This window comes from Chroicocephalus ridibundus, chromosome 12 (assembly GCF_963924245.1).
Source record: "Chroicocephalus ridibundus chromosome 12, bChrRid1.1, whole genome shotgun sequence".
Classification (NCBI taxonomy): Eukaryota; Metazoa; Chordata; class Aves; order Charadriiformes; family Laridae; genus Chroicocephalus; species Chroicocephalus ridibundus.
Genome location: NC_086295.1, coordinates 8,594,234 through 8,738,412, shown reverse-complemented (window position 1 = coordinate 8,738,412; position 144,179 = coordinate 8,594,234). Strand labels below are relative to the sequence as shown.

At 44.7% G+C, this 144,179-nt stretch overlaps 1 protein-coding gene across 2 annotated transcripts; it reads right to left on the bottom strand.

The window, feature by feature from the left end:
• Positions 1-52,877: 52,877 nt before the first annotated feature.
• On the bottom strand, positions 52,878-143,370 carry NFATC2 (nuclear factor of activated T cells 2). 2 transcript variants are annotated; one of them, XM_063350245.1, is made up of 11 exons: positions 143,056-143,370; positions 132,967-133,993; positions 131,404-131,572; positions 114,558-114,760; positions 112,277-112,449; positions 101,577-101,717; positions 86,871-86,926; positions 85,814-85,940; positions 83,693-84,388; positions 60,033-60,120; positions 52,878-55,667 (listed from the first exon to the last, which is right to left on the bottom strand). In XM_063350245.1, exons 1-10 carry the CDS (start codon positions 143,198-143,200, stop codon positions 60,077-60,079), a joined length of 2,781 nt encoding a protein of 926 aa, XP_063206315.1. In that variant the 5' UTR covers positions 143,201-143,370; the 3' UTR covers positions 52,878-55,667; positions 60,033-60,076. The 2 variants fall into 2 exon arrangements, with proteins under 2 accessions (XP_063206315.1, XP_063206314.1); XM_063350244.1 differs by lacking the exon at positions 60,033-60,120.
• Between the last annotated feature and the right edge of the window lie 809 nt (positions 143,371-144,179).

Below are 144,179 nucleotides of genomic sequence, written 5' to 3'. Positions count from 1 at the left end.
GGAAAAACTCACTGCCCCATCAGCGGTGCTTAGCGATGCCCCTGGGAAGAGCCCTGGCCCTGTGCACTGCCTGCCCATGTAGTCCTGCCTTTTCCTACTTAAACTTCCCTGCTGCACTCTGGGCCCCACAGAGTCCCAAAATACCTCACTCCCTCCTATCCTTGAGCCTGTGAAGCTCCTGGGCCACCTCTGTTTGCTGCGGCTGCACAGTGGCCCCGGCTACCCCTGTGCACCGAGTCCCTTTGCTCTTACACATGTTGCTGCTACTTGAAGCAAGGCTTTGCCTTAGCTGGTGTACAGCAAATCTGGATGTGTGCGCTGAAAAGCATCAGAGACACTGCTCCTGCAGCAGCCCGGGGTTAAGAATTGGCCATAACAGCATTTCCAGCCTCCCTGTTCCCAGTTTTCTTACTTCCGACAGCTCCAACGTCCCAAAGGGCAGCTGCAATGTGAAGGTGGCTGTTTCTTGACAGTTTCCCAATACGTACAGCAAATTTCTGTCTTTTGTGAAATCTTACTGTAGTTGTAGGCTTAAAAATATATACTGAGTCAACTGATCTTAGTGTGGGCTGAGCTCCTGCGATGTCTCCATAAGGTACTGCTCTGCACGGGCATTCAAACTTGGCTATTTGTGGAGGGCTTCCTCAGCAAATGAAGGCTACTGCACAGAGACAAGGTTTCATCAGGAAATGTGACCTCCCAGATGAACCATCTCCAGTGATGTGTCTCTGTTCATTGCTGCTGTCGGTACTCGAAGCCCCCAGAAGGCTGGAGGTGAGTTCCCACCTCTGTTGGAGTCGGTGGGAGTTCCATCTTTGACTTCATCGCCTTTTGTGGAGAAAGTCACTTAGCTGTTGTAATAATGACAAAATACATGTCAGAGGCCCTGTTTCATCTCCTTCGGTATCTAAGAAGGGTGTATGTATCCTCACCAGCACGGTGACTCTTGGAACAAGATGTTACTTGGAATGAGGATGGCAGGCTGAAACCAAACATCATTTTACGCTGTCTGATACCAGTGCTCATGGCTGGCCATCAAGTTTAATTGGAAGCACTTGGCACACTCCTAAATAAAATATTAAAGCTTAAGGCTGAGAGGCAGAACCACATAAGTGATGTATGAAAATGTTGATTGCCAATTTCCATGTTCCAGGTGTGATTCATGGGGATGCTGCCCGGGAAGCATTTACATCCAACTGTAACAAACATAAACAGAATGACACAGTTTATTAAGCCAGAGGCAAATGTAAATGATGAAAGGCTGCTGTGTAAAACCGCATTAAACATGTCCCATTACATGATGTAAACCACATTTTGTAGCTGCTTAAACATAATGCTCCTTTCATTCCTTTAATTCCTCGGTGATTTAAATTTCTGTATTTTATGAGAAAGGAAAATAGTAAAATATGAATTGCACTCGTGCATGCTAATGTCCTGCTATCAATATAAAAATAAGAGATAAAAAAATGTCACTGGGAGAGATGTAGACCTCTCACTATCTATTGTCTGGAAGGGAGAATCATTTTGCGCCCAGAGCTGAATGAGGAGGACCACCCACACCTTCCTGCTTGTAGGTGGCAATCACACACACAGGCTCCTCAGGACTGAGGCACAGATGTGGACAGAGAGGGTAAAACTGCACCGGCAGAAGGCTGGGACACTGGAGCGTCAAAAATATAGTCTAAACTGAAACCCTGGCCCTAGTGCATTGCAAGTTTTTGTATTCTGAGGTGGTTTCGTTGCTTCTAGTAAGAGGAAAGGAGGCTGTCACCAAGTACCACTTCAGCTAAGAACGACTGTGCAGTTGTTTTCAAAGTGCACTGGAGATATCATTGAACCCCTACAGATGCGTGTGGTTTCAGCAACGTGAGCCACCTGCCATGGGCACAGCTATTGCGTCCTGGGGTGGGCTGGGCAGCCCGGCAGAGCCCACCGCGCAGGATCAGTGTTTAAGGCTTTCTTTCTGAGTGCTCTTGCTGTTGAAAGTCCTTGGACCTGTTTTGACGTGCACCAACTCACAACTGCTTGGTGGACACATGCAATACCAAGTGCAGAGCGTGACCTTGTGCTGTTCTCTGTGGGCTGCCACGTCAGTCCTACCTGCAAGTTTAATGCCATAAACAGAAACGTGAGAAATGCTCAGTGCGCCTTGGATTTTAGCAGAGTAATTTTGCTCTATTGGCATTTAAGGGTTATTGAAAATCTTTTGCAGAGAGGATGTGTCTTTCCCGATACAAGGGAATTTAAATGCATTTAACAATTCACTGAGCTTCCACTGATGTTGTGTGAAGGGCGTGCATTAGCTTTGTTCCACAAACCTTGCTATCTTAGAGAAATGGGTTTTTTTCCAGTTTATGGAGATCTGACAATTTGGGGGTCAGATTTTTTTCTACGTTTAATGTACAAGACTGAATGCAGAAATCACCCTTGTACTGGGCATAGGCCCCTGCCAGGCACCCACTCTACGTGCCTGTGGGCCTGGTTGGGGTGGCATTGGTGGCCGCCTGGGCTCATCCATGCCAGGGGGTGCGGGGTGGTTTGACCTTCTTTACTGCCTTGCTCTCTTCTTGTAGGCAGCTGCCTGGACTCGGTGGAACAGTCTTGTGCCATTTCCTTGTTGTTTCTGATTTTCTATGCATCTGTGAATTGCAGTTATTACAAGGTGCAGAGGAAGAGAAACTTCTGAGAGCACGAAGGAAGCATTTAGTAGGTGGGTTTGTTCTGACTTGCTGCTTAAAAATGGACTTGGGAAGGAAATTGATTTCCTGTCCTGAAAAAATATTTTCACTGTGACATAAAAAATTGTTTGGGTTGTGCCATAGGGTGAAGCTGAAAGCTTTTCAAAACCCTGCTGGAGACCTACATGCTTGGGAAAAGGCAGCTTCCCGGGGTGTAGGGCACATGTTGAGGTTGATGCAGAGAGAAAGGGGATCCAGATCGGGGTCCCAGACACTCCTGGCCCAGCAGAGGAAACACAGAATCTTCATGGTTGGAAAGGTTCTGTGAACACCTCCTGCTCCTGGGTTTCTCTGAAAGTCCTCCCAGGGTCTAAAATGTTTCCAGATGAAAAGTTTTTAAGAATTGATACATTACTCTGTTTTTTGAGAAATTGTCATTTTCCGAGGGTTTTTTTTCTTCCAGATAGGCTGAAGACAATCAAATTCTGTTGTCAAGCCACAGAGGAGAGAGACTCATTTTGAAGAAAGATATATTACTTCTGCAGGGAAAAGTATTGCCATTTATTCTGTAGTATTTATTGTACTCTCATCTCCCCGTTCTTGTTAGTGTGCATTCAGTGGAAACCATCAGCCAGTTTCAGTGATAAACTGCTGATTTCAAAACATATGCAGTGTGCAGCACAAGCAGCATAAAACGTAATTCATAGCACCAATTAAAAATATTTACAGTACTATATTTCCTATACAAATTTTAAACATGGCTTTTTCATCTTTTTAGGATTCTGTTTTGCATAAAATTGATTACAATTTGGCACTCACAAGCGTGGGGAATAGCAATGTTGTCTAGAATGTGATGTAAGGGATTTGGAGGCAGCGCAGGTCACGGCTACACGGTTGCCCAAATCTCTTCTTACCCCACGCTCTTATTTTTCAAGTATTTGGGCTCTTCTTGTAAGTAAACGCCGTGGGATGCGGTGGGAGGGACCTGTCCCACCCAGCAATGCACTTGCTGATTACCAGGGTCCCGCTTGCTTTCTTCACGCGTGAGAGAGAACATCAGTTAGAGTTCAGGAGTGGCAAAGAGGAGAATGAAGAAAAACAGGGTGCACCCCTCTCTCCCTTTACTGGGAAGCCCTACTGGGCCTGGTGACAAAATGGCTTTTAAAGAGAGTTGTCTCAGAAGCGGAAGAATTAAGTGCACTACAGACAAAGGTACTGCAGGCTTAGAGGAGACCACCATATTCGTGGCGTTGCAGCTCATGTTTTAAACTGTTTTCTCAAGGATTATTGGGGGGGGGGCGTGTCTTTTCTCTCAAGCGTCCCCACTCCGACTGCTCAGGAGAAGGTATTCCCAGCCACTCCGGAGTCCTGGCCGCAGCCGAAGGGTTTAGGCCAAAGCCAGTCAATGAGATTTGAGATTCATATCGCCTTGCATTTTAGGAGTTCTTCTTTAAAGATTTCAGTCTAAAATGTCGGAAGTGTTTCCAAGAGCAGCTAACCTGAAGAGGTTTTCGTAACCTGGGATGATACAAATCACAGCAGGAATTTCCTAGGGTTTTTAGGAACAGCTAAACGAACCTAATGACAATGCTTCTTACAGCACTGTGGCTACATCTAGATCAGGCTTGGAAAATAAACTTCCTTCCACTTTAATCCCCTTACATTTTATGGTTGTAAATCCTTTTTACATCCCTTTAAGGCTAAGTGGTCTTCCTCTCAGAAGTAACTGCACTTTAACACAGTGTAAAGCACAGGCTTACGTTTCTCCTTTCATAAGCTGGTCCTTCTCACCGTGTGAGCCACACGACAGGCTTTTCATTCATGGCCGCGCGGCACCTCTCCTGGCTCCTGGCTAACTTTGCCCATGAGACGTAATGAAGGGTCCAAGGACTTGTTACGCTCGGAGAAATTTTCAGAAGCTGACTTTGGTCGGCTTCTTTTTTGGTGAGTATTTTTATGCACCTCCCATTATAGTCATTAGACTTGTGTGGCTGTTCAACCCCTACATGCTCCACATTTGTGTTTTCCTCCTACCTTTTTAAAAATAGATATTTCAGCGTTCTGCAGCATCACATTTGTTGCTGTGGAGACGATTGTGATGTTGCCAATGGAGATATGACTTCACTGACAACCTCTGAAGAAGGACAGAAACACAAAGATGGAGTGTGGCTTTATTTCTCTCCTGCTGCCCATTTCAAATAACCCTGTTCTGCCATTCCTTCTCCTCCGTGCTTCTGTATGCTGCATCCTGACCTTCAGCTGATGCACAAATCTCTCTTCTTTGGCATAAATATACACATGTAGCGGATGCAAATTGCCTATAATTAGAGGCAGGACACAGTACTGGTGTAATGATTTGTCGATTCTTGCGACACTCCCAATCTCAGCTGCGCTGCCGTCTCTGCCTACCAACACCCGTAATTCTGTCGGAAGAATCCACCAAAGTACATGCACAGAGAAATTGTCTAATATTCAGGGAAAATGAAAGTCATTTCCTAGTTCTTTGCGTGGGCAATCCCAAAGAAAAGTGACAGGTTGGAGGGAGGGAAGGAAAAAGAGATGGGCCGAGTGACAAGCCATTATTGCTCACGCTGCTTATGCTGAATGTCTGGCAAAAATATAAACGTCGTTCCCCACCCTGCTGCTACCCCATGGTGTTTCTAAAGAAAATTGGTGGGCTTGTGAGAACAGGTTTGACTTGAAAGAGGAAAGCAAGCCAGGAGAGAGCTGTACTTGGATCTGCAGGGTGCTGGTAGGGTATGGGTAGGGCCATGTGGGGGGTTCTTCTGCAGGAGGCCAGGGGCAAGCTCCCTCCCACGGTGGAAAGATTTATGTTTCGGTGATGCTGTAACACAGTGCCATGGTGAATGTCAAATTAAAGTTCTCTGAAAAGGCAAAACCCAGCTCCACAGAGTAGTCCAGAACCTGTATAACTGTCTGTGCAGTTTTCAGTTGTACAAAGTTTTGTAGAAAATTCACAAACTGTGTAAACAAATGAGTTGTTATTTGCCACTGGGGGAAATTAGTGCGTTAGAAATACAGCGGTATTTCTTCCTAGCAGTTTGAGAGTCCACATCAGAAGCGGTTTGTGCTGTGATGGTAATTGGGTTTCAGCTGATTGCAGCAAAACTATGAATCAACTGCAGCCCATTTTTAATAACGAAGAACTGAAACGTAATCAGAAATATATTCACAGCACTACAGCTTTCAGTGATTATGAGCAGAACTGGTGCCTCCAGCCTCTCTTTGGACTCAGATTCTCTCTCCTGCTTTTTTATTTTTTTAGTTTATGCATTAGAAAAAAAATCCAATATTTAGAGCAGATGATTTGGCATGAGATGGAACAGAACGCAAGAATTAATATTGCTCTTCTCTGTGCTCCAGTGCAGTCTTATTTCTGATGCCCTGGTGGAGGAGAGCTTCTTTCCCCTGCTCCTACCCCAGGCCAAAGAAATCAGCAGGCATCACCGGTAGCGCAGAATTTGGCAAGCCGTGATATGCTCTTGAAATCACTTGTGAAAATGGTGCAGTAACCTTGAGTGCTGATAATGGAAAACTGTATTTTACCTCTCTTGAATAAAGGAAGATATAGTGTAGTATTAACAGAGGGATAAGTTACTATGGTGATGGAGGCTACATAAATAGATGGAAATAAATATACGTATTGGGCCTTTTAGGTATGATCTGACAAGAAGATTGTGACCTGTTTCCGTGGGACTTTGCAGAGCAATGGTGTGTGTTCATGTTGATACTTTATGGAAGGTAGAAGTGATATACAAGAGACTTCATTTTCTATCAGAAAAAACACCGCAAGGACTTTGTCTGGTAGAGCAGCACCTACTGAATCTCAGATTTCTCCCATATTTGCTGCAGGCCTTGTGCCCCCTCACCTCCAGTTCTGAGGGCTGTGGTTACAGCATTAACCATTCCCCCGTCCTTTCTTCATCTTCTGCCTGTAGACACGGGGCTTTGCTCAGGTCAGCTCAGCTTAATAGGGTTCTTCCCTCTGCGACCTTCCTGAGTTATTGCAGACAAAGCTCCAAAACTGACCAATTTCTGCCCTCTGTCCTTCTGAGTTCCTGCTATTTCTTCTGTTTCGACTCTGCCATGCGATGTTCCTCTGCTCGGGATGCAAACTTCTCTCGACTGCAAGCAGGAGGATACGATACGCTACCACCGAGCTATGGAAAGCAGTGGATGTTTCTGTTACAGAGGCTCCTGCAGAAGAGCGAGGCCAAACGCCTGCATAAAACCATGTCCTGGGCTGCAGCTGGATTTGTAACCGCAGCTGTGCAGACTCTCGGGGGCTCTGGGAGTAGCTTGCTTAGCAGACCAAATAAATGCCATGAAAATAGAAGTGGGGGGAGGACATTTTTTATCCAAAAAGATGCAACCTTGAATTGTTATGGTTTGCTATTTTTTGCCCCTACCCCTCCTTGTTTGGATGCTCAGGGTTCAAGGCAGACAAATGTTTTCGGCGGGGGGGAAGTATTATTACACTGCTTCCCCTGCTTTCTCTACCTCTGCCTCCCCCCTGGTCACTGGATCTGTTTCAGCTAACCACCACTGTTGTTTTGCTTTTCTCCTCCCTTATCCCCACCTATAAGCTAAGGTAGCCTGGCCAGTTGGACTTTTTATGTCCCTTATCTTTATCTGTAAAATGCCAAAGTGAGTTATAGGAAGGGTTTAGGCAGCACTGATGGTAATGTGATGATTACTTAGATTAATTTTAAAGCCTTTTTGGCTTTCAGAGTTTTGCTCATGACTCATGTCTGTTCACAAGATATGATTATAGAAGTTTTTAGAGCAATGGCATGTGTGCACAAGAGGAAAGCCTCCTGTGTTGATTTAAAGGAGACCTCTCAAATGAGGAGGTAAAAGTCGTCAAGCCTCAGATGAGACATCAGGACTTGATTTTTCTACCAGCTGGTATTTGTTTGTCTGCATCTGCCATTCCTCGGAAAAAGCTAGTGGCAGCGAGGGCTGTGCTGCGCCTTCGTGATGCAGGGGAATCTGCTCCCTGTGTTGGTTCTGCAGTGCTGAGAAGGTGGAAAACTTGCTTTTGTCAATAAAATAAAAAGATATGACTCAAAAAGCAAAACAGGAGCTGAGTAAGGCCGTTCTGCTCTACCGCCGTCAGAGCAAGATTTACAGTGGGCTGTGACAGAGCAGTGAGCGGCTGCCGTTGCATTCACGGCACCCTCGCACCCCAGTCCTCTGCCACTCACCCCACTTGTCTGCTCGGTTTTCCACAGCTCCCCGTGGAAAAAACAACCACGGGTCACTTTTCCAAAAAGTGGGTGGTTGAAAGGGGACACACCGGCTCCCACAGTGGTTGAACTCCAGCCCTGCTGACCCAAGTCCAACACACCATCTAAGGGCACGTATTTATCTGTGTGTATAATCCGTGTCTTATTTCCCTATTCAGAGTTTTTTGTTCTCTTAGAAATGCTCCCGGTGTGCTGGGCAGCCAACAGTTTATTTGTGTGCTTCAGCCTCACTGAAGGAACGTTCTGCCTTAGCTGGGTAGCTGGTGGCATCAGCTATCTTTCTACTCACACCCAGCTATTCCAGGATTACCAGCAGAGCTCGATTTTCACATCTTGCTTCCTGCCAGTGTCTGACTCCTGATAGACGCACTATTTGCACCCAGTTTCACGCAAGACTCCCGAATGCCAGATGGGTTCTCACCAGCCCCGTGCTGAACCTTGGCAAACTGCTCCACTGAACCCAAGGTGAGATTTTGATTTAAGACAGAAGACGGCACCAGGCATTCAGCTTTCTTTTTCAATAGTACAGATCCTGATTTGATAAAAGGTGTTTATTCAATTGGGCATGCAGCTGGTGTGATTTATGCACATGGACTGATCAACAGTCCGTGTTTTGTCTACCTTGTAGCTGCTTTGGCCAGAGCCAATTATCTGATTTATTCCTGCACCGGCAGTCATTGAGCATATGAATCAGATGCATATTTGCATTTCCTAAATTTAGCATATGCATCTATGTATCCAGTCTGTGTGCACAGTTTGGGCATGTTTTCATTTGCATTTTATCACATTTAACTGAGGGAGGTTTAGATCATTTTGAGTTGAGCAGGACCTCTAGTGGACCGCTATGTCAAAACACCTCTGTTTCCATTCCCTTCAACCATCCTTGGACGGCTTGCTTGCAAGGGAAGACTTCTCCAGTTACGCAAATAAAGTTAAGCAAGTCCACGAAAATCTCCCTATTACATGGAGGTTTATATATCAGGTACCCTCATGGAAGGCTACTCTGGTGGAATCATATCAGCTTGAATTCACCAACCAACGTAACCAATATAGTTTCCCCTGTAAGTAGCCTTTAAATCTCTCTCATACTGTGTTTCCAAAATATCTATCAGTAGTTTTATCCCATATCTTCCATTAAATTTACTTACTCATTATTAAATGGACTATAGAGCCATCAAGTGTCCTCCCATGGAGTCATCGCTGTATGGCGAGAGGACTGGACAAATGTAGTGCTGTACCTGGACCGATGAACCCTGCTGTGTGGGCTTTGCTTTTTCTCGCTGTACAATTTTGGTGTTTCCATCCCTGCTCAGGTCCCAGGGCCATAACCCCACTGTTGACTGCTGCGCTCCAGTGTGATGGAGCAGAATTTGGCCTTTGTGCTGTAGGCACAAAGGATGTATGGGAGAAAAGCAGAACAAGGCGGGAGCCGTCAGATCCTGGAGCTCTTATCTCATGTTTCCATTTTACAAAGTTTTTTTTCTCAGTATCTGGTTTCGTTTGCAATCCTGAGAGTAAGAGAAAGTTCATAGGGGTCTGGGGTTTTTTCGAGGAAATTAATACCCAATTTCATCTGCATTCACTGCTGTGAAAGCTTTTTAAGCAAAGGCAGAATAAATGGCAATGTTTGGGTTCATTGGGAATTTACTCCACTGAAACAAAAGCTAGCCTTTGGGGTTTAGTTCCAAATTGCAGCAAAGCCAGTTATGTTACTGCTGTTGGTGCTTGTTGTGTTCCTCTGTTTTGTTCCCTGATGGAAGGAACTAAGTTGTGGCAGGGTGTTTGGCACATGTCTAGGAGGTGGGGAAGCATCACTCTATCCTACTACTGAGGCATTAGACCTTAAAGAAGATGCTAATGAAGCTTGAAATCGCATTTGCATTGCAAATGATAAAATTTGTTCTGCCTTTATACAGAATTAATTTGAACTGTTTGTTGTTTTGTTCCAATTGTGCAGCTGAATAATGCTCCTGCTTTAGGTGGCTCAGTGCTATAAAGATCTTACTCGTAAACAAGGCAGGGTAAATTAAAAATGTGCTGTGTTGGCCAGATCATCTATTCAACTTTCTGACATTTGTTTTTCAGCCATCTTTGAATTATCAAGCCATGAGGGGAGTCCTGTTCTCCCTTGAATTCTGAAATATTGATGCTGATTTGTTCAGTTAATTATGACTACTTTAGATGATTACCTAAAGGGTTAAACCACTTCCTAAAGTGGTTTCATCAGCTCTTATGAGTAAACAGAACATAAGAAAGTGTGAGTTTTATTTAGTAACTGATTAACAACAAGTGAAGTGACAGGCTTTAGAAGAAGCTAGCATAGCGTTTGTAGCGACCCCTTTTGGGACGGCCTGATGGCTTTGGCCACCTCAGCAAGACTTTTTGAAGACTTTTGTGTAGTGACAGCAGGCAGCCAGGCCTATATTTAGTTAGTCCAGTGTGAAGAAGAGAGTCTATCCGCATCCAATGACCTTGTTATGAGAGCCTGTCTGACTGAGAATTGCACAACGTCCCCATCACCTCGCCGAGCCTGTGAATCTAAGAGCAAAGCTTTTATGTGTTGGAGAGCCACAGGAAGTGTGCTCAGGTATACCTGAGAGCTGGGAGACCACAGCATCTCCCCGGGGTCTCACACTAGGCGGTGAATGAGGTCACGGGCAAAGAGGTAGTTTCACTTTGGCAGCTGTGTCCGCTGTGAACGTGTTTCCTTGCACGGCTGAGGACCGGGATTACTGTGCGGTCCCGGTGGCAGCATCACCCTGCTGTGGATTTCAGGCTGTAGCCCCCTGCGAGAGCTGTGCATGGCTCGCGAACCCCAGGCTGCATATCACGGCTCTGCTACCTCAGCGCCTCCCATGCAGGCTTAGTCCAGTTCGTTTGAATCCATTACAATGTCATTTCTTCATAGGTGTGGGTCCAGAGGCAGGGAAAGCCCTGCAAGCTGCCCTCCAGGCGTTCCTTGCCCCTCTGTGCCGGGACGTGAGTATTGCGAGGCAGAGGCGTTTCAGTAGGTTTTCCCTCGTGCACTGCGTAGACAAAGACGCTCCTGTCTGGTTCTTCTCAGAAGTCATAACTTCATGAGAAATGTCATTCTAGGCATGTAGAAAAACCAAGGATAATTTTTGTGTCATTTCACCTTGCGTTGCTGAGAAGGTAGCAAGTCTCGGTCTCAGAGTTGTGTTTGAAAGGTTACTCGTGGTGATTTAGGAGCCATTCTCCATTTTTACTGTTAATGACTGGAACTACACGAGGTATATTCCACGAACTTTTGCAAAAGGCGTGTAAGTTTAGATCCTAAAATAGTGACAGCTCTACCCACCTTCTGTATCTGTTGCGATAAGCCAGGGAGATCTCCCGATGTGAAAAGGTACAGATGAAACACTCTCCGTATGAGGATTTGCCCACGGGCAATTGTTCTCGCATCTACCAGAAGAGTGGATCCTTAGTCCAGATGGAATAAAAGCATCTCAGATGATGCTCACAAGTCAGCATCCAGCCAGAGAAAGTTACCCTGTGTTTTGCTGTGATCAGAGCTAAGCTGACAATACCAGGCTTTATACGTTGGAAAGTTGTGGTATTTCTGTTGAGGTTTGGGGTTTTTTTGCTTTTAATTTCTTTTATGCTTGCTTTCAAGTTAGACCTCTGTGCTGCCTCCAGCCTGACATGAGAAATACCTTAAGGCTTTACTATAATATGGTTGCACAACGGTGTGATACATTAGCTAAAGGTTTGAAAAGAAGTTTTCGAAAGGTTGGAGAGAAAATGTATGTTTCTGTTGCTTATGCAGTAGGTAGATGATATACAGAGATTCAGATATTGGTAGCCTTCACATTGGATGTCCAGATGCCATTTTACAGTTGAGTTAAGCTTCTGTACACTATAAAGTTTCAAGCAGACTGGTATGCATACTGACGTTTCTGCTGCATGCACAAAAGAAGGTGGGGTTTTTTTGTGTGATACTTTGTTTTTTACTTTTTCACACAAAATGAGTCTTGCATGTCTTTGAAGAAGGGATCTATTTAAATTTCTCTGTGGTGGATTACAAATTTCTCAATGAAAAACATTAAATAAAAAACCCACAAACTAAAGAATTACAGTACTCTAAAATTAAGTTACTTTGATTTATTTTCAAAGAAAGATCATTAGCTTACCTTCTTAAATATTATATTTGGACAAGGCATCATCTCACTTATTTTTGTTATATACTTGCAATAATTTTAGTCCGCCTTTTAAGTGCAGTTTTATACTTTTCTCATGATTTCAGATATCTTCATCCATTTACACATGTAACAAGAACACATCCTTGGACGGTGACCTTTCCAAACGTGGTGTGTATCTATCTGGCTCAATTGCCATTTCCCGTACTTTCTGAAGAGATTTTTGGATAACGATATAGTGGTTCAGATTCATCTGCGTACAGAGACACATCTTTTTTTGGCTCTCTGCAAACAGAGGCTTCAGAACAGTCACATCTACAAATTATTTAACTTTCAAATGCTCATTAAATCTTTGGCTCCTTCTGCAGGCTGTGCAAGTGCCACGTACAAAATTCTGGAAGCAAGGTAGGAGGAGGAACTGGATAAAAATTGCTTTTCCTTCACGCTGTTATACCCTGCACCGCATTACTGTCTGGTCACCTGCTGTCACTCGTCTGAAGTGCCCCGTGCAGTGCCCAGGGAGTGCTGTAGCAAGTAACAGCACGCCATAACTGAGTTCATAACAAAGCTCGCCTGGCAGAAAGGTTGGGCAGCACTAACGAGGAATTCTCATTCAACTTCAGAAGTTTTGTTTGAATCGGAGCACTCTGAAAGGAGGCCGGTGCCTTAATACGCTTGTGCGCCTCACATGGCTAAAGCAAGGGGAATTCGCGCGGTGTCTGATTTAAACCATGATTTTCACCATCTAAATCTTGTTTTATTCCCGCTGCATAAAGTTTTAGCAAGAAAAGCGAGTGAAAAATCGCTGTCATAAAAGACTCATCTGCTTTCCATTATACTGACATTTAAGGATTGCACACATTAAAATGCTCCTATGTGCTACAGAGAGCGACAGAAAGAACAGGAGGTTGAAATTTATAACAAATGGAAGATGTTGTAATTCAGCCGCCGGGGGGTGGGTGTGGGACCGGGACTGGGAAACGATAAAGATCTCCCCGCACCTAACCTCCCCATCCATCCCTGCATCTGCATGCCAGGGAAGTAAACTGCTGGTGCATAGGAAAATATTTTCTCAAAACACCCTTTACCCTCAGTCTTCTTCAGATTAAAAAAAAAAAAAAAAAAGATATTGATATTTTCAGCCCAAAGTCAGTGTGTTGTACTCCCTGCAGGCCTAACCCGAAAGTCAGTGATTTAATGTGATCTGATTTATCAGTGGCTTTGGGTCTGTACTGGAATGCAATTGTTAAAAGCTTTTTCTTTGAATTAGGAAAGCCAATTCCTCCTTTCCTTCTGGGCAGCTTCCAGCGACTGATATCTTTTGGTTTCTCGCAAGTTGAGGAGCAGCATTTTTTGTGAGTGAGATTTCTAAAAATACTGGTTGTTTTATACGCGAGTGGCAGACAAACAGCTCTGTGTTCCTCTCCGTGGCAGAGCTGAGGGGTGTCTCTCTGGGTTCTGGATTATTAGCATGGAGTAAAATGTGGTCTGAAAAACTGCCTTTTCTGATATCTTCAGGTGACCCCAGGAAACCGCAAGGGAAGTTTGAAAACCTTGGGTTTATAATTACATCTCATATCTGTCTTGGCATTTGAAGCACATAGTGCAAGTCCAGGCCTCAGAGTTTTGACGGCAATTCTGAGTGATTTTCCTTCAGACCTTTTTCTCAAAGTTTCAAGTAATCATAAAACATTCAAAACCTATTTTTAAAAAAGCTTCTTATGGTCAAAACAGAGAGTGTAAAAGCACCGGCACTAGGCTTCTGGCTCTTTTTCTCCAGCTACCACTTCTCTTCTGTATCAAATTTATTCAGTTTACAAGTCGAAAACCATGGTTTTTTCCATCTCTGTGACTTCCTGCTCAGCCTGTTTCTTGTAGCTCCAGCTGTGTTTGCTCTGTTTCATACGGCTCCTGCCAGCCGCGACCCTGGGCTGGGGCCGTGCCTGGCTCGGGGGCAGCGTGGCATGAGAGGGAAGAGAAATGTTTGCTCTCCTGCGAGTATATCACTGGTCTCCAAATAGAGTAAAACCTTAGATTTGTTAGTAAACTGTATGTTTTTTCTTAAGAGAGAAACTAAAAAGAGATGCCAACGGGTTTTATAGGGTTCAGCTTGCGCTGTTTTTCCCCACCCTACAAACCTTTCGCATCGTTCCAGCTTTGTGTCAAAAACGGATCTTTGGTGTTTGGTAGTTGCCCAACCTCAGGTTGTGAAAAGAATGTGTTTATTGCTTTGTAGCAAAGAGGAAAACAACTAAATACCCACATTTGAAAGAAAATATTTCAGCTTCTCTTAGAAATAGAGCTGTGTGGTTCTGATTCCAGCTCCCATCTACTTCTCAGAGTTGAACATCCTTATCCATGCTGAGGCACTTTGCAGTAAAGAAGTGAATTGTCTTAGGCTCTCTGAAGACAGTCACTCATTGACCCATAAAATTCTACCTCTAAAAGCTGAGGGGAGCCTATTCACCACCTAAGTAACATCAAGTAATGTACAATATAAAGTAGAAATTAGGCAAAGTTCTGCGAAGCGGTATCCAATATCAAATCCCAGCCTACATTTCTGTGGGTGAACTTTTGCATCTGCAAATGATGATGCTCCAATTTATCACCCCGTATGAATGACGGGTTCAAACACGTACCACTGAATTTATGGCTCTGACAGCCTTAACAGTGGGTAGCAGGAGGAAGTGGAGGAGGGGAAAGGAAGATGCTCACAGGGAATAAAAGTGAAAGGAACGAACGCTTTCACTGAACCACAAATTGTTGGCCCTTTGTGTCTTGCTGATGCATTAACGATCAATACCAGCTTCCTCCTTACAGCGTGTGTTGCCCTATGCTGTTGCCTGTTGCTTTGCTTGCCCTCTTTTCTGAGGCTGCCCCACAGGAGCTTCTGACAAGGACATGAGGAATCAGAATCAAAATTGAGCCACAGGATGAGTTATGGCAACCTAGAAGAGAGTGAACGGCAAGCTACAACTTTTTCATTTAAAAAAAAAAAAAACCAAACCAAAAAACTAAGAAATAACACCAAAAGCAACCAACAAACAGTGCAGTTTCAGCAAAGCATTTATGGCATACCTCTCGTTACAGCCACAGGTAGGTTTGCTGGCTTCAGCGGATCCCGGTGTTTAATATTTTAAGCACCTGCCAAACTTGGTTGTATCTGGGCACAAGAAGACAAGAAGTGAAAATATCTTTGGAGTATCTGTACTGTCATGAATCTTCACAAACAACATAATAAGACTTCAGACTTACATAGCTAAACGGACAAAATCAGATAGGAAAAAAGCACAATGTTAAGTGTGCTATGAAAAAAAAAAGGTATTCTTTTTCTAGTTTGGGGTGAGTCAAGGTAAAACTTGGCACATAGGTTAGTGTTTAAACTGCACGGCAGATCAAGGTTCCTCTAAGTTCGGGAGTAATATCAGTGAATTAATGCAGTGCAAGCCTGATGTGGGACGAGAGGTGTAGATTTAAGTTATTTTGTGCTTGAAGAGGTATTCAGTGAGGGAAGTGCTACATTAACCGTTTGACAGCGACTGTGCTAGCAGGTTTTTGCAGGTTTAATGAGTTTCTCCAACGAGAATGTTCTCATAAACATTTTTTCTGAACCCTGGCTTTGCCTCTCTGGAAGACTTTCCCTCTGGGGACTGTCAGAGGGAAAAGGAGGAGCTGTCCTGACATTCGTTAATGGAACACTCCGGCCCTTTTGTGAGCGGGGTCATTTGCAATTCCCCAGGTTTACAGGTTGCGTTTTCTGCCCAGAGTTGCCCAGAACATCAGTTTCTGAGCTCTGAATGAGTTTGCTTCCCAGTAAAGCAGGGTGTTTTGGAAATTGCGTATCTTCCTCAGGTTATTCTCTCTTTCCTCACCAGGAATGCTTGCTGCATCATTGCAGGGGATATTGCTTGTTCTAAATGAGCTAGTTATAGAGGCGGGATCAGCTCTCTTCTGCCCTTTTTGCTATAGCGGCTTCATCTTGTATCCCTATTATCACAGGGCTCAATATTGGCAATCTGTTCTAGCCTGTATATAAAATTCAAATATATATGGAAATTATATCACTCTAAAACACATGGACATCAGCTTTCAGGGTTTTGGACGTGGGATGGCTTGGAATAAATAATATTGACGTTCTCCACAGAAAGGTATTTTTAGTATTTTATTTATGTTTTTATCCACACCATCAAGGTTAAAAAATAATTTTTATAGGAAACCTATCCTATGTTAAAGGTTTGAGGGTACCTGAAGGTTTCCCGGTAAATGATAGTGTGCATATTGCTCCTGCTAGTTAAATACTAATGGCTAAGATTTATTGCAGAACTGTAAATGTTAAAGGCCAAATTTGTCTTGTCTCATACCATGCAAGTCTCGTTAAATCTGTGATCAGAATCTGACCCAATAAAAAGACTTTTGTCCGGTGATCCTAACCACAGCTTTTAAGACAATTAACTTGGCTCAGCATTCTGATTTGATCTTAAACAGGAACCATATTCCATTGAAAAGGATTTATTGCATCCATTTGAATCAATAATACCGTTAAAAGAACAGTGGGAAAGAAAACTGAAAATTATGATATGAGCTAAATCAATGAAAAAAGATAGTAAATTTTATAGAAAAAAAAAAAATAGGAGGCAAAATTGACAGTCAAAATATTAGCCAAGGACTCAGTTCTGGTGCAGAGATGGATAGCGTAAGTGTTTAATCAAAGCAGCTGAAAACCTCCTGCAAGACATAGATCACGGTCAAGTCTGAGAGGAGGCAATGAGGGGAAGGAAATCTCTTGACAACTTCTGAATGCCTTTAAGTGCACTGTATGGTAACAGTCTCACTGCTTAAAATATTTATAAAATGTGATATTGAAGGCCTGAGAACAGAGGCTCCCACGGCAGACAGACACCTCCTCGTTTGGATCCTGTCTCGCCACTGGAAGAGGTGACAGTCCCCGGCGCTCCTCGCTGCCGGTCCTGGGCAAAAGGCTCCTGGGGAGCATTAGCTGGTTGAGCTTCTGCATCCGACGCACAGGTCCGGGCTCACCCGGCCGCCCCCATCCGAAGCACACAGATTGCTGCAGCTGGGGATTAGCAAGAGGGAAAAGATAAAAAGGGAGGGAGAGGAGGAAAAACACTCCTAGGAGACAGCGACAGGCAGCTCAGGTGTGTTCGCACAGAGGGATAATCACGGTTAGAGGTACAACCTGAAAAGGAGGATGCATGGTTTAGTGATGCCACTCTGGGGCTTTGTCTGTAGCTCTGCTGCTGACAGCTAGATGGGCAAATTATTCCACCTAGCAGTGAAATTTTCCTACTCCTTGAAAATGTTAGTAATAATCATGACTAGTGTGTGGAGTTGTTCAAAGGGTGGATGACAAGCCTCATATATGAGCAGTGAGATGGCGTTATTTTCTATTATTAATAATTACATGCCAGAGTGATCACTTTCCATCAGTTATTACTAACAGCCACTTGGACCCAAAGCCCTTTTCCGTGCGGTGTCTGCTCTGCAAGGTTCTGCTGTAATGAAGCAAATCTTGGCGACTTGCTGCATGCTCTTGCCAAACTCCAACTCATAGGCAAGAGGCACCAAACAGGATAAAAACCTCCAAGATTTGGTTCAGTAATAAAGTTTTGCAATTCCCCAGCCCCAAGCATCCAAAGGCTTTGCAGTGCTTGAGCGTTCGGGCTTGAAACCCCCCTGGATTCGGTTGAAGTCCTCTTGATTTCCGTAGATTGTAATTCTGAGCACGTCGGAGGGGCAGGGAGCGGTGAGTGGACTGTGTGCGGAGCCTGGCTGGCGGCAGTGGCCTCTTCATTAGGAGAAGAGGGATGTGTAATGTCTCCGACTACTTAACTCCAATTAACTGATTAGCTTGAGGTAAAATCCTAGCAAACACAAGGCTGTTTGACGTTTCAAAGTCAGAGACTGCCAGCTGTCTTCTGTTTGGAATACAAACTGCCTTGGGGTCTTTTTTTGGTGTGGTTTTGGGGATGGCTGAGGAGGAGCTGCTGCGTTCAGCCTGCCCAGGGCACCACGTGCTCCGGATGGTGTCCAGGGAAGCTGCCGCACTAGAAGGGACAGCAGGTCTGTGGGTGCCAGGTTCCGGCCATGCCCACGACTGGAGTGCCTGAGGGTGGGCACGTAACGCGAGGGGTCTCAAAGGGCCTTCTCTGGCGTTTAGAAGAAAAAAAGTTGGAAAAAGAAAACAGGTCTAGTTGGACTTCATGCCTGGCTATGCCACAGGCCTCTCATTTGACTCTGGATGGGAAATTGTCATTTCGGGGTATAAGGTTTTAAATTAAAGCCACAAAGATCATAATTCTGATCTTTGTTTTCTTTTTTTTTTTAAACTCCCGAGGTTGTGACTCTGCAACATTTCCATGCAGCTCAGCTGTTTTGCAGTTCAAAATGCCCCTACGCATACATTTTTACTCACTTGCGTATTATTAGTAAAAAACTGTTGCTCATTTTAATACACAATTAGAGATGGACTATGCAGTTACTTCTACCAAAGCATTAATATGATAGGACTAAATTCTGTCTTCAAAGATAAATATCACATCTCCTGCGTTACCTTCAAGAGCACAGCTTGTGAGCTTCTGGATGAGATCCGCAGTGTGGAATTAGTGTACTGTAAGCAAAGGATCGTTTTTACAGTATTAATTCCACCTGAGCAGGTAACTGATCAAATTCAGGTGTTTCTGACAGTTTTTTCAATCACCTATTTCGTTACCCTACTCTGTTTTTAGTTTTTCCCCCCATTTTTCCTTCCAGATTGCACAGGGTTGTTTGTTAGTATGGAAAATACCTTTAGTGCTGTCGGTGCCCCGTATTGCTGCTGTGCGTTGTGCACGCAGGAGGGGGGCACCTGCGGCCTGCTGTGCACACCTGTGCTGCATCCCTGCTTTCTTCGGGAGCTCAGATAAAGCCACCTCTCTTTCACCAGAGGAATGCTTGCCTTCGTGTGAGCTCTTGAGAAGGCAACCGCTAATTTCTGTGGATGGTGGTTTTTTCCAATTAGAGTGTTTCAGACAGACCCCGCTCCCTCCCTCCGGTGCTCACACGCCACCCGGGCAATACCCACCTACTCTGCACCGTGGCCTGAAACCCTCTGCACCTCTCTCTGAGGCTGGCATTATTTTTTTCATGAAGACCAAAGTAATTCAGAAATACAAAAGGAATGGAAATAGGTACAAATATGCCAATCCCAGCATTTTTGATTTTATTCTTCATCTTTCCCCCACCCCCTCGCTCAACTCACAGTTCTAATGTTTCATTAATAGTTCAAATGCCCGGTGAGTTCTTCCTGTGGAACAGCCTCACAAATTCTAACTTGGTTCTTCCTCGGCACAATTGGTTTTTAAGCGCAATGTATGGGTTTATCCTTATTTAACCACCCATCTCACAATTTTTGATCTCTGAAGGTCGAGGTTTTGATATTAAGTATGATTATAATCCCTTTGTTTTTATGAGGTTTCGAAAACCCCAAAATATTTGTTGCCTTAGTGTTCTTTGCACCGAGCTCTACAGCTTCCTAACGGCGTATGACAAAATGCACGCTTGCAAATGGTAATTAGAGGCACGATTTTATTTTATGAGCCGCATGAATGCAAATGCCTGTGCTTACACCAGCCCCTGAGTCACGGCACGGCGGAGGGTTGGTAATGGCCTCTGATTAATCCCAGCCGGGCTGGGAGCCAGCGGCAACCTAGGGCTGGAAGCTCCATCTGCAATTTCCAGCCCGCTGAGCCGTGCGGGGCCCCGGGGACTTCGCTCTGGGGGTCTGCTATTCCGCGGCAGAAGGCAAAGCAATCCATCGGTCGCATACTGGTCTGGGGTCCTTTGACTTTTTATGTTCCCAAATAAAATACTCTCTGTATGTATGGATATTATTTAAACGGTTTTTAACCAGAAAAACAGATCTGCTGGTTTTTTCCTTTGTTTTCTCTGATCTGCCTCACAAATGAGAAATTCTGGAGATCACAGTCCCTTTTGAAGATCTGCTCACTTCTGACATCTAAGAATGTAGCTTGACCAGTTCTTTCAGAATGGTTCTTTCATAAAACTTTATTTCTAGAATCTTTTTTTTCCACCTTGAATCCTAGTGAGATGTTTTAGGCAGCTGCATTTTAATCTTTAGCGTTAATTAATTCGGTAAAGTATAAAGTAGCAGAAGCATGGATGACAATATTAATGAAAGTAATAAAAACAGATTAATGACTAAATCCAAAGAAACAGAACCCCAGCCTCCCTGCAGACACGGACATTAATGAGATTTCCTTTGTTTCTCTCGGAGGGTGGGCAGCTTCTCCCACTCCTCCAATCTCTGCAAGTGCCAAAGAGTTTGTTTACTTTGTGCCTGGTTCCAGTTAGAGCCGCAGGCAGAAAACGGTAAATACAGTGAAGTATTGTTGGAAGCAGGAATTTCTGACCTGACGGTAAATGTGACAAACCAGTAATCTTAACGGGATTTTTTTTTTTTAATTCGAGTGACCAAAGAAGAGGGAGAGGCCGCTTTGCTTTTGGGTATTTCAGCAAACTGAAGCTCTGAGATCGCTTTGCTTGGGTAGGAGAGACAAGCATACAGTTTTCCAGTGTCTACCCAACTCATTAGGGGAATTTAAATATATGGAAATGAAGAAAGGGAAGAAGGTGAATTAGGGAGATTCTGCCACACCAGCTGCTGGCCTGTTCGTCTGCTCAAATAAATTAGACCAACAAGTGTCTTGAGGACAAATTAAATAGAATCTAGGGTTAGCAATGCATGTGAATAGTTACTGGGTATTTGGCACTCTGTTTTTTCCTAATGTCTCATAGTTTGTGCACCTTTCCCTCACTTGATTTCAACAGGCGAAACAGAGACAAGTCACAGGCTCTTACAGTGATGGTGGGGCATAATGTCTCCATGTTGGTCTGCCGGGAGCCCTTGTCCAGGGAAAGAAAGCGATGAGGGACTGAAAATTAAAAAAACCCCACTGTAGCGTACATTTCTGTGGCCATGCTTGTGTCCTGCTTAGGGAAGCAGAGAAGGTTGATTTGCAGATTCCTTCTGTTAATGACTTGTGATCCTGCAGCAAACTCAATTTGTATCCATAATGAAACCTTATAATGTTAGTGGCGGTATTAATATCAGTGTAATTAATAATACTATTTATATCATCAAGAGACAGTCACTAATTATGCAGAAGGATTGATATCTAACAGCAGATTAACCTCTTCTCACTAGGCAACGGCTTGAACTTGTTTTCACCCACGTAACTCATTAAGAGGGAAGCTCAGAAGCTTTGCCACGGGGGGAGAGATGCTGCAGGACAGGACTGCAACTGAAATCTGGTCAGCATCAATTGCAGCGTGGCCAGGTGGGCAAAGTCTTAAGGCCTTGGTTTCCGTAATTGGAGTTAAATCAAGTTAGACTTCTAAATAAAGCTCTCTCATGCCTCTTAAAGGGGACCTGGTTCTCAGGAGTAAATTGGTGTGACCAGCACATTTGTATCCAAAACAGTTCTTTCCAGAGCTGGATCACTCCTCGGTTATCTCGTATGTAAGTCAAGTCCCTTCACTTAGTGGGTGCCATGGTAAGGAAAAAATGCCATTTATAAAACCAGGAACAGAAAAAGTTCAGTCTTTCCCAGCAAAGATATTTCTCTTGACGAGGTGGGCTCCACATGGGTCAAAAGTGTGTGAACTATTTTGATTTTTCTTTTTTTTAAATTTTGTTATTGCTTTATGATACTTGTTTAAAGAAGCCTCAAACATTTTAACTTGTTAAATTCCTTCCCTTTGTGTCTTTTTATATCAGGTCCTTTCTACCTAGGTGCCTGGAGAACTGCTATGGGGATGAAGCAAGAAATACTGTGCAAATAAAGGCTGATCCACGGTGAGGATGAGAACTTTTTTCAAACTATTTGAAGCTCTTTGGGTTTTCTCAGTGCTACTTTAACTCAGACTTCTGAGAAACTCTGAGGCGTTAGATGTCTTTGTTAAAATTCATTACTTCTTTCCCTTTATTTAAAGAAGGAGAAATAAAAGTCTGAATCAGAGACTGCTGATGAGTTATATGGGAAGGTCAGAATTGATAGCAGCTGTAAAGAAGAACAAAACCGCTTTAAAACCTCATCCCTTCCTGGTGATAAATAAAGAACATGATCTCAATTATTTTTCTTTTCTATGGACCTGTTTCAAGTGAAGGCTTTTTGTTATACGCAATTTCTTCTCTGAAAACAAATTGGTAATAAAAAATAGTCTTTCCTTTGGGTAAGCTTTAATCCATGAATTCTGACAACCCAGCAATCAAGGCTTGTTTCTTCATCCGCAGGTTTACGGTTTATACCGCACGAAGGGCTGTACATGTGCAGTGCGCAGCCAGAACCATGTCCCACGTCCGTTTGCTGTATAAAAATGATGTTGCGGTAAGAAGACAACGGGGTTCCCAATGAGAGGTTGGAAAGCTGTCAAAACGGCTGCTGAGTCGGCTTTTGCTGGGAGCTGGCTTTCTAAAGGCTGCTTAAACTACTTCAGATAATTTACGCTCTTGAAATTTCAGGTACCGAAAGCTAGAGGTCTCGGATATTTCTCCACTGACAGCCAGCTGTGCCTTACCTTGGTCCTTCTAACAACCAGCAGCGTATATTAAAAGTTAATGGGTTTTGGGTTAGATAGGCATGGTGGAGGCAGTGTCACCCGAAACCTGTCACAGCTTGATTCAGACTGTTGTGGAGACACCTGTTAGTGCTAGATCAGTGCTCCGTGCCCTATAGATAATAGCCTCGTGCAAAGGCAGAGATAGATGAAAATCCCATTGTATCCCTCCTGGTACTGCATGTTCTCTGATTTTTTTAATGAGTTTATCAAATGTTATGGTAATATAACTGCTCTCTGACTCCGCAGCTTTGAGAGGGAGGGGGGAAGTGGGAGGAGAGAGAAAAGCTGTCCTTAAAATCAAGGGATTGAATTGTAAGTAGAATAAAGGGGTATAATATCTAGACAGTCAGACTAGAGCTCTTGAACGGCCAGCAGATAATCCCGTTACAGGGACGTGCGTGGGTACACTCCAGGCCAACTCCAGCCCCGACACAACCAGAGGCAGCAAATTTGTGCCTGAAGCCCGGAGCCTCCCTGGATGGGTGCGCAGACAGGGGGAGGGAGATTGTCCCACCCTTGGCCCGTCTCCTGGGGACAGTGCAGAGCCCCAACGCCCCTTCTTGGCCGGGCAGTCCCTGCGGCCCCTGCCGCTGCCTCTGCCCCACGGGAGCCTCCTCAAGTAGCGCTTGATTTGATCCGAGGGTTTCAGTTTTCAAGGAAAACAGACTGCTCTTTTGCAGCTGGGGAGAAACGTGTTTGCAGTGTGACTGGTACCCAGCGCAGGAGCAGACTCTTGCTGCTCTTCATTCCAAGGGACTGAGATTAGGCTTGTTCGGAGATACAGGCATGATTTTGGGAATGTGAATGTCAAGCTGGGCCACCTTCTATTCAGAAAATAGAGATCTGAGTTCCAGTCTGTTTATTGAATTAGAAAAACAATATAGCTCACCCTTTCCTTCCTTCTTTAATGTTTAATGTTTTATATTTACACCTTAGAGCCTCTTTCATCCCTCATCTCAGGCCTCAGTTTGACATTCTCCTGGGCAGCTGCTTGGCACCATTTAATCCTTGTTCACCTCTCTCGCATGGGGGTATTGGCCCTGCAGCTGGGAAGGCTCGCACTGCCAGCCCCACTGACTGCTGGATGAGGTTAGGCAGGAATTACCTGAGGCGTCCTACAACAAGCTGATGTTTCTTTAAGAGGTAAGTTTGCAGATGACAGCAGAGCGACACTCGTTTCTGGTTCCCAAGCTCGCAAGGCTCCCTCTGCCCCAAACCATGTGTTTTGGGTTTGAGCCTACGCTGGTTTTAGCTGGATATCAGTCTTCCTTTCCGCCTACCTTCTCTCCAAAGGCCCTCCCAGCACCTTCATAGGGCCCAGGACAGGCACAGAACTTTCTGGATGATGCTGCCAGCAAAGGCCACGATGCCTCCTCCGGTGATGCTGGGGCTCAGCGCCTGGGCTGGCCCAAGCTCTCTGTGGAAACATTCAGCTCGCCCTGGTGGGTATGGATCCAGACCCAGCTCATTAACGCTCAACGAGAGAAAAACACCTCCTCATTCCTGCAGGTACGTGCAAGTTTCGCTCACCAAATAATTACCCTGGACACAGAAGAGAGGAAGAACATGCTCAATGAACTGCTGACGTTTAATAGCAGGCGTGACATTTGAGCCTACAATTAATGAGCTCCCAGTGTGCAGCAAGCCCATCCTTTGTCACTGAAGATTTGACTTGAAATTATTTGACTTCAAATTATTTGGCCTTTCAGTGGAAGCCCGTGGATTCCCCCAGTGACCATAATGCGCTGAATAACAGCGCGGGTCCTACACGCGCACTCACACGGGGGAGGAAAAGCACTGCAGACTTCCACATAAATTAATTTTTCATGTAAAAGCCCTAGAACAATGAGTCTTCAACATGCTTATATAAATAATTAGTGCGGTTATAAGTTGGCTGGTTTCTTTTTAATTGACTGCATGTATGTATTGACTTTGAAAATGACGCCAAACTTTTCTGCTAAATCAAAGGAGCTGACTTTCCCTCTTGCGATGGTTTCCATGTGGCGAGTTCATTAACAGGCGTTCCCCGAGTTACGAAAGGAAAAGGCTCCCCTCTCGTGGCTGCGAAAGAAATTACATTTTCTGCCCTGTATTTACCACTTTCTTATTTATAGAGAAATGTAAATAAGTTATAAAATTCCTGCCATCTTCCACTTACACCATAGCAGGGGGCTTTAGATTTAAAGAACGGATTTAAAGTTGGTTTGCCTTTGTACTTTTAAAATACTTTCTTAGTAAATGTTGATTATTATGTGTTGGATTCATTTTGCTCTATAAAGTCTGTTCTCAGAGAGAAGACCTCACAAATAAATGTTTGAAATGTTCTGTAATGCAGCAGGTATTCATTCAGATTTTCAGGTTTTCTATTTTTATTATGTTAGAAATGCTGAAAAGCATATATTATTTACAGGGTGGCTGATTTCATTTCCAGTTGTGTGAGACTGCTTTTGAATAAAACCTGAAATGTAATTTAAAAGTCACAAAAGCGGCAGCTTGAAATTATTAGTTAAAGCTGTCTTTAAATACTTTGGATGCATCAGAAAGAAAAGCAGTAAGTTTACTCCGGCACGTTTGACAATTAAAATGAATGCATTTATGAATGAAGGGAAGTTTTTCTCCAAGTCAGCAAAATGAAGCACTTGTTTCTCGTCAGTGCGGCTGCCAAAGTTTTGGAGCTCACCTGACTTAGCCTCTCGCACCTCCTTCATATGTATAAGTCGGAAGAAGAAAACAAACTTTCTTGCTTTTTCAGCTCCTAGCTGGTTTCTCAGTGTTGCATGACCTACTCATTGAACGCAGATATACTGAAACTCAAATACACTGAATATTTTTCCTCTGTGTTGCTATGGAAGAAAAAGTTACTACCCAAAGTAGAGCTCATTTATTCATTTAACTGTCCATCTTCTTGGAGAATAACTTCCTTCAGGTCATTTGCTTGACTTTCTTTACAACATCAGCAGCAATAATATGCTGTTGAAAAGTATATAAATAATTTATATAAAATAGCCGATATTAAATTTATGCCTCAATATAAGTTGCTGTTATTTCAGATTTGTTTTTTTAAATTTGTTTATTTTTAAAAGAAGCACACACATGAAATAATCTGCTTTTTTTCCTTAAATCTATATTTTTATCTACTGTAGAGACACTTAAATTCCAGGAAATAATTTGATCCTGTGATTTGAACTGGACCTATAAGAAAACAGTAAAAGTTTTGGATTCAAGGCTATGATCTTGGACAACTCTCAAAAGGAAATACAGAAAAATGTAGCTCAGGAAAAAGGCAGCCTGAAATTAGAACTGTTGCTAGTACAAATATAATAGAACAGATTTAGATTTTAGTTTTAACCCTGATGCTATTTTTATACTATAAAGAAGCTAAAATGGGAAGTCTTTTATGTAATGAAAATCCAAATAGAAACAATTCCTTTTTGATTTCTAAAGTGGATTTTTTTCTATTAAGGAAGACTTACAATTTTCAAATTTGCTGTATCCCTATTATTATTATTATTATCATCATTATAGTGAATGATCTTTAAAATGCGATGCATTTGGCCCAATACTTTGATACATATAGTAGAACTGTTCGCTTTAATTATTAGTCTGTGGCACTAAACCCTGGCATTTTCCCTTTATTGAGTAGATCTTTTCAAAAAGACCTGACAATGGCATGGAAATAGAATTCATCTACGAGAACAGAAGAAGTTACAGCACTTTGTGAGTATCAATTCTTGTATCTGATGAGAATATGGGTTGCTCTATTTTTGTGTCCTGTCTTTGGCAGTGTTTTTCATGGTACCGTTTTCTACCATGGCACCACGGGTGTCATTTGGACTTTCATCAGTGTCTTTCTGGAGCTGAAGTACCTTCCCAGGGCAGCATCTCTGGGGAACTGTCCTGTGCATTTATAAACCAGAAAAAATGTACAGCTTTTGGAGCTGGAAATATCCCCAAATGTATACGATGTGTTTAGTCCGCATGCATTATGCATGTCCTTAGCGACATTGAGGGCTTCTCAGGAGAGGCGGCTATAACCACAGTGTAGCCAACTATTTATTCTTCCCTCTGATAAGCAAATATATTCCAGAGAAGGCAATTTCAGCCTGCTGCCTTTGGACTCTCATCCTGCTCAGAGCAAACACTCCACGAGGAGCGAAGGACACTCGAGGGCTCTGTCTCTGTGGTTTGCAGCTCACCACGGAGAGCTGCGAAGTTCCCCTGTTAATCCCCTGCCATCCAGACTAAGAGCTGTTCAGATCCTTTGCAGATTTTTTTTTTATTTTTTTTAAGAAGCAACTTGCAGAGTTCTCTAATCACCACTGAAAATGGAAAACAGCAGCCTTTGGTGGTGGGAGAAGTTAAAACGAGGGCCATGCTCTCATCTCCTTGCTCTGTGCAAGGAAGAGCTTATGTACAGCCCACCCTTGCAGAGCAGATCCCTTCCCACCCGTTCCTGCTGCCCAGAATCTGCTTCAAAAACTTTTTGGGGGAGTATAAGATCATAGAATCATAGAATCATAGGGTCGGGAGAGACCTCTGGAGATCATCCAGTCCAACCCCCTGCCAGAGCAGGGTCACCCAGAGCAGGTGGCACAGGAACGCGTCCAGGCGGGTTTGGAATGTCTCCGGAGACGGAGACTCCACCACCTCTCTGGGCAGCCTGTGCCAGGGCTCTGCCACCCTCAAAGCAAAGAAGTTCCTCCTCATGTTTAGGTGGAACTTCCTATGCTCAAGTTTGTGCCCGTTACCTCTTGTCCTGTCCCCAGGCACCACTGAAAAGAGCCTGGCCCCATCCTCCTGACACCCACCCTTGAAGTATTTATAAGTGTTGATAAGATCCCCCCTCAGTCGTCTTTTTTCCAGACTGAAGAGACCCAAATCCCTCAGCCTTTCGTCATAAGAGAGGTGTTCCAGTCCCCTCATCATCTTGGTAGCTCTCTGATGCACCCTCTCCAGTAGTTCCCTGTCCCTCTTGAACCGGGGAGCCCAGAACTGGACACAGCACTCCAGGTGCTGTGATGTGTGTATTTAAACCTTCCAGCTTGGAAGTTTGGTCTATACCATTTCCATAAATTAGTGGATTCTGAAGAAACATCCAGACAATTAATCCACAAGGATGCGGGAAGCGATGGCTGCAGGAGGTGGTGGCAGATGCGTAATAACCTTTATCCCTCTCCATCATGTCCTGCCTGCCTGTTGCTCTCGCTTTGACCCAGCGGTGCTGCTCTCAGCACACAGCAGGTTTCAGCATGAGCCGTGTGTTTGCCAAAACCTGAGCAGGAGTTGGGTGAGCGGACACCGAGGTGCCCAAAAATCAATGAGACCCTGGGGCTGTGGGCAGGCCTGAGGCTGGCCTGGCGTCTGGAGTTCAGCTTCGTGTTTGCCTCGTAAAGAGTAAAAACTACGCGAGCTTGCTACCTCATTATTGTGCATAAGATAACTAGGGCTCCTCCGGGTGAAATGAGCTTCAGAAATGCACGCTTCTTTTCTGCTCTACATTTAAGCAATAATAATTTATGAATCTAATTAGGCTCTGGTTTGCAAGAATGATGAATATTCACATTCTAAATAGCTGAGAAATATTAAAAATGTATGACAGCTTTATTTGTTCCAGCTCTGAGGATTATGGGTGAACGTTTTCCTGACTGTGCTGAGCTTTCTCAGCATCATTCAAGTGCTGGACCAGGAAAACAGGGCGCTCGGCCGGAGGCAGCTGCAGCCCCTGCCCCGCAGACCGGGGTGCAGCCTCCGGCCAACGCAGCCCTCGCGCACCCCACAAAAATGGCAGTGACGAAATTGCAGCTCTCTGGGTTTTAGAGTCTCTCTAACAACTTGTTTCATTCCCATAGCTCATATCCATGTCATTTTCTAGTACACGTGTTTTTAGGAACTGGAGTTCTTAAAAGTGCAGTTGAGGATAATGCCTCCCTAATAACATCCCCGTATTTCTTACCTTAGCAGTGCTTTGGAATTTGTGTATTTGAGCTGGAAGGATTTGATGACTCCTTTTCTACTTCATTTTTAATTTTATACCTTTTGTTCTGGACTCCTCTGCAATAATGAAAGTAGATGATCAGCAGTCTTGCTGCCCTTAATAAGGTGTTCAATTTACAAATCCGAAGTTGCCTATAGAGCTTCATATTGCAGGGAAAGTATGTAATTTCTTTTTTTTATCTCCTTCTAACATCTTCCTATATTTTGCTTTGTTAGCACAAGGGTACAGTATTTGATTTGCTTGTGTTGCAGTGATCTTTACATAAGACTAAAACATAATTTTGCCATCTAAATGACCAGTGAGGACTAAATTAATACCATCAGCTGAACACTGGTCTGTTGGAGACCCCATCATATGAGAATTTGATTTGAAATGCATGTTTGCGTTGGGGTTTTTTGGTAGGGGTTTTTATGTCCTTTTTTTTTTTTATTATAAGTATCAGGCTCAAGAAACTGAGAAACAGAGATACAAATATCTTCTGTAGTCTATTGTTCCTCAGGGATTACTTTTTTTTTTCACATTGGTGTTGAGTCTGGGGCACAGCTCACTCTGAGGTCACGTTATTTATCTCACTGATTACCAAGCAGTGTGCCTGTGGTCAGCCAGGATATAAAAGTCTCTATCTCATGATCCAGGTTTCTGTGGATTGGATTGGATTTGGTTTCCAGTAATTACTTATGTACATACAAAAGGAAAACAAACATTTCTGCCTTGCAGCTCATCGTCTGGGCAGTACAGAATCAGCACCCTGGGAACTCTGAGCCTACTATTTATGGATGAAAATTAGGTCAGACAACCTAGAACTCAGCATTTATAAACTTCAAATACCTTGGACTAATCATGGAAACTATCTATCAGCAACTTGAAAACAGAAAACCAATCCAATTTCCTTTTACCCTGTTCCTTTCTATGTTTATTGTACATGGGGCTGAGGTCCTGGATACATTTAAGAAATTTTTCTATTTTACTGGCTTTACCCATCGTAGGAACCGCTTTCTCTCACAACAGCACTTTCCTCACACTATGGCAGCTTGACTTCGACACTCTGGTAGAGATGCAGCAGCGTTCCCGTTAGAAACTGCCTTTCCAGTGCGACACAACCGGTAGCAAGCCCTTCGCATGACAAAGCTTGGTTTGTAGGGTCTCAAAGTGGAGCAAGATGCCTCCTCCAGAAGGGTTGTGCAATCTCTGAAAAACATGTTATGTTGGACAAATCATGTTGACGCCGAGTCCCGAGCTGACCAGGTCCCACTTGGCCGGTTAGCGTCTGTGAAAGGACAGGCTCTGATGTGATGAATTTTTCACCTAACTGGATCAGACAGACAAAATGGGAGCGTGGGGAAGGGTCATTATCCCTGTTCCATGGACTGGGAAATGGAAGACAGTTACTCATTGAAAGTCACACAATAGATGCGTGGGTGCCAGATGCTGTAGGTGCCAGAGATGGGATTTAAACCCAGATGTCCCGAGTGCCAGTCCAGAGCACTAAAGTCATAGTTATCTCTCCTCTCAAAAATCCAAGAAGGCTTTCTGATCGATTCAGCATTTAGAAAATATTGGCTGGCATAAAGCGATACTTCAGAGAACCCTATAGTTTACTAATGTAAAAGACTGTTTTCACCACTCTGTTCATCCTCTTTAGGAATGAATGAGTTTAGCATTCTATGAGGTAAGAGAATAACAATTAGAGCAACTTTCCAGAAGTGATTGTGACAGCACATGTCTGAAGTGACTTGCCGATGACACCTGAGAAGTCTATGTTAGAAGAGATAATTCTGATTCTGCCCTGCACTGCGGTGATTTTCAGGTATCCTTCATTAACATTTTATTCCTCAGTTTTCCTCCGTTCTTTGATGCTTTTTTTTTAACTTTGCAGATCATTAAAATTGGGTTTTTTTCAGACTGATAAAAACACTTCCTTATGCCAGAATAAATGGAGCATCTCTGGTGGATAGGATTGAATTGATTTACTAGCAAATCAAGCAGCAAAGGAATACAAATAAACAAGGAAGCCATTACCTTAAAAAAAAATGGGGGGAAAAAATCTGTAATTCTGAAGACTGCAAGTTTGGGGGCATAAATGACAATGGAAGTTTATGGAGCCTTTTGGATTAAACCAAAGGCCAGCTCCATTAAACCAAATGGAGCATTCCTAATCTGACATGTTGACAAGGACACCCCTGCCTATTCCAAAAGGGAGTTTCAAATGAATCCAGATTTATCTTATGTTCCCAACAGGGGCTGGGCTGGCTCCAAAGGAAGCTCTCCAGGCCAAAAATAAACAAGATACACATGAAGCAGTTTGTGCCACCAGGAAATCTTCCAGGGAATATGTGGAGAGGAGTAGGAAAGCCAGCAGAATCACAGCTTAAGATGTCTTTCTTCTCTCCTCATTATGTCCTATCTCTATTTCTTCAGAGAACGTAAATCAAAGTTTCTTCCCCATGAGACCCCCCTTGCCCTTATATTCACTCTCCTCATCTTTGCTTCCCCAGGAGGAGGGCTCCGTGTGCTGCTTCTCCCCAGCACTCAACTCCTCCCTGGCCCGCAGTTGCGAGGAAGCAGCTACAGAGATGCTCAGTGCTGGCCCTGCATCTGCTAGCGTTCATACCCGCTTACTGACTTCTGCAAGAGCAGGCTGGAGCCGAGCAGCCATGCTTTTCCCAGGAGTGTGTGTGTATAATTTGAATTATGTAATTCTGAAAAGCAAATTTAGCCTTTTCCAAGTGCTCTTTCTGTGGCAGACACAGTGATTGCAAATACTGGGACAAGCACCTTTTGCATTTACATTTTGTCTAACTGGGACCAACATTTTAATTTGCTAAGAGACCCCAAGAGAGCTGTCCTGGTGGCATGCATTCTTCACTGCACCGTGTCTGACCAGAGTCTGACGTGGGCTTTATAATTTGCTGGAGCAGAGTCACTAAATTACACGCTGCTGTGAGATACGTAACCCTACGAGCCACAGAACGGCTCCTTAATACAACAGCCTTTGAAGAGGCATGAGCTCAAATACCACTGTGGAGAACAAAGCTTCCCAGTGTTAGATACGACATTAGAAGTTCTACCTCGTGAAACATTATAGACTCCATTTTCAAAGGAAATCCAAGTTTGTGCCCGTAATAATAGTGTGCTCAGAACTTCCTGCCAAAGGAATAATCTGTCTAGCTACGTATAGGCAAGCATCGGCGCACAGAGAAAGGAAGGCTGCGGAGTGTCTACTTTACAAACGCAGCTCTAGGGTTTCAGCAGTGCATGCTCGACACATGCAGGATGGAGACAGTTATAAGCTGTTTGGCGGTGAGGACCAGAGCATAAAATACGAGTCTCGGGAGGTTGCTTTATAGCCTGAACTGTAGATTTTGCAGCAGCCTTAGCATTCTGTGAGCTATATTTTGAAAATCAGAAATCTGTTCCAGAGATGTGTGTTGCCTTCCATCTAGTATTAACATTTAAATTTTGTGTGGAAATCTCCCGTCATCAAAATGACAGCAGTCCTGCTTGTCCATGGATTGTGTCATTTATTATCCCCAGTGATAACTGGATGATAATGGCCAGTGTGATACTTGAAGGAAATATGGTAAGAGAATTAAATGTGAAAAAAAGATTACCACTGTCACTTGCAACAGTGAAAACTTTTGCAAAGTATATTGCTACAGTACAGAAAATTGTTGAAACACTACAAATAAAATAGGTAAGTGATGGACAATGACTGTATGTGTGTATTCACCACAGGGTCGCATTGACTTTAATAGCAGTTGTATGTACACAGCCAAGGAAGAGTTTTTATCATAGATATCTATAAATAGATATATTTATATATCGTTCTCTATGGATACATATGAATAGATAGATGTGTGTGCATGTGTGCATCAAACCACAGCTGATTGGTCTTGTCCTTTTGATATAACGTTCAAAAAGTCTGATAGAGATTTTTTTTCTGATAATATTACAGTGTATTTGCCACATGTACCAAGCTTTCTTTTTTTTTGTTTGGGGTTTTTTGTAGGCACCAGGCAGACAATAGGTAGCTGGTTTTGGATGATCAAGCAGATGCAAAAATCCGAGGCCAGTCAGATCAAGATTTCAGCTTGAGAAGTGTGAAATATATAGCTGGATCACCCCAGCAGTTCTAGTGCAATGATTTTGCTCTCGTCTCTAAGATGTCTTTCGACTTGCTCTCGATCTTGGCAAGAAGCTCACATTTGAGGCTTCGGCCTCTCCTTCCAAGGAGGAATATTTAGGTCAGTACGGACACTTGAATCTCCCAGCCCTCATGGGAACTGATAAAATTATGGGCCATTAAGTGATACTGGAGAGCTTTGGTTTTAAAATGACTTAGAGCTAGGTTGTGCATGTGGGAGCCAGGCTGGGTATCCTGGAACGTGTACCCAGGTAATTGAGATACCTGCTGGATTGGAGACGGGGGGACACCACCCCTACACGCGCTGTCTGCAGCCCGGGGTTTACAAACTGTGGCTAGCTCTGGCCAGCAACCCATTAGCCTCCCAGTGGGGAGGGATGATGACTCAGAGGGGTGTCTGAGTCACCGGGGCTTCCCCTGGGCGAGGCAGGACTCACGCCGCCCTGCCGCATGTCCAGGCATGGATGGATGGGAAAGCAGCTTCCAGCTCCATAGACCTGCAGCCCCAGGAGCAACCTCCCTCCTGAAGGACCTTACGCCTGTAGCGTGGCCACAGGTGAGAAACAGGATCAAGGTGACACAAGGCTTTTACAAAAAGTCATTCCTATGACTGGGTTTTTTGTGTGTATTTGCTGCCAGGGTCTGTTTTCAGTTCGGCAGGGCTACAAACTACGGCAGCCTCCCTGCAAAGTCTGCAATAATGTGAAAACAGAAATGAGCGGTGAGTGGCTGTTGCAAACTACACTGGCCTCCTGGCATCTTCGGCTGTTTTCCACCCACCCTTGAAAATCATCTCTGGCCCAAAATGGAACTGTGAGCTGTACCACATGCTCTAAATGAAGTGCTAATTAAATACTTCTACTTAATGTAGACAACATTTCTTTGAAAAGACTGTAATGTATTGCAGATGTCATGAATTCCCTTAGAGAATGACGAGGGGAGCAACGTACGTGTTGCATCCCTCTCTAGGAGGTAGGGATGTAACCCGGGTGGTTGTGATTGATAAGGCCTAATGCTGAAAGAGCACTCCTCTGATCCAAATTCCCACACACGTGCTCTCACAGGAGCCTTGGTATCAGGAACACTGCAGGTGCTTCCATCTGGATGCACACTTTGACACATGGGAGATAAATGGTGGAGCCATAGAGCTTGATAGATACTTGGAGTCTAAAAGAAAAGGGGTAAGAACTGGCAGATGTTGCAGGAAAGGACCTACGTCTCCCTGGAAGGAGGCCCCAGCCCTGCCAGAGGAGCTGGCAAGTGGTTTCTGCCTCAGGCTGTCCCACCGCAGGACAGAGCTCCACAGCAAAGGAACAGGAAGGCTTTGGGTTTAGCACATGGGCTAATGTCCTTTCCGGCAACAGGAGAAAGGCTGAAAAATCCAGCCCCAGAGTAGCTGGAAGGCTCTGCTAAAGTTATTGCCATTGAAATCATGGTCAATCTTTAGGTTTTGGGGTCAGCAGCCATCAAGCTCAGAAGAGCCAGCTCACCTAGCTTTTGGGATATGCTTGTGCTGTTACTGGACCATATGTTCAAGCCCATTTCCAAGTCCAGACTTGCCCACGAGCAGCTTGCTTTCATGCAAGCTCTGGTGCAGGCCCAAGTCCGGCTCTAGCTCTGTCTTGAGGGAAGAGTTTGAGCAAAATGGGTGTCTTTGTACAGAGCCAGGCTCTCGTCAGCGCAGCCTGGGCGGATTAGAGAAGAGCAGGGCTGTGCGTACAGGGGATCAGTTTTCGAGCGTGAATCTCAAACTTGGACTGAAACACTTTGTATGGGTACCAGACCCAAATTACCACCAGGACAAATGGACAGAAACTCGCGTGTCACAGAACTTGTCCCCACGCACCTATGCTTGTCACACACAGGCAGGCTCTGGGATCAAGTCCTCTTGGGTCATCTTTCGAGGGAGGAGATTTTTCTCATAATCCACAGGACTAGAAATCCAGACTGTCCTGTCTATGAGAGTTTAAACCCTTGAGTATCTGAGGGGCTACTGATGAGACACTGGCACTTTGAGCTCAAGCTTCAGGGACGGGTCGGAGAGAGGCCCCCCCTGCGTGCACGGGGGCAGGAAAGGGAGATTTGGGAGTATTTCAATAGTTTGAAAATACCCCACACACAAACAAAATGAATAGGATGGAAAGAATAAACTAGGCAATCCAATTTTCATGCATTAATGATTACTTACAGGGCTGGGAAAGATCTCTGATGCTCCAGTGTCAGGATGGGGGAAAGAGCCTGATTAAGCAGGGATTCCAGTTGGGAGAAGAAGGAGTGTGAGCCAGGCCCCCTGGCTTTAATTAGTTCATACTAATGAGTCTTGTTAGTGGCTTGCCTACTGATACACCAGTTTGCTCTTCAAAATGGATGGCACTATCCAATCTTGTTGAGATCAAATTACTGAGATGCGTTAGTGCAGGTGAAATAATATTTACGTCGGACTTCCAGGCCTGAGGTGAACATTGCAATAGTGCCGGTGTTTTGGGGGGTCAGGGATGGTGAATTAAATCTTACATTAACCCCGGATACATGTAAATTTGTAACTGCAAATTGGAGAAGGAATTTAGCACTGAAGAGTTAACAGGTGGGGGGCGGGGGGAGAAAAAAAAAATTCCAGTTCTTTCTGTTTTCTCTCTGACACATTTCGCTTTGAACTGCAGCCAGCGTGAACCCCCCGACCCTGATCCAGCGGGACCTCCTCGCTGCGCTCGCCCAGCTTTTCTCCCCGGGACTGCCTCCTGCAGGTCTCCCCAGCAGAAACAAAACTGGGCATTCATAGATCCCTGACTGCCAATTGAACTCTCTTCTTCTTTTGAAGATTGCAGGCTTGTAAAGATCTGAGGCTGGTTTAGCAACTGTTCTCTGCAGCAGGATTGTGCTTATTGTGCAATGTTAAAACACTTATTTTTATTAAAAAAGTGAAGCCAGCATGTTTCTTTGCTGCTGGAAGGACCAACGTGGACCATACTGTAGTGATTTCTGCCGGCAGTGCCCAAAGCCTGCAGGCAAAATTGATCGGCAGGGTGCAGAGATGGATGTCTGTCTGTCCATCTTGGCAGCGCTGCTCCCACCACCCTGTCCCTGTCCCCACCTCAGCAGCTCTCCCACACCGGGCAGTGACATCTCAGCTATCTCCACCTCCACTTGCACCTTCTCATTCACCGTGTGGGAAAGCATGTCCTTGTGCCATTGACAGTAGAAGGTCTGGACAACCCGGCACCCTGATGCTGGGGCCAAACCAATACTTGGGGCTTATTAATTAGCAATTAATTAGTGCAGTTGGCAATCAATGAGTACTATCTTTGTTCTTTTTTTTGCTGGGGCTGATAACAGCAATGGCTGAACAATATGATGATAGCTTCAAAGAATTTCTTTATAATAAGAAATATGCAGCATCTTACTGCGTAAAGAGTATGAGAGCTGCTCCTGTAAAAATTCTTAGAATATTCCCACATTTCTTTCAAGATGGTTCTGAAATGTTGTGAGTGCTTTTTGGGTTTGGATGCTCTCTCGGGAGAAAAAGGAGGTAGGAACCCAAGATGATGAAGAAACAAGAAAAAGGGGGAAAGAGAAAGCAGAGGGCTAGGTGGAGAGTTTTCCGTGATAGAGTATTACCCAGGGAGGATGTGAATTCAATTGACTGTTGCTATTTGTCATGACCACATAAGATTCAAACTACTTTGGCATTTAAATAGTTCTAGATTCAGAGATGAGTCATGAAGCTGAGCTGATATTTTATCCGTGGCCATGTTGGTGAATGGTTTTCTAGTGCAAGGGTCTTATTTCCACTCTCTCTACTTTAATGGTATTTCTGTTCTCAAATTATTTTTTTGTAGATAAACGGGACAAAGTGAAGACGATGCTTCTGTGGCTATCTATTATTACAGACTTAATTATTTTCTTTTCAAAAACGTGCTGCTACACAATATTGCAGGGATATTCCAAGTTCTTACTCTCCAGAGAGAATTAATCAAGAAAGATACCTTCTGGCTCCGCTTCTGTAGGAAACTTTGAGGGGAATTTTTGCTGCTGTTGGTGAGCAGGTCTCTGAGTCGAGTCTTGTTTTGCACATCTTTTTGCCAACAGACAATGTGTCATTTGTGTGATGGCCACTGGAAGCATCCTGCACAAGGGAGTGAGTGTTTGGGAGTGCAGGGGAGTGTACCCAGTGGCATGAACTTGAAAAAAAAAAAAAAAAAAGAATTCTGCAAAGTTCAATTCTGCATGTGGAATTGGATATGATTTTCAAATTTTGAAGTTTAATTCTCTTAGTATTTCTGCATATGGCAAGCTGGAATAGGCTGGAATTTGTACAATAAATAGGATCATTCACATGAAATTTATTTGGATACAGAGTGTTCTCTCTTGTCCTGAAAACAACCAGCTACTCAAGCAGCCCCTCAACCCCTAAAACAATTTGTAATGGTGCAGTGGTAGTTTTCTCTTCCCCCAAAATAAAAGTTAAGTTTGAGAGAAGACAGATCCTTGTCCCAAGGGCAGTATTGCTGATGCTAGAGTCAGGGCCCCCAAACAGAGGCTGCTTTCGGAAGAGGCATGTTGAGGATTGTTAATGCTGGAGAGGGAACTGACTCATCACATCATCAATTCTGCTCCTCTGCCAGTACAGTACAAAACATCTTTTATCATCACACTCTCTCTTTCTTCTTCCTGTAGTTTTTAAAGCAGTTTAAAACTGGTTAGTGTTCTGGTCTTCCCCGTTTCCAGCCTGTTGGGGTGATGGAGGCCACATTTGCCCTGTGCGGGAGGACTCTTCCCATCCAGGCGTTGTCAGGGACAAGCCAGAGGATGAATTTCTTGGCTTATGCTTTCACTCCTAGCACTGAGTTGCACACATACCCCTTAGCTGTAAGAAAACTAAGCTTTCCCATCTGAGTCCTTTTTTTCTTTTTGCTTGCCTTAATCCCTCCTTTCTCTTTGTTGCAGAAAGCACTGTTTATCTTAATGGGGACAGCAAGAACACTCTGGCCGCATAATTGCCACGAAGGCTACAGCGTGGTCCAGACGGTACCAGTTTGCACTGATATTTTTCTGGAGCATGCCAACAACAAGCGGCTGCTGGGAGAGCTGAAATTGCTGCGCTTTTTTTTTCTGTTCACATCTGCATTTGATTTGCAATCAAGACTTGGTTGGTGAAAAGCCAACTAATCTACACTGCTTAGGGGTTTTTTGTTTGTTTTTGAAGGCGCTGCCTTGAGCCAAGTTTAGTACCACAGATCTAGTTTTTAATAGATTTATTTTTTTTCCCCCGGAATTATAAGTACTTTTGCATACAGACTATTTCAAATGGGTCTTACGGGGAAATTATTATTCACCGTTATTTCTTTGTATTAGTGTCTGGTATATGACTGTTATGAAGGACTAAGACCTTCCTGTGCCAGGTGCGTCAGAGCACACAACCAAATGGCAGATCCCATACCCGGGCCCTTGTGGTGCCAGGGATGCTGCAGGGAGGTCGGTGCCTCCAGCTTCGTGCTCCAGACCCAGGGACTCAGAAAAGTTTGCCTTTTGTGAGACAGAACGAGGGGAGGATTTCCACGGGTTTTGCAGGCAATGCCTGGCACATCCTCTTCCACTCGCTGCTGTTGTGGCAGATAAAGGATTGGGTTTGTATTGAAGATACGTGAAAAGTCGCTGTTTAACCAGAAACTTCAAAGGAACTGGAAAAGGATCCATCTGTGATTCAGCCGTCCTAAGTTTGGGGTACCAAAAGGAGGAAAAGGTCTTAGATCAGAGAGTTTCTCTTTTTTTGTGGCAATTTTCTCTGTGAATTACAGTAACAGAAAGCACTGACCTGTGACTAACACGGTCTCCAGAAGGACCTCTAGTATTGCTTGTTGTCCTTTTATTTACTCAAGGTTCTACTTGATATATAACATGCTTTTAATAGAATTTTTTTAAGCTGAAGATAGAGTTAGCGTTGAAAGGTGCTAAACAAATAACCCTCTGAAACTAAGTTTCCTCTTAACATGGGAAAAATTGGTTGGGGGCACGAGCTGGATGAAGAAGAGAGCAAATTAATCATACTGACCAAGAAAAAACACAAAAGGTAAAAGCAACTAATACAACACAGCAGTAGTGCTGTGAACCATTACCACTCACATCTCAGTGCTTTCTACCTGTATTTTAACGCCTGCTAGTGCAAAATCAGTGTAAAAACCTACCCCGGTCAGCCTGTTTGTATATTATACCCTCCGCGACCACACCAGCGTGGCGCCGAAAGCCCCGGGCACTTAGTGGGGTCCCAGTAACTGTATTCCTGAGCCCCCCTCAGCCTCTGCAAAGTTTGTAAGGGTACACAATGTCAGCAACGAGGGGGTGTCAGGAGCTGGGACTGTTCCCAAGTGCCCCCGGCCCACTCCCCGCTGCCATCCCAATGGGGCTGATCCCTCCAGCATCCTCTTTTCCATAGGATTAATTTGACCTTTCAGCCTGTAGTTCTACTCCTTTTTTGGAGAGGGAGGGATCCTTTTATGCATATTTTCTATAGCTGGTGATTTTTCAACTAAAAGCGTAGGCTTTAGTGACGAAAATCCACAAGTCCCATCTCTCCTCTGCCTTCCTCTGCTGGCAGGCGGGATGAGTTTGCTGCAACAGTTTTGGCTTGTTAGAGAAGTGGTTTAAATAGCGGAAAATACTAAATGACTGTGTGGTTGTAGGGCAAAGTACGACCTTCAGCAGTCCATGCTTTCTTCTGCTACATGGCAAAAGCTTGAAGGATCGCTTAGTGATGGACAGCCCAGAGCGAAAATCTATCATTCTTTCCTCGTTAGTTTTCTTTTAGCCAGCAAAAATATTAACTACGGTCTCTGTATGGAAAACCTGCTAATTTCTCACCTACCTTCCATTTTATGGGACAGTCCCAGTGGATGTACGTTGAAAAATACGTAATATTTGGAGGCTGAGCATGCGGCTGCAGTGTTTTTTTTCGCCAGCCAACTGATGGAGGTTGGCAGCTGTGTTTGTGCGGGGTATTAAAGACCGAGGGGAGCTGTACGCGCCAGTCAGTGCTGCCGGCAGCAGCGGCCGTGCCTGCCAGCTTGGGGCTGACACCATCTCGCAGAGTGACAGGCTCTTCTCTGCCTTACGTGGACAGTAGAACACACAGAATTTTAAATCGCTACCTGTTTCAGTCTTTTGGGGACATTTTTAGGGAGCTTGGATAGCTTGGTCTGCCTTCTGCAGTGTACACGGAGCCACCTCTGGCTGCCTTCCCTGTGGCACCTACGAACCTCACTCTTGATGCAGTTTGTGCTTATGGCCAGTATACTTGCCTGCATATCTGACCTAGGCACCAATGTAGGATGAGCAATTTTAGGTCTTTCCTTGAAATCTCTTTCCTTCCTCCATGCTTGGCCGTCAGAAAATGGTTTTCTATTTTTTTTATTTTTTTTTTGGAAGGAAGGAAGGAAGGAAAAGCGTTGAACTTCTGTTTACCTCATTTTGTTTGAACAGAGCCCTGTGTGTTAACCCTCCGCCGCACAATGAAACTCTGTACAGTGAAAATTGGCTAAGTGGGTCCTTATTCAGGACCGTTCATCACCATGGCACTGCCTCGTGCATACATGGCAGATTTACACCAGTGAAACTGAGGAAGGAAAACAAAAGACCCATGATCTGAAGGAAGGGCTGGCGTTATTTATGAAGCGCCGGTAACGTGCTGAGGATTAGATGAAGGTCTAATCAGCCTCACTCTGCAAAGGTGCTGGTGGCAGGGTGACATGCCACCGAACGCTGCAGCGAGGAGGACAATGTGTTTGGCAACTCGGGGCTCCTTAGAGGCACATTGTGGCGTGCATTTTGCAGACTGGACTCTTCCCTTCGGAAGATGGGGAGAGCATATGGGAAGTAAGTCTAGTGGTGAGTACAGACTGTAAAATTAGTTGAAGGAAATAGCCTTCTTGTTTCACTTGCTTGTTTGAAGCTTCAGGACCTTCACCAGGTCAGGAAGCCACAGTGATAGTTTCAGATCCCACTTTTTGTCCAAGCAACCTAAATTAAATGCCAACAAATGTCAGAGGGGATGCAGAGACGCATGGAGAACCTGCTTCTTGGAGTCAGCACTTCATCCTCCTTGAGGGGCTCAAATATATACCTTCCCTTGTGTGTCTCTGCTGGATTTTGGTGAGGGACCAGCAGCAGCTCTGAAGTTGTTGCCCAGGAGCCCGAACCCATGAGCCAGGCTCGGGCTGACTGAACAAGAGCATCGTCGGGATGCTGCTGGGCTGGGTGCAGGGTGTGCGGTGCCGGCTGGCACCTGCTGCTCATTCACAAGTTCTCAGCTTTTTCATAGCCATGGCAATGCTCGCTCACCAGCCCATTGCCAGGCCACGAGGAAGCCTTCTCCCACTCCCTGCGTCCCGGTGGTTTTTGTTAAAGGAGAAATTGCATCTCTTGGCACTGGTGGAGATGAGAGTTGTTCTGGTTTCCGAGGCGTTGCTTTTCGGTGAGTGTCTCCAGCTGCTGCACTCCCCTTCACTCAGGGCACTGACTCATGCTTTTTGCCATCACAATAAGTCTGTTTTCATAAACAAAATTAAGTGCGCTGTGTTTATTCATTAGGGAGAATTGAAGTCTCTCAGCAACCAAGAAATATGCTTCGTGGGATGAACTCTCCTGCCCTCTTCCCCCCTTTTCTCTTTCAGCAGCTAAGGGAAAGAAAAGGTTTGGGAAAACGCTGGCGCGATGCTATCAGCGTGCTGATTCTGTGCCCGCTGATGTGCAACACCGCCACTGAAGAGACGGCATTGACTATTTGACCGGATGATTGTACATCTCAGAGACTCTAGAGAGGGGTATTGTAAATTGCATGAAGATGAACAGGAAAAAATGGGACAGGTTAATGAACTGGGCTTTGAACAACGCTCCAGGTAAGCTGGGTGCAGATGAGGGGTCCCGGTCTGACAGCCAGAGAGAGAAGCTATTCTGGCGCATGGATGGTGCCATCTCTCCTTACTCCTTTGTACCAGTGACTCTCTTATGGATGGTTTTGGGCAGGACTGGGCATGGGCATGGGCAAATCCAAGCAAGGCAGGTTGCCCGATGCCCCAGTGCCTGTGCCAGAGCCCTGGTGCCACAGCGCGCTCTCTGCTGTTCTCCCTGTCGTGTCCGTCTCACCCCCAGCCTTCTCCTCTCTCTCCTACAGTGGGAACACTGCTGGACCCAGCCCCTGGCCTAAGTGGGACAAAATTCAATTTGCCTGCAGTGCTGACGGGTTTTGAGCTGGACCTGCAGCAAGGTGAGAGGCTCGGGCAGCCTCACCATGCCCAGACCCCTCACTTTCGGGTGTCACTCCTCCCTGCTGCCAAGGCTCCTACAGCTGCTGCCATCTGGGGGTGCTGATGCTTTGGTGACACTGATGTTTCATTAAGGACTGAACTAAAGCCCGCAATACCATTTGAGAGAAAAGAAAAATCTTCCTAGGGTTAAGTCTGAAAAACAGTTAAATCAGATGGAAATTGTATGAGTGAGTTCATGGCAACAGGATGGATAAAATTTTGTGACTGAAACAACCCCTGTGCTCTCACTTAGTCCAGGCAAGTAGCAACCGAGAGATGGCATTAAGCATGTGGAGAGTCAGAATCCAATTAAACTAATGAATAAGGCCCTGCAATTCATACAAGTTTTAACTCAAGCATCCAGATTTAGAGCTTCTGCACCTTGGTCGGCTGCAGTACTGCAGAGGAGGAAGGGCAAAATACCAAGTTATGGAACATTATTAAGACAGAAAAATTCTAATGCTAGCTGAAGTAAATGGACTGGATCAGAATCGGCAAGCCTGCATAAAGGACGTGTCTTGCTTATATCAGCCCACCAATACAGATTTACTCCCCAATGTATGTTGCCTATTACCGTATGTTTGTCAGCGTGCCAGTGCTGCTCCCTTCTTAATTTGGGTTATGTTATGGAACCCAAATCAGAGACTTGCAAAGCATCTCCCATATTGAGTGTGTGCTTCCTTTCAGATAGCTTTAATCCTGCAGAAGATAATTTAGAAGAGATAAGTAATCCCCAAGCCAGTGGGAAGCAGTAAGGGAAGCAATTCAACTGGCCAGGTATAATGTCAATATACATGGAGTGTAATCCCAGCCTCTAAAATAGCGAGATCTGTGTTTGAACGTTGATTAATAAAAACATGGTATTACAGGGTGGAAAATATACCTTGAATTTCTACTCATAACTCAGTGACTTCTTTATTAGTATGCAAATTTTGTACCCATAGAAGAGGAAATAAATGTGGAATTTGCTGTCTTTGCAGCAAATGTAGAAGGTATTTTGGCCATTCTTGAAATCCCACCTTCTACCACATACCATAAATGAAGTGAATACCTCTCACTTGTGCTTTAGAGGGATCCATAAATCAGAAACAAAGGACAGCAGAATAACAGGGTGGTGTTTCTCCTTCTAGAGCGCCAGATGCCCCGTGCCAACAGCAACAATGTCAAGGTGAACTGCGGTTTCCATGCCAGACGTTTCTACGGCACTTGAGTTGTGGCGGTTGCTTACCTTCCAGCGCGCAGGGCCAGCCCGGGCTTGCCAGCACCCAGCCTTCTTCAGGGGTCATTCCTCGGTAAGAAAATGCTGGCAGCCACCTCAAACTTCATGCGTTTGGGGGAGCGGGAGCATGGATATTGTTCTGGGCTCAGACTTCGGATAACCGGATTCTGTCCCCAGTTATCATCGCAGTTGCTGGAGCTGGGACTTTGGATGAGCCCCTTCCCCGTGCCTCAGTTTCACCATCTGTACCAACGAGGTTATAATATTTCCTTGAGGATTTGTGCTGGGTGGGTGAAAAAAATGCTGGATAAAACCAAGGAATTCTGTAATTTTAAAAGAGTTAAAATTTTGGAATGTTTTGATTTCTGTGTGATGGACAGCAAAGGCGGGGGATCTTCTGGCTGAGGTTCCCACATGGAAAACTGGATACGCTGATACGGGTAGGAGTTTATTGGCTAGAAAAGCACCATTTCTTCAAAAGCTTCACCAGTCTTGCTAAATAGTCCCAAGCATGTCACTGTGCATGATTCTTCAAAGGAGACATCTTAACCTGCAGCCATTCTCTCATTGGTGCGTCTACAGATGCTATTTCAGTGCCCTTCTATTGCTGTTGCTCTTGGATTCTTTCACCACTGAAAAACGTTCTGGGTAAAGTGATGGCCAGCCTGAACGGGTAAGTCTAATGTTTAGCTTCTGCCAGGTCGGCCTCCGGGTCTGGTTGCTTATAACAACCCAACAGATGAATCTCATGCAGACGTGAATTGTCCTCTCCATCACCTTCAGGCGGTTCTGCTCCCCAACCCCTACCTCCTCCTGAGAGATGGTGCCCATGGGCCACTATGGGGTGCTGCTCTTTGCAAACTAGAGGTGTGTGGGTCTCGAAGGATTTCTAACACCTTTTCTAAAAAGTCCTGGCTCGTTTCAAATCTGCTGCTTTCAGAAACTGAAAAACCAGAACACATAGAGTACATGCATAGAAGAGATCTTACCAAAGGCATGATGGGCTCCAAGTCTGCACATGCGTCCGCATCTGTATTAAGGGTGGGTTGAAATCCTTGCTCTGGTTGCCGTACCACCTCGGGAGGCTGGGGCTGGTCCCCGGCCGGCAGCTGTTTGCCGGGTAGGCTCGGTGGGGCTCTCCCAGCTGTGAAATGGGGCTCTTGGAGACTAACAGGAGCATGCGGTGTCGGGGAACGAAGAAAAAGGCCGGGAAGTTGTGTAGCCGTCGCAGCAGCTGTGCAAACACTGGTTTAGTACAGAGCTGCTGCGACTAATAGAAAAGGCGGCATCATCTGCTGTCGGTGCATGAAACACAGTGTCAGAGATCAGCCCAGCGACACTCCCTGCTTTCTTATGAGGGAACTAAGCAGCACAAGGTGAACCGAGCTGCATAGAAGACTGGAAAAACAAGGTTTTTCCAGACAAAACAGTTTTCACAATTATGAAACACTTCCTAGTCTTGGCATAGCCTTGCCAGAGCTGGGGAGAGATGGCTGGGAAGCTCCAGAGGGGAGGGCAGTGGTGTTTGACAGACTGGGTCTCGGTCTCGGAAAGGCCGTCCAGATCACCCCACGCTTGGAAAAGAGTGTGTGTGTGTTTGTGTGTGTGTATGTGTGTGTCAGCGCTTCTTGCTGTCTTTTGCCATCAGAGCGGGGAGGGTTAGGGGAGGCAGCAGGCACAGCCCCGTCACAGGCCACTGTGCGAAGGTGCACGGGATCTGTTGCCAGTGGGGCCCCTGTCCCTCTCCTCCGGCTGCTGAACCCCTCCGGGAAGGGTTTTCCATGGCCAGGACATTTCATGCTCCCTCTGGTGCTGCAGCTCTGCCCCGCCGGTGTGGGGGTCTCGGCGGCATGGGCCCCCACGGGGCCGTGGGGAGGGTGGCAGGATCGGTGCGGCAGCGGGGAGCACACCTCCCCTGCAGATGGCAGTGATATTCTGTGCTGCAGCAAACCCTTTGCTGTATTTTTCTTGCTAAGAGGAAAAAAAAAAAACCAACAAACCCAACCAATCCTCCATGCAGCCTAAAGAGCAAATTTTATATAAACTTTGCTTTGGCCCCAGCAGCTGTGCTGTTGTGGGGCAAAGTATTACTTAGCTCATTCTCATATAAAAGCCTAGAAAATGTAAGATATGTGGGCGTGGTTCAATTACATTTATTCCTTTCATTTATTTCTTATATCGCTTTCTTAAAGGTAAATGAAGCCAATACAGTTTCTTGCAAAAGCCCTGTGTACATAGCCAGCACAAATCCTGATTTATAGAAATGTCTGAGTTTAGAACTGGGCAAAAGAAAAAGCATAAGGAAAGAAAGGTGTTCCAGTGCTAACGGTAGGGTGAGGTACTCACGGGAGACTTCAGCTCCAAAAAGAAAGGTCTTTCTCTCTCCTGTCATGTTTTCTTTTAGTGAAGCCTAACATGAAAAAGCTTAGAAATGAAATATCTGTTGGGCTTAGATTTCAGTGGCTTGCTCGTGCTGATATAATCAGGCATCTGAGAAGGCTTTCATGATAACACTTGTCCTTCGATAAGTTTATATAAAGGGTCCGTGAAAAATTCACTCAGGCCAACTTAAATCTTCAGGACTATTCCTCTCACTGGTGAGCGAGCCTTACCACGGATGTGATGTATTGAGCGTGTCCACAGGTCAAAACTAAGACCTTAGCATCACTCTAAGGAAAAATAACCTGCCTGTCAATGAAGCTTCACTTTAACTGAATTGTGGCCGGCGGATACGCGAATTCCCATCACTGCCACGTTCAGGTACTCTTACCTAGCACGGCACATGGCTAATATGGCCAATGTGTCACACCGCGGGGCCCAACCGCTGAGCAGCTGCGGAGGTCCCCATACGACACCTGGGCAGACTGCGGTGCTGCCGGCTGGAGACATTAGCAATGCCTGTGCTGTGAAGCCACTTTAAAAATAAGTTTTGGGAATTAACAGCAGCATTCCACGGCTCTTACGGTAAGCAAATGAGGCCCCATTTCCCATGGATGTTTTTCTCGTGCTGGAAACCTTTTAATTTTAATTTGGGATGGGGAAAGTTTGCTGGTAGTTGCAGTAAGCCTGCGGTGCCTGTTCATCCTTCCTGCTCACGCTTCCAGAGGACGGATGAAAACTTTGTCCAGCTCCACCACTTGCCACGCAGCAGCAGCACACGTGCGGGTACCACCACTGACTCCCATCCTTCCCCAGCCAGGCTGGAATTTTTCTTTCAGCTAGAAGCAGATATGTATTTTTGGTATATAAAGGGCAGTATTAAAACCACTGGCTTCAGTTACTGTAGCACAGATTAGGGCAAATTTTGCAAGAAATCAGGCAACAAGATGTGAGGAGGTCTGTTGGTGTAAGTTTCTGTGGGACACGCACATATGTCTGAATCTTTGATGGCTTTTGATGCCTTGAGTTTGCCTGGTGTAAAAAGTCAAGGCACGTGGGTTTGTGACAATTTCCGCCATTGCAAAAAAAATGCAAATTAAAGCGGGGGGGCATGTAGCTGACAAAAACGTCACTGATAGTGTCTGGCAAAACTAGTATGACTCAAATTTGACTCCTTCTGTGATTACTCCTAGGCTATCATTAAAGGCCTGCCACAAAATCACAGTATTTATCCCTGTTCTGCTCTGCAGGGCCAGAGGCTGTAATATTTTCCCCTCGGCCACGCTGCTGCTGCTACGCCGACGGCTCCCACGGAGGGCTGGGGGGCTCGGCTGCACAGGCAGCGACTGCGTCTTTGCTGGAGGGGGGGTTGGGACAGCAGGCGTCCTAATCTGCCCTAAACCTTCAGCGGCACTTCAGAATAGTCACTCTCGGTCGCTGCTCTCAGCTGGAGGTGGTGGAAGGACCGGACTGCTCCCGGGGGGACTCCGAGTCATATTTCCTCAGCTCTTTCCTCACTGGAGAGGGCTCGGGGCAGCGTCAGGGCTCCCTACACGGGGCCAGCGCTGGCCTGGCTGTCTCTCACCTCCACCGGAGGCAGAGCCAGGATACGAGCCGTTGGCAAGCCCAGAGGCAAGCCCAAGGGGTTAAGCTGCAGTTTCTCACTGCTGGTTTCATACTATCTGGAGCCCAAGGCCCTTAGAGCAGTTAATATCACCCAGAAATTACTTTTTTAGTTGCGTATACTCCCATAGTTGCGCATAAATGTTGCAGTTGGCCAAGGAAGGTTTGTTATGCTTTTTAACTTCATTCCTGAGGAAAACAAGGCTGGAATGGCGAATGCTGGCTGCTTGCTCCCCGTGCCCCATCCCTGGCCTGCAAGTCCATTTCAGCCAAAATCCCCAAGCAGAGCTGGGCTCTCAAAGGTAGTTAGACGCCTAATAGACTGCAAGGCACAAATATCCTGTTACTCTTTTTATTTCTTATATCTATATCTGAGCGGCAGATAGAGATCATTTTTATTTCCGTGCCTGCCTCCCTTGCTCTGGTCTGCCTCCCTGCTCCTGCCCCTTGAGCCCAGCTGTGATTTCGGCGCTGCTCTCTGCCGAGTGAAGCAGTGCCTTCGTGCCGCAGCCACCTCCCGTGCCTGGATTTGGCCAATTCCTGTGCACTGCCGCTCCCGCCAGCCTCTCCCACCTCCCCCTTCCCCCCCCTGGATTTTAGGTTAAGTGGTTCCTCACAACCTCAGCAATTTTGCTGCGCCAGCAGCCTTTCGTTTAGCAGGAGCCCAGATCCTGTGCTGTGGCATTCCCTATATAAAAATAACCCAAGCCCCTCTATAACATGAGCTCTCGGAGATGACAGCTGCTCGCAGGAGCAGAGCCCAGCTCAGGCAGAGGGGCTGAGCAGGGGTGGAAAGAGGAGGACAGTGTTGGGTGGCAGCGCGTCTTTCCTGCGAAGCTCCCGTAGCAGCAGCCCAGCTGAGCGTGGCCACCTGAGCCAGCCAGTGATGATGCACTTAGAAAAGAATCTGGTTTGAAGCTGAAAGGCAGCTTCTTAAATTGAGTAAATTACATTTGTATTTATATAAAAAAAAAAGGGGGGGGAAGAAAAGAACTTGTAAATCGCATATTTACACAATGGAGCACGCGAGCGAGCGAGTTCTCATACGAAACCCAGATGTTCATTAGAAACATGAATTTTTCTGCCTTGCTGCTACCATGAAAAGCAAAACTGGGAAAAAAGTCAGCTATGTTGAAGGGGTATAAAGGCGTGAGTTAAGTCTACAAAATCCAGGAAATTTCCCGTTAAGACTGAAAATCTGGGGTACTGTTGTAGTCTTTTAATTTGGACCCAAGGCAGAAATTAAAGCCAGAGCATCAGGTCAGGTGTTCGCGTTCTCAGCCCTTAGCTGTGGAGTTTCCAGGTTAAGTGACTTAGATTTTCCTGTTGCTGAACAAAGCTAAAATCCTGTGTGCCATATATTTGCTCATCATAAAATGTTCTCTCCTAGCCAGTAACAGCTTCTTTGTTGGCGAAGCCTGTCTGGTTTATGAGCTTCCCAGCCTTTGTACAGTGTACTGGGAGTTAAGAACTTCCACATGGCGCTTGCTCTGAGGCTTTTCTGAATAAGCAAGGCAAAGCGCTTGCTCCATGTCCAACAAATGCACCAAATATGGTTTGAATTCTCTGTTTTTAAATGCAAAGGATAATATTGATTTTGTTAAGGTAAATGTCTTTAATTGTACGCTATATAAACTCGACTCTTACTGAGACATAATGGGCTCTGGGCATTCTTCCAGCACAGCAGTATGGAAACGCATCTTTTAGTGTCTCCAGTAGAGAAATGCAGAATTAAGATTTTCAATGAGCAAAACCTAAATGGAGTACATTTCCCAGTCTCTAAAAAGCATATACTGATGCAGATGGACATTTACACAGATGTAAATTAATGCTGTAAAAAAGAGAAAACTCTGTGGAGTACCTGTTGATGTGGAGTGGTTAGTGTTTTTTATTGGGATGGTTCTGGTGGGAATAGAAAATTAAATGAGGGGAAATAGACAGTAAGAGAAAGCTAAGAAGTTCATAAAATTGTCACTGTATGACTCAATCGATCTCATCGACAGACGCTGCATGGGATCTTGAGCCAAAGGGGCACTGGGCATTTCATTCACAAAGTACTCCCTTCTCTGAAATCCTTACACACCTCCCGTTTGTGAGTATTTAGGAGAGTGATGAGGACAAGACAACTATTGAGTGCGTGACTCACCCACTTGATATTAGTTTAGCAAAGGTGATAAAGGTATTTAAGAATAGACCAAACACTCATGCAGCAGATGATATCCTTTTGTTTATTGCTAAACTACCATAGTACAGGCAATATATAAAAATATTTTACAGATAGCAAAAAAAATATTACATTGGAGGTTAACAATGTTGTTGTAGGAATGTGAATGATATAAACCCCTTTTCAATTCTTGAAGTTAGGCTTTTGAACAAACAGTTTGATTAAAAGGACATCTGTTAGGATGATTTGAGTGACAGTTGCTCACTCGTGTATCTATTAACATACGGTCTTACCCGAACGAGAGGGATCTCTTCATAATTACACACATGCGCACACATACACACATACAACGCGTAAGTCCCAGTTAGGCCACAGTGACTAAGACTGAGCTGTACCTTGATCCTCTGTTCCCAGGTCTCAGCACAGAGCTTGTGTGGTAAGGTACTGATCAGCATCAGTGAGATGATGGCAGTTTAATCCTGGAATAAGTGATTATTCCAACAACACGTCTGTGGATTTCTGGGCTATTACAAACACATACAGCATTATTCATTTTTGTGACTCAATCATTCTAGAGCTTTCTACCCAATTTTGCTATTTTATGAGAGTTATTGAACAGAAACTCAAAATACTAACTTTTCCCCAGATAACCACTTGTTTGCAGCCTATATGATCTTTTACAGTACCAGCACCTTCATTTGAAATTTATTGCAATATGGGTCAGGTACCAATTTATTTTTTTTTGTACCCCAGGAACGATGAAAATGGCTAAACGAATCTTAAACAGACCATAGTAGATGAGATAGGTACTGACTGGGGGTTAAACAGATTGCTATCGGCTGTCACCCACTGCAGTTATAAAGTAGCAGACATTAGAAAAGACAGATGTCAATCTTATGGAAAATGTTCAAAAAAGGTGGATTATTCATTCTGAACTGAGATTAATAAAGAATTATAACTTTCCACGTGTGATGACAGATAGATGCCTTACATTTACAGGTAAGAAATCATTGCAATGTAAACGATGAGGAAAACAGTTGATTTCTGGAGAATTTACAATTCACCCAGTCTAAACCTAACATTGGCGTCTCTTTGTATTGCACAGGAATACGTAATATAAATAACCAACACTCAGAATTGCAGATAAACCGGAACATCAGATGACTTTAAGTGGTGAAAAATTTATGAAGATCTGAATCAGTTTAAGATTTGGAATTAAAAGAGTCGTTTTCTTGAATCCCATCTGGCAGATAATTGCTCCCTATTAAGTAGCAATTTGGAAAGAAACGCAGGGGAAAAAGTCAGATTGAAATATTTAGAAACCTATTTCTGAAGTGTTTAAAGCTGTCTTTGAAGTCTTTGGAAAATGTATCAATTACATCTTTTCTTAGGACAATAACAATTCAACAACAATTGCATAGAAAATTAATACACTCAGAAAATGAAAATTGATCCTTTATAAATACTATCCTTAATTCAAAAGGTGTTGCATATTTGGTCAGACGAAAAGCATAGACACTTTTTTGCAAAGATACGGATTACAAAATATACTTTAAAAAAACATGCTAGCTAATTTGAGAACTGTTTTAGATATGTTATGAAGCAGCAGCATTTTATACAATAGAGAATAACATAGTGCTGGTTTTGGAAATATTCTACATTCAGAAAATGCTGTATTCCTACGAGAAGAATGGAAGTGATACATATTTACATGGATACAAATAAAGCAAGTGCAAAAACCATGGCTCTTCTACATTCTTTCTACCAATAAAAACACATACATTAGACACTTTCATTCCACTGCTGTTGTTCAGGTCTTACATTTTGCTCATTCTCATGGAGAAAAACAAAAACGGGACTTCATATTTCATTGCAAGGATCTTCACGAGCAATTACTTTCCTGGCAAACTGTACTTCCAGCACTCATAACTGACAAAAAAAATCTTCCTGATATCTGTCCACTCCCATTCCACTCTCGGACTGTTTATATATCATGAACGATGATTTTATTCTACGTATTCATATATTTGATGCAGAAGTTTATCAAAGCTCATCCTGTATTTGCAGCCAAAGCTTGGATGGAAAAATGGAAGTTAAAAAAAAAAAAACGCACACACATACAAAAACGAAAGAGATGATGAACTTTGAGTTCCAATGAGCCCCATGCACTTCTCATGGTATAACTTTGATGGAAAATGCATTAGAGTTGTTCACCCTGTAGACAATATATTTGGAGGCCTTTGGTACAATGGCAGGAAGGCACTGTGGTGAAACATTCAGATAACTGAGGAAAGACAGAATTTCCTCATGTGCAAATATGGCTATCTTCCAGATAAAGTGAGAACAAATTACTCACAAAATGGTATTAACTCTTCCAAGGTTAAGCTAATGCTTCTACAGAAAGAGAGCAAGTTGTATTAAGTAACAAAATATTAATACTGGAAAAACACTGCTCAGCAAGAACAGGAAATAATTTAGTACTGTGTATTTTGAAGTTCTTCAGCCTAGCTATATAATTTTAACATATCAGTTTTCTTTTTAAAAAGAAACAACAAAGCGTAAAGCGATGGCCGAGGATACGCCTTTTCTCCGGAAATAAATATAAAGTTGGTTAAAGCTGTATTATTTAACTAACAGTTGCACGTGAAAGCGGAGAGAGTAGCACAGCCTGACCTCATGTAGCTGTAAATAAAACCACTAAAATGTAGTCTATATTATATACATCTCATGAACCCTCGCTCCAGTAGCTGGCTTCACGTGCCTGCCGAGGGCTGGCTGACTGGAGCCAATTACAGGAGCGCGACCCAAGTTTGTAACAAGGTGTGTGTGCGTTCACATATAATCATATGTAGATAATATAACCATATATATCTGTGTATACATGGTTATATTATATAAATATATATGTATGTGCACCTACACAAACACACATACAGATTAATATTTACGCATTAAAAACGAGGAAGAAATACAGCTATTGCAAGCACGAGTAAACACTTGTAGCACATTTAAAAAAAAAAATATATCCTTTCCCCCCCTCGCTATAGCAAAGTGCCTGAAGGAACACGTAAGAGCAGTGGAAATCTTACCCTTCAGTTAAAGAGCACGTGTTTCATGGAGCATCCTGCAAAGCAGCTGTGATGGAGCATTGCAGGGGCTCAGGGGTTTGCCTGCCTGGGTCCCTCTGAACACTGAAAAGCCTTTGCTATGCGTCCACATTTTTCTTGCCTGCTATACACATGTGTGCCTTCTAGTAAAAAGGGGAGAAAGATGCTTAAAAGATGAATGGGGGACAGTGGCAAAAAAAAAAAAAAAAAAAAAAAAAAAAATCAGTCTGCATCATGACATGCATAGTGCAGTGGCTCATGGCAGGAGAAGGTTGCTGGTGGATTTGGTGAGCGGGTATCTGACTTTGAGAGCAGCCGTTCAGCTGTATACAGAAGACTATTGACAAGCAGTTGCTATGGACAAGCACCAAATAAGCAGCAGTATTTTTAGACTACGTCAGTGCGTCTACAGATTTGAAAAGTAGTTCATGTTCTTCTTTGATATTTTATTTAAAATCCCCAGCAGGAGAAAAATTCCTCTGAGTTATTTGGGGATTTTTCGTTTTCTGTGAATGGGATTTTGGTTTGTGGTTGTTTTTTTTTTAAAATTTCTCCTATACTTTACAGGTTGGCTCAGGGAAAAAACAGATGGCCACGTTTGGTACTTCCAAGCGTTAATTCTGTGAAACTGGGAGACGTGGTTAGTCTGTTCTTTTGCTCAGCTGCATCAAAGAGCTCTGACAGGCAACTTTTGTGCTGAGGAATTTTTCAAAATTGTCCAAAACATCAGAGTGCATTAAAAATCCATAATATGTGTCAGATTCTGGCAAACTGGCAGTTTTAAAGCAATCCAAAATAGCTTATTTGAGGCATGTAAGCCAGTCGAAGTTCTATACAAGGGCTGTTTAACAATCAATAATTCCCCTGCAGAGAAGTCATTTCAGCTAGTCCCAGCTTCAGTTTTGTTTCTGTAAAAGTAGTAATAAAAAAGGCCATTTTCACTGCTGCAGGTAACAGGCTGAGGCTTGGCTATCTCAACATTTGTACCGACACACCATGTGGAATTCACAATATGGGCACCAGGATGAGGCATTCTTGGCCAGTGACGTTTTGGTGTTGCTGAAATGGGATACAGGGGACTCGTTTTGTGACAAAAGGTTTGAATCTCACAAAGTGGACCAATGCCTGCTACCACTCACTCGCTGTCTTACACTACTGCTGCCAGTGTGTGTTAGCAGTACTTCAAGGGGAAAAAAGAGGCAAACTCCCCAAGCTGCATTATTACTGTCATTAATGCGTTATTAATGTCCAAGGTTATAGGTGAGACGTAGGTCAGGTGTTCTGGAAAGTCTAATGCTTCTAACTCTAAAACTGAAGATCTTGCAGAGTTAAAGTGCCAGCTTTTAGTGACAGAAAATACATTCTTCTCAATACACCTGAAAAGATTCCTCTTGAACTGAGCACATACTCTGCAGGGTTTGTGCAAGATCTTTCTTGCAATATGGGGGAACCAATTATGCAGCTGCTCTCCAGGTTTGCTATATTCATGTAACCTAATTCCTGCTGTGAGCATGCGGACACGTTGGTGTTTAGCAAAGTTTACTGTGAAACAACTGAGAACAGGATAGATTCACTGTGCTCTAGAACAGAGATCAGGCTCTGCACTCTTAAAAATATCGTGTTCCTCATTTACAAAACCAGAAAAGACTACTACATATCTCCTACAATATTACGGCTATTTTTTACTGTACATTGATTATCCACTCACAATGCCTTTTCATCACACTGTGGTAGCAATGACACATCAAAATGTTACAAACTTTCTAGCTGTACAACTGCAGGTGGCAGCGGTTATCTCTTATCATGATAAGCCTGCGGCAGTACAGCATATTCTAACACATGAAGCAAAACATAACAAAGATACTAACTCACGTGGAAATTTCACCTTTCCAGAAATTGCTGGTAGCTTTGCAAAGCTAAAGAGACAAGGTGAATATAAGTAAGTGTATACTTTTTCTGGAACATATGGTTTCTGTAAGATGCAAGTCTTTTCCTCTGCAGCTTGTGTGGTTAAATGTTACAGCTGCTAAATGAGATAAGTTATGAGCCAATAGCAGGTTCTATATGAAAAGAAACAGCAACAATTTATTAGAGAGAAAATATCTAAGATGTGTTCATACACTGACTAAATATTAATACGAATCAAACATAAAATCTTTGGATTTACTGTGACTCCTATATATTAATCTCTGTTTTATCTGGGTCTCTTTTACCTTGGGACAGGTGCTAGAACTGCGGAATTGCTCTTTTCACTGGTTCTCTGTGAGCATCCTTCTCCTTCAAATTCCTATCCAGTCTGACAAGAACAATGAAGAAAACTCCGGGATTCAGCTGACATCTACTGTTTGAAACACTGATCACAGTGCTCAGAGTCAGAAAAAAGAAATGGCTTTTGATCCCAGGTCGGATAAAGGCTGAGCAAGCTTGGATTGCCTCAGTTTCCTACAACGATAAAATGTCTCAAAAGTGCTTTGAGACCTGGAGGGCAAGTCATTGTTAGCAAACTGCAAAACGTCGTTATTCTTTTATGGAATATATTACTCTTTCTTCCCCCGTTTCCCACCCCACCCAAATAAGCACTAATATATAACCTCCCTTGCTTTGTGCGGTGTTCAGGAGTGACATCTCACTTCTCCCTTATTACCAAGATAGATCGATACATAGACAGATATTTTGCAGCAGGCTTGAAGAGTTTCCTCAGACAGATGCTCTGTTATATGAGAACAATACAGTCTTTGGACGAAAGGAAGGGTGTCCTTCTCGATGTTTACAGAGAGAGGTGGCGAGTTGCTTAGTCAAGGCTGTCAGCTCGATGCCAATACATTGTTCCTTGCATTGAATTGGTGCCTTGAGATGAACAGTTAAGGAAGCGTGAGGTTGCAGGGGCATTGGAAGGATCTAAGAGGTCAGTTATGGAAGGATTCGGTAAAAGTTGTCTCTTCTATGTCTGATTTCTGGCAGGGAGTCCAGAAAATTCCTTCCTGATAATTTCGTTAACTGTGAAATAAAAGAAAGAGGAAGAAATGTTAGAGCACTTTCAAAATCACAAAAAGTAAATGCAGTCCTTGAGCAGTTTGCTGTTAAGCTGAAAACATCCCCTCTGTATTCATAACAAAATGTTATTAAAACCTAAAACTTTAAGTCCTATTTACCCAGACTACATATTTTTGGAAGGCAAGGGGGAAGGAGCGGAGAGAGGGGGTTTACACTGTGTTCAGCATGCTTCAACTACCATAAAAGCACAACTGAGAAGCTGTACCAAGCGTCCAGTACACGCTACAGCCCTTACGTACGCAACACTTTCCCTCTTTCACAGACATTTGCTTTACCTCGGCTAAAAACCATAAATATCTGTAAGTATCTGAGCATTTTAATATTCTCGCTAGGTTGAAATAAGAATATGTTGAACAGAGAAAGGTCAGATTTCGAGGAAATATTATGGACAGTGCTGAAAACACAGAGACTGCAGTTCAGGTGAAAAAGTGTTGGCTTTTTTGTGTTTGGGTTTTGGTTTTTTTGAGGGGGGCAGGGGGGGATGTTACATCTTGCTGTAGACTCTATTTGCCCTACAGTTTTGTTATAGTTTGTTTGTAGATTGCAGCATAAGCAAACTTCCATGCATCGCTACGATACTCTAGGAGACTGGGACAGGCTTGTTAATAAAGCTCAAGAGAAGACACAGAAGAACTTTGTTATCTGTTTAAAATCAGAACAATATTACATATTATATATAACAGCCATGCTCTCCCGTCTACCTTTCACACTTGTTTGCCTACAGCCTTTGGTACCTCCCAGAACACTAATTCTCTCTCTAGGCTGCACTTGTATTAGGAGACACATGATGTGCCAAACTCCAGCACTGCCTGTTCTGGGGCTCCATTTCACATGCAGCTCCTTGGTGCCGTATTCACCAAGGGGGTCCGCGGTTCAGAAACTCTTTATCTACTTTGACAAATTTGCGGTAAAATCAAAGGTTTCAGACCCCAGATCTAAATGATTTCTCCTCATTAATATTTAAGGACTGGACAAGGACTAAATCAAACCAAACACGACCCTCACCCAAGACTGATTAATCCTCAGGTATGCAGCTGCAAGGCTCCCCCATATTTAGGCCCATTTCTAACAGATGTTTATGAAAAAAAAATTAATTGACATAGTATTTCACCACTTCCCACAATTAAAAAAAAATGGCACCCAGTCTCTTATTGTCTGTGGGAAGGGGAACACATGATTTAATTTTTAATGTTTGACTAGTAGTTTGAAAGCTCCCTCCACTCTACATGCAATGGAATTTATCTCTGAGACAGTAAAAAAAAAAAATCTATGTTTTATGCAAAGCTCCATGTTATTACTGTAGAGATGTCTGCTGTGGTGGGCTATACTCCTCAAGGACTAAGTATTTGCCCTGAGCACAGCACAGGTGCTTGATGGTAGGAGCAAAGAGCCAGCCCTCCATGTTTCCAGGTACAGGAAACTCTCCTGAAGGAACCCCATAGCCTGTGCCACACAAGGCTATTTCCATCCCTCTGTCTCAAAAATCCCACCGTTAACAGCTCAGAGTTTAGCTCTTTCTAATTTCAGCCAGGAAATGCCTGATTTCAACCACACTGGTGCCTCTTGGAGAAGACATGGGCAAAAAAGCATGGCTGACAGCAGAACCTCCTGTCCTCTCCTACTGCCCAACTTTCTACCTCCCACCCACACCTGGTAGCTTCTACCAGCCTTTTGGGTGAATTCTTGCAAATAAAGCACGTGTGGGGTGTATTTGGTGTGTTGCTGCTCTGCAGTGCAAGCAAGCAACCAGTGGGAGGTGAGGTTGGTCCACTTTCAGGCAAAAAACCTCCTCCAGCTCAGTTAGAAGGGCTTCCTGTTTGCTCTACCCAGGAAATGAGAGGAGCAGGTCTTCAATGGAAATTTTTCACAGCCTCAGCTAAAAATAGCAGTGAGGTAAAAGAAGTGGGCACCCACTCTTACAGGGTCATTTCCTTTCTAAAAGCAAGTGGGCCGAGACTGCAGGCCGATTTATTTATCGACACATTTGTTTGAGCAGCCAGCGTACCAAAAATACCGTGTACGAGTTTCCTTTCATTTAATACAACCACCACTTGTGGAAATACCGTAGCCAACAGTCATCTTCATCTAGGAAGGGTTAAATACTAAGTGAAAAATGAGCAGATAATTAAATGGAGTTTTCTAAACCTACAGTCTTTTGAGGAGTCCATTTTTGGTTCTGTTTCCCAGCCTGAGCTCTAGGCAAAGTGAAATCCGTGGTGCAGCACCAGCAGACCCCGAGCCCAGAGCCTGGCCAGTGCGGGGACCTCCGCTCGCCAGCTCCAGGCAGGTTGGACGGTGTGGTGAAGGGCTTAGCCTGCAAACTTCACTTTCCTTCCTGCATGCTGCAGGGGAGGTCAGCCGTGGGGTTTGCGGGCTGAGGTTACAGGGGGCCTACAATCTGAAAGAGCTAAAAAGCTGTGGGGAACAGTATGAAACATTAACGCCGTAGCTGAGCTGCAGGACCGTGCTTGGGTGCAGTTGGGCTCTCTCTGCGTGAGCTCTTACAGGTGGGAAACTGGATTTTTGTTTTAAGCATCTGAATGACAAGGGAGCTTCCTCTTACTAGTTGGCCTCAATGTCCTGTAGTCACCCTGAATTTCACCAAAATCCATGTGGTGAGGGGAGATAGGTGCGGTCTAGGTTGGGCAACACTAATCTGGGAGCTCTTAAGGGAAAGACGTGTAAGTCAATGATTGTCTCAGCACAAAAAGTCCTAATCTACAACCAGAGCGCCTAAATCTAATAAGTACATAAGTGTTACAAGAATGGACCCCAAGGCCAGTATCTCCCAGCTTGGCGCCACCTCCAGAGTGAGTTTAGTGAAATCACACATCTTTGGTGATCTGCTCCAGATTTGAGAGCATGTGGATCCGGATCCAGGTGTAATCTCAGTGACTTGGGTTTCAATACTAGGTTGAACAAAATCAGCGACCTGAGACATATCTAAACTTCAGAGGAAGCTGAGACCATGTGCTGAACTCACTATTCTGAACTCCCATTTATTTTTTTGGTAGCATGGTTAAAATGTATCTCAAGTATCAGTTCTCATTATTTGCTCATTTCTAGCAGAGAGGAAATGGAGATGATGTGATTAATAAATAAAACATTGTTATTTAAGGTGCCTGGCCTGTGGCAGCTCTGTAGCACAGTGCTATTGATCCATTTAATGAGAAAGAACTGATTAAATGGGGCCATGAGGACATATGCCAAGATAATGAAAGATTAAATCATAAAAAAGGATATTGAAATTACAGCTGACGTCATCCATCCAGACCAAGGAAATGCCTAGTTAGGCCTGAATCCCTTCAGCATATCCTCTGTTAGATACTGCTGTTGTACGAATATTACAGCCCCAGTACTGAGAGATCCCCAAGTTAGCTGAATGCGAAAGGCTGGCCGAAGTCATGGGAGAATGTCTGCGTTCTTCTAATCACTCAGCTTTGATGGGTTAGAGTCAGTCTCTCAGGCTCCAGTCCTCAAAGACATTTAAGACTCTAATTCAGATAGAAATCTGGAGTGTATTCACTTGCGGGATGATAGTGGGTTGTATTAAATACCGAGCTTCAACTAGTAGTCCAGAGACAGAAAACAGTCTCCAATTTTAGCTGGCAATGAGTCAGGCTCCTTGTAATTGATTATATACACGCACACACACTCATATGCATGCGTACGCACACATTCACACACACATCGGAATAACAACTTTATTAGCGTTATTCCATGTATACATCTGGAATAACACCGATGAAGTCGATGCTGTCACAGCACTATGCCCATGGCAGTGACTGGGGTCTCGTGCCCTTTGGCTCTCATCAGAGGAGGCAAAGTTCAGCTCCAGTGGGCTTCTCCCTGCAGTATTCCATGTTTGCTCCGCCGACGCAGCCAAGAGGCATTTTTACATGCAAAGCAAACACATGACACGCAGGGAGGAACTAACGGCATAACAGGGACTGGGGAGGAAAGCTGAACCCTGAATTTTCAGTGTGCTCTCAAAACGTGACCAGGCAAACCATGGTCCTAACGTGATTCTAGTTGCTGCCTGGAAACAGCAGGATGCTTTAGCTTTAGCCCAGCATGCACAACCCCATCTCTCCTTCCCTGCCCACCAGGCCCCCAGCTACTTCAGGACAGCTCTGTGGTACACAAGTGGAGAAGAAAAAGAATGAAAAAAAAAAATTAAATTAAATTAAGTGAGATTTTAAACCCTTTAAGCCAAATAAAAAGGGGCATGACTTTTTAATTGAAAAAAAATAAATAAAGGTTAAGAGAAACACACAGCTGGAGAAAAGGCAGAAAAGTACCAATTACCTTTCTTTTTGATTGCTTGGATCAAAGATCACAGTCATTCTTTTTCATATAATGTTTTGTATCCAGCTAAGGTGTGTGTCTATCAGCTCTGAAAAAGATTTGCAAAACCATTTTTGAGAAAAAAAGGTAACCTTTGACCTATGTTGCAAGGCCAAATGTTACAGTTTTCAGCTACTCTTTCATTTTGTGGTTTAATTTATTAAAAGGACATTTCAGCATATACAATACATAAGGCAGAACTTAACCGCTGACCTTTCCGTTTGCTCAGATCCAGAACTAGATTTTACTTTTTACCCCTCTTTTCTCAGCTGATAATATCTAAAAATAAGAATGCAAAAAGTACACTCCTAAATTGATCACAAAACATAAGCGAAATGCTGGTAATTTGATCTGAGACTTCAGAGGCACACAAGGTCCATGCTTCTTGTAAGTCAGGTCAAAGACTAGCCACTGCCTTTTGCAAAATTCAGTTATATTATCGTCTTAGTGGCCCAAATAAAACATGACACATTTATGCCAGATCAAAAGTCAGTCCCTTTTAAACAAGAGATCTAACCACAGTGTCCGTGTAAATTAGACTTTGCCTTAATTGTACAGAACAGGAAAGATATGTGCAAAGAAAGTACGAAAGTTAGAGTCTTTGCTTCAAACACAAATAAGGTGAATTACTTTTTCTCATAAAATGGCAATATATTAAATTCTGTTTCATTTTTTTTCTGTCTGATCTTTTTAGATTTCTTTTGAATTCATAATGAAAGCATTTGGCACTTCTGCAAAACCATGTGGAAATTAAAAAAAAATCACTGCAATATTAAGGAGAAAAAAGTGTTTCTTAAAAACTAAGTTAGTTTTGAGTGCAAGATTCAGAAGTGCCTTTGCTGCTGGATTTCAGGTCACTATATATAGAAAAGAAATATTTTACTTGGCTCCCTAAGACTGTGCAGCCACGTATCGTACGCTGGAACCTACCACTCAGTACACAGCCTATTTCATATTCTGCATCCTGGAAAATCAGCTTTTGCATATGCAAGCAGAGCAACTAATTGACTGGTAAACACAAACTTAGGTGTATCAGGCACAAGGAGCCCAAACCCAACAAACTGTGTTGGGGAAAAATACTGGGTGTGTGCAGAGGGGTTGTTTTATAAATCAACAGCAATGAAAGGCTTTTTTTCTGTAAAATGGGGACTTATAACTTAGCCGTAAAGCTTTGCTTTCACTACACGTCAAAAAAAGGTTTTACCTTGTTGAAATAATGCCAACAGATGCACCCTGCAACTTTTCTTCCTTGTCCTGCTTGTAATCTATTCAGTCTGTGTAAACTATAAACCTCTTCAACACCATCCAGCCCAACAGCCACTAATTAAGCAAATTCTTGGAAGAAGTTACTGATCTCAAACTAAGTGGCAATTCAGCTCTCATGATGCATTTTCACAATAATAGTTTCAACAGACTCAAAACCCAACAGCATCTTTCCATGAATTTAACATCATAATATAGATATCAGATGGAAAACAGAATCTAAATAAAATGCATATTTTTGGCTAAAGCCTGTCCCAACTGAAATTAATATCTAAATTCCTTGTGATTCTCAGGATCCTGATTTCACTCACGACATTTAAGTATCTTTCCCTTATATTTCAATATAGTTCCAGAGTGAGGTGCAAAGTAAAACAATCAGTATCTCTGGTACTATACTACCCAAAATCTTTAACACGAAGCTGGGTGTGCCTGTTAAAAAAGAGCAGGAGATAAATATATCTCTGCTATTTCTACTAAAAAAAAATCAGTGTCCTAAACGCACTATACATCAAAACTATCAAGAAGGAAATACTCAAAAGACAAATCTGTCTGTGACACTACCCCAAGAATTTTAAGGATTTTCTAAGTACCTTCATTATTTTTAGTGTGCTTCCAGAAAAGATCAACAGCCTACCACTACAAAACAACTGTATCAAAAACTGTCCAGAAAAAGTGGGACCTAGTGGTTAGAGCAGAGGACTGGGTAGTGGGACTCCAGCGCCTGGACCTCTGCTATATCATACCTTGCCCTGTTGCCCCAGCCAAGTCCAAAGTATCTCTGAAGGACCAGATTTATTACAGGTTTGCTTTGGTCTAAAAAATGCAGAAAGACTGTGAAGGTCACATTCAGGGAACTTAAATAACACATGCTTAACTAACAGAAAAAAGCCTGAAATGATGATGACCTGCATAGAATGAGCCTATACTAAGTGTGTGGATGTAGTAGAGAGAAATAATTTTCAGAAGTCCCTACCAGGATGATTTAAAGTCCTTAGGTAGTTTAGATCCCAAACTACCAAAGGCACGAGGCACTTAGGGACTCTAAATATTCTAACAGGCAACAATTTAAGTTACTAACCTAAAGCCTTTAAACTCGTAAACGTCAGTCAACATTGGAGTGCACAATATCTCTAAAAATTCTGTCCTAAGTATTTCTATTATGAAATTGAACCAACATAGGCAACGGAGAGCACTTTGAAGACAGTGACCTGTTCTGACTTTGCTGTATAGCATCTAAAGGCAGGAGAAGGTGCATCCCCCAAGCCTGAGGATGCCTTGTCCTGGGAGACACTGGGGTACCACTTGTGAGAAGCCGCACAGATGCTCTCTCCACTGACTGTGCGGGAAGTCTGGGAATGGTATCCCGAGACAGTTGGTAGCCTGAATAATTTATTTTAGACAAACAACCCTCTGCTTTTGTTTATTCATGCATTACCCTCAGACAGAAGTTGTTACTCTGCAGTTCCCTCCAGCCAAGTTCTCTTCAGTGATGCAAAGCGAAGCAACCAGTTAGAAGGGAAGGAAAACAGAGCAGTTTGCAGCAGCGGAGATAACGTGAAACCTGTGCTGCTCTCCCTGGGCTACCTGCCATGCAGGGAGCTGTTGGGTGCCTGTCCTATTTTGCCATGCTTCACTTCAGCTTGTTACACAAATGGTTACAATCTTGTAAATCAGTAATAAGTTGCACCTGAACCTGTAAGTGATTAGTAAAAAATCATTACACTTCCACGGCCAGAGGACTTTCACACAGTTAATCAGTTAAGAAAAGAACTGGGTGTTAACTGTTTGTTTAATTCCCTGGAAGACCAGTTTATTGAGACCCCCATAGCAAGAGGACTGAAATCTGAAGTGCAAACAATATATGGGAGACTTATATTGCTTACACATGACATACTCTCCTGGAGAAACAGATGCCAAATGCTACCCTAAAGTGAGCTGAACGGAGGAATTCTAAGGCACCTTAGAATTAAGGTGCTTTCAGTTATTTAATCCATTTGATCCCTGTTTGAATCTGTTGGAAATCAATGCGTTATGTTTTCTAGGCACCTCCTCCATGAACCAGGAAACTGGGGTTATGTGATATTTGCAGGACACACGTACACACGCACGAGCTTTCTCATCCTGGGTTGCTGACTAGAAGAGCAGAAGAGCAATTTTTGCTCCAGAGTGTGATTTCCTGTTTGCTTGATGGATTTCAGTATTTAGTCGACAATTTTTTATCAGAAGATTCTAAGATAGGCGCAAACCCTGCCTATGCATCAACTGGAGGAAGAATCCCCATCAGCTGGCAATCTAGACAGTGCACCTTCAGGCGCAATGTCATGTCCTTTCCCTCCTGCCCCGATAGGCTTCAGCATATCACTGTGGGAAGCCCTGGGAGCTCATCTGCAGGCTCAGTCCCTGCTGTAAAAATACCTTAATTTAGAGGAGTTGCATCTTAGTCACTGCACAAGTGCAATGGGAAGAGGCACCCCATCAAAACTGGGGTGTTTCTTTAGATCTCATTCTCAGAACCCTTTTTCTTCTCCATCCACAGCGCTGCACATAGTGAAACTGAACCTGAGGGAGGGTGTTCAGGGTGGCACCCAGTGCCAGGCCCTGCCAACCTCCTTCACAGCTTATCTGGCAAAGAACTGGCTCTGAATATTAATGCTGACACTGCCAGGAACTACATGAATATGAAGCAAAAACTCTTGTGTTATTAAACTTCCTAAGTCTATGATAAATATCCTGTTTATTTATTAAATAAATCCTTTAAGTCTGTTTAGTTGCTACATGTAAGGCATAAAGGGACTGCAACAAGATGTGCAGTTCTTCTACGAGTGTCAGCAGCCACTTTGGAAAGCGTACCTTGAAAGTGGAAAACTAGATCAGCCTGGGTGTGATGAGGAACTCCAGGCCACCGTGGATTTGGTTTGTAGTAGCTTTCCATAACAAAGTCTTTTTTTAACTGACTTTCTTTCTGCTCACATATATTTAGATATGACTTTCATTCTGCAGTACTCCGATGCCAGATAGTTTTGGCTGAAATTATAAGGGAAGGGACACGTGTTTGAGTCATGCAGTTGGCTCTCTCTAGTTGATAGTTAGCAAGTTACTGAGAAAAGATGAAGTTTGTATTCAGTTTTAGCTAACATGCAATGAGACCAAGTAAAATATTCCAAGTAGAATAGGCACATAATAAATAAATACACAAAAACTTATACCAGAAGGGGATGAAGTTCATTTTCTTTAACCACATTACTTGGCTAAACCAATACAGAAGTATTAGGCTGATGGACTGAAGCTTAAGAAACACAAGGCAAGAGTCTTCATTTTGTCACTCCTAACTCTTGATCTAACTCTGCGGCAGCAGCTGCTGCTGTAAAGCCCCAGGATGAACTGTGCTCACGTCTTTTTTTGTGTGCGTGGTTTGGACCTTATGAATTTGCTACATAACTGCTGAGATAAGCAGTGGCATTTGGTATTAAGACATGTTTCTTTTAGATGAAAAACAGCAAAACCAAAGGAGGTTGGTGATGATTTTTCCTACAGTAGCTTGCACCTCATGGTTTAAAAGCTAATGAAATTGGTAATAGATACCACAGTGTCTCTAAAATAGTAACTGCCGGCAGGAAAAGCACACAAGCGATAGCACTATTTATTCACATGTCACTGTGCAGTTTCATCATTCTCCTAGACTTAACCTATTTACTAAGAGGCAATATGAGTCATTCAGCGAAGTGTTTCAAAAACAGAGTGAAAAGAGAATGCATGGGAGAAAGCTATTTTTTACAGGAAATAATTGGGGGGTAGGAACCAAAGAACAGTTACAGCATGTTCAGGATTAGCTGAAAGTAACAAGAATAGGCAATACTGCTGCTTTTTTTAATTTCTGTCACAAAGGAACTACCAGAACAAATATTTAATTGAGGGGAAACAAACCATTTAACAAATATTTAATTATGGGGAAACAAACCACACTACCTTTCCCTGTAGGCAGTTTTGCAGGGGATGAACAGTCAATAATGTAATCTATTTTCTTCCCTTGAGCACTAGCGCTTACATCTATTAATCCACAAAACTATTTACTGGCTCTAATTCTCTGGCATCTTATCTTCTGCTGTGTCTTAACTTTGAAAGCGTCCCCGCTGAAGGGCTTGTGGATTCTTGCAGAACTCAGGCCTCTCCAGCAAACCGGGTTTCCCTCCGAACATGTCTGAAACTGAACTTTGAGCCCAGCGCTCAGGAGAAAACAGCCTGCAGAAAATCACTGTCCTAAGGTAACAGGGAAGATGCACAAGTGGCCTATGAACAATTTTGCCAGACAAACCAAGCTCTCCTCTGGAAGAGGCATGCAAATAACCTTCTGCTTGCAATTACTCTGCTTTCACAAACAACTTCAGAACAGCGAGTGCAAAGAAGGCATATGTTTCTTATGTGTCTTATTTTAAAGAGGATTATGGGCAGTAGGCACACTGTTGGTTGTGAAAAATACTGAGCATGGGAACACATGAAATCACTTTTGCGCACAGATTATTTTTCTATCATGACTCCACATCCTTCAGCAAATGAATGTTTGGAGCCAGATTCTTCCCTTCTTTGTGTTCAGCACTGAATGTTGAGTGCTGTTTTAGGAGCCCTGGTATCAGGAACTGCCTCTGCAGGTGATGGAAAGGGATAGGCACCGATAGAGAGGTCTGCGGGTCTTGGCAACGGGAGTCCAGGACAGCTGAGAACCTAACTTTGGGGCTACAGTTACAAATTCCAAGCTAGCTGGAAAGAATCCAGACCATTAAATATTTAAGTGGTTATTGACAGGGTGCTACCATTCACATATAACAATGTCAAGGAGGTGTCACATACAAGATACTGTGTGTCTGCCCACATCCATCTGTTTGCTTTTATTTTGCACTTTGACTGTAAGTCCTTTGAGGCAGGAACTGTTTTTTTCCTTTGGAGTTGACACAGCATCTGCCACAATGGAGTTCTCATCCATGTGGGGGTTTCTAACATAAAATAATGTAATAATAAAGATACTAAATAATACTATGGAGTATATCTATAAATCAGAGACCATTACGAACTGAGAAGGAGAACTAATTATATGATACACCTATAACTACAGAAAGGACTACGGGGCCTAGACACTCTAAGTGACTTTGCATCTCACCTCAAGAAGGCCAGGAACCTCTGACAGTAAATAGCTTGAGAGCATAAGAAAAATGTATATGCATCATCTAAATACCCAAAACTTTCAATTTGACTCAATGGCACAAACGATAAAACTTTTGTTCTCAGTATGAAAAGAAAAGAAAAGGGGGGGATATAAATTACCAGAAAGAGAAATGAGCTCCTCGATGTCCAATAGCTGTTGAGGTGACTATCTTTAGCTGAAGTGTAGCCAGCGCTATTGAGGTTGGGCAATTCCCAACCTCACCACAATAGCAATAACCTACATTTGTTCAGAAATTAGCCCTCAATTATTTGCAGACCTCCCATCCCAATTCCAGATCAAGATGTAGGAACAACCACCCAAAGAGACTGCCCCAGGGAATCCTTCCCAGGAATTAATGATGAGCCATCCCAAATTTCCAACTGTGAGGTCTGAGCGCTGTGTGTATCCCCATGCAACTCAGGCAGGAGGCAAAATACTGTGCTCACTGCAGTGTCTCAGGGGCATGCTGCAAGACACTGCAAGTACCTAGCAAGACCATCCTACTCACTCCCAAGCTCTCATCAGCTGTATGACAACATTCTCCTTTATACGTGAGTTTGCACAGCCAGCTCACAAGCACTGCATTTGTAGCTCATATTGAACCTATTATGTTTGTATTTAACCACCCATTGCTACACTTCCTGGGTGAATTCCAACAAAACAACGAAGGCTTTGGAACCATATCATGATAAAACACCCTCTTGCCTAAAATAAAGATAAAACTTGCTTACATTTGATATGATCTCATCTGACTACAGAACACATTCAGAAGCAATTGGCAGGCCATCCCCTCAGCTAGGAACGCAGATTAAATGGGAAGACTGTCCTGCAGTTGGGGAACTAGCCACAGACAGATGGAAGAGACAGTAGTAGCAAAGTGGAAGGCCAAGATCACCATAACTCTTTCTGAGCAGTCCTGGAAGGAGAGTGACTGCCAACACAAATGAAATGCCCCAGCTAACACACCCAGCATAATGAAACTGTGTGAAGCCACCACAAGGCCAGATTTTTAAAGGTATTTTGGTAGCTAAGTCTCAACTAAATCACTGTGGATTAGACATCTAGCCACTCTAAAAAAAAATCAAATATGCAAAGAGACAGGCATGCATCACCTCTCAGAATCTGGCCTAAGCTGTGCCCTGACTACCACCAGCTGCTGTGCTTCGTCCCAGGCTCAATGTGGAGGAGAAGGACAGTGGATCAGCCATCATGGGGAGAAACCCAGCGGACGCAACAGCACCACTGTCCATCCTAACCTGCACTCCCCCGTAACTCATCAGGCTCAGAGACTTGCCTATGGGCTGTAGCACATACTCCCAGCCAGCCCTGGCTCACGTGGTGTTCCTCGGCACTGCAGGATTGCCTGACAGTGAATGTGGGTGCAACACTTCACATTGGAATTACCCACTGGCCCAGCAGCAGCAAAAGGCAGGTGCCTGGCAAAGGGAAGGGAATATTCCAGGTACTACAAAAATGCCACATGAAAAGAACTAAAAATGAAAGTAATTTACTGGTGGGAAAAGATAAACCAAGAGGCTGGGTCTTCCCCCTTTCAGCCAAAAAGTTAAAATGCGCTCAAGTTTAAGTGGGTGGTTAAGCCATGGTGACTTCAGAGCAGGCTCATGCCACAGTGGGTGAACTGAAAATTCCCCCATTTTGTGCTGACAGCAACCAGTGACCTTGGGAGAGCCCTGTCAAGCAGAGATCGGTTATGTTTCACAGCCAAGCCAGCATCCCTGCGGGGCCCTTAGGCATGGAGGGGTGGGAGCATGCTTTGCCCCGGCTGTGCCATGGGTTACACAACAAGGCTTTCGTCTCAGGGGGTCCCCTTGACGTGACTGCAATCAACACTAAAAATGATAGCGCAGTTTATATTTGGGCTAGAAATCACCACTGTTAATAGCAACAGCCAGCGGAGTCGCCAGAGAGGGTTTGGTCACTGCTGACCCTGGCTGAGATCTGAAGGATGACCAGGACAAGAGAGGGCTTCAGCCTTTTGGCCACAAAGACAGGCAATTTTTATGTCTCAAGAGGGTGACCATCTCCAGTGGGCACTCTCTCCTTCTCACCACCTGTGCTAGGTGCCCCAAAACCATCCCCCAGTTGCATTTCTTCACCTGCTTGTGCAAGGCACTCAGCCCGGCCCTGCTGCTGTGTGGGGGCAGCATCAGAAGGGGAGCAGAAAGCAACACGAGAGCTGCTAGTTTGGTTTGGGCTTCTTTTTTTTTTTTTTTTTTTTTGATTCAGAAATGTCATCTGCATCCAGCTGCTAGTATTTTGGAAATCTGCTAGGTTTTGTTTTCCTCATGTGGTTCAGTGCGGCTGATGTTCCAGCTGCAAAACCCTCTGCAGCCAGTGAGCCTGCTTAAAGCAACTATACATGAAAGCCCGTGTCCTGGCCAGTACCTGCTCTCCTGGGAGCACCCTGGGGCTCCCCCTGGGCAGCCTCCTCATCACTCTAATGGGAACAGTGCTTAACTCCATCGCACCCACACCAGATGAGAACGTGGTGATCAGGAACTGCACAAATAGATATCTACATCAACTAATGCGTCAGAGAAAACATTTTAGTTGCAGCCAACAGCATCCTGACCCCGACTTCTGAACGCATGGTAATGCTTATGCTGTGAACTGCAGCATAATAAAATACACTGTAAATAAATAAACTTCCAAAACACTATGGCATTGCTATCCACTTTCAGTTTTTCTGCTTTTTTGTAGAGTTTGTTTTTTAAAATCCCAAATTGTTATGAGTATAATCTATGTTATCTACAAAAAGACCACGATTCAGGAACAGGGCAGGTTATACATGAATGAGGGTAGCGCCTTTACCCCTGCATATTTTCCTTCCAGTATGCTTTTCCCATGCCAGTTTCAGTTGCCTACTTACTTTCGAGGCCACAATAATCCCCCTATCCCAGAGCAGACATCGCTGCTAGAGGTGGAGAACGGCCAGATCCAGAGAGCCTTGAAAGGGCAGGAGAGACTGCAGCGTGATATGAGGAGGTGGGGGCTTGCTGAGACTTATTTCCAAGGAACAAACTTTTAATGCAGTGTGGGTTATACATGTGAAAACATGGTGATTAAGTTAAGGGACAGGGCTTTATTACTTAAATAATCCTTCCATTTGGCAGCTGAATCCCAAGTCCCCCATTTTTATCCACAGAACTCTAATTCCATGCTCAGTTACTCACTGACACGGACAAAATCATCCATCACTGAAGAGTCAGGTAAATACGAACCCCCACTAAAACGTAGCCTGATCGTGTAATTGGCCTTTACATGTCTTTCCCCTCCCGAGCAATGTTGGGTGATTAATGACCCCTGATGATTATATTTACCAAGTAAGCTATAAAAGAAAGTATAAATGATATGAAAGCGTATTTGCTGCAGCAGAGGCATTCAGTGGCATACCGGGGGGCTGCGTCCCTGGCAGGGGTAGGACAGTCCCCAGAGGCAGCGATGCACTGCAACACAACCTCTATGTGTCCAAAGCCCTGGGGGGAAAGGGAAAGACAAAATCCTCCTTAGAGAATCCCTAACTCCTGCAGATGATACGCACATTGTAGCTGAAGTTAAACAAAGAAGAAAAGAAAATACATAGTGTGGGCTGCCTGTAAGGTCACTACACCAGTGGAGAAGGGATTACTTTAATTTCCCTTTTACCTGGGAAGAAAAATAAACTGAAAAAAACCAAAATAACCCCACCACCTCTTTAAAGGGTTGGAAAAAACCTGTCTGAGAAGGAGATAGTTGAAAACACCTCCTTGAACACGTGCTGTTTTCCATCCCCCATAAGCAGGCCTTAGTGTATCTTTTACCACGGCTGGCCTGGATGCAGGCATTTCACAGCGCGGGAGAGGCGGGGTGAGGAGCAAGAGGACGTGAAGTTTGCTGTGCTGTCCAGAAGATGAAAACACTAGTGCTGTTTATAGAGGGAAACCCAATTCGTCAGCCCAAATGAATTCCTGTGCTAATCCATGCAGGCTTCATGTTTTCCACCAGCCCCAGCCACTGTAAAGACTATCTTTAGGAGGCACAGTGTGTTTGGAAAGGAGCAGCTGGAAAGAGGAGACGTTTATGCCAGCTTGGAAGGCTTTCTGGTATGGAAAAAGAGGAATGCTCTCTTGGGTCTCCCCACAAAATTAAAGCATCTTCATCCAGAGCAAAACGATGCCAAGCACAACAAACAAAAGCGGCTTTCCCCAACTCTCCTGGGCAGCCGCACTCCAGGGTTCACAATGGTTTCCATAGAACTTGTTTTGCTATCATAACAAATTCGATCTATCCAGGCGTGATGGTGCACACTGTTTTCTAAAGACAAGAAAATTAATTTCCTCACTTATTTGTCTGCCAAAGCATTTTTGTCTAGGTGCCACAGACAGGGACTCCCCAGATAACTAGTGCATCTGCCGGTCGGCTGAATGCAGCGTTTATGCATCTTGAAAAGAAAAATCCTCGAGAGGTTCTGGTCTGCGTACATGGCACGATGCGAATTACCTTTGCTGCAGAGGCTGGGGGAGAGGTTGCCCTTGGCTAATCATTCTCGTTCCTCAGCCTCTGATCCTCCCAAGCTGAGCTAGCCTCAGCACAGCGTGCCTGCGTGCGGCAATGCGAGCTTCCTGTAATAAACCAGCCATCAACCGTGTGCATCTCTCGCTGCATACATGGGAGGAAATGAATGTCTTGTTATATCGACCACAATCTGTTGAAATGCTAGTAAATATTACTAACTGTGATTACGGGCTAGATTATTTACATGGCCGGTGTACGTTCCCTGAGACTGAGAGCTGCACTGGAATGTCACACGCAGGTGAGGTTTCTTCCAGCCTTTCCACAGACACACTCACGTTCAGCTGTGGGTTTTGAAAAGCAGAGATGTTTTTCTACATGACAGAAAAAGTTGGAGGAGCATTCAATGCTACATCTAAACCAAGACCGTTATCAGAACAGCCTGAATTCTTGAAAAGTCTTAATCTTGATCTAAAACTTGCACTAGTTTTGAAGATGGGAAGAGCCATGAATTGTAATCAAGTATAAAACAAAGGTCCACAGATATTCATTTCTAAACAGACGTCATAATAGTTTTGTGTGCTTTTTCTTTTACTAATAGCCTATCAAATTTATACTGAAGAAAAATGTATATTAAAATGAACGTTTTTTAAAAAGGAAACATATCTGAAAACATAGTAGAAGTTATTTGAAGACATGAAGAGCTCTCAGGTAAACCAGTCTACCCAGTTGAAAATCTCACCCTAGGGTTTGCCTGCTGGAAATCAGTATCTTGTAATGCTTTCCAAGGAAAAAGACAGCACCCCACTCAAAGCAAATGCATATGCGTGAAGAAGAAACCAGACAAGAAAAAATTAAATGGAATTCTAAGGAAAAAAAGACCCACAAAACACAACATAATTAAAAAATACAGCTCCTAAAAGTCCTCCTCCAATTTGCTTCAGTTCTGGTTTAAACCAAGACAGTTTGCTCACTGGACCTGCTAATGCCTACAGTGGCCAGTGTTTGCAGGCTATTTCCAGCCTTTGCAAATGTCAATTTATACAAAATTATAATTGCTTCATATCCAGTGACTTGAACTAGGGAACTCTCCCAAGTCCTAAGGACAGCCTCCTAGGTTGGTGACCATTTACCTATAGAAATTCTGAGCCTTATTTTTAAGTGGCTTTCGCAGACTCGCGAAATAGGTATGGCAGTGCCCTCTGTGCCCCCACCAGTGCCCCTTTCCCTGGAAAGCATCAGCTGAAGGTACTGCCTGTGGGCAGGCTGGATGCACCACAACCGCACACAGCGTCTAACGGCAGGTGCCTTTCAAAGTCAGGACCTTCACAGACACCTTCGGAGAACAGCCCTGCTGCCTCCTGGTAAGAATCAGAAACCCAAAAGTGGGTGATGAAGACCCAGCACGAGCACAGGGAGCTATTTGACCATAAAGGGAATGCAATGTCTAGTACATCATCCAGCCTCCTTTGTCCTTGTGGCTACGGAATCTCCTGGAACCAAGGTCTTACAAAATAACCAATGCTGTGTTGCTCATAATGACAGATATTTAACCCAGGGAGGTTCAACTGTCACAATACTTTCACCATTGACTCCCATACTTCTGAAGTGGCTCCCCCTTCATTTAGTCATTCTCACTCTTTCCAATGAAACTTAGAAACCACCTAAATAAACCAGCACCGATTGAGACATTGCAAATGTCATAAGAGTCATTCATGTGTCTCACTATTTGTCCTGCATTTGACTCGATTCATTCATGGATGATGAAGTCATTCATCATTAAGAAACCAAACCAAACCACACCACAATTTGGGAATCTTTGACTAGACTCCCCTGGCAGAGATGATCAGAGGGAATGATTGCAGACTCACACTCCTCTAATTTACTGCTGCTTTTGCCTGGCCCAAATTATTCTTTGCACGTTAAAAGCGAATGCTCAGAGTCCTTGCAAAAAGGCAGAGCAAGTCAACATGTAAGCATTGAAAAAGGACTAATTTATGCTGTCACTTTGCTGTGCTATCAACTGGCTATTTCTGCAGGGCCTCAAGGTTTTCTGGTCATGCAGCGCACACTGCTTTGGTGCACAAACAGGTCTGGCTGTGCATGCCAGGCATGCATGCAGTGCACAAACTGCTGTGCTGCCAGCACTCTCCCACCACCCACGAGCCAAAGCCTGCCCAATGCACACAGCTGGCTGGAAGCAAGGGACAGTCCACTTTGACCTTTACTTCCACACCTGACAATTATCCATGGGGAAAAATTCTCCCTCAGATGCAAACCCATCATTCACTCCATTGTCCACAGGCAGAGGTCAATAATACTTTTCTCGCTGAATCTAGTTCAACTACGATTTCACTCTAAAGAAATGGTGTTTGTTCAGCGGAGGGCAGAGTTTAGCCTGTGTTTTGGAGTGCACAGTTTCCAAGTTAATAACACATAAAAGGACATGGCTTGATTAAAATGGGAACTGTGTAGATTAGGAGAACCTGCAGGAAGATGGAGAGTATTAGACTAGTTTCTCACTAAATTAGTGTTGCCTTGCTGAGTCACATGGGCATCACTATTGAAGTCCTTTGATCCTCAGTGGTTTTAGTCTAGTTATCAGTAGCTGAAGATTCAACTCTTTTTTACCTAACACTGGTTAAATGCAACTCAAGACCAAGTTTTCAAAGTCACTGTTATCAGACCATTAGTCATGCGAATACAGAGAGACCAGAGTTTTAATTGCCAAACAGACTGTAGTATATATAGTAGACGTGCACCTAAACTGGAGAATATCAATGTTTGCAAAGTTGGGAGTGCTTGGATTTAGGGGTTTTGTGCAGACCCCTTTTAGAGAGAGGATCCATCTGTGAAATTCACAGCTGGATGTACGCCCAGATTTCTGTGCTTGCAAAAATGAAGCATGGGGACTTGGAGTGATGATTCAGACAAAACTGTGTTGTTTATACATTTTAGGTTGGCTTTTACCTTCCTCTGGTTTCTTCTTGGTAAACACAGAAAAAATTACATTACAAAATGAGAAAGAGTATGAAAGCCAGCAGCTGGTTGAAAATTCAAATTAGGAGCTAATATACTGGGAAGGGAGTTTTATGGTCTTCAAGTATTTGCTCTTCTTCCCCTATCTCTCACTCTCCTGCTGGCATGACTACAGATGTGCTGGTTGTTTTTCAAATCAGAGAAGTAGGAATGACCTATTAGGTCATCTAGTATCTCTCGTAGCCAATGCAGGATTATCTTCTCGTACATTTGTCCAGTCTGCTTTTAAAATTCCTCTACAAACATACTGCATCCAAATTAGAGCACTGAAGTCTCTTGGAACTGGCGAGTAAGCAGCACTATAAAATGACCAGGGAATATAAAGCCATACCAGCTTCTGCTGGGCAGAAAAGTAGCTCTCACTATTTAGAGTTCTCGTAAGAAAACAAACTTTGATGGTAAATTCAGATGATTCATCCTCCATTTTTTATTCAAAAATGGCCAGGGATTTAGAAATAATAATTATTATTATATTTTCATAAGACACAAAGTAGGAAAAGCAGGTGGAAGAAAAATGGATTTTAAATTAATCACCTATAGGTCTTCATTCTTGTGGGAGAAAAGATCTATATAGACAAAAACTCCCCCATCAACTATCCACGCTGCCTGGCAGGATGTCACCTTAACTGGAAAAGTTCTGCTTGTGTGAATAATGCTGAGAATCCAGCCACTTTTCTAGAAGAGATGACTTTATAACTGGCTTTCAGTTTGTACCATAAACAGACTGTATATCTTTAAGATGGTTATTCTTGCCAGGCATTTTATTTCACAATAGTTAAAGAAATGTGCAGATGTTGTCCAAACTTTGCAAAGCAGCAGGGCTCTTTGCAGCTGCTTGCAAGATTTCAGAAGTGCAGTTTGAAAATAGCTCAAGCTGCCTTTTTGCTAGCCATCGCAGCAGGAACAGAATCCTTCGATGTATTATATTGCGGTTTAAGGGGGGCAAAGACCCCTACCCTTTTCCTGCCTTTGCACATTCTTAACATTGACACAATTTGTAATAAACAAAACCGTGAAGAGCAGCAATGCCAAACCCAGGCATTCAGGGTTCATGAGTCAGGCCTCTAATAATCATGAGATCGGTTTTAAAATCATGCAATCAGCTCCCCGCCCCCAAAGTTGCATCATTTTTGTCTGTCTGAATTTTGAAAGATCAAAACACCAAGGTTAGTATTTTTAATGTTTTGGTTTTTCTTGCATCGGACTTGAAAAGATCACTAAGAAAAAAATAGTTCGTATTTTGCTGAAGTCACCTGCACAGGACTTTTAAATCACTATAAATATTCCAAGACTCACATTAAAATTGCAAAGAATTAGGAAAAGCTTCAAGCTGCCATGTGGATGTAAGCCAGCTCACTGGTTACACTTATTCAATTACACCGTGCTAATTTTAAAGGGGAGATAACAGGATAAACTGTGAGGACAAATACATACCTAGCTGCGAGTTGCTTGTATAGTTTTCAGGGAGGGCAAAACTCCCCTCAGCAAAGCACCTTTCTAATAAATTAATCCAGCCCATTGCATCATCTTTGCTGGAAGTTACTAACACTAGGATTTATTTTGAGGTGGTCAACATACAAAGCAAGCAGGCTAAGCTCATGCAATTATTGCCTGTGTGAAAAGCCATTATATTTCATATGCTGTAGCTACCCCTACAAGTTTATCCAGCTTAGCAGCACTGGTGTTGCTGGTGAAACCCTTCTTCCAATGCAGACATAGTCATCCCAGTCCAAAAGCCTTTCAGTGAAACAGCTGGTGGTGGTTCCCTGACCTGGCATAAGCCGTGCTGATTCCAGTGTTTTTACACCAACAGAGCTGCGTCTATACAAGGGCTTTTACCATAATAGCTGTGTTAGCAAAATTTAAAAAAAATCAACCACCTTAACCAGCATAGTTATGCGGTAAGCTGCCTAAGTGTAAAACAAGCCTTGCTAAAGGTTTCCAGAGTGCTTCTCTGGTTCAATGCAAAATGGTGAATTTAGCTCTAGGAGGAGTTAACCTCCTTTCCTGCTTTGCTCAGTTTTGTTATAAGCCATTTCCTATCTGCACGTTTCTTGCTTCTCATCTCCAAAGCCCCCATTTTTAAAAAATGTTGTCAAAACGGTTATGATTTTGACTGAACTGAAAGAATTTCTGTGTAAAACACCCACTGTCACCCCTCACTGGCAGGAAAACCACTGATTCATTTTCCATACATCCGGTAGTTGCTCACACGACAGCTTTGCTCTGTCTCCAAACGCTGCCCTAAGAAATGAGGATATTTCTGACACACCTGTTCTCGGTGACAGGTAGCATAATGCTTGCCAGCAATCGTTCACTTCTAGAAAGCAGGTAGTATTCTTTGATATATACAGTATGAAAGGAGTGAGTCTGGTGGAAAGACAGAAAAAGGAGAGAGTACCTCTGCCAAACTCTCCATTTAGTGCAACGCATGTTTTAACAACCTACGGCATGGCCAGCTCTGCCCCAGCTCCTGCACACCAGGGCGACAGCTTCGCAGCCTTTGGTACCCCCAGGTGTGTGCGAGGGATGCCGCTGGGGGGATCTGGCAGCCTGGGGTCCCTTAGGCAAGTTACAGTTTTACCCGTGTCTTTTTGTATCAAGTGGGGCAAGTCCCTTAAAAGCTCTGCGACCCCTTTCACCCATCTGTAAGAGCTGGGTAAAAAGCTTGTCTGCTTCTTTCTGCAGTGGAATAATTTTAATTCATTACCATTTCTCTGCGCTGGATGAATAGTGTCACTGGACTGAAAAATGTTATTGTTGTTATCCCTTTAAATTGAAAGTGGATTAAAGGAATAAAAGTAAATGTATGGTCTATCTTGGCAGATGTCTTCCAACAGATGGGTGTCTATGGTCGTCTTTATAAGAGCTGTCTGCTGTCTGTGATTCAGGCCGTCTAAGGAATGCCATGAGCGTGAAGTAAATGGACAGCAAGTCTGGGAAAGGACTTTATTGTGGTTTAGAAGCTTTCAATTCTCAACTGCATGAACCAGTTCTTTTTTTCAAGTAACTCTTTGCCAGTATTTCAAAACTATCATTGAAAATTGCTTGATGCCTTCTGAGAACCGAGCGCTTTCTGCTGATAACGTTCCACTGGTTTAGCCTTCAAACGGTGGCATGTGTTCCACCAGCAAATCGCTAGAATTGGGGTTTATTGTCTTGGTGCATCAGTTCATGGTGGGACTCTGCCCATCGAGGCACCGAGAGAGCATTCACGTACCCATCCTGCAGTGTCAGTTCTTGGCAGCGGTGCCCGTGGTCTCCTAATGGAGTCTGCATGTTCTTTTGAACAGGAAACGCTTTGTAACACAACTTGCCTGTGGGCACTTACTGCACCAATTAAAGATTCCTGAGCTTGAGAACAAAGAGGTGCCAGTGGAACTATGGTTTTAATCACTTGATTCATTTTCTTCCTTCCTCCACTGCTGATTTTGAATGTATGGGTTTTTATTTTTCTCACTTTGTTTTGTTTTGCGTGTTTTTAGGCAGCAGGACAGCTGCTCAGAAAGACTGCTGGGGAAAGAGCAGTCTTGAAAAAGGGCTGGATTTGTCTGAATTTTCAAATTGTTTCTAGAGTTGAAGAACAACATCAGATGCTAGCTTGCCATAACAATACAAATACTTATTCAGGTATGCAGCTTTTTTTCCTGAGAATCCATGTGAGTTTTAGTAACATAAATGAACTAAACGCCTAACCGTACTAGAGGGAAGGATAACAAGATACTTCTTATAATGGTAAACTGAGGTACAGGAAAGTTAAATACTTTGCTGAAAGGCCAAGCTCAGACACAACCCAGAAGACCAGCCTCCTGATAGAATTCTTTCTACTTCCTGCCAACAGACTACAGGCTTTTAGGAACAGAACCACCTTTTTATTCTCTTTTCATATTTCATCTAGAAAAGCAAGACTCTGGCATATGACTAGGGCACTCAGGTCCTAATGTGACAAGCACAAAATAGCAGGGATCCAAAAATAAAGCATGTAGCGTACCCACGGAGTGCTGTAAGGTCCCAAAAGAGAACAGAAAATCTGGAATAAAGTGAGTCAGAGCTTCAAGAATGAGTCTGATGAATACACAGATTTGCGAGTGTTTGAGCGAAATGTTTGGAGAACGTACACGCTTCACTCTTAGTCAAACTCCGCCTGAGCAGAAATGACCACACCTTCTATGAAAAGTAGTTCTAATTAAAAACAGAGCATGGGTTTTTTTTGATGCAAATTGTTGCTCTAACTGAACCACAGCCCATGTGCAACATTCAAATTCACTCCTGTCTAAAATGCCAGGAAACAGGAACATTTCCCCCTCTGCCCTGTATTGCTATTTTACTCTGTGCATGGACACATGAGGAAAACAACTACAAATCAAACTAAAACATGCTCCTACAGCCACCATCTTCTGTGCTTTCTGGGGATGAAATCACTACAGTGTTAAGGAGAAAAGCAGCTCCTCTACAGCCAGGCAGGCGGCCGGACCCCTGGCCCCTGCTAGTGCGGCTCCACTGCTCTAATGCATGGAGGGCTTAAAGCTGCCTTCACCGTGCAGCTGAGGTTCCCCAGCACAGGGAAATCCCCAGCTGGCAGCAAGCTGACAGAGCTGGCTTCGTGCCACCCCCTCCTCCATCCGCCGTGCAGGGGCTGGGGAGGGAGAGCAGGACGCTCCGAACGTACTAGCATCCCAGCCAAAGCCCTAAGGAGCATGGTGGCTGCATGGGGGGGCCCTGTGTCCTGCCTTCCCTCTTCGCTGTACTGATGCTCTCCTTGCATCCACACGTGCACACCAGTCTCCCCGAGGAGGACACAGGAGCGGCACGGATGCAGAGTGGGCTGCGCATTGCGGGGAGGGCGGCAGGAAAGAGCTCGGTCCCAGACTGCCGCTTACTCAGGGCTGACACAGTAGCTTTGCTTCTTGGGTCCCCAGGAGACCCGGGGTTTCCTGGAGGTACACCCTGCTCAGGCTTGTGCCTAACAGCTACCGGCCTATGGAGAAAAAAGCTGGTCAGAAAAGAAAGATTCTTCCTGAACATGGAGGAAAGAAAGGGTTTGAATTTCATTTCATGCTACTGTGGGGACAGACTGCGGATTTCCTTGTTGAATAAAAAAACACAAAATGAAAATGGAGGGACCTGATACACTCCGAATGGTCTCGTATGAGACCCATGGTTAGGGCAATGGTTACTGCGGTGGGGAGCAAAACTGCACAAATTAACACATCGCTCGTAGCGAAGGTGATCGAAAGTGCTGGGTGATTTACAAGCACCACATTGCACACCCTGCAGATCCATTTTCTAAAGAAGTATCTGCTGTGTCTGAAATTTTCTGTGAAATACATGAGTTCACTATAAAACATCTCTGCTGATCGGCAGGCTGATAAACCACTACACAAGCATCTGCCTTGCTTTTCTCCTCCCCATTAAAGATTACTGGTGCACCAAAAATAATTTAGAGCTGCTGTATCAAGCAGACAGTTCTGAGCGTCAGATGTGGTTAGATAGTTACTATTTGAATAATGACAATCATTTTTCTTTGTAAAGTAAAAAGCACATAACATGACAGCTGAACCGAAAAGAAGGACTAAATATAAGGCAGGCAAGTTGATAACATTCAAGACAACAGCTACACGTCCATTATTTGTATATGGAAAGAGCCTAACACCATACTTGACACTCGATCTCTATAAGACACTTCTTGATCATGTCACATCTGAGTGCTTTAGAGTCTGCGATGCATTTATCCTCCCATTGCTCTTGTCACACGATCCTCATATCTCTGTGTCGCAGATGGGGAACTGTGGCACATGGCAGCTGAGCGGCTTCCCCAGAGCTACACAGGAAACCTCTGGCTCCGCAGCATGAGCGTGGGCAGTGCAGGGCACAGGCAGTGCCCCAAGCCCTGTGTCACCCTCTCTTGGTCCTGCCCCACCAAAGGATTTCGGAAAGTGCTGCAAATAACTATTTTTTTAACTGTGTTTGTTCTTTAAATAGCTAATCTGATTGCTCTGAAGGCCCTGGAAGAACTAAGTTCTATTTGTCAACATATTTCTGTGGTTGTTTGTGTAACTTTTACCATTGTTGGTGGTTTTGGTTATGAACAATATTAAGAGGCGGCCTTTGCTGAAACGTGCTCAGCACTCTCTCATCCTATGGGTTTCACTTGCATTTGAAGCTAATCACTGCTTGCCAGCATTAGCCTGGACACCAGATGCGTCCTGAAGGATCTCCTGACCATCTTCACTCCCAACGTATTTCCAACAGTAATGAATCTCTGAGGCAGAGGTGTGTAACAAAGGTTTCTCTGCAAATTTTTCATAAATAATCCCTTCCCCTGGGGATTCATCTTTACACTATTTTATATCAAAAAGCTACAGGTGTTTTTTTTTGACAGAGAAATATGGAAGTATAGGGAGGAATATGTATAACATACATATACCTATGTGTGACAATGTCTAACCTGCATCAGTCTCCCTAATTTCCAAATCTAATCTATATGACTTGATAGCTAGAGCCTTTCGTCCAGTAATCACGTTTCATAATTCTGTCTGGGAGGGGAAAGCTGAGAAGTTGCAAGGGGGCTGCACAACCTCTTGCTCTGAGGTAGCACCAGTAAGAGAAGAATGGGACAAATGTCTCCTTCCAAGAAAGCACACAGCAGGTCTCTACATCTGCAGTATAGTCAGAAATGAGCAAGAAACATGCTAAAGTTACCATTAAGGTAGCCAGCATAGATGGTACCAGTTTTGCAGCTACTGCACAAAGAGTTCCTCACACATGGCAAAACCCACCTGAGAAGATAGGTAAATACTTGCCATCGCCTGCCTTAAGGTCTGTGCTGTTTTGGCTACACTGCTGGTGCTATTCAACCTTGAGAGCTTACAGCTTTGTGATCTATGTCACACATTTGACTGTAATCCGCCTGTGAAGGTGGAACCAGCTCTTACCTTTACAAGGCGGGAGGTAAAGACATGTTAGGTGTGCTAAGTCCCCAGTATTATATGCCTTGTGGAGCAGTGAAGGCTCTGAGTAAAGAACAAACCATGATCTCCCAAAGAAGGAAAAATATTTTTTTACAGCAGGGAAGATAAGAAAATAATGAAGCAGTGTCAGCAGTGACAGCAGGAAGCTGGAAGAGGTAAAGAGAAATAGCAATTGTGTTAGCTATGAGATGTTCTTCTCTGGTCACTTCCAGGAGAATTCAAAGACTGGGACAGCATACCCACTCTGACAGGCAAAAGCTTCAGCCACGAGGAAAAAAATGGAGCATGGCTTGTCCCAGGTCACTCAAGAAGTTCATGGCAAAGCTCAGAATAGAAACAAAGTCCAGAACACCAAGCGTGAGCATTAACCATGAAGGCAGAGGACAAGAGTTGACAAGTGGAGGTCACAACCGTAGGAAGGGACAAAAGCTGGACTGTCAGCAGAAATATGGAGAAAGAAGAACCAAGAAGAACCAAGAAGAACACAGAAGAGGCAGGAGGAAGATGGGGGAAGGGAAGAAGAGAGAAGGGAAGCGAGAGGCACTGAAACAGTGGTTGCTTAAGAGCCTGTGCATCAGCGGCAGTGCAGCGCACTCATGCCAAGCCTGGCTGGGGAACCATCATCTCAGTATCTATCTGTGAAAAATCACAGCAAGACCTAACAGCTCACTTCATCTCAGAAGAGCTTTCTGGATAAAAGGGATTTGAGGGTAAAGCCTCCATAATCCTTTGGGTTTGCTTTCTTTTAATACTATAAAGCACAAAAATAAACTTTCTAGTTAGGAAAAATATGGCTTTTGTTATGTTCTGAGTCACTTTTCCCCAGCAGCAAACAAAGTGGCTTTTCAATTCAAGTCCTGAACATTTCAGAATGAAATGTTTTGCAAAGTCCTAAAGTAAATCACACTTCTCCGAGTCACACTTCTAGCTAATGTAAACTCACTGAGGTCAGTAAAGAGACTGCATCTGACCAATCTTGCCTGGCCTGAGTTGGGTGGCATAATTAATAATTAATCTCTAGATGAAATCAATTCAAGATGATCCAGACAGCCAGGCAGAAGCCTGGAATTTCATTATTAACTTGCTGCTATTCTGCCTAATGGCTCCTCTTAGCACAGAGGTCGACTGCATCCCTTGTGAGCTATGCTATAGTTACATGTCACTGCCCTGATTCAAAACTCAGTGAAATTAATTTTGCAGTCCATTTAAGTGGACTTTGGCTCGACTCTGAAGTTTGCTAGCTTTTACTTCAAGATTCTTTCTTTTTTATTTCTTTTACAAGGTTTGTACGAAGTTTTTCTACAAACGTGGAAGAACCTCTCAGCTTCTCATATTAAAAATACCTTAAAACACAGTTTTCAATTTTACTATTAGAAAGATTATCTTGCTTTGTTATCATGCCCCATTCCCTGAATGGGAAGTTGATTTTACTTAGCCATTTTCTTGCAGATCCAGCAAATCTCCTAAATCAAATTCACTGTTAAAACCCAATTCAGCACTGCTCTTCAGACACAGGGACCAGTAAAAACTCTCAATATTTTACTGTGATGGCACGAAAGCTATATCAACCACATTTCAAACATAGACTAACAGAGAAAACTATCCAAACTCTACTCTGCCCACAAAACCAGCAATGAAGACTGTACAGCCACGAAGCACTCAGTACCTAAGCTGAAGAAAGTAAAACTTTCATGGGCACAATTCCACAACTCTAGGTAACTGCAGTAAAAATCCCAAACTACTGGGTGCTTACAAAGCACATAACGGTGCGCATTCACGAGATCAGTAAATATATGTGAAAATCAGGTCTGTACTTCATGCATAAGAACAGCCTATATTTGCAGCAATAGATCCAGCAGCCTCACTCTGCTCCCACTAAAATCAGCGTCCGGTTCGCTACTGGCCTTTATGATTGCAGCGTCCAGCTGCACTATTAACTTTGCACTGATTTCCTCTTGCAAGGAACATACTTTAATAAAAGAACCAACCAACCAGTTTGCCAATAGCTGCCTACCTAAGAATAAGCAGGATATGTTCAAAGAAAGCTTTACTCTAACTTATATTCATTCCTAAAGGCTAAATCTGCTGGCTTACAACAAAGAAACAGCATTGTTTTACTTATCAATGTCCTACTGTTCATCTAGAACATCTGCAATAGTTTTGCCTGCAGCACTACCCCATTCATTACAGGCCTTGATAGACTGTTCAATGGGCTTTTTTTTTTTGGTACAAAATGTACAAAAGCATTTTACAAAGTGGACTTTGCCCTGATATGAATAATAAAAAAATAATTAAAAAGTGCATTTGTTTCAGATTCTCCATTTTCCAAACTAACCTTTTGCAAATGGAAGCAAAATGGCAACAGCTTGAAACCTGACAGCTCACTCCATGGCACGAAGCAAGACACAGGGTTTCTGAAGAACACTATGTTTTTTGCTCAGTTGCCAAAGCGCATTGCCATCTACCAAAAATGCAGTTGATGAAAGACCAAAATGCAGCATGAGCAAACAGCAAATATCCACACCCACCAAAAGGAGGACATGTTGGGTTTGTGCCGAGAAACAGGTGGGATTTATAAGTCCTAAACTTTCTCCCTCCCTCCAACAAACCAACCCATACAAGAGAAGAGCGGTGCTTACCGTCGTCCAGATATGCTTGGTCCAGATTCTGTTCCTGTTTAATAGTGACTCCAGCTGGTAACACTTCTTTCTGGTCACTAACCGGTGGTCCATTTTTTGCTGCTCGCTGGCCTGAGGCTGTCTGCTGCTGAATCACGGTAGGATATGAAGTCGGACTTAACCTTTGTGCTTGACTGACCTGGGGCTGGCTGGATCTTGCAACATTGGATGTAAAATTTTCACAGCACATGATGTGCTGAAATTCTTGGTGACTTCCACACCTCAGCTGCTGGTTGGTTGGAGAATAGTGAATCACTGGAGAAGACTGCTGGTTGCCTGGAGAGTGGTGGAGCACTGCTGAAGTTTGGCCTGGAGAACCAGCGTGCACCAGCACTGACCTATGGGCATCTGAAATAGCAACTGGTGTAGCCATCAAATTGGACTGCTGGTAGCCCAGTTGGCTCGGGCTAAGGCTCTTGCTTCTTTGGTATATTACAGCGGCCGGATTCTGCTGATGGTATCGAGAATCAGGAGAAGAAAGGCCTGAGCGCAACTGCTGGCAAGGAGCCATAGTGGCCACAAGACAGGAAGGGGATTCGGTGACCATTGTATGCTGTGAATAGTAAGGCTGTGTTACTGTTCCCAGACCACTGTGTACTGTATTGCAGATTAAGGCTGGATCATAGTCATCAATGGGCTCTGTTTTGATTGATGGTACTAGAATAAAGCAGGCAAAGGACATTATTCGTAACAAGCTGATAAGTAACAGAGAGATTTTCCTTGAAGTAATAACAGATTTAAGCCATTTACAACATTTGCACGTGCGAGCTCGTATCTCACACATTTATTGAGTTTAATAAATCACGTATATGCAATCATGGCAGAGTGTCTCTTGAAAGCCCTCTATGCTAAGATGTTCTTGAAAATCTGTAATGATCTACATTCTCACACAAATTTCTAAAAACTGAAAAATTCAGTACTTTAGCTGATATTTTAATTCATTTAAGGGCAATTCTGGAACATAAGCAAAATAAGAAGCCTTAGATAGCTGTTTCAGGTAGTAATTCCATCTCAAAGGAAGACTGAGTAAATAGAAATCCTATGGTGTACACAACTCCTCATTTTTCTGTCAAACATTTAACTAGTGACCAAAGGCAGAGTGGATAAATGATGTCCTCAGACAAATTCTCACATATCTAATTCTTTTTTTGTAAAATCTTCTCCAAAACTCAGTACAGAAAGAACAGACAATTGAAAGCATATAATGGTCATGCAACAGGGTCATTTTTTGGAAGTGTAGGAATTCCTTGTCTGAAGTGGTCTATTTTATGGATTGTATTGGGATAGTATTGTGCTTATCAATACTATTCCATAGCAGAACAATTTAGCAACTATACAAAACCTTCACGTACACTATACAGTTCATAAATTCAGGGGAGGATCAGAGATTTCCAGGCTGGAGGAGACCAAAAAAAGAATCATAATGAATGTTTGTCCATCCTTAGAAAACAGTCAAATTAAGACATCATTTTGAAGCTTGCAAAAAATCTGGTACTGTTATTTTATGCTTTTTGGTTTCCACAAACACAATACTCTGATTTTCTCACAATATTTTTCTCCCAGCCAAAGCTGAGAAATTCTGGGAATCTCATTAGTAATCCTATTGCGTTTATTGTGACATGGCTCACCAATTCCCAAGAGGAAGAACATCAGAAAAGCATTCATATTTTTCTCAACCGGCCTCATTCTGAAAAATATATATTGTTCGTCTTCCTCCATGCCAAGCCCTTGTTACTTTCCCAGATCTGATGTTATCTTAGTGTCATACACGTCAGCTGGGGAAGGCAATGCTCATGGTTTTCACAGGGTCACATCATGTCACAGACTGAGTCTGCTCCCACTGAGGCTGTTGGCAAACTTCCATGAAGTGAATGGGGCAGCAACAGCCCATTGCCAAGATAACTGTCTCCTTAAATTTATGGGAAATTCCTGATCATAAATCACATGCATCCTTTAAACCAAACAGTTGTTGAGTGCTTAGCTGCACTCAGATGAATTAAATTAGTAAAATTTAGATCCTCAAATAATGACAAGAAAACAACACAGCAGAAAATAAAATCTTGCTCCGTCCTTGAGAATTACCTGGGTGATAGGTAAAATGCTGGGGTTGGCTTCTTTTTCTTTTCCCATTGATGACGTAGAAATTCACCTTCACAGCTGTGCGAATGTGCTTGTTACGGTACTCTGGTATTTCTACAAAAAGCATGCTCTGAAACAATGAAAGGTGACAATATAGAATTAGTAACTGAGGCTGACTGCAGATTCTTGCGTGGACCTCCCCTGTTACACGTCCAGGCATAAAGGAAGAGAAATCTTCCTATTCATCCCTCTAAAGAAGGGTATGAGAAGAAAGGGAGAAAAAGGCAGATGGTGAAAGACTACAAGATCTTTGGCACTAGGAAGCTGGTTTCTATGTACTGTATCCTCTCTTGTACTTGATGTTGTCCTGAACCTGGAGAGAGAAGTCTCAGCTAGAAATAAAACACACAGAATGGTGATAAATGTAGCAGCACTGTTAATCACACTGTGCTTGATGAACAAGTATGTATTGCAGAATTCTCTCTTTTTGTTAGAGTAAACCTGATTATTCTATAGGCTTTTTACTTATACACAGCCGGATCCCACTTCCATGCAAATTAACAGCAAGTGTCCCATTCTCTTCATGCAAGGGCAGGCATGGCCCATGGCAATGCAATTGCTAGCTCCTAAATGCGTTGAACAACTACAGCAAGGTCCCATTAAGCAAAGTGAACAAAGAGGCTCATTCCCTTGAAAGACCAACGTTCATTTTAAATACTACAGTACAAGTCCCGTCCTGCAAAGTACAGAGCAACCAAGACTTCCATACAGGCAAAAGGAAGTCAGGACAGCCAGCATCCTGCAGAGGACTGGGCTGATACAATAAAGTCTTCTGCAAGAATACAAAATCTAGCCGCTATTCAGTTTGCTGTGGGTTACTGCTAAATGAATAGTTTCTTTTTGCAACACATTTATCGCTGAAGCATTTGACATTTGTTCATCATAGCAGTAAGATAGCTGCTCTTTCTGCTTTTGAGACGCTCTTTGAAAACTACCCCTTGAATACAACTTGCTGTCTGAGAAACTCAAGGAGAGGACATCCAGTGTTCTGCATACTTACAGGCTGGCTCTTATCTTTGTCCACTGTTGCCTCCATTTCCCAGATCTGCTGCCCATCTGGAAGAATAACACAGTATTAACCTCACTGTATTTTTTTAATCATAAAGCTTGAGTTAAAAAAAGGAGACAAATTAAGGGTACCAAGTTAGCACAGCTCTCAAAATGGACTTAATTTCAAGCACCTTCCCAGTCCTAACCAAAAGCAACAGCATTTAATTTAAACACATCATTGAACACTTCTCTCGCCAGGAAAAAGCTAACGTACATATTAAAATCAAGTGTTTTTGTAGAAATTAGCTGAACTGAGGAATGAAATATTTAGCACAGGTGCAACATCTGCTTTCTACCAGACTTGATTTCAGCCAGCTTGACTGAGGGAGGGCACCAGAAGGTCAGATAACTCGTTAACGGTCACATTCGGTCAGCAGCTCAGCAAACTTTCCGCTATTTTAAGCTAAGACCACATGGCTCCCCACCAGTGTGGTAAGTGGTCGAATGGGTGAGGAGGTGCAGGAAGGACTAGCTAAAAATCCCGATCTCATAAGGGATGCAGAGATGGAAGCAAGCAAATTGAACCACTTCAGGGATGATTTTTAGAGGTGCTGCACAGTGAAACTGGCAGATGCTCTGAATTCTCATGGGAACACAGGTTTTTCTAGAAGTAGTTCAACAGGGACGGATTCTTACCATAATTGGGAAACCATCTATATAGGGTACTTGATTTTTATTATGCATGCCTTCTTACTATTTATACTCCTTTCTTGTAAGTGCAATATGAAACCTCATCACATGATATCTAGCAATACATCTCCTCTGATCGAGGAAAAGCCCAACATGTCCAGCTGTGGGTCTATGCCTCAGCACTGCCACCACTGCGGGCTGTGACAGAGGACACCGGCAGTCCTAAAGTCACTATAAAGCACCAGATATTCACGGTACTCTGTGTAAAAGCACCTCACTTGCACATGCAACTGCCTCTACCTCTGAACCACTAGAAGTCTTTCTGTTCTTAATTACATCCACACAGCTCATCTCCATTCTGTTACACAAAACTGTATTTATAGTGGAAAATAAAATTTGATCCTCTTGTATGGAATACCATCAAAGTAACCCCCGTGCTATAAGAGTACATCAGTAGTGACAGGACATTTGTACACAGACTGGGTGCTTCATCTGGATACAAATATTTCTTAAATCTACTGTCGCCCACACTTCCCAGAAACATCTTTTAGCAATGCCTTCCTTATTACTTTTCTTTTTTTTTTCTTTTTTTTTAAGATTTTAATCTCTACCCCTTTGATTTTTATACTCTGTTGAGCCTTTTAGCCAAGCAATTTGCGGAAGAAAAATACTGATGGGAACAAAAAAATTGCCTCATACCTTTCTGAAAGCTTGATTTTAAAATGAATAGGGGACACGTATCCCAACCAACCGACGTGACTTGAAATACTGCAGCCGCGAGGCTGGTGTTTGCTTTGGAGAGGGGGAGGCCGCCGCGGGCGCGTTTCTGCGGGGGTTCCCCAGACTGCACGCCCAGGTCTGGCGGGACAGGGGTGGAAGTCTCCTAAAAACAGTCCTTCTCACAGGACTTTTTATTTTTTTCCCAATTCTTGGAAATTCTGCAAGAGCTGCTTTTGTCCTCTGTTATTTAAGTACTTCTGCTTCTGGCGAAAAGGGAAATGAAAAGAGTATTTTTAAATGCATTTTGCATTTTTTTTTTCTGTTGTTTTCCTCTTTGTTCTCGCCTCCGCGCAGACAATGAGCTGACAGATGTGCTGGGCTCTCCGGCCTCTGGTCCATGGCCGCAGCCCCAGGGAGGGCCCTGCCGGCTCCAGCTCCATGTCCTTCAGCCCAGGGGTCCCCCCCAGCCTGCCCACCGCAGCAGGCAGGGCCTGGCCTCCCCCAGCACCCACACCTGAGACACCTCGGCCACGTTCTGGCCCCTAAACACACAGAGGGGAGAGAAGGGTTTTCCCTGGGTCTGTCGTGAACGGGGTGACCCTTCCTCCCTCAGGGCAGGCTGGCTCCCCAGGGCCTTCGGGCAGGGTGCCTGGCTTGTGGCGGGCACACAGGCACACAGCCCTGGCTGGGCCTTCTCACCCCCGATCCTTCCTGCCAGGGACATGGAGGCAGCTGAGGAAAAGCTGAAAGATTGTCTCCATCCATCGGTTACCTTTGAGGAAGAGCCTTGCACGGGGAGAGAGGGGAGAGAGAGCGAGCTCAGGCCTCCAACACTTCACACCGCTACTGCCACACCATTCTGGTGCAAGGAGAAAATGCTAGATAATTCAGACTTGTTTAAGTGTTTCAAGTTCCTCCACAGTGAATCAGTTGTCTTTTCTACGCTAACACGTGGATTAGTGACGGACTGCCGGAGCGGAGACGGCCTAAGCAAGCCGTGTAATTAGAGCCAGCAAGGCTCTCGCCCCATTTGCTGTTTAGCCCTCACATCCCAAAGGACCGCTGTGCACAGAAATGGAAAATACTCCATTTTTTAACAATAAACATTCACTTTGGCCACTACTTTGGACTGTTGCAGATTAAATCTATAACCCTATTAATGCAGCTAATGCTTCACTGTGGTTGAAATGGTAAATATCTCAGGGAAGGGGGAAGCCAGCAAATACCAGGGGTTTAATCCAGCAAATACTAAATGCATTGTCTGATGACAAGCAGTAAATAGTTAATTCCTCTTCGAGGTCATCTTAATGAAAAGAAACTATCATAGTATGTGTTAAGGAATCTCCCCATACCCCCCTAAAAAAAATACCCAGAACAGAAATTTTTATAGTTGTCTGAGGAAAAAAGGAGGGAGAAGGAACAACAAAACAGGGCTCTGATAGAGACACACATTGGGAACTGTCTAAGCAATGCAATATGAAGATGTCCTGACAACAAGGACAGCCAAGCGAGAATATTTGACACTGGTTTTCCTCCAGGCAGAATGTTTTCATCTTCGTTCTGTACTGCTAAATTCAAACAGTGTGTGCAGATACAACGGCACTAACTTCACAAAGAAGGTAGAAATCAAAAGGATTTCTTCGTCCAAAATGCATAAAATAAAGGAGAAATGGGCCTCCAAGTCATCTGCCGTATTCAAGAGGCCTGTGAAGCATATGCAACCACAATCACAGTGGATTTGATTTAGTAACCAAGCCACTGAAATTGCACTAAAAGCTAATGAAGCCAGCCATAAAAATCAAATGGTGCTTAGGCTGAGTCCAAAGTCTGTGGGGATTAAGAGTAAGAACGAGAATAAGCCCAACCAAACAAGAAATAAATGTATTTGGGTTTATCAATCTAATGATGATAGATGCTTCTGTTTGGATATATTCATGCTCGTGGCAGCTAAACAGGTTTCTAAAGTATCTGTCAGCAGCAGCAATCCCTGTTCTTTAAGCACTGAAGCCCTGTTGAATATAACCACTCTACAGCTCACTCCCTGACCTTTATGATTAAATATCATGATGTGGCTCCATCTGTCTCACTGCTTCACTTTTATAGTTGTGAACGTATAAACTTTAGCTCAAGACAATCAATATTTGCTTTTCCTTTAACCCCTCTAGATATGCACATTACGGTGAGCTTTTGGCAGAAGGATGAGGGAGGCTGTTCATAAAATGAAAAATACAACTGCATTCAGAAATCTCTCTCTACTTTCTCTCCTTTTTGCTGGTAATGAAATCTTTTGATTATGCACACTTAGAGCGTTAATGGAGAGCCAGAGGAAAAAACTGAGAAGTCTAAGGCCCATCTGTAGGACAATTCAAGGAAATTTTGAACAGAGAAAACTTGCACCAAACTGTCAACACATTTATCATCTTTAGAATGTGCATAAATGAGATTTTTTTAGGAGGAAATTCAAGTGGATGTTTGAAGAAAGTAAAAAATGGGATCTTTATTGTAAGGATGTGCTAAAAATCATAATGTTGATATGATGGTGAAGCACAGCCCCCAATACCAAACATGCATCATGACCTGGCTACACGGAAGTAGCCCTTTTCTCCAGTGCCAGTGGTGCAACCCAGGTGGTGCCTAAACACTATGGACACATTTTGCTTGGAGCAGGAGGCTGGGCTCAATGACCTCCTGAGGTTTCTTCTGGCCTTAATTACCCTGTCGTTCTGTCATGCCACGAACAGGACAAATGAGTCCCTCCCTGCTTGCAAACCAAGATTAAGCCCCAGCATGACTAATAACTTAATATAAAGTCTACAAGTACAGATAGCTGTTTATTGCATATAATCAAACCTGCTTTGACAGCGGAGAGGTAAGAAAACTGTAAAAGAGCAACAGCATCATTTTTGCTGAAGTAGTGTAAGAGCGTGAGCACACCGGTGCAGAGAACGTGTGCTCTGCATGTCGCATTCAGCACTGGGCTGTCCCGACATCAATACGTGCCAGCCAGAGCACTGCAAGGATGTCCTGGGACATGCGTGGATCACGCAAGAACTTGGTGCCAGGTCCACACGTGTGGGGTGTCTCAAATTCTACCTCTGCTACAGGGAATTCAACACGCGCCTCTGAAAAGTAGTTCCACTAAAGATGATAAAATATTTTTGGATTTAGACCCTGAGGTCTTACCAGCCATGGCCACCTCACGCAGTATTTTTACTGTTGTGGTTCCCTGCTCATTTAATGGTTTGTCTTAGTTGGCAAGTCTTTAACACCACAGGTCAGTGAAATGTTCAGGAAATAGAGATTTTTGTGCTGCTTCAGGACTATGAGACTTAGCATTAAACCCTGATGAGAGATCTGATTGTGTCAGCACTCTTTGGCGGAATGAATGAGTTGTTGGAAGAAAGTAATTCTACCCTCTCTAACTCAAACTGTGATCATACCAAAAGTCTTGCTTCAAACTTTGGGGAAAATCAAAACGTCAGTCTGCATTAGGAACATTTTGGGTGATTCTCTGCAGCCCCTTATAGGGCTTTTTTTAATTAGCCAATTAAAGGTTTTCTGAACCAGTTACAGCCTTTACACATTATTCACGATACCTTACTCATGACTTTGGGGTCAGTAACTACCAGAGAAACAAACTTACTGCTTTATTTGAACAAGCATGACTGATGGACTGAGAGGTTCAGGAAATTTTCTTTGCAGTTCTCTCCAGTTGAAGACTAAGTATACTATTGTGCTGATTCTGTATGTGATTCTGTGCCTGCATGTGATTTTATGCTTGAAAACGTACTTTATTGCTTTTCAGTCAAGCATTACACAAATTACTTAATGAACAACCTGTTACCTTTTTCCCAGGCAGCAAACCACACTAGTTCCCCAAAGAAACTGAGCCTAGTAGCTAGTGGGAGAGCTGCCCCAACTAGACATTTCTACAGAGTTCCCTTTGGGTTTGCAATGAGTTCTCCCTATGCACTGTGTTTCTTGGAAAGTCTTCCAAAAAAGCACAATTATCTCTGTCAGCTTTTATCAGCAGGCGAGAGGGATCTCTGGAAAACAGTTAAGGTTTTTTAGAGCCACCCCAAGAACAAAGCAAACAACAATGAATGCTTTCCAGCAGAACAGACACCACTTTTGGGATGCAGAAACCTTACGGGCAGGGGAAAACTCACACAAAACCTCTCCTGCTCTTCTTGCAGATGAATTCTGATTTTGGCTGGGAAGTTACTCTGCTCCATGTCAATGCAAGGTTGCTCAGCATCTAGTCCTAAGCAGTTGTCTTCCTCTAAGATTTTACTTCAGACTAGTTTTCAAATTTTATGAATTTTCACATCATGAATGAATTTAAAACTCACAAAAGTAGAGCTATTGAATTTTTCACTGAGCTTGATTTCCATGGATTTCTTTTTCTTTCTGAAGCAAGACTGCCCACTGCAGTTAATGAAGCTCTGTTTATGATGAGCTGAGGCCAGTGCCTTCATTTCACTGAGGACACAAGTTTGAGTCACCAAGGCCAAAGATACAAGTCAAGGTCTGGGAGGTAAAAGGCCAAAGGATTAGTCATCCGCCATCCAGCCCAGCCCCAAATCTGACATTTTGCACAGTGAGAACAAGTCTAGAGAAGACTTCTCCCCATCTATTGTTGAGGAATTGAATTCATGCTAAAATAAAACATAAATACAGTAGTTGAGTAGTGAAGCAGCAGGGGTAGTCTGTCATTCCAGAGCTCTTCCAAATGATTCCTTATGCCAATTCATCAAAATGGATTTGTTGTTTTTTTAAGATTATACGTGTGTTTGTGTGTGCGTGTGTGTGTATAAATTATTAAACAAAAGCTCCTCTCAAAATAAAACCACTGGGAACCTCCATGTAATAAAATGAGTCACACCAGGATGCGATGACTAAGTGGGAGAATAGGGAATTCCACTCCCCATGCCAGCTTTCTACAGGATCAATTTTCTGTCAACAGGTGATGGGAGCTTGTCTCTCTGCGTTTTGTTTATTCCAAAAATTATTATTATTTTTTAATATTCTCTTTAAACAATTAAGATTCAAAGCTGAATAATCAGGACCAGGCACGCTTCCACTAGGCGCCCCCATAGTAAACAGTGAGCCAGGGAATCCAGGCCAGTAGTGGCTGCCTGTGTTAATAAGGATTTACCAGCTGTAAAATTCCAAAATCTTGTGTCATACGGGGAAACCTTCCAAAACACTGGATTCCACCCTGTCTCGCTGAGTCTCTAACAGCTATGGCAACTCCGTTTCTGCAGCCACACTCTTGCATTTTTGTGTGTGGGATCCTTAGATTTTTTCCTGTTTTGCAGTGTTTTTCTGGGATCCCCAATTTAATGTCTGACAGTTGCCCTGTGGGATTACAAGAACACCTGGGGCAGGCAGCACATTTCAGCCAGGAAGTAAACCTGTGGGCAGCAAGGTTTGCTGGGGTTTCAGCAGCTATAATAGCAAGGAAAAGCAGAAGGTGTCCCCTTTACCCTGAAACTTTCTAATTTGCACAGCAAAATAGGGCAAACTGATCCTCCTGATTAATACTTGTTACTCCTCAGTCTTCACAAATGGTGGGATTTGCTAAGACACATTCCTCTTTTGCTTAGAAAGAACAAACCAAAGAGAAACTCAAAGAGAACAAAACCTCCCTCATCCTCCCCAGTTCTGACATCTTTTTGCAGAGAGAACTGACCAAGCAGGCCCTGTGCTCCACTTTGCTGGCGCCTTACTTTTATGCACTGCAAGGCACGGGGAGGGGAGATTAACCTGGAAGGTGATCACCTCTAGCTAATGCAAAAATCAGGTGGGTCTCCCGACACAGACATCTGTAATTTATTCCTCTGGTTCATCCCATCGCTCTGCAGCTTTAGAGCGGAGAAGATATGCATCCGGCTTTACATGCTGGACTCCAGCCACAGACTGCGTGGAGTAGAGAAAGCGCTCTTTCTAAACTACCAAGAAAATAGCAAGATAGCAAATTTATTTCATATACTCTCTGCAGAACGTCAAGTTGCAAACAAATTGAATCATTTAAGATTACAGTACCACTCTCAGTTTTGCTAACTCTATAACTATTCCCACATATTTGTGCTTTTTTCCTTAGCCTTTCCCATTAAAAACCACAAACAATAGTTTGGGTTCTTTTCCCCAGATGCTGGGCTTTTATCTCAGGTTAAGATGCCTTAAAAACCTACATTTTTTGCACTAAAAACCTGCATGTTCAGCATGGATTGCGTCTGTGACTGAGTTATGATACTAGTTCTAAGATACACTCGGTTCCTCTCAATTCTCCATAACTTAAACCCTCTATTTCAGTTCATTAATTTAGAAATTCAGTGAAAGAACTGGAGCTTGGAGCCTGCATTAAATATTTAAAGTTGTTTACTGGGGTCAAATAGCAAATATCTCTTTCGGATGGATCTGGGAAAAAAATTGAAAGTTTTTTTAAAAAAGGCTGGTGTCTTTTTTATCTTTAATTTGCCTGAGAAAATTGCATCATTAATTTTGCATCATTAAGTTCAAAGATATAATTGTTGAAAATAGTTTGCTATTTTTTACTTTCCCTGGGAGTCTTTTGATCGTTCATGAAACTGTCAGACTGCTAACGGGCATTTAGTTCCCTGTTTGGGGCATGGTATGAAATTTCAGACTTGACACAACAGAAAGGGGAACATTGCTGAAGACAGTCTTGTAATTACTTTTCACATCTCCCACAAAGGACCACGATCCTCAGCCCTGCTTCCTCACTATCATCAAACCCAATACACAAGCCACCTTCTATTTGCATTATACGTGCCCTAATGCCATCCCGTCACAGTTTTCCATAGTGAATTGTCCTGGCCAAAAGACTGATTCACATTTCAAGTCATTTGGCTGATTTTGAGCAGATGTATCTCAACTTACACAATTACTACACATATGGGCTATAAAAGACATTTACGGCATAGAAGAGCACTTGCAATAGTGGCTTTACTTGTGATAAAATGTCAGCCCATATGTGCTGACTCAGGTCTGGGGCAACACTTACTGTGGATGCAGCCTCCTCAGGAGCTTCGGCTCAAAGTAAAACATCACCCCTTTTAAATCCTTGCTTGCCAAGGCTGCCCCACTCTTCCCGTTGGTGCCTGGCAGCGTAGAGCTGTTCATTGCTCCAGAACCGATTGCTAGGACTCCCACAAACCCATTAACAAAGGATTTACCCCATTTCACTGAACTCTCTGGGTTGCTTTTCATAAGCAAGTCCCATGCCCAAACACCGGAAGTATTGAGCTCTTGCTGCAGGACAAAAGGGAGTGATGTAAGAAGCTATAAATTCTTAATTTTCTATATTTTTAAGTCTATTGTGAGTTTTAACTATATCTAAATATATATTTAAAGAATTATCACTATCCCCAGCTATAACTTGTGAATATAAAACCTTTCTAGGGAGCTGTGATTTCCTTTTAACTGTTGCAGGCAGAGGTAGAGGAAGTTTGATAGCATCATTGGGTCCAACTTACTGTGCTTTATAAACAAGACTTTTTCCAGAAAGTGGAAATGCCAAAACCAGCAAGCGCTGCTGTGCTTATTTGCTAGCTTGCAATGCAGCAGGAATACTGAAAAGTGCAAGCTTGAGAGCAAAATCACTCTAGAGCCTGCCTGTTTGCTTCTAAAAGTGAAAGCAATATGTTTCGAAGAAATGAGATTATTTACCCAGAGTTAAAATAAAGCACATCTGCAATGACAGATATACAGAAGTGTTGAAAATTAGAGAGGCACAGTGAAGTAGTACAAATACAATCAGAATAGTTATTATCATTATTCTTGTTCCAGTGATAGGCAAGCCATTGCAAGGGATCTGAATGAACATACTGGGATAAAGCAGGTACCTGTGGCCATGGGTGATTCTGAGCACACAAGCCACTGCACTTAGCACGTCGGTATGCGCAATGACAGCCCATCTCCCACAGTCATCCCTGACAGAGAGCAACGCATAAACATATACCCGAGAAACAGAGAGCACCCAACCTCAAAGAAGACGGGCGTAGGGTGGAGGCCTGGTGCACACCTCAAGCAGCGTGATACTGCTTCTGCTGTGCATGAAGGCGTGAATGCTCCTGCCATACCTGAAGCAACAAACTCTGTGAATCTCATTTCAGATATTTTAGTAAAGCTGCCAAAGGATGGAGCCCGGGGATGTACAAGACGGAACAAGAGGGAGGGAAGAAGAAAGGTTCGTGGGTCTTGGTAGCCTGGGTGCTGGCACAAGCTCCAAGGTTCATTTCTGGAGTAGGGAGACAAGTGCCTCCACTCAGGTACAGCATTCTGGGCACCGTGCGGATGAAAGCCTCAACTCACCACCGACACACTGAACACAATAGCCCTGATCCTGCCTGTTTGAGCTCTCCTGAATTCAGCCGACATTCAAGTATGTTCAAGCTCACCTGCTCTAGCTATTAGCCTCCTAAGAAACCACTGCCATGAAAATATCACCGAGGTGGACAGACATGCAGGAACTCAAGGGAAAAAGCAACTAGAACTCCATTGCTTGAATCTAGAGCTGGAAAGATTTATTTTTGTCAAATGGACTTTGAGCGTCCATGCTTCAGAGGCCTTGACAGCTGCATCAGTTCAAAGGGCACAGAGAGCACCACCTCTTCTCTTTACACTGCATGGCCGAATTGAAAGATTTATGGTGGATCTATTCCAAAGATGTACGCTTTCTGTTTGGGTTGTTTCTCCACCACCCACATTGTCCTAGCGATGATTCATGATGTCCATGTGGCCACCATAAGAGTTTGGCAAGGGAAAGCACAGTCCATTTGCACTTTTCTCCCAGAGAAACATGAAACTCCTCTATCACTCACAGCAGAGCAGCAGTAACCAGTACACAAATGGGAGTAAACACAATGCAACCAACAACATCTGACTTGCAAATTATTACATGACAATTAAAACAAATAAAAGGGGGAATTCCAACCCTTTTCTTTTTTTAACTGCATTGTAAGATCTGGGCTCCAACCAAATACTAACACCCTTGACCTTTAGCATATTCCAAATCCTTGATGGCCGTAAGGCTGCTTTTCAAGCTCTCTCTTCCAGCTCAAAATTAAAAGAATACGTGCACTTCAAAAATTTCTATCTGTACAATCCGATCTAGTTGCTTCCCCTGACCTCTTTTTATTTAGCTGGGCTCAGTTAGGTGTCCCTGAGTTCAGATCTTAACACCTTCAGCCAAACTCTGCTTTTGTGTGCTGGACTGACTCTACCGAATTCGTGAGTTCCCCTGGCTTACGGCAGCTACAGATGACAATCTTTCATCAGGAAGAGATAACCTTAAAAAGAACTCAAAACTGTAATGCTTGCATGTTGGTAAACCTTACCATTAAGAAAATGAATGCTATTTATGCATCAGCATTTCAAATGCAAGTACTTTATCCCCTTGCTCGCACACAGAACTCTGAGCTCCAGCCCCTTCAGTTCACTTCCTGCTGCCATTTCCTGTCACAAGCCTAAAATGAGAGCCTTTTACAGACTTCTCATTGGCGAGCTCATTGCAATAGTTTGTAGTTCGTGTAATACAACAAGGCAGTTATTTTCATAATGACATGCCGGCATAATTTGGGGAATATTCTTTATTTTCCAGGTATGCCTAGGGAAAAATACACGTATCTGTTGCGCTGTGTAACAGAGAAGTAAAAACTATTCATTATTGTTCTTAGAAGCCTGTTGTATTTTGGTCAGAAATACGAACAGTTCTACGTTTCTCTGTGTTGCTAGTAGTGAGTGAAGAATTGCCTACAAGGTCCATAGGAAATGGAAATAAGGTTTGATTGTCTGCCTGAGGGATAAAAACTAATTTACAGTTGTGAGCCCCAGCAGCAGTTTCCCGAGTGTTGTGAGGCACAACGACTGCCGCCTCCTCAGCACCCGCTTCACTGCAGATGCTGGTTCAGACCCCAGATTCAAGGTACACCCAGATTTTGGAGTCTACGAAACAATTAACAGGAGAATGTCTCACTGCACAAAGATACCCACACAAAGGTTTTTGAGGAAAAAAAGAGTCTTGCTACTCTCATCTTAAACACTGGCCAAACAAGTCAGGGGGTTCTGTGGAGTACAACGTGCCAAAAGCTGTTAGATGGTTATCTACACTGCTGCTCTCACCCTTGTCATTAGTTGTAGAACTAAAATGGGTGGCAAAAGTGGGAAATCAAATACCACTTGTTAGCACAGACAAGGCTTGTGAGCTGTTAAAATGAAACTCAGAGAAAACCATGTTTCCCCTGCGAGCTTGGTGCATCTTCCTGCCTTCACAAAGGTGAGGTTCTTTTGCAAGCCCCCCAGGGGCCACGTCACGCTCTGGAAGAGGGCGCAACAAAGACAGGGTCATGCCAGCGACTCACTATCCACCCACCAGCATGTTTATTGTGGCTTACTTTACTTCTGAGCGGCTTATCAGCCCTTCTTGCAAGGTGAAGGTGCTGTGCAGATCAGATCTGCAGCGAGCCAGCTCCCCGAGGTGAGCGCAGGATCCTCCTCCTCCTCCCACCCAGTGACATTTCTAATCGATAAATCCAGCTGCAGACCTGGGCCTTTTTGTTCTGCGTTCAACCTAATGCAACAACAACTAAGCATGGCCACAGTAGTGATAATTAAAATTGTCTACAGTGTATAATGAGGGAAGCTGAAAGTCGCAGGTGCATAGGATCCTAATTTTCAGGCAAGCTGGGACACTCATTAACCTCTGACAACCCAAGCACAAAGGCTTAATTCTCAATCTACTGCAGTCAGCCAGAGTCTGATCAGCCCCGGCATGATTTGCATACCCATCTCAGCTTCTTAACCTTCCTCACCTTAAGATATACCTATTAAAGCAAGCAATCTTCACTTAAAAGCAGTAAGAGGTATTGCTGCATTATAAAACAGTGCACAGATACACAGAACTAGCTCGCCTTCAGCACGCAGTGGAGTCCCCCAGATAACCCACTGCAAACTACACAGACTTCTGATTCAGACCAAAGATTTGCCTCTGGGCCCCCCATCCTCTAAATTCCCCCTCTGCCAATCATTTATTCAAAGTCCTGCAGACTGAGGCCGCCTGCAGAGGCCGAGGGGTGGTGGAGGAGGCAGGATATGGAACACCAGCATGCAAATCCCTGCTCCAGACGGGGCACTGCCGCTGGGATAAGTCATGCCTCTCCGCTACCAGGAGGTAAAAAAAGAAGAAAAAAAATAGCAGTTTCCCCAGCAGTGAAGAAAAGCTTTAGATTTAGTGTGGAAAATGTTGTTGTTCTTTTTACTTTCTAACATCTCTTCCAGCCAGAGCCTTCTCTGCTCTTATATGGAAATAGGGGCAGGGCGTTTTGGATGTTTCCTCGAAATGGCATTAAGAGCTACCTCCTTTTAGTGTATCATCTCCTTTAGTTACTGCAAAACATTCTTGGGACAGGTACTGTCGGGGGCTGCCAAGCATGTTCCCATGCACCTTCACGATTCGCTGACATCGACGGAACAGTGGCAGCACAGTGGGAAGGAATTAATACGCGGGCTTAAAAGGAAATACAGGGTGCCAAGAAAATTGCTCTGAGTGCACAGGCTCATCTGAATCTTCACAGTTCAGAGCCCAGAGCCTTTCATTCTTGCTGTAAACTAGCATGGCTTGCTAGTGGTGCGGGGAAGAAGCTGAGACCCACAGCATGCTTCCCCCCACCCCCCATAACCACCTGATGCCCACATACATTAATTTTTGGCTCAATTTTTGCTTTTTGCCAGAGGCATTACCCCATAAAATCACGCACATGCTGTTCACTTGGGGGATGCGATTTCTTAAATCCCTTGCAAGTCACTGGATATATCACTTAAACTGCCTCTACCGTAGTTTACCAACAGAAAACTTGGGAACAACATGTTTTCTTAACAGCACAAAGAGAACACAAATTTCACATAAAACAGGCTAACACTTTTCATACTGCAGAGTCCTCTGTCCTGCTGAAATCAAGCAGAGTAAAGGCTGGCAGAGTCTGTCCCTTCATATTTGCAAAGTGCTTTTTTGATCCCTGGACACTGTTGTCATCCTTGCAGAGCACAGTATCTAGAATACAAAAATCAAGCCTAATGAAGGGTAAGTTAAACAAGTCCAGACCATTTGCAAAGAAACAAACGTCCCTTTGCAAAAGCCTTAGAAAATCCAATAAAATACACATACTGCTTAGTGAGGTGAGATGAAATGCCTGCATGCGTATGATATTAGAAAAGAAACGACTCAGCTCTGAAAAAACAGGTAACTAACTACAGCAGAATGCATTTGTTTGCGTTTCCTCCTGTAAACAAGGAAACCTGGATTTCTGCTGCCTACCTTAACCACTAGATCACGCTAGGCATATTTTCTGGGGTCAGGTATTCTTTGAGTTAGAAATCAAGATACACTTATTGTAGCATGCCATTATGAAAACACAATACAGAGAGCTCAGGAAAGGCAGAAAAGGTGATGCTAGGCAACTAAATAACTCCCGGTAATCATTCTTTATTCCTATTATTTATATTCATCCAATGCTCGTCAGCGCTTGGGACCATCTTGTACCGGCTCTGAGCAAGTCATCAAACAAGATGAAAAGAGAGAGAATCTATAATCTGCCACTCATTCCCCTGTCATGGTTGCTCAAGAGCTAGCAAGATTACCTGAAAACTGGCAAAACATGTTTTAAAAGAAGCAGCTCTACTGGAAAAAAAGTAGCATTGGGCTGTAACAGGGGGCTTTTCTCTTTGAATTGAATTTGATTTGTTTTGCTGTAGTCTGAGCCTATGTGAAAATATCTGAAATAATATGGAAGATGAAGTGATGTGTTCTTTTATCTCAGTATGTATAAAAATAATTTTACTTTTATATAAAACACACATATTATGAACAATTTCCCCCACAAACTTCTGAAGGGAAGGAAACGCAATCTTTGCCTGGAGTTCACATCAATAAAAAACGTTCATTTCAATTGTGAAATCTGCAGTAGCGTTCACTAAACATGAGATGGAACAAGCATAGAGGAACATGTACTGGTCATCCCATTTCTTTGATAACATATCCTCTTCCTGCTGATTCCCAGTGTCTGTATTCTTGTGAACCAATAACACAAATATTTGCTCCCAAGTCTAATTTTACTCACATGGTTAAGTCAAGTGATTTGGTTTTACTTACATGAACTTGGATGGGACTACTCACTCGAGCAGAGTTACTCATGAGCACAAATCTTAGGAAAGACCGTGAGACACAACACCACTACAGATTTGCCTTATCCCATTAGGGAAAGTTAGAAAAAAACTGCCTTACCTGATGTTTTCTCTGTGAACACCACCTTGGACTCTGCTGTGAAATTCTGTCCAGTCAGGATCATCTGTTGCCCTCCATAAACAAGGCAGCTATCAATATCTTGTCTTTCAACCATCGGAAGTTCATGAGCAGATCTTTGGGCTGTGGACAAATTGCAGACATGAATGAAACCAACTCTGTTTTACCAGGACTTTCCAGATCTTCCCAGAACTATCCACAGATTGATCTTGTCATCGTTACCATCCGTTGACTGCCAAAGCAGCTTCTCCAGGGTGCTAAATTTAGGTTTGAGAGGGAAAAATAAACTTACTCAAGGCATTTTATTTGGAAACATTCAGGAGCTGGCTGCAGCGTTTCAGCTGTGCTGGCCTTACTCCTTGTCCTTGAGAAAGGACAGCTTGGATGAATGAGCTGGAACTTGCCCATGTCTGTTTCCAAATAAATGGCCAAATTTTCAAGTGCAGGCACACTACAGCCCTGGAGCCCAAAAATTCCACCTGCAGAGAGGATTCCACTGAATAACACTGAATTCCTTCAGAAAAAAAATAAAAATAAACCTCTTCTACAAAAGCCCACTGCCTCCCACAGAACAGGGACTACACTGGGCATGGAACAATCTGTTTGCCAACAAAAACACCGTCTCCATGTGCAGGCACCCAAGCCTTGTACACACAACAAGAGGGGCAATCACAAAGTCATGTTCACATTGGTGAACAGGAGGGGTCACGCCGGGACTCTCCTGCAGCCTGGGCTTTTTGCAAGCATGTCTTGCAGAGGCCCGAATATCTGAGGAGCAGGACCTTGTGTTGCAAATTGAATTTGATTACAAAAGGCAAGGAAAGAAAAGGTTGAGTGGAGTCCAGATGGGCATGTACGTGATCAAGGATTTCTAAAGTCTTTACTGTTCTTAGCCATGAACTTGGAGCGTGACTTTGGCAAGTTATTCTGTCTTTCCCCAGCCAGAAAACCAGGATAGCACCACCTCTCCACCTGCTTTCCTCTCATCCCATTAAAAGAGCCATCTGCGTGGTCAGAAAAGCTTCGGAGAATCCTGATCACCATCCCTGCAAGTCCATTCCAACTGTTTGCTAACAAGCGGCAGGAGCCGAAGAAAGCAAAGATGCGAGAATTGTTCCCTACAATGCAGACAGCTGGAAAATATCATGAGCTTCCCTGTGACCAGACCAGGTGGGCAGCAGTTTGGGTCTGGTGAACTGCGAGTTCATGACCTGCACTCAAACTCCTCCAGATTCATCCACCCCAACTGGAAAGGCCTCTAGAGGATGCCGCTCATCTATTTAACAGCTGCCTTGGCTGGATTTTAACTTTCTCTGACAAAGAGCCTGCTCCCAAGAGACCTTGAGCACTTGTGTCTTCCCTTCACTGAACACCGTTGGCTGCTGAGCCAAAAATAAGGAAATATTACCCTATATGTTCAGCGCTGGCCCTCTGCTCGCACACAGGCAAGGCTGTGCTTTCTGCGACCTGGTTCCAGCACCCTTTTACTGCTCTGCAACCTTCAGAAAGCTGAAAACCCAACAGCTCTCAGCTGCAGTGAGAGCTGTACAGATTCTCTCACCACATCAAGAAAATGCTAGAGTATTTGGTGGGAAAACACAAACATTAAACCTTTCAGACAGGTGTCTGCAGAAGAGGGGAGCAATTTATCTAGCAAGGACAAGCTCAACTGAACCCTTTCTGCCAGCCATATGACATGGAGTTTTTGCTCACTAAAAATACAGATAATTCAATATTTATAACTTTCTTGTCCCATTTGAGAGGCATTTTAAAATGTCTATTTAAAACAACATTATGACTCATTGTTCCCGTCAAATCTATAACAACAGCTGGGCTAAGATACTGCCAATTAAGAATATATATTCAGATTATTTTCACAGAAGCTGCTAATTTCTTTCACATGGCTGTATGATTAATTCCTTTCCCTAAATCCTCAAATTTGTTATGAGTTCATAATTGGATTTATCACAAAGACAGATTTGTAACCTTAAAGGCTTAAGAGTAAATATCAATCATCAAAAACACGTCTACAACAGCCAAGCGAAAACGTATTTAAGCTTTGCCCTGGACACTGTTTATTCCTTTTCAATCCCCAAATTTTACTTCCTAAGTACCCCAAATAGTAAAAATTCCAGATTAGCCCACATCTTCTACAGACTTCACTTTGTTAGTAGAGAGCTTTATACCTGACATCCAGCAGATCAGTGGTTCTCAAGGCTTTTTCAGGACGAGGAAGGACAAATTTTAGCCTGGAAATAACCGTCTGACTCATCTTAATTACATTTGGATCTCGGCGAGTTGGAAATCGCTGCTGAAGACCAAGCCTCTGTCCAACTTCCATAGAGCGCAGTGTTTGTGTACGCTGAGACCTACCAGGGAGCTGGGGAGGACAGCCCGTTCACCGGGAATGTGCATCCCAGCTCTTGGGACATGCCAGAAATGCTTCTGCCATCCTTGTGCTGCCTGGCAGCCTGCGATGGGCAGAGGTGTTCTGCAGGTACCCCGATGCAGCTCTGTGTGGCCACGGCCCCATGGCAGCCCGGCTGATGCAGAGCTACGGTCAGGCATGGCTACAGCACGAGCAGGCTACAGGCATCTCCAAAAAACTGTGTTCACCCTGACCCAGACTTGGTCACCCCTGTAGGTGTACAAAACCTGTGTGTGCTTTATGTGTGCCGCAGAATAATACCATTTGGAAGAGTTTCAGTTGAGTTTCTCAATGCAATGCAATTTCTCAATCCTCGTGCTAAAGGAAAAGGTGGAGGAACACAGGCACCTGAGGAGGAATACAGGCCTGACTTCCTCTGACCCATTTTGCCTGCAATCTTCTTCTCCCACTATGTGGTTTGCCAATCTTTTTTTAAAAACCCACTTCTCATTTTCCAAGATCTTTTTTTTTTTTTTTACTCAGGCCTATAAGAAGTTTTCACCCTATTCCCCATTTCCATCAGTAAGGAGGCTCAAGGTTCAGTGTGGAGCTGCCTCAGTAGGATTACTTTTTTTTCCTCTGCATGAAATATTAATTGCCAATAAATCCCCTTCCTCTAAGGCTCATGATGGGTGGACTGCATGCAATAATTTCACACTATTCCTTCTCTTCCCCCAGGGGTTGGCACTTCATAAAGTGACCTACAGCTACTGGAGTTTATGAGCTTTGAATAAACAAAACGCTGTTGATTTAACCAGTTGGGGTGTTTACTTTCAATAGCAACAGTTACTGACATAAGGCAGCAAAGCAAATGCTATAGAAATACTCACACTTGGCCTGAAGCAGTGTGTCAACCTATTAACAGGGGACATTATTTTTCTATTTTATTTGACTGTCTGCAAATCAAGATGTCATGGATGCATGGTGCCAAGAAATACAATGCACAGAGCGACACAAGAGAGAAAGGGAGCTGCTGTCTGGGAGTGCCACGCCACCTCCAGCGACCCTCAGCCCAGGAGGGAAGCAGCCCCCGCTGCGGACGGCTGCCGCTGCCCACAGCCCACCCAGCCACCCGCTGCACGGGCGCAGGGAGCTTCTCTGGGGGTGAGCCTTTATCCCCTTCCCTATGCCAACGGGTGGAGAAAAGGCTAAGATGGCCTAAACCTCTGGGCCGGCAGGCTGGATGCTCCACAGGGGATGCACAAGCCTGGGGCTGACCATAAGGAAGCGTGCCAAGGCAGGGCGAAGGTGTTTCCTGCTTCCCCACCTGCCCGCAGCATCCATAACTGTTCCTTTTTCAGCAGAGAGGCTATTTGGTTTATAGGGAAAAAAAAGGATATTTTGTGGCAACTGATTACCTGGATAAGTCTGTTGCGGCTCCAGATCTTCCCCAGGAGAGTGTTGCCCATAGCTGCTAGCAGATTCCAAGTGACAACCTCAGTTGTATTCCCTAACATGCTCCTTAGGTAATCCCAGCTCCACCTGAGAGCCCCCTTCCCTCCGTGCCTCCCAGCTCTCCCCGTCAGCGCTCCTCCTGCATGCATCTCCTGGGGCGAGCAGTTCTAGCCCTGCCTGAGCATCGTGTTTCCTTCCACCGGCTTGGAGGGCTTCCAAGCACTGCCTTGTCTTGCCCAAAAACTGACTCGTTTTATGAGGAGTCTTAACTGAAGCTAAATGTCTCTTAACAGCCTCCGGAGAGGAACCGTCTCGGCAATCTCTCTCCCTGCATGTGCAATGAGAGTGAGGGCTGGATCGGGGAATGTAGGCAAAGCAAAAACACTAACGTGATCTGCCTCTCGGGAGGAACAGGCTTGTGAACTCTGCACAGAGCAGCACAGCTCTGACCGATGCTTCCAGAGCGGAGATGCTCTACAGCCTCCGTGTATCAGCACGCTATCTCAGTGCCGCCTTCTGCAGCATGGCTGGAGGCCTCCGTGCAAACCTCTGTGTAAACAGAGGCCAAAGAATAGCTGCTTGAGTGAAACCTGCTCCACGCCGTCTTTCTGACACCTGCAACTCTGCTTCTAGAGCTTCGGTTTAGCCGTCGTCCCCATAGCTGACCACAGTTCAGGAGAGATCTTACCCAGGGCGATCCCAAGGAGCAGGACTGAGGCTCACCTGCACCTCAGTGAGGACAAAGCTAGTGTTACCTCTGATTACCTCTAAATGTCATCACAAGCCAAGTAAACCAAAAAATGTGGCTACTTAAAAGAGGTGGGGTCACAACTGCACCCCCAGTGCAGCAGTCTCCCCAGGCCAAACGTCCAGCTCCCTCTTTGGACCCCGCCATCCTTATCCTGCCCAGGGCAGCCCCAGCTCACCCCAGCTTTCTGGAAGCCTTCAAGCCGTGACTCACCACTCCTGATATGTCTTTCCAAACCCCCAAAGGCTCTTGGCTCCAGCCACTGATTTCTGTTGGCTTTGAGAAGAGCAGATAGAGCTGGGTGTCTGATGCTAGAAAAAAATCCCGAACCCTAGAAGCAATAGCAGAGGCCTAATTTGTTGTGGGATTAATTCTTCCACCTCAGTGCAAACCTTAATGAGCCAAAGTAAATATTTCATTGCTCCTGTCACACTGTGTTTATTTACCACGAGCTGCCTGCCTGTGGTAGGATTGATAGGAGCAGGGCTCCTGTGCCCAATGCTTATCCAACGCGCTAACGTCCTGAGAGACTTTGATCCCGACCATCACACATGGAAGCACCCTGAGCTCTCCGGAGGGAGGAGAGGCAAAGGCTGGGGAGCTGCAGTATGGAAGGCAGGGGAGGACCAAGGGCAGGAGACACCTCCAGCAGGCAGGCAGACATCAGCAATGCACCCTAGAAAGCAGCAATCTTCTAATCAGAGGGATGAGATGAACTACCTCCTGGTAGGAGTATGGGGCAGTGGAAAGCTTAAGTGAGAATCAAGGAAATAAAGCAAATTTCCAAACCTCCTGATTAGATGGGAAGCCTTGAAAATGCGATCTAAACGCTGTGAAAAGAAGAACCCGGTATGAATGACAACAGTTTCCAATTTGTTGCCAGCAAGACTTAATCAGCAGTTTGTGCAGAGCCATCCAAGAAAAAAAGCACCAAAAATAGAGGGCTTTTCTCCACCTCCTTCTCTGCACATAATTTATTTTATGATGTCCTTGCGAAAGAGGAGTGACAAGCACCGATGGCAGCAGTGTCAGATAAGTATGATACTTTCTATGAACTGCAGCCAGCTCACCAAACCAGCGTGTGATTAATGACAGGAAAACCATGGCCTCGGTTCACTTCTCTGTCGATCATCTCTGCGGGTATGCACAGCATTTCCTTTTAATCCCTTGTGGAGGAGATCTGCTGAGCTCAAATTATGCTCAGAAATCCATGCTCCGCGTAATACGCTGGGGCGCTTGCTTTTACCAACAGCAGTATTGCAAAGGCAAAAAGTAAACAGGAGTTTATCCTCATAGCAAAGCTCGCAGCCTGCAAAAAGGGCGGGCGTTCTCCTTCTGTCTGACTCAGGCTTTCCAGACTGAAATCTTTCAGTTGCATATTAAAAGTGGCAAATATTGCCAGAATTAGCTTTTAATTTCTGTGCTTTAGGAGAGATAAAAATTTTACTTTAGAAAAAGCACCAGTTTTTGCGTCAGCTATCTGTCTTGAAGTTGAAATGAAAGGGGGGTAAAATTCCTTTAATTCAACTGGAAACCATGCTACTCTTGTAATAATCATGGTTATGGTTAAACTTGCAAATGGGTATCTCCCTGGTGCAAAGAGACCATTCGTTTCTGCTTTTTTATCTCAATAAACTAGGGTTCCTTCTTGCCTGCCATTGTATTCCAACCAGCACAGCTCCCAGCCGAGGAAAAGCACTCGCTGGTTTGCCAAGACAACATTCTTTTACATGACCAGCTCTTTCCCCTGTAGTTATTAATGTGTCACATATTGTAGGCTCAGATTGTCTAATATTATGGGAAAATCTACTAGAAGGAGAGAAAAATAAAGGAAACTTCCAGGGAAATTGATTAAAGGGAAATAAGATATTTGACCCAATTCAGTGGAACAAAATACAGTCAGTAATAGAAACTATTTAAATTCCTCAGATGGACACACAGTTCTTTAGTAATAAGTTTTGTTTGTTTTGTTTTTTAACCACCTTGGAATATCTATTATAAGAACAAGATTTTAGACTCTTTCTCTCCTGCCAAGTGCAATCGTTTGCATTTTAAGGGATTCATGAGCACAGCTTGGTATCAGCAAACATGGATTACACAAAACAAGAACTGTGAGACATTTTGGGGTGGTTTAACCAGGATCCATTCAAATTAAAACTGTGACGCAGCATGAATGGTACTCTGAACACTTACACTCGCATCTTGCAGACACTTGCATGAAGCAATTTTTGGTTGCCAACAGCATGGAGTAAAAAAAGCACGGCAGGTGCTACTCTGAACTCCCTTCAGTACTGCTCCTTCTCTGCTCCATGGATGCTCCAGCCAAGGAGTAGGAACACAAATCCAGAGATCACTCACCAAGAAATGACTTTCAGCTCGTAGTGAAAGGTAAATCAAAGCAAATGAATAGCACTAATGCTACAGAAATTGCCTGAACGGTTTGAAAATAACGATCAGGTCTGCAAATACCAAAGCACTCTACGAGCTTGTTGTTATTAGGGCTGTGTTCGAAGGGACAAGTTAACCCAGTAACCTCTCATGCCTGCGATTTCACCACCTTCTGTGACAGCAGCTCTGTGACAGCCCTGCCTGGCCCAGCAAGAGCTCAGCTACGTGAGCTGGCTTATGCCTATGCCTAAAGCACAGCCCTGCCCACGCAGGGATGGCCATTTGGGCACGCACACCGACTTAGGGCACCACGGCAGAGGAGTGCAGGCAGGGAGCCGGGCCAGGCAGCACACTGCTGCCACATGGACCCATTGGCTGCAGATCCCAGGGACATCGCATGTAGCACCTACGGGGCATTGCTGCCATTTCACAGACTCCACATGGAGCAACACCCAGGAGAAGGGATTTTTCTCACCTTTCCAGCACCACATCTACAAGACAGTGGCTTTTTATCCCTAAGTAAGCGATGGCCTGTTGCTACAATTATCAGAGGACTTCCAAATGCCTTTGCCTACTCGGTGGCTTCAGAAGGAATCAACAGGCAACAGGAGAAAAAAAGCTGCAAGCTGCTGAATGTGCAGGCTTGTCTGGATACTAGGTCCATTTTGAGGCATAACTGATCATTTAACAACGTATCACCTTCTTGGTCCTCCCACACAGCTGCCTAGGGAGGAACTTGCTCCGGATGATGCTTTGAACCTGTGAAATCCCCTCCTAAAACCTGTCAAGTGCTGAATGTGACACAGATGAGGTGGAATCAAATTGCCCCATGAAAAGCAGATACTTCACAGTTCTTGCTTCATTGCAGCTAATGATCTGCTGACACCGGTGGGAGTTTTTAGCCGGGATCAGCTTCTGCTGAGGAGAGCACTCAGATATTCTGTTGGTAGCAACCGCGCTCTCAAGGGAACCCCACTGGTAGGGAAATGGCCAGTTATCTTAAAGCTGCTACTTACTAAGGCTTTCCCGACGGAATATTATTAACAGCTACCAGACAGGAGAGATCTTACAGGAGAGTCCTTGCGGATAAGGGTTCCCACGTGGCCATGTCAAAGAAAAATGAAAAACAAACAAAAGGGAAAAAAAGAGAATCCCAGCACCACAGGAAGGTGGGAGGTGGGACAGAAGGAGAAAATGTCACGGAGCCCCTTCTTGGCCGGGCACCTGAGCTTACCTGAGCCCTTGAGCTCTGCAACATGTGCAGATTGTCTGGGAGAAACCGAGATTATCATCTCTAGTGTGATTTAGTCTGCATTACTAATGCTGGCTGAACTAACTAATGTTTTTAACCATCTTCCCAGAACTGGGCTGAGTTCAGGAAGTGCTACTGAAATGCAAAAACATTGCTAAATATGCAACACACGTTCTAAATGGAAGAGGCTTATTACTCCAGATCACTTCATATTCTGCTTCCATGAGCTTAGAAAAGCACAGTCCTTAAAATATTTCTCTAAATTGCCAGTATATCCAATATTCCAAAAATAAAACTTTTTTTTTTCTTGGGGAACAAATCCTTTTTTTTTCTCGTAGGAGCTTTGCTGTCTGCTCTGCAGCCAACATTTTCGTATTTTAATCATAAAAAACATAAAAATAAGCCACTTATACTGGTATCTCCACTCTCTTTTTTTTTATGCCCTTAAGACTCATCAAAGCAAACATATCTCAAAATAAATGCCTAGACATCTCAAACAAGCCTTGCAAAATTAGCAGTCATTGCCCAGGCAAATAAGGTGGGCACATACAATTTGGGAAAACGTGATCTTATGCTGTAAACCATGACCAGATTTCTGCTTGAACGCTCTTTGGTCATGGGCGCAAATACAACGTGCAATTGTGGAAGGGTCTTAGGCCCTTCCAAACAAAAGGTTAGGCCCTGCCTAACTCCTTCTGAAAGAGGTGTCTGCTGTTGCCGTAGGAGAATTTGCCCAAGCGGGGTGTCATCTGCGGGGCTCGAGGCATGACCCAGGACCATCCACCCTCTGCTGTGGGCTCCTGCTGTTTTTCTCTACAGTGGATGTATGAGTTATACCTGGAGTTTCCCCACCCGAGCAGCTCCCCACTGCAGGCAGGAATGGGCTCTTTCCAGTCAGAAAAGAAACTGAGGGAGATGCCAGGTGATGCTTTGCCACAATTCCCTTCCTATCTCCAGAAGCTGCAGTTCGCTGAACGTTTATTTCCTTTAGCAAATGGGCCTTTGTTTCATCAGGGACACGTTTGGGGTGGAGGCCACTATTGTTTCAGCCATCTGGTCCCATAAAGGATCGTAACCATTTCCTATGGAGAAAGGTGGTGGCTACTCCCACTATTCTCCCTTTCCCATCACCGTGCCCGGAGACTTCACTCAGCTGCTAAAATGCTCTGATAGGTGGTATCTTCTCATAAGCACTGCCAAGAGATCATACCTATCCATCATCTTCTCCTTAGCCTTGACTTGTTTATTCATTTCTACTGTTTTGGTTTTTTTTTTTCAAAGCTGCCATCGATAATTCACTAGTTACACAATTTATCTTGATTTCCCATCCAAAACTGGCTCCTCTCTTATTCTAAGCAGTTGTTAAGTAAGTAAAGCCTGCGTCTCAATAAATAAAACGCACACATGAGAAACTCTTCAATGGCTTTCTTCACATGACTGATGGCAAGACAGCTTCTGCTGAAGGGGTGAGTCATTCAGCAAAGGGAGAGGAAAACTGCTCATTATGTATTTGTGAAATCCCCAAACCGCTGAAAAGGCACCATTTACCAACAAAAAGCATCACAGGATGCACATGAACCAGCAAAGTGGGTGGAGCCCTTCCAGAAATGACTGCGACACAGGGGGCACCTCATCAGAGGCCTCTCTTTCTCAGGATCCAGTACGTTAAAGTGAGTGGGAGGTGCAGGTATCTCAGCTCACATGCTCATAGGATTTGCCCCTCAGAAAAATCAGAACTGCATGTTTTCTTCTGTCCCTCAGGGGAATACCAGAACAACCCGGGGTTTCCCTGCTTCAGCTGCAGCCTCCTGAGCTGCACACCCCTTAGCATCGACATCGAGAACCAGGATATGCCTGAGCCTCAAAATCAAACCTGTTTCTCCGTTTCAGTTGTGTTCCTGCCACAGCGCAGATCTGAGGACTGCAGTCACTCCTTTGGCAGGCAGGACCGGCCACAGGGCTAGGATCTGGCCCAGGTTTGAATTCAAAACCTCCAACCACGTGCCAGCTTGTGGATAACAAGTTCTGGTTGTGCCTCCGCTCAAAGTAAAACCACTCCCAGGATGGCAGGCAGTTTGCACGCACACACACAAGCAGGGAGCATGTATGTACGCCCCTACACACACACCCACGCTGGCTCCCTGCTCCCAGAAAAGACCTCCTAACCATGAGGATCCAGCAGCAGCACACTAGTAAATGAACTCTGCAAAAGCCCCAAAGTCCCTGGCCGTCCTCACAAGCTCTAGGCACCGTGAAGAGCCACCTGCCATCAAAACTTGTTTCAGGAAAGGGAGTGCATACGGGTAAGACCTGCGAATCACTCGAACGGTAGCGCAGGAGGGGCAGAGCACCTTGCCTTTCCCTATCCGAGCACGTTGGGTTTTGTCCCCTCAGAGCTAGCCTGCAGCAGAGGGACAACACAATCGTTGTTGCAAGAGACAGAGAAGGAGCAAATCTCAGGGGATACTTACAGCATTCGATGGGGTTTGACGCTGCTTGCAGAGAAATGATCCTGCCATTGGACTCGGGGATGTGCACGCGGAAGACGAGCCGGACGCGGGTGTTCTTCCTGCCAATGTCTGTCTCTCCCTTGCGCAGCTCGATGTCTGCGTTCCTCAGCTTCAAAATCCCTGCACAGTCGATGCTGCCAAACACACACGCCCTTTAGCTTAACATTTCTGCTCTCAAACAGCTTGGAAATAGGTAACAGTCAAGAGGATTAAGACGTTTTGCTTTAATCTCTGGGTTAAGAGCAGCTCCAAATACTGGTTCTGCATAGGATCTAGATATTGCCATTTCAGCAGGGAAGAAATCCCAGACAGGCAGCAAGTGAGGGATGCTGCTGGAGCCCTCCCAAAGAGTCTGGGCTCAGCGTGTCCCGGGGTGGCCTTTACTCTGGCAAGTAAAGCAGAAGCCACCCTCCAAATATTATAGTGCCGAGTCCTATTTCCCTCCTGTGCTAAGCACACGAGTGCCCATGGCAGCGCCCGCCTCGGCACAGCGGGGCAGGGGGAGTGAACCAGAACAAGAAGCGGACACCGGGGCAGGCAAAAAGCTGAGCCTGTGCCGCAGCCCTCCGTGAGCTAGACAGCATTAAAGCCTCCACCGCCAGCTCCCGAAGAGCTGAGTGCCCAGAGACTGCACAGCAGCTATTGCCTGCACGTGGGCAAATTAGTTCAGCTCCGCGGGGAGTCACAGCAGTTGAACCAGCTAATTGCATGCACCACCCAGGCACGTTTTCCTCACAGTTTGTAACGCAAGCATTGAATTCAACTCTAAAGTAGGAACCAAACTGCTCTCCCCTCCTTTCGGACACGGTAGGTGTGCTCCAGCCCTCGCCCTGGTCACCACGTCATCCTCCAAAGCCCCAGGACGTTGTTCCCAGCCAAGGCAATAGCCTGGGAAAAAGGTTCTCTGCTCCCATTCACCGTGTCCCTGCACGAAGGGAGGATGTAGGGAGCAGGACGGGGCTGAGCAGCAATGAAAGGATTAGGATTGCTTAAACCAGCATTGCAACTTAATATTGGTGTAAGTGCAGGTTAACTTCTTAAGAGCCCGATATAAACTAGCAAACATGCCTGTCTACAGCAGAGCCATGGCAAGAGAATGTGCTAATTAATATTTACAGAATGTGAGATCTTCTGCTCAGCAATAGGCATCGGAGAGTGCAGTGAGCACTGTTATTAAATGGGCACTGCCAACCCATTTTGATATCACTTTTAAAGACACACCATTTTTCTTCTGTAGATATGAATTAAAATCACTTTTTGGGAGGCGTAAACCCCAAGCTGTTTCCTACACCCACACTGTTCCTTGCCATTGCATGTGTGCAGGGGTTTATTACTCCAGGGCTACTTGTTAGGAACAGATAGTCGTGTTCCGTTCACTTGGCTGCTTAAGTTTGAGATGTGGACTTTTATTTATTTCCTTGGGTGCAGAGGGAAGGAGAGGCTTGAAGGAAAGGGAGGAATGAGGTATATTTTTTAAAAAAAAAAGATATATAAAGAAAGAATGTGGATTTTGCGATGAAGTAGGGGGGCTTAAAAACATAGCTGCTCTGCCAATTTTGTCAGTATCCTCTGAAGGATGGAGACGCAGCTCTTCCCTCTGCAGAGCAATCACTCTCACGCTGCCTGGCACGTGTTCAAGCCTGAAGTTTCAGACTAGTGCCCACTTCATCCCTCTGCCTCCATAAAACTGGAAGGAGTAATACAGAAAAGATGTGCCTGTACTTGCTTTTCTGTTAAGCTATTACAACAAAAGAGTGCAATTTCACGGCCAGAGCACTTGGCTGAGTTCAGAAGAGATGTTTTCTATTCCATTAGATGATGTAAAATGAATTGTACACCTTTCCTCCACTGTCTACTGCTCCTTGCTTCTCATTGCATCCCTGCAGCACAAGGACTTGAGATTCGAGTCTTGTTTTCCTTAGTGCCCTACAAAACTGTTCTGACACTGAAGATGACAGATGACTACAATATAGTCACTGCAGCAAGTGGGATAAAGAGCACCAATGCCTGCACGGTCAGCTGATGAATGGTAACTCTGTAAGCAGCTTTAACCCAGGTGCTTGTAACTGCTGCTTGTGCTTTTGTAAAAAGGGTCTTACGCTCATACATCATCCCAGTGCTCCTGAAAGGGGAGTCCCTCCAGAACAGGCATCATTATTTATTTGACTCCTTTCCAAAGAGAAGAACTTCACATGCCAATTTAATCCTCCTCAACTTTGCTAATAAAAAGAAATATGCTTACGTTGCTTTCATGTTGTTTTTGGGTTCCAGTGGGATCTCTAGAACTTTGGTGTTGCCAATGATTTTTTCATAGCTGGTGGTGGTAACGGTTTTTCCCGTAATGCGATGGACTTGATAGAAAGCGTGAGGTTTAAGTATCCGTTCGTCTGCTGTCCCAATGAAGATCTGAAGACCCAAGGGTTTGTTCTCCATGTAACCGTGAAGCTGGCAAGACATTAAAAATCTATTATCACACACAGGGCTTGCAGTGCCTTCATGTCAGGAAACCAAATAGATCTACAGACATATATATAGATATGGAGATACACAGAGACATAAAGATATGAATAAATACAGACTCTTTCCTACTCTCAGAGACAGACATCCTCTTAAGAGTATTTGCTGAAGTCCATGATATATAGGGAAGGAAGCTAATGGAAAACATGTAATTAATGGTTTTAATACTAAATATATCAAGAAGAAAAAAAGGATATATCAAGAAGAAAAAATTCCAGACAAGGTCTCCATTACCAGAAGTTTTTTGGCTGTCTCCAAAACAGCTTGATAAATCCTCTCAAAAGATATATTTTTGAGTACACTTGTTTAATTTGCAGAAACTGATTCCTAAAGGAGGTTCAAAAGATTTTGCTTGGTGGGGTGGATAAAGCTGCAAAGCTGCGTTGACTCCCTGCACCTGCAGCCCTGGGCAGTGACTCCTGCTTCCCATCAGCAGGAAACACAGCCAGGACAGAAGAAAGTCTCCCACTTGCGTTCCTGCAGATACAGGTGGTACTCCCTTACGTACCTTCTCCAGACCTTATCAAAGCTAATGGAAGATGCCCATTGACACAGGGGGCTTTGAATCAGGGCCTATGTGACGTCCAACTTGCAAACCCCAGTTTCTGTCCAGCCCAACATTCAGTAAAATGACTTTGCCTCAGCTCAGCTTATGATTCCTACTTCAACTGCAGTTAAAAAATAAGGGGTTTTTTTTCCCCCTCAACAGGAAGTATCTAGCAAATGGATCTGCAATTTTGCGAACTGACATGTTAAACTATGTATAAACATTTCAGAAATTAATAGTCCCGGCCACAGCCCTTTCTCTGGCCTTGGCACATGCAGTCTTGCCCAGTTCATACCCATTCCAAACCCAGCTGGAAGGATTGTCCTTCCAGCCCCTCACTTTGCTGCACTCACCCTGAGCTTCACAACTCTCCAGCTTCCTCTGCGTCACTCACACCAGACATAAGCTGCCAGCCTGCATCTTCAAAGGTCTTCTCTTCTCTTTGCCTTCTCACCTCTCATTTTCTACTCAGTTATCAACGTCTGTTCCCAAACTTCCCAAATCCAGCCCAAAACACCAGTATCAGCTTCCTAAACACTCACAATGTTGAGTTTTCTGTCCATCAGCCTCTTCCCCCAGGGAGGATGTTCCCTTTTAAGATCTACATCTCCACCCAACAAATCTCCCTCTCTGCAGAATTCATAGACAGTCTTAAAAGGAAATACGTTCTTGTTCTCCTGAAATCACTTCTGCAGACCAGAGTTTATTCACTGTTCCTTGAAACTCGTCCTTCCCCCAGTCGTTAGTTCACCTTCAGCCATTCCTCTTGCACTGCACTGAAATACTATCCGTACAGGTAGAGATGGCATTTTTGGTCGGTGACTGCACAGCACCTGGCACAAGGAGATCTTAGTTGACCTTAGAGACTGGGGCCACTAGGGTTCAAGGACATAAACAGACTCTCCTGTACTAAGTAACGTTTTTATAAGAAGCATTTGCTGCAAGAGAAGCAAAAAAGGCAGAATTCCTCCACAGGCCAGGAGACGAGGAAATTTCTCCTTCTTTATTAACATTCAAAATTACAAATCAAACCATTCTAAATTTCTCACATAACCAAAAATGAAAAACAGACATTTATCTACCGCATAGCCAGTGATCTAGCTGGAAGGGAACTTTATGGTCTGAGACATGCTAAATTTGTTTTCAATTATTCTGTCCACATACAAAACCTTGATGAAGCCATACAAAGCAAATAGTGCTGGAAGATCAGAGAAAAGGAAGATTAAGCTAATGGTATTCATGGCCAAACCTTTTTTTTTTTTCTTTTTTCTTTTCACCAGTCGGCGGGAGGTATCTTTGCACAGAAGGATTAATTCCCCCCTGGAAGGGGACCACATGCAGCATCAATGCAATCCTGGCAACCTTCCTTCAGTATGGCAAATGTAAAGCGACACTCACTCTTCTGAGCTATCATTACTCATCTAGCACATATTTGCAAGGCATACAAAGACAGGGTCTATGCCCCAGAGACCTTACAACCCAAGGGCCCGAATTTGCAGCCTCCACTTGCATGAATAGCTCCATTGAAGTCAACGGGCCTTAAGTACGGGTTGTGCAAGAAAGAATTACAGAATCCAGCCCAGCCGCAGCTCAGACACCTACGATAACTCACTCACACAAGCGCTTCGGGAGATCGTGAGGAGGGAAAATCGGCTTTGTGCAAACATGCCAGTTGGCTCTGGGAGCGAGGTGGAGGAGGAACGGAGCTGGACTCAAGCGCAAGGGTTGGTACGGGAGAAGCAGTATTGCCAAGAATGTGGTAAATACAATGGCAGCCATGGGGAGATTTAGAAATGTATAGAGTGTGTAGAAGATTAAAGGCGACAGAGGTCAAAATGATAGATCTACTGGGAACAGGCATGAATGGAGGAATCACCCCCTGTTTATCCATGGAGGCCCATTAAGCCCAGCTCCTCTGGGAGCCGTACTGAAACTCATCCTCAGTATCATACTTTCAAAATCCAAGATTTCCTGGCCTTCAATGAAAAGCCATTGTATGACCAAAAGCCATCTTGTCTTTACAAAAGGAGAGGGAGAAGAGTGAGTAGTTTTTAAGTACTGAGCATGTTTATTGTCGTGCCTGACAGAGTAATTCTTTGTGGATCCAGCAAAGATGACGAGAGGATCCTTTGCACTGGGGCGGTTATGGCAGTGACAGCAAAGCAGCTTTCGCTCTGCCCTCTGTCTGGGCAGAACAAAATCCCAGAGTTACAGGTGGGAGACTGTAACGGAGGAAAACAGTTAATAAATCACAAAAGATGATTTGCCCCCAGTGAGCACAGTCAGTAGCAGCTGTAACAGAACTGGCTATATACAGTTTTTAATACTGGCCACCTTTAAAAGTAATTTTAAGTGGTGTTTCTGATCATGTATAGAATGAGTTCCCAGGGTAAAACTATTCATGGTCTTCTAATAACATGTATGTCTGTGGGTGTGCGTCTGTATAAACGTACACAGACTTAAAGAGGAGACAAACTGATTGCCTGTTCATATGGCAACGTTTGTATCATATGCTGGACGAGCGGGTATAAAACACATAGTAAAAGCCTGCCTGGTCCTCCAGTGGGACCACATTTTACATTAATTGTTTGATCAATGGAAGAAAGTAACAGAATTATTTGGTAATTTATGGCATTGTGGCAATGCTATGGGATGACATCACTGTAAAATCAAAATAGCCCTACAAAATACAAATACAAAAATATCTATAAGAGAGACAAGCATCCAGGTTTAAAAGGGTATGTCCTTATCTTGAGTTAATTGTTTACATTTTAAAAGACACTATAGAAGAAGATCACTTACCGTGAGCATTTCCATCTACCTTTCACTTGCTAAGAACACATCAGGATGGCTTAGGAGCAAAAAATGAAGATGGGGACGGCCCACAGAACCGCTCCAGCCACTTTAAAATCAGAGTTTTGCACCCAGCTCTACCACCAATTTACTGCATCTCTTCAGTCATGCCATATAACCTCTCTGTTCATCTGTAACAGGGGGACAGTGATGCTAACCCTACTTTGCAGGGACAGAAATGAGTTAATATTTTGTGCTGCATTTTTACACAGGAAAAATCATTGTGAGCTAGAATGAAAGAACGCATCAAGGATTCGCTTCAGATGTATCTCTCCTCGAAACTGAACTATGAGGGACCGGTACTCTCAATAAGCACTCACCTCCAGCTATGCTTTAGTATTTAACCGTAATGCTGATCTTTTCTTTGGCGGAGCAAAAGTGACCCTTAAAGAACCCTACAGAGAAGTGAAGACTTCGAACATTTTCTTAAATAATAAGGTTGAAATTAATTTTTTCCTCCCTTAGCAACAACCAAGCCGCTCAAAAGTCTCAGTTTTTCACTCCTACCCTTCTGCTCCCATGCAGGAAGAGAGACAGCAGCTCACCCGGCAGCTGCCTGAGGGGGGGACGCAAAGCCCCACAACCGGCGTTTCGGCAGAGACGAGAACAGAGGACGAGCACCGCGCCAAGGTGTTCCCTCACTCTTCTTTCCCTGAAGAAAACTAAATCATGTGGATTTCAGTTTCAAGAGAGTGAGAATCCAAAAAGATTTATGAATACAGAACTCTGGGAGGAAATATTTTTGTGTATTATAAGGTGACCTATTCACAATAAAACTCCCCCAAACTGTATACAGATCGAGCTGGAAAAAAACCAAATCCTTTGAGTCACATTTGCCACAAGGGGAAAGAGAAGCCAGACATGATGTGTACCTTTCCATACTCTATTTTGGGATTTTAAGATCCTATTTCTTTCAGTTGAAAGATTTTTCTTAAACTTTGCTTTTGCATAACTCTTATAATATTAACATAGCCAGACATGGGCTGGTCTGTGACCTGAGGAAATGCAAAGCACTTTGGCAGATAAACAAATAACATCATTCAGAAAACAAGGAGACTTTTCTTGTTTGGTTTGCTGCTATGATTGGGTTTCTAAACAAAATGGAAATGTGTGGCATGATTAAAATCATCAGCTCACCTCTGCATAAATAAAATTCATTCATTCTGCACTCCATCTGTGGATCGATACCAGTCAAATTTGGGACAGGGGAATACTTAAGTGCCATTTCCAGGAAGGCACGTGTATAATTCCGCATGCAAAAAATGAGCAATGTGCCTTTAGCTGCTGTGTATCAGCAGCCCAGTTACCCGCCTGAACACAATTCCTGCGACGGTACCGGCAACCACAGCCACCCAGAACACACGTTAGGCATATGAAACAACATTTCTTCTTTTTTCCTGCACTATTTCAAAACTCAGGTCTTCCTACAGACTGAGCCCCCAGCTCCAAATCCACAAGCGCTTAAAGGAGGAGTTTGAAATTCAAATCTGAATCAGTCCCTACCCCAGCGCTCAGACACACCAAACCCTGCATCTGCACAGCTGACATCGTCTCTGGCTGCGGGGATTGAACAACACAGCTTCCCCTTTGCTGTGCTGCATGAACAGCAAATCTCTTTGCACAAGCGAAGCCTGCAACACTGCTTAGTTACGCTGTCTGGTAACAGAGGGATAAACTGACAGCGGAGTCAGAAGGAAAAGCGAATTCCTTAAGGATTCCATAGGTGGTCACCTATAGAAACAATATATGCATATACAGAGGGAATTTAGCAAAACCTTTGGAATGTAGATCTTTGAATCTTGCACACGTTTACTGGAGTTTAAATATTATTATATTTTATACAGACTTATATTATTAGCTAGAGGAAGGAGGATTCCCAGGAGATAAGTATGATAACTTCTTTATTCTTAAACGGGGAAGCCAGGGCAGAGAGTTGCAGTGATTCGCTGGGTCCCGCAGGGGACGAGCAGCCAAAAAGACCCCAAGGTCCCTGTCCCCCTGCGCTCTGCCTTGCTGCAGGGGTGGCCGACCTCCCTCTGCAAGTGGCACAAGCGTGCAGTAACCGCTCACCAGCCGCAGCTCCTCCGTTTCCACTAGTATTGCAGGCTCCTGCCTTTGCCTTTTTAACTGATGGGTTTCAGGGACAAATTTTCTTGGGGATTTCTATTTTGCGTGTTGCACATCTGAAAGTCTGCAGGCAAACAGTGCTGGGCTTTGCCAGACAAAAGCAGGAGCATCTGCAAATCCTAGGGGCACCTTTGAAGAGCCCCAGCGAGAATGTTGCCCCGTGTGATACTGATGCCGATTGCTTTAGAGAGTAGAAGGGAATAATTTGTTTCCCATTCCTCCCAACAGAGCTTTGCTTGATAGGAATTTAGGTCTTTCTCCCTTGGGAGGTATAAAGCTGCATCTTTAAAGCTGATTGCACACATCTTCCTGTCTAGACAACACAAGCTACTGCCAGAAGGAAAGTATAAAATTGAGGAATGAATTTGCTAGCCTTGGTGATGTTATTTGCTTGAAAGTAATCAGCTCTCTTGCTTGTTTCAGCTCACTATAACATGAGGCTTAGTCCATTAACTGCTTCATATTACTCGCTATCTCCCCATGGAAGTCACTCCAGCTTCCCCCCGCACGGGGTGTGCATGTGTGTGGCCAGCTTTGAGCACAGCGCCGGGGTGAGGCAGATGGACCGTCCCCGGCCGGTAGTGAAAAGTGGGAAAACAGAGCTCGACTGGCAACATTTAATTAGAAGCAAATACAAAGCCGCGTGAGAAATCACTTCCTCCTACTGCTTCCCTTTTCCTGCTGTACACAAGAAGATAAGAAAGCACCGAAAGGCTGGCCAGGAGCAGCGCGCCATTGCGGCACTGGCTACTCTAGGACGGAGCCCCGGCTCACCCAACGCCCACCCTTCCTCTAGCAACAGCAAGAGCCTGCCGAGTTAAAGCTTTTGACACCACGGACTATTCCCCTGCTCACTCTTCATCGGCCCTGAGGCTGCTTTCCACACCAGCAAGCGTTTTCGGAGGCTCTGCGGCGGACAAGAGGAAGATGTGCTTGTCGGAATAGCCCCAGCGTTTCTGTCACATCTATTCATCTCCCTTCCTGGTGGAAGCAACTTTACATCTTGGATTTGATCATTAATCCTCCTCATTAATACCCTTTGACTGCAACAATTTCAAGGATTTTTGGGAGGGTCTTCACTCAACAATACTCCTACCAAGATGGAAATTTTCACTGTATTGTCTCGGGGAGAGCAGCATATCAATAGCTGCCAGTAACTAAGACAAAGACCTCATCCAGACACCGTATCATGTAGCGGCTTGCCTGCCTGCTTCACTTAGAGCCGACATTGAGCAACAAAGTCAAATCTTGTCACGTGTTTTTGTTCAATTTAATGTAATGTAGTTGTGACATAGCAAAAGAACGCAAACCAGAAGGAAATCTCTGCCTTGGTTCTTCTTGCTCCTTACCAAAGCAGTCTAAAAAGGCCTCCAAAGATAATCCTTTAAACATCTGATTCTGCTAAATGATGAGTTTTTATTATACTCAATTTTAAGTGTTTCTTATTTTGGTGACAATTTTGTCAAAATTCCAAGTACTGAATCTCATTTGCTCTGCTGCTCCTTACAGTAAATGACAACCAGACTGCCAGTGTCTAACTGGGATTTCTGCTTCCACATGGGGTTAAAATACAGGTCTGGGACAGAGACGGCAGCTCTTGGGAGAAAGCAGTTGGGGGGTTTTGTTCCTGGCTGTCCTGATGCTGACCTTACATTGCAATGTAAGGAAGTTGTTCCCTCTCTGTGCCTCAGTTTCCCTACCCCTACAAAGAGATGATCCTGTTTTCAAGATGCTTTGACAATCTCAGCTGAAAGTTTAAAAGAGGCGGCACTATCTGACTACCGCACATGAACAGATATGGGGATTTGGATATCATGGTTTCATAGCTGGGTGAAAATATTAATTTTTTCCTACTAAGAAAACCAGCTGTGTAATAAAAGAGCTTCCATGCACATTCATGATAAAAGATTTAAACTTCCCCCAGCACAACAAAACTCTCTCTGCCACAAGTAAATCAGAGGGTGCAAATCTGCTGATTTGGACAGAGAGGCACTGGGGGAGTTTCTCAGCACGTGGCTCTGACACCCGTTAGTGAAGTCGTTCCCTTCCCAGCTGTCGGAGGCACTGTGGGAACCGGCCCCAGCCCAGCTGGAGCAGAGTGGAGGGTGGCAAGCAAAGATGCTTCCTCATCACCTAACCTTGCAGCTTCCTCTGCCAGGGCCGGTTTGTCCTTCCCGGCGAGGCAGCGATGCTTCAGGTGCAGCCGCGGGAGCATCACGCTGTGCGACCAAGATGTGGCACAAAGCTCAGGAGCAACCGTGCTGAGGAGGGGAAAGATGGGACAGCGGTAGCAGCAACAGCATCTTGGAGTTGCTCGGTTCAACCCGAGATGATTGATTTGATTGCACTGAACCAAATCCCCAGAGCTGAGCCCTCTGCCAGGGCTTAGTGCCGGGCCTCCTGCGAGGGGCTCCAGGAACCATGGCCTTTGCTCAGGCACTGGCTATTTGACTGAATATCAGCCAAATTTTGGAAAGGAACTTGGCCAAAAAGCGTTTTTGGGAAAAAGAAAAAAAAGGAAGAAAAAAAAAAAGAAGAAATAAAAACGAGCCCCAGGGGCCTCCCTCCTCCCCAATTTCTTTCTTATGCTGAAACCCACAATACGAGGCATGCTCAGAGAGAGAATAACTCGGGTCTGCTGGAAGCATCAGGGTTTCAACAGTTGTTTCAGAATGAAATAAAGACCCTAGAAAATTTTCACTGAGCATCAGCAGGCAGGAGTCCAGCCCCTTCCCCCCCAGAAGAGCCATTAGCCCGGCAAGCACGACGCTCCCCCCGGACACGGGAGACCCAGGTGTGAGCCCTCGCTTGGCGCGAGGCTCTTCCCATTCAATAGACATTGGTCTTGAGAGAGGAAGGGAGGAACTGGGGGCTCAGCTGGGTGGTGAATCCTGTGAACAGAGTGCTCAGATGTGAGTTTACAGGACACTATCCACCCTCCACAAACTTCTGCGGACACTCGAGCGCGCCCTGCACAGGATGAGTTACGTAGGCGTTACTGCTGCGCTGGAAGCGTCCACACTCATGGCAAACAGCCATAAATTTGAACTGTGGTTTACTGCGCACTGACTCCCCCATGTACAGTCCTGCAGTTAGATCACACATGAAAGAGTAGCCTAAATCTTGCATCTGCCTAATCCAGGCATACTCCTAATCCAAGGAATAGCCCGGGCTGCCTGCATCTCACAGGCATCACACTCTAAGCCGTTGGTATACCCTCCTTCCTCTCACCTCTCCCAAATTTACTTTCCATCAAAAGCAATATATTTTGAATTGGGCTCAAAAGTTTCAACGAGAACTTTTCATTCATCTCTAACTCAAAGCAGGTTGGCCTAAGGGAAAATCCTGCTGCTCCCTCGAGGTACCTCGTTCACTGATCATCTGCCCTGTGCCTCTGCACCCCAGCTGCATCTCAACCCCACCATGGAGCGATCCTGCCTGTCCTTCTCTTCGGGGCGAGCTGCACTCGCTCAGCCATAACATCTGGGTGGCGGCACCCCTTTCATGCAGGGGGATGGAGACCCAGTTTAAAGACTTTAAGCAACAGAGGATACAACTTATCTCTGGTTAAATTCTCCCAGCAGCTAATTACCCTCACTGTTACCCAGCAGTTCTCTTCTTGTGTTAGTCAGAGAAAGCACACCAATCAGCTCTTCCTCTAAGCTTGGTTTATTAGATGTCATATTTGATATTCTCTGTTTGTCTTGCATCTAAACAAAAGCAAATTTCAGGCTCATCCATGTTTTCCTACGCTACTTTTGATTTATCTAGCCATTTCATTTCCTCAGTGGCTCCTCTAAGCTTTCAGATAGATAGATCTCAAGGTACAGCCGCACTACCAGTAGGCTAGCAGTGTGGTGTGAGGGGTACTGACTGACCCACCCTTACATTTGATGGGACGTTAGTTTTGAAGAGAATTTCCCAGATGTACCTAAAATCTGCATTTTCAGAATTGCACATCTATTGCTGCAACAGCATGTGCAACGACAGTAAATATATGCGTGACCCAATGGCTCAAAGCTCAGGAGGCACCTACAGGCATCACAGTTGTGCCAACAAGCCCAGAAGTCCTGCAGGCAGATCGGGCATGAAACGTGCAGTCAGTTTGTCATATGCTGTTCTGGAGCTGGGGGCAGAAATCCCTGCAAGAGCCAAAAGCCACCGAGAGGCCGCGCAAGGCTCCCGCTCGCTAGAAAAGGGAAGTGGAGGCCGCAAGAATGGTACAAAGATGTGTCACAGCACGAGCCCAGAACAGCCTGCCCATGGAAGTGCAAACATGCACGGCTTCGTCCCGGATCTCCAACTTCCCCTTCCCTGAACAGGGGGAGCTGAAAAGATGGGCAGAAAAGGACAAATTCAACTCCTCCAACGTGCCCTCAAGAGTAAGTCTTGCTGGGCAGGCCCGTTTGGGTTTCAGCATGAGCACATCTCCAACCCAGCCCTACTTGTGAGAGTGTGCATCACGGTACCGAGCCGTGATACGGTTTTGAGTTGCCATCAAAGGTTCTGGTTTCGCTAATACAAATAGGAATTAGTTGCATGTTGGAAGTCACATACAGTTAAAAGTCAGGGCCCCATGGGAAGCCTCGGCTAGAAAACAATGTCTCCTTTGACTTAGAAACCACAAGAAAACACATACGGCAAAATTCAAATATAAAAGGAAAGTGGAACATACGTTTGTTATTGTAAAGCAGCTCCTGTGTGCTCCATTAAAAACTACCATCCCAGCTTCTTTTTAAGTAAAAAAAAGGCAGTGAAAGTCACCCAAATTTTAAAAGATAAAACCCAGGGGAAAGCAGCCCATGCAGGCACACAGCACAAGCTGTGATGGGTCAGGGGTACCCTGTGGACCTCCCTGGTGATTTTAGGATAGCATCAGCAGGCAGGGACTGAAGTCTCAGCCCTCTTGAGATATCTCCCCCTCCTGCTGCAGGGGGAGATGGGGAAGTTGTTGTCCCTGACACTCTGACTTGAAGGAACTATTCCCTCCTCCATCCCGGCCCTGTTACTCATTTTAACCCACCACCTTTGACTAAAAAAAGACCCCAGACCTCAGCAGCAGGCGAGGCAGGTCGCAGGGATGTTCCCTGCAGGGGACCACAGCTCTGGCGGGGCACAGAAAGCTGCCGCCCATCAGTGCGCAGTGGCTGGGGAGCCTGTGTCAGCCGAGGGCTGCGCTGCACCAGCGAGGAGGTCCGAGTGACGGGCTCCCAGTGCCTGGGAAGTGCCCAAACACTGGAGCTGGTACCCAAAGACAGGCGGCAGCAGCTCCGCCATCCACCCGGTCCCCAAGAGCGCTTGCCCCAGACGCAGGCTCATCTGGCTTGGTGCCTGTCTGCCCCAGCATCCAGAACCTCTGGCTGCAGGATGGGGCAAACTTTCTGGCTGAAGAGTGAGTTTTTCCCCACCCCGAGTCGGGGACCACCGATGCAGGGTGTGCGCCGGGCAAGGCACTGCCTTGGAAAACTGGGGCCCGAGTCACCAACGTCCTCAGCTGCCTTCGAACACCACAGCCTGGGGTTGTGCTGCACGGATTCGACTATCTGACACAAGCGGTGGCAACAAGCGGGTTTGTTGATGAAGCACTGAGTTAATAACGCAGTTAGGAACCAAGAGAAAAGGTGAGACATGCAAATGAGTTACTGATTACTTATAAGCTGGTTTTCGTTCAGAAGTATTTGAGCCTTTTGTAAAGATAAGTTAGAGAAGCAACACATCAGGGAAAGGATTTGCTAAGACAGCAATAAAAAAAGCCCAAAATACCAGAGCAAGGCACGCTCCTTTGAGAAAATGACTACAAATTACTGTGCTGAAGAGCCTCGTAAAGAAACAGGTTCCCCAAGGATTGTTTACAGCAAAGTAAGTCAAAAAAAACCTAGGTCCTTGGGGGGAAAAATAGAAATAATAAGGGAAAAAAAAAAAAAAAGGAAAAAGGTTTATATTTACTCTTTGACCCCAAGACTTATCTGAGTTCTCATAAACAGATTTTTAACAAAATAATATACCTCAGCCTCTCTACAGCCCATGGCAGATGCACATCTGAAATTGATGCCCTGTGTCACTGCTCTCAATTATAGGAGATGAATGCAGCAGTACATCACCCGCTTATCTAGCACGATTACCTCCAAGGACCCCAGAGGACTTCAGAATGTGGGAAGATGATGATGTGAAATGGATTTGTCTCATTTATACTCATGGGCTGCAACACGTGTAAACGCAACCACTTCTAATGAAACAAGTACAGACCAGGTATCCAGAATATGTGGACAATCATTTACATAAATCAACTGCTCATCTTCCCTAAAAGCTTTTCCTTTCCCTTCCACTTCACTTGAAGGAAGGACAGACAAGGGTTCTGCTTAGAACTCCCTGAAATATCACACAATCGTGTGAAACATCATTTCCATCTTGAAAAAAAATCTGGCTTCACGCAAAGCAGTAGGATAACACCAGAACCACTAAGTTTAATGAATATCTTCAAAATAATATTTTTATGGCTTTTAAGGGACCACAGACTCTTCTTGACCATGGGGTGAAGCTCATTCAGACCCAACTTTTGCTACTAAAAAGGCCTTTCCTTCTCATCACTGCCTTAAACAGTTCAAAGACAGGAGACCTTCTGCTGAAGAACTGCAGAGAAGTTCTTATCACCACATTTTCCTGTGGGCAGCATAAGAAAGACACCAAAGACACCTATGCCAGCACCCAGTGTTACTCATGTGCTACCACATGCCCTGTTTCTCTTTGACAACAGGACAGCAAGCAAAGCCAGCAACCCAAAAAATTTAATTTCCTCTAAGAGATGGGAGTTCCTAGAAGGATTATTGAAAATAATGCCGGGAGAATCTCAAGGAATCATCTACTTCATCTCTCCTACCCCAAAGCAGAATTCAAACATATCCACATCCTTCCTAGCAGATGTTTGCCTAAAAACATGCAAAGAAGGAGATTTTTACCCCTCTGGGCAGGGTGTGCTGCCACAGGGTGATCTTGGACAAAGCTAGGTTTGTGTTTGGATTGTCACCTCTATCCCAGTCACATCCATAAGCTCTTTGCACAGGAGCATTCCTAATGGATAGCCTCTTCCAAAGCCTCGACTGGAGCAGTCGGGTACAAATAAGCAGCCATCCCTCAACATCAGTGAAAAAGAGTTGGAAAGCAGCAAAACAATCCTGCCTACCCCTCCTCTGCAGTCTCAGCAACCGGATGGGCCTGCGAGACGGTGGGTGCATGCAAACTTCAGCTTTGTCCTTGCTACGCAGGATTTCCTCGCTGTTCTCAGTGACTTAACATGTAGGGGATACTCACACTGGCATTCAATTTACATCCCTAAAATAGAAGCCCGAGTTTCTCTATAGTTAGTAGCAAGCTCTAGTTTCCTCCCAAGAGTGACTCAGAACACCTAAACTGGGAGCCTACACTTCTCCATGTGACTCTAGACGGTCTCTAAAGTCAGATGGTGTGAACATTACGAGAGATGCGTGGCTTCTCTCCTCCTCCCCCAGGCAAACAAAGTAAATGCCCACTTCAGTGTGGCCCACCTAGCCAGAGGTTTTGATTAACCAGACTCTCCTCCTGCCATACTTGGAGTGCACAACCGGTGCAGAGTCTTGTGCACAAACTCTCGGGGCTAGACACGTGAAGAGGAGGAAGCAGCATCAGAGATAAACCACAAGATAAGGCCTGGAGGATATGAGATCTGCTGGTCTGTAGCTTCGGAGCACCCAAAAGAAGAAACTTGCATGCAAAACGCAGTTTTCAAAAAATAAATATTGCGGGCCAACATCATGCTGCAAAAAGTAGCCAACAGCTCTTCCTCCAGAAGGTCTGGCTGATAATTAATCCCGTGTAGGGTTAATTTAATGGGAAATTAGAAAATTCAGAAAAAAATATTAAAACCCCATTATATTTTAGAAAACGTAATCAAAACAGTGGAATAGCAGTCTGTTGAAAGTGACTGTAAAATGCATGGGACACGAATGGGACATTCATCCTCAGCATAAATCCCACTGCTTTGGTGGGCCGCTCCCGCTCGGGACAAGGTTGGCTTCTCAGTATTTAAGTCCAAGTGTTTGAAAGACAGCACTGGCTTCAAAAAAAAGTTGCTACGGAGAGGTCCTAATGCTCCAGAAAATTCCCAAGGGCGGTGTGTCCCAGTCTGCCATCTGAAAAGTGCCGCGGGTCCCCAGCGCCAGGCCTGCAGCCTGCAGGAGAACACCAGCGCTGTCACCCCCGGGAGCCATTCCTGCTCCGGGGCCGAATGCAATAGCACTGTTGAAAACTCATTTAATTTAATTTCCCTACAACCATCTGCCTTTAACTCATGCCTTTCCTCAACACAGCATCCACCTTTTAAAAATCTCCCGTTTCCTTTTCTCTGTTTCCGTACTGCTTGCATCTGACAAGAACACGAAAGTTAAAATTCACTGAGGGGGGAAAAAAGAATAAAAAACCCAACCTTGAAGCCAAATAACTTATGACATGAAAGCTTTGGATTTTACTAGCCTTTCCAAGTTTCAGATGTCATAAACCATACAGGTGCAACTATCTCAATGCTCTGTATGCCCATATGAACCTTGTTAGGTTAAAGTGAACACAAATCCAACAAATACTTCCAGGTTTATACTAAACCTTCATAAACCGTCCACATTTTCCCCATATGCAGGCACAGCTGCGCAAAGGCACATCTGCTTGGGAAACTAACGTGGATCGTTGAATTTATAGTTTAAGATCCTTAAGCTTGATGGCAAATTATGATAAAACTAGGAATATCAGTTCCTGTCTCCAACTGAAAATATAAATCCCTCTTTGATTGATATTGATTACAGGAAGGAAACAAAGCACTTATATTTCCCCATGTCATGAGAAACTCCTTCATTGCAATAAACACCCGGTTGATAGGGATATCTTGGGAAGGTAAATGATACTATATTTGTAAGCAAACTAAGAAATGGGCAAGTGCTGATTGTCCATATAGTTCATACATCCATGTAGCTTCAAATGCACCACAGCGGGCTATGAGTTTGTCAGATTCATAAACTAAAAAGATTGCATATATTATTAAGGTATGTCAAATGTGATTGCTATTTATTATTGCCCTTCCCCCCTTACTCAAATATCCAGTCCATACAAGTAAGTCCAGCTCAACTGAAGTAAACAAATTCATTGATTCAGTAATTTATGGCTTGATTTTAAAAGGGGCTGAGCCTGCAGGGCAATACCCAACATATGTTCCAAGTTAAGCGCAAGCCAACCCAGTAAAATTAGTGGTATCGATCACATGCTTAAAATGAAGCATAAACTTCAACTTTTTCTTGGGTTTGTGCTTGCCATAGCAAATCCTGAGTGCAAGAGGAACACCTGTAGGGTGCACCCCAACTTTGGCTAGTGGAAGGCGTAGCTGTGGCTGATGGGTGCCACTGCCGTACCTCATTGCCAGCAACATCCCCCTGGCACCTCGCCACCCCGACCAAATGCCCGGCTCAAACGAGGAGGAAAGGAGGGAGAAGACTGACGTGGCCCCACGTGGCCCCAGTGCAGCTACTCAGCCGTTATTTCACGCTACCCTTTGAAAAGTGAAGGAAAAGCCCCTCACCCTCCACGACAGAGTAACGGTTCAGCTCATCCGCCCCACTGGTCAGCAAAGGGCCACAGCTTGCTCCCTCCATCACTGCCAGCTTGGATTCTCTTCACTGGCTTCGGCGGGGGGACGTCCCTGCTCACGAGCATAGCTAGGAGCAGAACTGGGCTCTTTAGGGCGATATAAATGATGTCTCAAAGGAGATACAAAATTATGTTTCTGTAGTGACATCGGCCCAAATCACCTGCCTAAACCCATTCACCCTTTATAGCATTACAAAGCGAATGAACGTGTCCTCTCTGTATTTACAGCTTTATAGAAGCCAAAATTTTTCTTGCAATCCTCCCCACTGCTAGGTAATTATCTTGCCCTGATGTCTCCTTATCACACAGCTACTACAGCTAGTACAGGTTTCCCCGGGGTGGTGTTCACCCAGGACGAAGAGAAGGCAGCGTTACCCCAGACGACAAGCAGAACCGCAGGCAAGGTGGGACACGGCGTCAGCAAGTTACGCATAAACCAGGCGCTAGATTGAAATGGATGTACTCAGTGCTTGAACTGCTGAATTACTGAATTCATATGGGTGAAATTCTCTGACCTAAACTTACATGGGCTTAAAATGAGAAGTTTCACTGCATAACCAGAGGACGGGGGAAAAAAAAAAAGAAAGAAAGGAAAAAAAAAAAAAAGAGTAAAATTGCTAAGGAGAAAGCAAATGCATGAAAGACATTGCTAGCAAAAGGCAGCTGTTGACTCTGGGGAAACTCCAGTTCAACATCCATACCTTCCTGATCCAACTCCCATGGCTGGGAGGTTAATGAAGGTTGCTTTGCCTTTCTTTAAACCTCAAGTGAATGTGTAGGAGTCGTGTAGAGTTTGGCTGTATGGAGGTTAGATACAGCCAGAAACACAGGTAGCAACTCTGCCACGTGGGCTTGGTCTGCAGGAACATGGGGGGACACGGCTCCAAACCTCTTGCTCACCGCTTGCAGGAGGACATGGTTCTTCAGATCTAAGGCGAGCTGTTAGTTATTTTCAATCCCAGTTTGGTAGGTCACTGAGCTACACTGAGTTTGAAAGCCAGGCTTGATGTTTGCACCTTTTGAGCCTCACAAAAAGCCCTTGTTTACACAGAAGAGTCTGTTCTCAAGATAAAATGGGCTCAGCTGGAACTCAGGACAGCTGGGCATCTGATGACATCCATGACCTCACAGGAGGTTTAACATATAGCCCAGAAAAGGTGGCAAATATTTGCCTAAGTTTCTGACCTTTCACAAGCTAATCCAAAACAACTTTCCAAACGCCTAGGACTTCGCCACAACTTCAACTTCAGAACTTTACACACACGTACAAGCACGTCCAGGTTCACACCCTCCCCTCTTCCAGGGTCAGCCCCCAGCAAGGCTTTCAAAAATGAACTCACCCCCGACTTTTACTCTACGGAGTTGTTCTCCAGCCCCTTACCTGGACGACAGGGTGGCCTCCAGTTGGTGCCTTGACGGCCCCTCGGCTTCCCTCCGTCTCGTAGTGTGCCCGGTGGTGGGGCTTCGGCTGCACCTCGATGCGCAGCTCGTAGGAGCCGGACTGGCTGGAGAGCGGCCACTCAAGGGGCGGCAGCGACTGGACGGGCAAACTGGGCAAGAGAGAGACAACACCAGCTGAAACTCTTTAGCGCTTAATTTCTCAGAGCCCTGATCCCTTCTTCCTCCAAGTGCCCCAGCGGGGTTGCTCTCACCAAAACGTTTAGGGCTCTGCTATCAATATCAATGAGAATACGCTGTCCTGCTCACGGGTGATTAAAAGCTTTGCTGAACTTCAGGATGAACACAATAATTTCTGGGGGCCCACCTCCTTGCAGAGAAGAGAATATTTCTATTTCTTCAATGGAACTGAATATTTCTATTTCTTCAATGGAACTATCTGCAGCAGTTATATTTTTGCAGAGATCCCCCTCTTTTATCTAGCTGTTGCTGTGCATCTTAAACTTTGATCACAGAGCATATACTCTGAAATATCAACTCCATTTACCATTACTTACCAGTTGCGTAAATTAATAATATTTATTATTTTCATGAATATTAAAATGCACACGAATAAAATGCTGAATAGTCTTACCTGATACTAGTTTTCCTGTGATCAAAATACACAAGGGTTTATAACATGAAATTACTACATCGAAATGTACAACTAGAGCTTGCACTGGACTTTAAACAACTCCTATTTCGTTAGTACAAACTGCTGCCAGGACCCATCTCACAAGCTAAGGAGAGTCACAGCCCATGTTCTTTCACTCGCAATTTGTGTTTAGCAGGTTGGGAGCAGCACGGGATAACGTCAGCGCGGGGACAACCTTGCTGCCGAGCGGGACAGCAGGGCTGACAGGGTGCCAGCGGTGACGGCAAGTGGAGTCACACACTTGGCAACCTCCATCCTGGCAGACGTGCAGCGCTCAGGGTCCAGACCTGCGTGCCGCCCGCGCCAGGCAATGGAGGGAGTCGATGAGATTTGGGTTAAACGACCATTAACAAATTAACAACAACAATGTGACAACAATAAGTCACTTGGGGTTGACCGAATGCTCAGCCTGACTTGGAGCAGGGCGCTCTATTTTGAATCAGGAGATATTTGAAGTATTTTCATCCTTGGTGAAAATTTGTAAGCGAGACATTCCCTGAGTTTAGAAAAGCAAACAAACCACTTTCTTCAAAAGCTGCAGGATGGAACGAGAGTGTTCAGCCTTTGTCAAAGGCTGTTTGCAATCTCCTTTTTAGAGAAATAATTTGGAAAATTGAATTTTTCATATGCTGTGCTACCAATGAACCACTTTGATGATGTTTCTTCCAAACCCAGATTTTTTCATCTCTTGGAATCACAATGGATTGGGCTCCCATTAACCAGTGCTGCCCCTGAGCACTTAGCTCTGGTCTCAGCAGGACCTGCCCAAGCAAACACTCCCTAGGGAACACTACGTGTGACAGAGGGCATCGCACCACGAGAAAACACACAGCCACGAGAAGCATTACATACCTGCAGATAGGTATTGCAGGCACCAGTTGCTTTGTCCAGGATGGAGGTACCAACAAAATTGATTCTGGGGCTGAGTTTCTCCTGTCCTCCTGCTCACAAGGCCCGTGGAAGTCAACAGTCTGAAAGACGTGACACGGAATGCTGTTTTTGTGGGAAGGCATTGATGAAGGATCAGGGCTGGTTTTCCAAATTTTCGTGGGAACACCACAGGAAGGATCCGTAGGAAGGGTGTTCATAGCATCCATGGAAAGAGAAGCGCTGGGCAACTGCGTGTAAGTAACTGAAGAGTTGTCTTCTCTCAAGGGGATGCGAGGAGAAGACTGTGGAGAGGGGGTCCTTGACTGTCGTGGAGAAGTGGAAGGCAGCTGAGTACTGTAGAGCTCAGTGCAAGAGTACCTCCGTTTTGCACCTGGTGATGAAGACCTTGAGTTGGGACAGGGTGATGGTGAATGTCGTCCCAAGCAGGTTTCCTCCGTGATGCTTGTTCGTGGTGACATTATTGGAGAGGTTCTAGGAGAATAATGAGTATGGATGTTTTGAAACTGTGGACAAAGGTCATCACTAGGACCATTATTTGGTGAAACACATGGTGATGTGCAAGGAGATACATTTGTCTCTGAAATGAAACTTGCAGAGGAGCCGCTACTAGCTGGGCTCAAACACAGTGGTTCTCTGTAGCCCTCAAAGCCAGGGACAGGCAGGGTAACCCTTGGGCTAGTGGTAGCTGAGTTTGACTGATGTTCTACCAAAAGAACATCTGTGTCTCTGCTGCGGAAGGGACCCCCTGAATGAATCAGTTCATGATATGGAGTAATTTCAATCCTAGGGCTCGGAGCAGAGGCCCCTGCAGCGTTGGCAGGGTGTGTAGGTGTTGTCCCTATGCTATCTGGCTGTCCATATCTGCCCATGGGATCTGCAGAAAGGCTAGAAAAAGGCAGGGGGCATGGCTTGAGGCCACAGTCCAAGACATCATGAGCGTATGTAACTCCAGAGGGTGGGCTGTTGGTTTTATGTGGAGTCGGTTCTTCTGGAAAAAGAAGGGTCTCTTTAAGACTATAAATATTATTACAGAAGCTGAGCAATCATGGATTAAAAAAAATATATATATGCATATTTATAAACTGGTTGTGATCGGATATTAGGTAAATATTTTTTAAATTCTTTTTAACTTCAATTAATGCTTGTGAAAAGTACTGGATTAACAGCCAGGGAAGCTCAAGTGCTCAGAGCAGATGCAGCATGGACAAAAACACTGCAAATATCTCCATGCCGCCCGGCCAGGCTCCCTCGACCTGAGCCCTGAGCTCAAGGGATCACCTGGAAGGGTCGGCGCCACGTCAGCCTCTCTGCCCATTTCCGTGCTGGCCTCCCTACCCTCTCTGCCAAATATACCCCTTAGTGCCAACGGGGGCGTTGTGACTCTGGTCGCCTTTTGTCAACTAGGAGCTGGACTGAGACCATCACATCACAAACCCACTTCCACACAGGTCTACGTAAGACCAAAAGGCTGAGGAAGAGCTGTTGGTGAAGGGAGAAAAAAAACCTTACACAGCAAAGCCCAGCCAGAAAAGGCTTCATGAAACCAAAGCTGAGCTCAAGTTCTTGAATTAAACAGTTCTGTGTGCTGATTTGTTTGGCTCCATATCATGTCAACAAGTTTTGGTGACAGGTTTCACATGAGAAAGCACCAGATGATCGGAAAATATTCACAAATATTTGTTAGAAAAGAGATAGAAAGGATCCAGCCCCATGGTTACAGGCAATCACTTTCCAATTTCAGCTCAAGGAACGTTTTGGTCAGAGAGGGATTATAAAATACACAGTAACAGGTAAGTGTTCACTGCAACCCTCTCTCCTGGGGCAAAAACCCCCTCAGTTTTCAGAGATTCTCAATCTTGCAAACTATTTCCAGGTTGCAGAGTACAGGGATGCTTCTGGGCAATACAGAATTCCCACTGAGCCCGCTTCTGATGTCGTCCCAGCACCCCACCGGGTCCTCAATGCCAGCGGCATCCGAGAGAGCAGAGTCGGGCCAGGCATCCCCGGGACAGACCCCTCGATGTACATCAGCTTCCCCAGCCCGGGAGCTGAACAATATTTGTCTTTACACAAAAGCATGCAAAATGCTATCAGGATTTTTATGTTTTTAAAGATTTCAATGTATCCAGCAGGAAATATCTGAAGTAGCTCCACAGTTTGAGATTAATTCATACTATCTGCTCACCCCTGGGCGCAGATCAGTATGTGGCATAGGTGAAGAGAGTTTCATTTAAATATTTAAATAACTGTTCCAGCTTTTTCTCTAACTCCTACACTGCGTGAGGCAGCATTTCCCACGAGCAAATAATATTGTACGTAAAGCCAGGTAGGAGCTGACTGTCCTTTCTGCAAAAGTAGCGAAAGACAGTAATAAAACTTTTACACACAGATAGACTGTGATTTAATTTCAGGGTGGTTCTGTTGGTTTTCTGTTTTAAACGCTTCTTAGTTTAAGCAAATCCTAAAAAAAAAAATTATTTTTTCCTTAAAGCAAAATCCCTCCACTGATTTTTGACTACTGCTTTTTGTGCTCAGTGTTTTGCACAACCTGGAAGAAACCCCACAAAAAGAAAAAATGTTGCTGAGCCTTCGTGCTTACTGGGAAAACCCGACAGCCGACCAAACAAAGCAACACACAGAACGTCTATGTGACAGGACAGGAGACGACCGGGGGAGTCCAGCTTGCAGCTTTCTTAAGGTTCCCTCTGGCTTTTAATCCCAGCACACAGCTGTTTTGGGGATGGGGAAAACAGCAACGAGGCACTGAATTTTGAGCCGAACATATTTTTAGCATCGTTGATCTCGGCTATCAGAGCTTTGGCATTCACAGGAATAGCGTGTCATTCACACCACTCAAACTCTGACGCATCGAGCCTAGATACTGATGCTAGGATTCGCTCTGAATAAAACTCATCACTCCTTCGGCCTCAACAGAGCAACACACCCCTCTGCACTCACACGAAACATCCCTCCCACGGCTGTTGGAAGAATCACTCTGATTTAAGCTGATGCAAGGGAGAAAATCAGCCCCAAGCAGAGCGAGGCGTGACGCCAGGACTTGTGACGGGACTCAAACAGTGACCAGGAACAGCAAAAAAACACCTCTCCAGGCTCAACAGCTTCACATCAAGGAACAGGCGGCCGTTTCAGTTCCCCATGCGACACACCTACAGCGAGAGCTGCCCCCACCGCGCTTGTCACGCCGCATCGTCTGTGCCAGACACACAGACAGCAGGTGAAAAACTACAAAACTACAACTGCTCACAGCACTCGTCGAGCAGCAACGCTGGCGTGTGGAGATCTGTGTCGCGGGGTACGGGGAAAGCAAAGACCTATTTGTGTGCGCACGTGTAGTTTTTTAAAGTCTTGTGAACAGCAGACACACCCCACACACGCTTTCTGCCCATTAAAGATTGGGGATAACCCAAGGATTTTTTTTCCCCTCCTGAAATATTGCGTTTAAATGAGCACGTTAATCCCACACGCACACTTTCTGCCCATTAAAAACTGGGGATAACCTAAGTTTTCTTTTTTTTTCACCCTTGAAATATTGTGTTCAAATGATCATCACACACACACGCACACTTTCTGACCAGTAAAGAGTGGGGATAAACCAAGTTTTCTTTCCCCCCCCGAAATACTGTGTTTAAATGAGCAAGTTCATCCCCAGTATTCACCCTCCAGGAGGATCCACGTTACAGGTATTAATAACAACATAAGCCTTGTGAGTAACAGACACACCCCACACACACTTTCTGTCCATTAAAAATTGGGGATAAACTAAGTTTCCTTCCCCCCCCCAAAAAAACATTGTTTTTAAATGAGCACTTCACCCTTAGTATTCACCCTCCAGGAGGGCCCACGTTACAGATATTAATACCAACATAAGCCTTGTGAGTAACAGACACACCCCACACACACCTGCCCATTAAAAATTGGGGATAAACTACGTTTTCTTCCCCCCCCCCCCCCGAAATATTGTGTTTAAAGGAGCACGTTCATCCTCGGTATTCACCCTCCGGGGGGATCCACGCTACAGGTATTAATAACAGTGTTTACGCACAACAACAAGCTGCCGCATGCCCTTGCCTTCGCGCAGGGCTCCGGCAGAGTGCCGCTCCGCCGTGCTGCAGGGGCCGCGGGGACCGGGATTGCTCACCCGGCGCTGGCAGGCAGCGAGGCAGGCGGGAGCCCTTTGCCAAGCAGACAACACCCACAGCCTTCCGTAGAGCAAAAATATTTAGTTTCCCCCCGCATGGCAAATTATCAATAAGGCAGGCAGCGGCGCTGGAATGCGGGCAAGACTGCAGACAAGAAAAACCTCGGCTGGTTTGAAGAGCGCTCGGGGAACCGCGCCGGGCAGAGATGCCCAAGGGCTGAGGCTGCCGGCCCTGACTCATCAGCATCGTCAGGAGCCGGGGCTTGGGGAGATCTCCCCACCGAGTCCCAGCCCTGCCTAACTTCGGAGGTACAATGAAATCACTGTCCCGGTCGCTGTTGCCCACGCGTGTGACGACAGGGTCTGTCGCCATGGAAACGCCGGTGATGCTACAACGCAGGGCTCGGACCTCACCCCGGGAGGGAGACGCGGCGGTTGGGTGAAGCAGCAAGTGCTGCTCTCTGGAAATAAACGGCTCTCCCGTCGAAATCAGGAGAAATTCTGCTTTTTGCTTCAGTAGGAGGGGACTGACTACCCCGCTCCGGACAACTTGGCTAAGGCAGGCTGGGGTTTGGAATCCGCTGGAGGAAGGGGCAGACCCGAGCCAACATCCCAGCTTCCCCGGGCGAGCACCACGGGAGTTCGGCTTTGTAAACAGTCGAGCTCCTGCCTTTGAGAGCCGGGGGACTGGGAGAGGTTGCTCCCCAGCAGCCCGGCTGCTTTCTCTCTGCATTTGCAGGCACCAGCAGGAACGCGGAGCAGCCCCGGGCACAGGAATGGCTCTGGGCAGGGGGCCCCAGCGATAGCCATGCTTCTCCCCGAACTGCCAAGGTCAGCTTGGCTGGGGTGGCCGGAGCTGAGGACATCAAACCTCACACTGCTGGCCCTCTGCCACCCTGGGGATCCAGGGAGCAGCCCTGCCGCCCACCAGCTGGGCTCCCCAGGGAGGTGAGAGGCCATTGCACCCCCTTCCTTACGAGAGAATAATTATGTGACCGCTCAACCTGGCAAAGGTGTTTTTCAAGAACTGAAGCAGCTTTGAAACCTCTGTGTGAAAGCCCCAGAGGTACAGCTTTGCACCCTCGGTTGTGCCAACTTCAAGGCTTCATCTAGCTCCGAATATTACATGCCAGAACACAGACTGAAATCCTCCTGCAAAGGAAAAGGACCATCCTCTCCACTGCTTTTATGATGGACATCTTCTCAGAGAGCGGCAGGTTCGTCAGAGCTCCTCTGACACCCCTCCGCACGGGTGGTTACGGGGCTTCCCCCCTCCCCGCACTCGGGCATTTCCCAACCTGAGGTTTCGCTGCTGAATCAGCCTCTGATTCAGTACCAAAAGATCCTGCTTGTTTGCAGGGGGGCTACAAGAAAGCGAGCTTCGCACCCAGACAACACCAGCACCTCCTCGAGTTCTCAGCTTTACTGCCTCCAAACCGACTTCACCACTGCCCTCTGCCACCCAAGTCTCGTGACTGGGGAAGTCCTGCCTCCAAGCCCCCACCCAAACTGCCTCCAAGCTCTCAGCTCTTATTCCCCCGCTTTTTTCCGCAGCCTTTACCCAGTTTCTAGTTCACAAGAGCATCTCTCCCCACAACCGGGGATGGGAGCGGGGCTCTGTGTGCTGCCGTATCGCAAACAAACAGCAAACCAGCTCCTACAGAGACTCACGCACGCTGCGGGCAGCTCCAGCAACCGTCTGGTGGGTGGGCAGCCTCCCAGGTGGGTACCTGCAGCACTGCCATTAGCACTGATTACCCAGAGGAGGTAAAACCCAGGTGAAAAAGATCAAGGGGTTTAAGCTTCAGAGGACTTAACCCTTGATTTGGAGAAAAAACAAAAAAACAAAAACAAACAAAAAAAAACCCCAACAAACCTCCTTTTCACACACGTCTGAAAGGCAGAAAGGAAAACCCACGCTGGGTCCCGCTGGGCACCAGCAATTTCCCAGCTGGGAATCAGACGGGATGCACACCACTGTGTTCACACATGGCTTTGCAAGGGCCCACCCTCCACTGTTTTTTAAACAAGGCAGTGACTTCAAAGCCACGCAGTCAGCCAAATGTGACCTTGCCAATTAGCATGAAATTAGGGAATAACAGATCACCCCAGCAACTGCATTCCATGGCGGGTTTATACAAACCATAATCTAGGAAAAGCTAAAGATAGCGCCCGCGGGACGAGGGGGACAAGGGAGGGCAGGGGCAGGAGTTGGGTTTTGACCTCACATCCGTTTGCTGCAGCGCAGCTCCTGGGATTTAGATGGAGTTACTTATTTGCATAAGTAAAAGAGTCCAAATTTAATTTGCTCCTTTTTTTTTTTTTAATTGATTTGCTTATTGTAATTTGAAGGGGCCAGTCCAGAGCTTTTTTGCATTTTTCAAAAGCCGAGTCGTCAGTTATTTACACTGGCTGCTTGGAAGCTCAAAGTGAAAGTTGGTTTCCTGAGTGAAATCTGGTATTCTCTGTTACATGCGCATATTTGTCTCTTCACTGCGGGGCAGCCGCCGAACACTGCCTCCTGTGTTACTGAGCCAGTCACCAGGGCTGAGCTGCAAGCACTTTATTTATTTTTTTTTCCTTTTAATAGCTTTGTATTGGGGAGAAAGAGAAGGAACAAGGCAAATTACACAGGGCCACAAGACGTGGCGATGTCCCTGGGAGCCTGACCTACATGAAAACAAGCATTTAGAGGAATATTAATATTTATAGATGCTCCCTGCTTCCCCTCTCTATGTTATACACACACAGACCTTGTAGATCCGTATCACCAGATGCAATATAAGAGTCTGCTGAGCTACAGCAAAGGCTTGAGCCTACGAGAGAATACTCTCTCCCATTTGCATTCACACCTGTTGAGGATTTTGTCTGGAATCTTATTTAAAGATGGGTTTTGTTTGGATTTTAAGTTTCAAAACACCCCTCAGAGGACCAGTTCTCAGGAGGTTTAACCTCAAATATTAAAAATTATGTGGCAGCTTTACCAATCAGTGGATCATCACACAGTGAACACGGAACAAAAGCGCGTGAAGCGAGCTGCTGAAGCAGAGCAGATGTCTGGCTTTCCAGCATTTCGTCTCTCACAGGGGCCAACGACAGGTATTATGGAGTAATGCAAAAAAGCAGTTATCAGAACTTACTCATCTGGGAGCCCCATTTGCAGGAGCGAGTTCAAATGCTCGCTGACTTTCTGTCAACCTTCTCCACTGAGAAACAAGGATCTTCAGCACCTTTCAAGTTTGAAATAAGCTAAAACCTGGGATACCACTAGCAATACCTCCCCCTGTATCTCTCAAGGGAACGCATCTAATGCATTTTTTTAAAAGGAGATAGAAAATATCTTCAACGCCCAAGCGAAATCACAATTTCAACCTAACAGCGCAGGATCCCCGCTTTGCCCAAACTTCCCAAAGCCTCTTCACCTGGGCACGACTCTGAGCTCAGCCTGCTGAAGGCAGATGTTTCTGGTTTGCAAATGCTGAGGAGAAGATAGCTAATTAAAGCCTGGCAAGTAAGGGTAAAGCAAAAGGCACATGGAAAACGGCACTTCGTACAGCACTCCTGCTTTCGGAAATGGTTGGCTTAGCGAGGAGTATCTAATATTAATAATATTGACCGTAGGATTTTTATTTCCCCTTTTTCCCCCCTGTCGCTTTTATAGCGGTCCATGTTCCTGTTGTCTCAGGCACACATAAGCACTCCTGAGTGCCAACTGCTTTCAGTAAGGATATTTCTGGCATTTCCATGGCAACAAGTTGTGATATAGATCCTACTTTTAAAACACAAGCTTAGGTGGATACTGTCAAATCCCAACCTCTTAAAAAAAATTGTTTATCAGAAAATAAACTTTCGTCCCAATTCATTCCTAGAGCCCCAAATTTACATTTTTTTCCTTAAAAAAATTTTTTCAAAAAAAAATTTTTAAATCCCATTTAGCAAGTTTACAGAGATTTGTTATTATAGGACTTGTCGTGAGCGGTGGGTGGAGCAGGCCAGACTCTGAGGAAACCAGAGCCTCTTTCAAACAGGCTTTGAATGTAGGAACCAGACTGAAGTGCTGGGATCCACAGACACTCCTCTGGTTTTGGTTCCATTTTGAACCCGCCACTGAAAAGGACTTGTTTTCCCGACTGCAGTTCAGACGAGGCCAGAATCGCACACGAACAAGGAGCATCATTTACCACCGGCATGTGGATAAAGCCCTTTCTCAAAATTTGAACATTTTCTGTCCTTGTGTAAACATGCTTTAATCTTTTGTACATTAAAGGTCGCGGATGTATACTGGATTGCTTACAGACTCTAGCTGGTGCCTTTTCAAAGCGAGGGAGAATGTTCTCCAGATTACAATGCTAGTATATATGGTTGTGATTTTTTTTTTTTATGCTAATGATTTCCATCTTTGGAACAAACAAAATTACTACTAATTATAGTTTCCAGTCATTCAAATGTGGAGAAAGCAGGCTCAAGAAGGATGTTACTTGTACTACAAGCATACACTGCTCTGCATTTATGTGGTTTGAAGATTAAACTTTCTACCCCCCACCTACGTACTATTATATTCTGTGGAACTTCCCACTTAAGGCCTCACAGCAGTACTCCCTACTATAAAGATGTGAAAAAAACCAGCATCTGAAGCTTTCACTGAGATTTAATGTATTTTCATTAAAATCACTGACCTCTCCCCATCGTGGATTTATTTTTGCATGGTTTGATCTACATTAAACCTTGAAAGAAAATTCAGCGTTGTACATCCAATGACATTAGTCATCCTCACTCAGCCCTGATGCTGGTGCACATCTGTATATTTAAACAAGTATACAAAGAATAAAACTCAGTAACAACTCCCCATTTCGCTAATGATACCATGATTCAGGCCTAACAGGTCTCCTCCTGCACCGTCCCCTAGGAACACAACATCTCTCTCTTAAATGCCCTAGAGAAATGGCACCTCTCAACTGTGCAGAATCAAAATGAATGTATCTTAGAAACAATAACCCAGCAATTCTTTCCTCTGGGTCCCGCTTCTTTTGGCTTTGTCTGGTTTACATAAATCTGTATTTTACAGGACAGGAAGTATTGCTTTTTAGTATCATCAACAGAATTATCATTCAGAAAGTCAGGGAACACTTATCACAGTGCTCTTCGTATCACAGACTTGCATAAACTCAGAAAAGTAGGAGAACAGTCTGCAAATCTTTCTCTTTTTTTCTTTAATTTTAACTTAAGCTTATGGTGTTTGGACCCAAACTGGAAACCAGATCTCCCCAGCTCCTTGCCATCCAAGCAGGATGGTAAGACTCATTGCAGGTAGCTAACTCCTTATGGCTCCTAGACCCGATGCTCAAGCTGCCTTTTTGAGTTTCCAGAACACCCTCTACCATGATGATGACGGTCACAAGGAGACCAAGCGAGCTGACCTCTTCTGCTTCGCCTTTCACAGCTGCGCTTTCATGCCCGGGTGCACAACCTTGTAAATAACAGGCAGGTCCCACAGCCGCTTTCAGATACTCGATCACCAAGATGGGGACCAAGCCACTCTGCTGCCAGTGACAGCAACCACTCACAAGCGCCTGCAGGCGAAAGCAGCACCGCAAAACCCGAGAAGCCCGAGCCCGTCGAGCAGCGCACGGCCCGGCATCCCTCGCCGCGCCGGTCCGGGCGGCCAGAGCAGGGCACACGCCCGGCTGCGGCCCCACCGAGGGTCCCGGCGGAGCTGGCCCCGGACAGGGCAGGGGCCCGGCAGCTGCCCGGGTTTCCACCGCCCTCCGAGGGGCTGCCGGAGGGCGCAGGAAGCGCCCGGCCCCGGGAGCCGCTGGGTCCGGCAGAGGCGGCCCGTCCGCCCCGTCGGGGCGCGGCACCGGCTCCTCCTGCGGCGGCGGCTCCTCACCAACCTTCGATCGGCTTCAGGTAGTCGTAGTCGAAGAGGATGGAGAAGTCAAACTCCTCCTGCGGGCTGCCCTCCCGGGCCGGGCCGGGGCCGTGCCCGGGCCCCCCCTCCTGCGGGTCGGGCTCCGGAGCCGGGGCGGCGGCGCTCATCGCGGCCAGGGCCCGCCTGGCAGCGGCGGGGCGAGAGGGGACGGGAGGGGAGGCTCGCCCGGGGCTGGCCGGCTGCCGAAAGGAGCCCGGAGTGCCACAGCCGCCGCGAAACCCGTCGGTATCCTTCCAAGCGCGAGTGGAGAGGAGTTAGAGGGGAGCAGAAAAAAATTTAAAAAGGAGGAAAACAAGCAAAAAAGATCTCCCGGGGGTCGCTGAGGCGGGCGCGGCTGCCCCCGACGGCGGGGGGGTGGGTGCGGGCGGCGAGCCCCGGCGGCGGCACACGAGGGGACCGGCGCGACGAGCGGTGGCAGCTTCCTGCTCCCGAGCAGCCACCTGCCGCCGGGGCCGCCCCCGGGGAGGAGGAGCCCGGCCCGGCCCGGGCCGCACCGCACCGGCCCCGGGGGAGCGGGGGTGCCCGCGGGGGGGATGCCTGCGGGGGTGGGAGAGCGGAGGAGAGGGGTCTGGGGAGGAGGGGAGGCGGGACGGGGAAGGGAAAAGCGGGGCTGCAAGGGAAGTAATGGCCTTGCACAGGGATGGGAGCCTCCGGAAACCCCATTCAGCCCCCATTTGGTGCCCGTCTCTGCCCCGTTACCCTAGGTTGAGCATGGGTTGCTGTCTTGCATGCAGCCTCCTCCTCCCCAGCAGTTAGGCCCCTTTCTGTTGAGGTTTCCAGGGTCTCCAGCAGCTCCAGGCAGCCCAGGTGCTGCCCTTGCCTTCTCCAGGCTTCACGCATTGCCCGCCATGCGCTCCTACCTCCCATCGCCGGCAGGTTTCTGGGTGCATCTCCTTCTGTAGTCACAGGCCAGCCTCTCTTAACTGGAGCACCTTTAGAAACGTCAAGTCCACCCTGCACAAGGCCTCTGTTCTCCTCCTGCCTCGCTCACAAACAGTGTTTCAACAGAATGGGCTCTCGTTTCCTGCCCTGCTGACCACACCACCAGCTCTGCCAGCTTCCCCAGGTACCCATGGCCACCTTCGC

Coding starts and splice junctions, on each gene's coding strand:
- NFATC2 (XM_063350244.1), bottom strand. CDS start 143,200: ATGAGCGCCGCCGCCCCGGCTCCGGAGCCCGACCCGCAGGAGGGGGGG. Junction 133,994..143,055: donor CTACCTGAAGCCGATCGAAG/GTTGGTGAGGAG, acceptor TTCTTTTTCCAG/AAGAACCGACTCCACATAAA. Junction 85,941..86,870: donor ACAAAGATAAGAGCCAGCCT/GTAAGTATGCAG, acceptor TCATTGTTTCAG/AGCATGCTTTTTGTAGAAAT.